Source organism: Sorex fumeus, unplaced genomic scaffold, assembly GCF_029834395.1.
Source record: "Sorex fumeus unplaced genomic scaffold, SorFum_2.1 ptg000046l, whole genome shotgun sequence".
Taxonomy (NCBI): Eukaryota; Metazoa; Chordata; class Mammalia; order Eulipotyphla; family Soricidae; genus Sorex; species Sorex fumeus.
In genome coordinates, this window is record NW_026606103.1 from 11,805,059 (window position 1) to 11,949,237 (window position 144,179).

Consider the following 144,179-nt stretch of genomic DNA (forward strand, 5'->3'; position numbering starts at 1 on the left):
CCTGCAGTTCTCAGGGACTCTTCTTGGTTCAGTGCTCAGTTGTAACACCTAGTCTGCCCTGAGGACGATATATGGTGCTGGAGATTCGAACCCAGGTTGAATGCGTGCAAGGGAAGTGCTTTTCTTCCTGTACTATCTATTTGGCTATCAGTGCCTATAAAACCATAATACTAAAACTTCTGGCACTTCACATCTAAAATCGTCTTTATTGGGGGGTACCTCCAATAATGCAAGGGATTTGGGGGGGAGAGAATGGAAGGGGGGTCGTTATACCTGGCAGTGCACATGGCTTATTCTTGGCCCTGTGGTGCTCAGAACTTACTCAAACTCTTTGGTTGGGTATTACTCAGGTATCATATAGGCTCAGGAAGCCATACGGGATGCTGGGTATTGAACCCAGGTCAGCCACATACAAGACATTGCCCTTTCCTCTGTACTATCTCTTCAGCTCCTAGAATGTTAAGAAAAATAAATATTTATTGAGGCACTGTGATATACAAATGTGAATTCTGTAATGTGGCTAAGATATAATCATGTTAGTACTGGTGTGAAAACATTCACTGAGGTACTGTGATTTACAATTTATAATGTCCTAGTTTATGATGGTTTCATGAATGCATGATTCCAAGATCACAGCCACCACCATTTCTTTCTACCAGACTCCCTTACCCCTCCCCCCCCCACCCGTACCCCTCCAGTCACACCCTGAAAACTCAGTTCTTTGGATGAACTCACCAGCTCTGTTGCCTTTGGTCATTTGTTACTCCCTTACTGTGTTTCCCCACATATGAGGGAATTCTGCTTGTATCCCCATCTCATTAACTTCACTCAGCATGATATTCCATCCATGTCACGGCAAACAGAATGTTTTTGTCCTTTTTTACAGCTTCATAGAATTTCATTTTGTGTGCATATATGTATGTGTGTGTATACACAAATTTCTATCAAAACTTTTTTTGACTTTTTGGGTCATACCCGGCGATGCACAGGGGTTACTTCTGGCTCTGCACTCAGGAATTATCCTTCGTGGTGTTCAGGGGACCATATGGGATGCTGGGACTTGAACCCGGGTAGGCCGCGTGCAAGGCAAACGCCCTATCCGCTGTGCTATTGCTCCAGCCCCAAAACTTTAAACTATTTTTTCTACTAAGGCATGATGATTTACAAAGTTATTCATACTTAAATTTCAGGCTTATGGTGTTTCAACACCAGCCCCACCATCAGAGTCCATTTTCCTCCAACAATGTCCCCAGGTTCCCTTCCACTCACCATCCTGCCACCTTGACAGGCATATTTTTATATTTGGTTATTGCAGTTTGGATATCATGCTTTTGTATTGTTGACTTTGCAGTTTAGGTATACTCATATACCCACACCTCTACACCCGGGTTTGATTCCTCCGCCCCTCTCGGAGAGCCTGGCAAGCTACCGAGAGTATCGCGCCCTCACGGTAAAGCCTGGCAAGCTACTTGTGACGTATTCAATATGCCAAAAACAGTAACAAAAAGTTTCACAATTTGTTGTGAGACGTTACTGCTGCCTGCTTGAGCAAATCGATATACAATGGGAGGACAGTGACAGTGACACATTTACACCACTCACATGCCCAAGACCCCTGCTCTCTCTCTCTCTCTCTCTCTCTCTCTCTCTCTCTCTCTCACCTCCCATCTCCCTCTTCATTCCCCTTGATTTCTTTCTTCCCTGTATTCTTTTCTGTAGTCTGAAGTCAAGGGCAATCTAGGTATCCCCATTCCTGGCACATTGCATTCCCTATTCCTGTTATTCTGTATACCACAAATTCATATGATTTCACTAAACATGATGTACTCCAGTTCCATAGATGTTGTAGTGAATTGTGTGATTTCATCTTTCTTTGCAACTGCATAATATTCTTTTGTGTATTCATGCCACACCTTCCTTATCCACTCAGCTTTGGACTTCTGGGTTGATTCCATATTCTAGCTACTGTGTAAATCCTTTTCTTTCTACCATAGCTAGCCCTGGGACATGTTCTGCAGTGTCTAGATATTAGGGTGCTCCCACAGCCTTCCCTTCACCCTGAAGTCAGTCCTGGGGACTCAAGCAGTTATGGTCATCTCTAAATCCATTTAGTTGTGCCGGTGGTCCAAGTTACTGTACTGGCACTCAGAACCACGTGGACATTAATGCACCCACATGACTATTCTACCCCACACTCCCCACAGTAAGGGTTAGTGGAAAAATGCAGGTTCTGAATTTTTAGAATAGGTGTTCTAGTAGGTGTTCCCAAAACACCTCTATAAAAACCCTGTATCTAGGAATAAAACAATGTGGTACTGGAATAAAACCTCTCCAACCACTGGGTCAGAATGTACCCATAATTTTTGGCAAAGGAGCTGAGAGCATGAACAAAGATAGCCGTTTCAACAAGTGGTGTTGGGAGAATTGGATAACCACGTGCAAGAAATTAAAGCTGGATCTGTATCTCACACTTTACACAGAAGTCAACTCAAAGTGGATCAAAAAACCTTTAGATCAGACCTGAATCTATAAATTACCTAAAGGAGAATATAGACAGAATGCTTCAAGACCTAGACCTCAAATGATGATCAACAATATGATGCCATTAGCAATGGCTACAGAATCAAAACTAAACAAATGGAACTACATCAAACTTAATAGTTTCATATGTCTAAAACTAAATGACAGTTGAGTGGGAGAAAATAATCCACTCAACACATCAGATAAGGGGTTGATATCCAGGAGCTATAAAGTTGATCTACAAAGGGGGCTGGAGCGATAGAAGAGCGGGTAGGGTGTTTGCCTTGCACGAGGCCAACCCGGGTTTGATTCCCAGCATCCAATATGGTCCCCTGAGCACCCTCAGGAGTGATTCCTGAGTGCAGAGCCAGGAGTAACTCCTGTGCATTGCCAGGTGTGACCCAAAAAGAACAAAAAGTTGATATACGAAGATCAACAACCACACAACAAAATCTAAAAGCCCTATCAAAAAATGAACAGACAATTTTCTGAGTAAGACAATGACGGCCAAGAGGCACATGAGAAAAATGCTGTTCATCACTTATTATTGAGAATATCTAGATTAAGATGGCAATGAGATAGCATTTACACCAGTGAGAATGGCACATATTATAAATGCTGGGAACAATCTCTGTTGGTGGGGATGTGATTTAAAAAAAAAAAAACCCTCATTCACTGCTGGTGGGAATGCTGTGTGGTCCGATCCCCATGAAAAACAGTCTAGAGGGTACTCAGTAAACTCAGAATTAGGCTCTCATATGACAGTAATTACACTTTTGGATGTCTATCCCCAGGACAGAAAAAATATTCTTTCAAAAGAACATGCACATCACTATTCTTTGCAGCACTCAGTACAAGAGCTAAGATTTGGAATCAACATGAATGTCCAGCAATAGATCTATGGACTATATTTATATATAAACAGTGGAATACTACACAGCTGTGAGGAATGATAAAATCATACGATTTGCTATAAGATACAACATAGATGGAGTTGGAAGACATTATGTTAAATGAAGTAAGCCAGAAGAAGAAGGATAAACACGGGATATTGCTTATATGTTGTTAGAATAATTGGATGCAGGAATGCAGTTTTAAGGTGGGGGTGCCCCAATCAACCTTGACCCCAGAGTATAGGGAGGAAAAGGAAAGAAAGAGTGGAGGGGCGGGGAAGAAGAGAGATGAGAAGCAACGGTGCCCAGTCAGGGATTAAGGTACAAAGGTGGTGTTAAGGAATGATAGAGCCAAATATCCAAACCACAGTCAGCAACACTGAAACCAAGAGACCCAAACTTTAATGACCAATCTTAGAAAAGTGCTTTTCAAGAGGGCAGGCTGGAGGGGTGGCAGTATATGGGACGAAACCTGGGAATGTTGGTGGAGGGAAGTTGATTTGGTGGTGGGATTGGTGCTGCAATATTGTATATCTGAAACCCAGTAATAAATAACTTTGCAAATCATGATGTTTTAAATTTTTTAAAAAAGGTTAAAAAATGAAAGGGCGGGAAACAACACAAACCAATGGTAGGGGGAAAAAGCTAGAACAGTTAAATTTTTATCAGATCAAATAACATTCTATCTAAGGAAAATATTTAGAGATAGGGACAGAAATTAATTATTAGTTAAGGGAAGAATAGTTGGAAGTACTGGGACTGAAATGATAGTACAATGAGTAGGGCAGCTGCCTTGCATGCAGCCTACCTGGATTCAATTCCTGGCATCCCATATGTTCTCTTGAGCACTGCTAAGAGTAATTCATGAATGCAGATAGCCCCTGAGCATTGCCATGTGTAACCTAAAAACAACAAGAAAAAAGTAATAATATATATGCACCAGATGAAGAGCCAGCAAAGTTGACACAACTGATGCTCACATACCTAAAGAAACACATTAGGAATTATATATATATGTATATATATAGTAGAAAATAATATCCATGGCCAGGGAAAATGGGGTAGGAAGACTGTTCAATGGTTGGAACTCAACACAAGTGTGTAGGGGTCTGAGGGTCGATAAGCTAATGAAAAGACCAGTATGACAATAATAGCTGGTAATGATCATGCGGGACAAAACCTGAGGGTTTAAAGTAGGTAAGGGATATTCTGGATAACCTTTCAGTATCAGTTTTGGAACCACAGTGCAGAGAAAGAGCTGCAATAGAGGTAGGTAGGGGGTGGGGGTGAGGGGAGGGAACCTGGGGACACTAGTCCTGGGAAATGTACACTGTGGATAGGTGTTGGAACACTGCATGACTGAAACGCAGTCATGAACAGCTTTTTAAAATTAAAGAAAATGTAAAGAAAAAGAAACACATTAATGGAAACTTCACTCCATCGGTGGGTGACTTCACTTCACTTTTGCCACCAGACAGATCAACAGGTCAATCAGAAAAGACACAAAAGCTCTAAATGATGAGTTAGAAGAATAACAGGGCCCAGTCAGGGATTAAGGTACAAAGGTGGTGTTAAGGAATGATAGAGCCAAATATCCAAACCACATTCAGCAGCACTGAAACCAAGAGACCCTCCACTACCCCAAAGCCTGAATAAACATTCTTTTCTAGTGCACATGGAACATTCTCTAGTAGAAATAACATATAAGGGAATAACTCAAACATAGATAAATTTTAAAATATAGAAATCATAACAAGCGACCTCAATGCTATGAAAGTTGAAATGAGCCACAAAGGGAAGATGGGGAAACCCTCCAACACTTGGAAGCTGAACAGAAACACTGCTAAAGAACAAATAGATTGAGAAAGATAAAAGATCCCTTGAAACTGATGAGGATGAATAAACAAACTCAGAACCTATGGAATACAGAAAAAGCTGTACTGTACTAAGGGGAAAATTCATAATAATATGACGAAATTAGGAAAGGAAAAGCTCAAATCAACAACCCAAACACACATCTCAAAAATTCGAAGAGAACAACCAACAACCAACAAGTAGTAGAGGGAAGGAAATAATAAGCACTAGAGCAGAAGTCAATAATACAGAAATCAAGAAAGCAATACAAAGAGTTAATGAAACCAGGACCTGGTTCTTAGAATTAACAAAATAGACAAACCTTTAGCTGGGCTCACGAGGAAAAAAAAAAATTCCCAAACAAATTGCATCATAGACAAATGGGAAGTAATTACAATAAACCTCATACAACAACATCTCATGAATTCAAGATTTATGAGAGGTTACTATGAACAACTTTAAGCTGGAGAACCTAGAAGAAATTGATATTAGAATTACATAATCTTCTAAATATAAACAAGAAGGAAGTATAAAATGTGAACAGACCAATCACAATGAAGAAATTAAAACTGAAACTAGAATCTCCCCAAGAACAAAAGCCTGTTCCAATGGAAACACTACTTATATCAAACCTTCAGAGAATATTCCTGAGTATAGAGCCAGAAATGAGCCCTGAGCACTGCCAAGTGTGCCTCCTCCGAATAAAACAATCACTTAATCACTTAACTTACCGTTAGTCGTCGATTTGCTCGAGCGGGCGCCAGTAACGTCTCCATTTGTCCCTGTCGCGTGCTAGTGTAGCCCAGTGGCATCTGTTCGCTCTGGGAACATGAAGAGCCTCAAACCGATCTTTCATGATCGTCACGAAGAAGTCTGACCATCTGGTAGGTGGGCGGCCACGCGGTCTTTTGACATCCCATGGAATCCAGTCAGTAACAGCTCTAGTCCAACGGTCGTCTTTAAATCTCATTACGTGACCAGCCCATCTGATTTTTGACACCTTGGCAAATGAGACAGAGTCCCTGATTCTTGATCATCGACGGATGTGGGAACTCCGGATTTTTTTCTCTCATTTGAGTGAAACGTGATATTCCAAGCATAGCTCTTTCTATTCTTCTTTGGGAAACCTGAATAGTGTTCTCATCCTATTTGCGTAGGGCCCAGGTCTCTGAGGCATATGTTAATGCAGGAAGAACAGTGGAATCAAAGAGATGTGCCCGGAGCCAAAGTTTCTTCGTCCTCTTAGCTATTTCTTCGACGTTCTTGAAGGCGTTCCAAGCCGCCCTCTTCCTCCTGCGCAGCTCGGGTGCCAGGTCATTTGTCATGCTGACCTCTCGACCTAGGTACACATAGCTGTTGCATTCGGAGATGGTCGTTCCATTGAGAGCGAATGGGGCGTCAGGAACAAGGCTGTTTCTCATAAACATTGTCTTCGTAAGATTCAGCTGTAGTACTACCTTTCCACACTCACGGTCAAAGTCGGCCAGCATTTGTGCCGCTTGGCTGATGTTTGGTGTTATTAAAACAATGTCATCAGCAAAGCGGAGGTGGTGTAGTTGCCGACCATCTATCTTCACTCCCATTCCTTCCCATTGCAGTCGTCGCATGATGTTCTCGAGGGTGGCACTGAAGAGTTTCGGTGAAATGGTATCACCCTGCCGAACCCCTCTCTTGACATCAACGATCACTTCTTTGTAGAATGGTGAGATCCTGGTAGTGAATCCGCAATACAGCTCACGGAGGATCTTGATGTATTGGGCTTGAATGCCCTGATTGGCTAGGGCTTCAATGAACGCTTCCATCTCAACAGAATCAAAGACCTTCTTTAAATCAATGAATGTTAAACAGAGCGGCATCTTGAACTCCCGAGAAACCTCAATGAGTTTGGTTATTGTGTGGATATGGTCGATGGTGCTGAATCCTTTGCGGAACCCGGCTTGCTCGCATGGTTGTCCTTCATCTAGTGTTCTGCCAATCCTATTTAGGATGACTCGAGTGAACAACTTGTAGGTGACAGACAATAGGCAGATAGGGCGATAGTTGCCAATGTCATGGATGTCTCCCTTCTTGAACAGTAGTACGGTCCTGCTGGTTTTCCATTGGGACGGAACCTTGCATTCAGACAGGTAGCGAGTGAAGAGCCGAGCCAGTGTATTGATGAGTACTGACGGCAGGTTCTTCAGGTGTTCAGGTCTGACCTTGTCTGGGCCGGGTGCTGTTTGTTTCTTTACCGACGAAATGGCGTGTCGGATTTCGGAAGGGAGAACGTTGGGAACGACATATCCATCCTGTGGAATTTGGTATGTCGGCAAGTGGACATGGCTATCGAAAAGATTTGAGTAGAAGTCATGGATAATCTTCTCCATTGCCATTCTGGAGGATGTGATGGATCCATCAGGACGTCGGAGGGCAGTCATCTTGGTCTTGTAGTTGGCGAAGGACAGGCGGGAGTAACGAATACTTTTCCCAGCTTCTGCCGCATCTACCAGTACTTCTGCTCTTCTCTCTTTGAGGTCTTCCTTGATCGCATCTCTGCACTGCTTTGCGAGCTCGGACGTTAGCTTGCAGTTGCCTGTGGCATGCGCCAAACCACGTTGGCGAATTAGCTCAAGAGTTTTCGAAGATAGGCATTTTTTTGTGGCTATCTCTCGCTTGGCGTTCCTCGCACATTCATGGAGGTGCTGAACTAGTCGATCGTATTCCTTGTCAATGTTGTCAACAATGGTATCTTCCCATGTTGCCACAATAGTGCCAAAGAGTTCCCAGTTGGTGGTCGTTCTGGGAGTTCTCTTTTTGAACTTTGCAGCCCTTTCTCCCCGCTCTGTGAAGTAGAATTTTGCACGAAGGAGACGGTGGTCCGATCCCGTTCGAAATTTTGGGACAACAGCGACATCGGTCAGGCAAAACCGTCGATTGAATATGATGTGGTCTATTTCATTGTGGAATCATCCACCGGGAGACTCCCATGTCCATCATTTAGATTCTGCCTTCTGGAACTCTGAGTTACCATGGATGGTCTTGGTCGACATGATGAACTCAGACAGTCTCTCACCCTGTTCGTTCCATTCTAGGCCATGGGTCCCGATGTGAAGTTCTTCAGCTGATCTTCTCGGTCCTATCTTGGCATTAAAATCACTCATGGTTGAAGCTGGCTAGCATTTGTGGCGCTTGGCTAATGTTTGATGTTATTAGAATGATGTCACCAGCAAAGTGGAGGTGGTGTAGTTGCTGACCGTCTATCTTCACTCCCATTCCTTCCCATTCCAGTCGTCGCATGATGTTGTCGAAGGTGGCACTGAAGAGTTTCGGTGAAATGGTACCACCCTGCCAACCCCCTCTCTTGACATCAATGATCACTTCCCTGTAGAATGGTGAGATCCTGTTAGTGAATCCGTAATACAGCTCATGGAGGATCCAGATGTATTGAGTTTGAACACCCTGTTTGGCTAGGGCTTCGATGACCGCTTCAGTCTCAACAGAGTCAAAGGCCTTCTTTAAATCAATGAACATTAGACAGAATGGCATCTTGAACTCCTAAGAAACCTCAATGAGCTTGGTTACCATGTGGATATGATCGATCGTACTGAATCCTTTTTTTGGAACATGGCTTGTTCACATCGTTGTCCTTCATCTAGTGTTCTGCCGATCCTATTCAGGATGACTTGAGTGAACAGCTCGTAGATGACAGACAACAGGCAGATGGGGCAATAGCTGTGGATGTCTCCCTTCTTGTACAGTAGAACAGTCCTGCTGGTTTTCCATTGGGATGGAACCTTGCATTCAGACAGGTAGCATGTGAAGAGCTGAGCCAGTGTACTGATGAGTACTGACGGCAGGTCCTTCAAGTGTTTGGGACTGACCTTATCTGAGTCGGGTGCTGTTCGCTTCTTTACCAATGAAATGGCATGTCGGTTTTCGGAAGGGAGAATGTTGGGAATGACATATCCATCCTGCGGAATTGTTATCCCATCCTGGGGATGCAAAAAAAAAAAAGGAAAGACAGTAGAAATGATATCTACACTTGTATGTTTCTTGCAGCCCTGTTCACAATAGCCAGAATCTGGAAAAAAAAATCCAAGTGCCTGAGAACAGATGATTGGTTAAAGAAACTGGTATGTCTGCACAATGGAATACTATGCAGCTGTTAGAAGAGATGAAGTCATGAGATTTGCTTCTAAGTGGATGGACATGGAGAGTACCATTCTAAGTGAAATGAGTCAGAGAGGGACAGACATAGAAGGATTGCACTAATTTGTGGAATATAAAATATAACATGAGACTATCACCTAAGAACAGTAGAAATAAGGGCCAGGAGGATCCCTCCACGGTTTCAAAGTCTGCCTAACGAGCTGGGGGAGAAGACAGCTGGAATAGAGAAGGGAACACTTAAGTCCATGAAGGTTGGTGGGATCACTCAGGATGCGAGATATGTGCTGAAAGTAGACTAAAGACCAAACATGATGGCCTCTCAGTATTGCAAACCACAATGCCCGAAAGTAGAGAAAGAAAGAATGTGCCTGCCACAGAGGCGGGGGAGGGGGTATTGGGGGTGGCAGGAGGGATACTGGGAACATTGGTGGTGGAGAATGCGCACTAGTGGAGGGATGTGTGCTCAATCATTGTATGACTAAAACTTATCATGAAAGTTTGTAACTATCTCACGGTGATATAAAATAAATTAATAAAATTTGAAAATAGAAATTTCAAACAAATAGAAGCGTAGAGGATATATTGTAAGTAGATTTACACTATAAGAATGTCAAAGGAAATGCTCCCTCAGAAGGAATTTTTTTTTTTTTTTGGTCAGGAGCTGGATTGTTGAATAACATTGGTTTGTCTTTGTGTCTCTCACAGGGAGCTTTGGTTTACATCACAGTGCTCCCGAGGCACACCCAATTCTATCAGGCATGCCTAATCCTCTGTGTTTATTTTAACCTCTCCTCTGTGCTCTTCTTCCCTTACCTGTTAATCACCTATCCCCATTGTAACTTTTAAAGTCAAATTCTTCTGAGGGCTTTGAATTTTGTATATGTAAGTGAAATATTTCTTTCCTCTTTCCCTTATGTCCTTTGCATAGTTTATATTAGAGCAATGTCTTTTTCGTATAGACACATGAAGACAGTTAATGCTACTCCTGGGCACCCATCATATTTACTTGACTTAAGCCTCAGTTGCTCTTACCTCCTAACACCCACCAAAAGGAGGTTCTCGGAAAGGGACTTGCAAAAAGGACAGGTTAAGCACCATAAAAAGTACAATAACAGAATAAGGACCCTGCTGGGGTTGGGAAAGACTAACCTGGCCTGAGGACTATAGTCTGGGATACATAGAGAGATATCCCCAGGAAGAACCCTCTTTAAGTTTGATACATCTCTTACTGTTTCACACAGAATGACTAGAAATAAGTGTATTGCTAGTTAAGAAAAGGAGAAAGCAATAATCCTTTAGATGGAATCCTTGAGTGGATCTCCTAGTAATCTAGAGTACTGAACCCCCAGATGAGATTTTTGTCCTTGACTTAATCTCCTAGACATACTTCTCCTGAAGGAAGGCCTTTGCATCTGTTTATTGTTGTGATAATGTTCAACCATATTCTTGTGTATACCCACCGTCATGATTTCTATATAACTAACTCTGTGAGACTTAAATAAGGGGTCACTAATTACCAACCAGCCTCTAGCCCGTTCCTTCAACCGGTTAGGGGAGGTGCTTCTCAGCCACTGAACAGATCCAGGCTTGAACTCACACTGGATAGTATGTGGGGATAAAGGCACTTTTCTTGCATGCCACCAATCTTGGTTCAGTACCCTGTAGCACATGATTTCCTGAGCATTAATGGAAGCCCCAAAAACCACCAGGGTAGTCCGGGAGATCCTTGGTTCTTCAGAACCCAAGTAACATTGCATTCAGTCCCAGGATTCCTGGGCATCTCTTAAAGGCTCTCTTCCAAAAGAATATTTTTCCAGAAAATGATAATACTAGGTAGAAACCTGTAGTTAAATGAAAAGCAACAAAACGGAAATATTGAGCAGATACAGAATATATTTTTTAAAAATTGTTCTCATTTCTTAAAAAGATAATTGACTTAGTGTAATACTAATAATGTCGTATAGGTTTTATTATACATTTTCCAAGGCACAAGGAATAGGAGGAAGTATGCTTATTGTATCAAAGAGGCATTTTTCTCAGCTATAAATTTAAGAAGGACTTGGCACTATTGACTTTGGTTTCTGGACAATCCTTCTGTGAGGGCCTAACCTGAGATTGATAGGTTCAGAAGATTCCTTGTTTGCCCACTAGAGGCCATTAGCAACACAACCACCACCCTATTTTGTGACAACCAACATTGTCTTCAGATATTGTCAAATGTTTCCTGAGGGGCAAAAACAGCTCCTGGCTCACATCTGAGCAAGAACAAAAGGAAATCTATCGAAAGAAAGAAAAAGAAGGAAGGAAGGAAGGAAGGAAGGAAGGAAGGAAGGAAGGAAGGAAGGAAGGAAAGAAAGAGTATATATGTATGTATATACCTAGTAAGCCAATGGTGGAGATCAAATGAATACTAGAAAATACTACAAAAGAACGCCAGAAAAGATTGTACAGCAGGCAGAGCGCTTGCCTTGCATGAGACCAAGGTTCAAATCTCATTACCCCATATGGTCCTGAGACCTGGTCAAGGAGTGATGACTGATAATATGAGACTAACACCCAAGGACAGTAGAGACAAGGGCAAGGAAGATTGTTGCACAGTTGGAAGCCTACCTTATGAGCTGGGGGAAAAGACAGCTGGTATAGAGAAGGGATCACTAAGTCAATGATGGTTGACCAAAAGAGGAAAGTGTGTGAAGGTTGTTGTATTTCTTCCTGGAGTCATTGAAGCCCTTGTATAAGAGATTACAAGCATGTATGTTAAACCCAAACAAATGTGTGCTACTTTGAGTACATCAATGGGCTTTGCGGCTATGCACTTCAGAACATTCTGTGCTGCTCTCATCTGGGAGCTTTATTTCATGGTCTCTGGATCTTGGCCATTGATGAGATTATATAGCGCTGGAGGCAGTTTGTGGTATGAGCTACTGGTAAACTGGGGAGATGAGGAGGAGGCCCAGTCCTGATCCGAGCTTGGAGATCTCAGCCACTGGTCCCGCATGCCTGGGTTCCTCTGCAGGTTCCTTTATAGGTGAGGTTCATCTGAGCGTGTGGAGAGTGGCCTTGAGCATGGCTGTGCCTGGGTTCTGGAGGTTTTCGGTTGCCAGCATTCTGCTTGGGGCGGGGAGGGAAACTCAACCCGCTCCCCTCTGAGGTGCCCCGGTGAAGACAGCCTGGCATGGGGTCAAGACTATGTCTTCTTTAGAGTGGTATCTGTTCAGATCCATGAAATGACAAATATTTTGCTGCTCCATGCATGTCTACAAATGGTTAGAAAAGCCACAAGTTTTTCTTGTTACAAGATTGTAATCTTACGAGTGAATTTTAACAAATAAGTATAAATTCATAACTGTGGAATCATGACTTTTTTTCTTATTTAATCATTTCCTCCTGCTTACAACCAGACTCCCACTGATGTTGTCATGCCCTTGACCTTGGAACAATCTCCTCAGCCGAGCAAGGTGTTTCTCATTAGGAGCCCAGAGTTTCCCCCTGCCCTTGAACTCGTCTAAGGACACTAGGATTGTTTCTGGAACAAAAGTGGGGCAGGGAGAATGACCTAACTTGGAAGGCTAAGAATGAGTTTCTCAGGCGAGAAAGACAACACAGTGGATGAGGCGCTCTCCTTGCCTGAGGCCAACTAGGGTTTGACTGTGGCACCACAGACCCCAGTTCCTTGAACTGTGAGGAGGGACCCCAGAGCGCAGAGCAGGAGTAGCTCTGGGTATGGTTCCAAAACAAAACAAAAATAAACAAAACGGACTCTCAAAAATTAATAAGTCAGAAAGAGAGGGACAGACATAGAAAGATTGCATTCATCTGGGGAACATAAAGAAAAAAAGGAGACTAGCACCCAAGAATGGCCGAGATTAGTACTAGGAATTTTGTTCCATGGCTTGGAGGCCATCTGCACAAGCTAGGGGAAAAGTCAGCTCAGATAGAGAAGGGAGCACCAAATAAAGGGTGTTGGGAGGATCCTCCCAGGATGGGAGAAGCATGCTGAAAGTAGACTACAGACCAAAGATTGCCTCTCAATGCCTCTTTTGCAAACCACAACATCCAAAAGGAGAGAGAGAACAAAAGGGAATGCCCTGCCACAGAGGCAGGGTGGGATGGGGGGGATGGGGGGTGGGAGGGATACTGGGATCCGTGGTGGTGGGAAATGGGCACTGGTGAAGGGATGGGTATTTGATCATCATATAATTGAAACCCAAGCACAAAAATTTGTAAGTCTACAACTGTACCTCATGGTGTCTCACTAAAAAAATTTAAAAATTAAAAAAAAAATAATGAGATCTTCAGAGGTACAAAAGATTAGTGAATGATAAGCAAGTATTCATACAGCTATCAAAATGCTTCCAGAAAAGGTAAAGCAGAAACACACTCCTGTCATGTAGACTTCACCAACCTCATTCTCTTTTTTTTTTTTTTTTTGCTTTTTGGGTCACACCTGGCGATGCACAGGGGTTACTCCTGGATCTACACTCAGGAGTTACTTCTGGTGGTGCTCAGGGGACCATATGGGATGCTCGGAATTGAACCCAGGTCGGCCGCATGCAAGGCAAACGCCCTACCCGCTGTGCTATCTCTCTAGCCCCAACCTCATTCTCTTTTGACCAGGCACATTTTTATACTTCTATAATATGGTTTGGGATGTTTTAAAACTTGATAGAAATGATATACTATAATGATTTGTAACTTGCTTTTTTGTTCATATTTTTGATATTTTATTAAATCTAATTCTCTGATTTATTTATTTACCTACTGTAGTATGAATGCTGATTTCTGGCTATTGCAGTGTTGTTGTTATTTATTAAAATTTATTCATGTACATGTCTATTTTAACATAAGGGATTTTTCTAAGGAACTGTAGTATTGTAAGATCAACTTTACTGCTGCCCAATTATTTTTCTAATGTGACTGTACCAATATATACTCATACTGATAAAATATGAAAGTGCCCTTTATATCCTCAACAATACTTGTTATTCTGATCTATTTTTGCTAATCCGGGTAAAAATTAATATTTTATTTAAACTTACATTTTATGGGACCAGGGATGTGGGTCAATGGTAAAGTGCATGCCTTGCACACATGAGACCTGGGTATGATCCCCAGGACTGCAAATAAATAAATATATGAATTTGTAATTTCCATACAAACTAATGATGCTGAGCATTCTTAATGGTTTCCATTTTAGTGAAATGTTTATTTTTATTTCAGATATTTTTCTGTCTTTTTAAAAATTTCCCCTTACACTTTATATACTTTGGTTTGCAAAGTTGTTCATGATGATTTGTTACAGACATTCAATAATCTGACACCAATCCCACCACCACTACACCTTCCCTCCATGATTGTCTCCACTTTTCCCAACCATACCTTAAGCCTGCTTCCATAGCAGGCCCTCAATAATTTGTTTTATATTGTTGTCATAAATAGTTTGCTAATAGAATGATCCAAAAATGTTTCCTTAGAAGAAAGTTAGTGAAGATTATTGTATCTCACCATGGAGCCATTAATTCCATGTATGAGAGATTACTAAAACGCTGCTACAGGTTAAACCTTCTGTGTTTATATTTTGTTAATTGATATTGATTGTCTTCTACATTACATTTCATCCAATCTGGTGTGATTTTCAGATATTTTTCTTACTTATATACAGGCATTCTCTATCTATTATGGACACTATCTGGTCATTATTTTTCCCACATTTATTTTCCTCAAATGTCTTTTCACTTTCTATGGTATTTAATGCACTAAACTTAAAATGTTTTTTCAATTATCTGAAATTTCTTGCTCTGGATAGAGCAGGGCCAGGCTTCAAACCATCTCACAATGTTCCCACTAACACTATGGGTATGTATAGATAGGGTCCCTTCAAAAACTTAAAAATGTTTAATGTAATTAACCAAATATTTCCTTTGTAAGTTGTGTTCTTTATACTTTTTTTTGTGTGTTTTAGGGAATTCTTTCCTAGCTTCTGAAGACTGTTGCTTTGTTTTCCATATTTAGTTACTAATTCCGCACATAACCTCTCTCCTTATCTTGCTGAGGTCATAATAGCAATTACTGATAAGTGCCATAAATACAGTCGTACATAGACTTAAGGGATTATATCCTGGTTATCTGTCATTGAAGTTGGGTTTCAATCTGTCAAGAAAGCTGGAATTTTCTTGTGTAAACATTTTAGCATTTCCCTAAACTTAATTTAAGAATATTAAGAATGTCTTAATTTGCATTTGCGGCCGCACAACATCTTATTATCTCATTTTTACTCTGGAGAACCCGGCAGGCTACCGAAAGTATCCTGCCCGCACGGCAGAGTCTGGCAAACTTCCCATGTCGTACTCAATTTGCCAAATACCAGTAACAATGATAGGACTCATTCTCCTAGCTCTTAAAAAGCAATGAATATGGCTCTTTTAAAATCTCAGGGCTAGGAAGAAGGAGACGTTACTGGTGCCTGCTTGAGGCAATCGATGAACAACAGGATGATCGTGATCGTGATCATGAAGAACGTCTTACATATTAAATAATATTATAGCAAAATAATTGTACTGGGGTTGAAGACATAGTATAGCATGTGGGCATTTGTCTTCCATGCAACTGACCCAGGTTTGATCAACATCACCTCATGTGGTCCCCCAAGCACAGGCCAGGAGTAATTCCTAAATGCAGAAACATGAATAGGCCCTGAGTACTGCAAGGTGTGGCCAAAAACAAAACCAAAATATCAATGTATAATCAACTCTGCTCTCCAAAGAAGCATGGCTGCTAGAATTTAGAAATAATATTAGTGATAATGATAATTATTATAAGAAATTAACTTATAATTATGAGGTCTGAGAAGTCCCAAATGATGCCATCTGCTGGGCAGAAACTCAGGAGAAAGCCTATGATGGAAGTCTGAGAACCAGAAGGACAATGGTAAAAATTCTGCTCAAGGACAGGAGAGCGGGCCAGAACAAAAAATACAGCAGGGACGGTGCTTACATTGCACTCTGCCAACCCAGGTTAGATCCCCAGCATCTCACCTGGTCTCCTAAGCCCCATCGGGAGTGATTCCTGAGTGCAGATCCAGAAGCAAACCTTCAGCACTGCTGGGTATGCCCCCCCCCACCAAAAGCCAAAAAAAATTAACCTTCTCCTGCCTTTATGTTCTTTGCAGACCCTCAACCATCCACCAACACTGAGAAGGCCACTCACTTTACCGAGTACACAGATTCAACGTAAATTTCATCCAGAGCTGTCTTCACAGACAAGCACAGCAGTAATATTTAATTTGGGCACTGCATGTCTCAGTCAAGTTCACACAAAAATTTAACCATCATACCCTACAATTTGCATTTTTGTAAGCTTAGCACTGAAGTGATCGGACTTTTCTGTAATTGTAGATTTTATCAACTAGAGGAACAGGTACTTCCCAACAAAACAAATGTTCCATCTATTAATCAATTTTATGCTAATTAATGATAATCTTTAGAGCTGTATAGTTTAGACTGAGCTTGCTACTTATTTTCTGTTTTTCTATAGCATGCAAATTATTCATATTTAAATTATTTAAAACAATATTTTAAAATTTTAATAGAGGTCAAACTCAGCAGTTCTGGGGTTTGAATTAGTCCCACACACACAGTCCTGATGATTCAGTGTTTGGGGCTGGCAGTACTTGGGAGCCAGCCAGACCCACACCCTATAAGGCTTAAAGGCCAAGAGGGTGTTACCCTGTAGTGCTCAGAGGGCCATTTGGCATTGGGCATGAATTTTACAGTCTGGGTCATGTCAGACAAGTATTCTATCCCTTTGAGTCATATGTCTTGCCCCTCAAATTTTCATTTCCAGTAGTTAAAAAAATCAGAGGAGACACAACACGTCATAGCACAAAATGATAAATTCAAATTTAAATGCGCAGAAGTTTTATTGCAAAATCTAATCAATTATTTTCACAAGGTTCAGTGTTGATGTCTGCTTAGTGCTATAGTAGCCAAGTGGTTGCAACAAAAATTGCAAAGCATATTAAAACTTAAATTTTTTACTGCAGGAATTGAAGATTTTACTAGGCCTTTTATAGAAAAGGCATTGTGTTGTTTAACCTCTTTCTTGATATCCTCTCAAATCGTTTTTAAGAGTAAGCATGGCTCAAATAGATATATTTCCATAAATTTTCCAAACTAGCAATTTCAGACAAATATAAATCATTGCAGTTTTCTTTTAAGATACTTTTTCATGGGCTGGAGTGATAGTACAGCGGGTAGGGCATTTGCCTTGCACACGACCGACCCGGGTTCGATTCCCAGCATCCCATATGGTGCCCCTAGCACTGCCAGGAGTAATTTCTCAGTGCAGAGCCAAGAGTAACCCCTGTGCATTGCCAGGTGTGACCCAAAAAGCAAACAAATAAATAAATAAATAAAAATACCTTGTCATTAGTCTCTTACATTTCAGCACATTTTGTGAGAGAGGTGCGACTACTTTTGTTGAAGTCTGTATCTTCAACACAGATATTTGTATAATGAACAGCCTTCTAAGATAAAGAAAATTCTGGAATAAAGCACAGGTGTGCCAACAGTCATGAAAGAACCGTTCCTTTATAAAGGACAGACAGGTTTATTGTTTAATATAAAATATCTGTGTTGTCTTTGTTCAGAGTCCCTTTCTTATAACGCAACCCCTGTCCAAACAGATGGCACGTGGTGCTCTGCGTTTTCTTTTGAAAACTAGGTCTTGGGAAATAGGGCATGACAGTGCTGATTCTCTGCCTAGAGCTGCCGCTAATAATAATGTCCTTTGTCTTGGAGGAGGACTCTTGTGTCTTCTATCCACATGCTTGAAATATGGCTGGGTAACTTGTTACATTATAAATAGGGTAGAAGTTCAGATCCTTCATTGTTCTTGTCAGTTTTGGCTACAAGTATGGGTGACTAACAGAGGCAATTTGTTTCTGGAACAAGATAGATCAGGGTCTTGCAGACTAATTACAGTTTAGGAAAGTTCATGGAGCCTGTTGCATGTATTATAGGAGGAGGGGAGGGGGGCCTATGATGGAACCAAGGTCTCATAAATGCCAGACATGTACTAAACCCCCAGTTCCTGAAGGACCATATCAAACTATCAGTCAGGTGATAAACGAGTCTCCCTTTCATTGCTGAGATTGTGAACCAAGTGCTGGGACATAGGTCTGAAGACAGCTACCCAAGGAATCCTGGTGCTTGCTAATCCTCCCGTGGGTGAAGGAACTTTGTCCCTCTGGTGATGAGCCTCACAGTAACCCCGTTGTAACAACTAACATTAAGTTTTCTCCTCTTTCTGACAAATGTGACAGATGCATTTCACATGAAAGGAATATTAGCAACTCTGGGTAGGAACCAGGTAAAATTTTAGAACTTACCTCTTGACTTGTGAGATGAGGGGGTAGGTGTATGTTTAGTGAGAATAGCAACAGTGGTATAGCACTGGCCTTGCATGTGTGTGAACCTGGATTTCCAACCCCTGGCACCGTGAGAAACAAAACCAACAACAATGGGAATCTCCATCCGGAATCCAAGGCCAACTTTGTGCACAGCCTCGTGGAGAAGGCTCTGATCAGCACTGCTGCTGGGGCGTACTTGAAGCCTTGACTGGACACATTTTCACAATATGCTCCGGTTGAGCTGGTTCCTTCAACCCCGCTAAGATCCCAACAGTTTTCTGAGCTTGAAAAAACTAGTCAGTAATGCTAACATAGTGAGTTTCAGGCATCTTATAGTTAAGAAAGCTTGGCTGAATGGCTTGGTGGCCTCAGAGGTGTGGATATGGTTTTTATATCAGTGAGATCATAGGGAAATGTGACCTCATTGGTTATAAAGTTTGAAGACCAAGCTTGAACAGCTGGTTTACTTGAGTATTCTTGGATCAAGTGTGGTCAAACTGGTATTTAAATAAAATAAAATGATGTGTCAAAAAAAAAAAAACCCGACAACACTACCAACAATGAAAATAGTACTTTTTCAGTCTTAGATTCATCCAGAGATAACAGTAAAAGGTCTTAGAGTTTGCTTTTTTAACAGAGCATAGAAACTGTTATAGGAAATTTTCATCCTTTTGCATTTTCCTGAGGCAGGTTAATTCCTGTGGGAACTCATAAATGAGCCATTTATCATATACATACCAGATTGATTCACAATGCTGACTGATGAGGTAAATTATGAAAAACTGAGAAAGAGATCCAAAGAAAGGGTCCAGAGATAAATGCCCAGTGGGTAGGGCTTTTGTCTTTGTACCTCAGCACTTCCAGGAATGATTCATAAATTCAGAGCCAGGAGAAAACCCTGAACACCACTTGGTGTCCCCCTCACAAAAAAAAATCCAAAAATCTAGAAAATTTCTTATAATAAGTGTCATCATGGGCTGGAGTGATAGCACAGCAGGTAGTACATTTATCTTGCAAGTGGCCTACATGGCCCACCCAAGTTTGATTCCTCCGCCCCTCTCGGAGAGCCTGGCAAGCTACTGAGAGTATCTCGCCCACACAGCAAAGCCTGGCAAGCTACCCGTGACGTATTCGATATGCCAAACACAGTAACAACAAGTCTCATGATGGAGACGTTACTGGCCCACTAGAGCAAATCGATGAACAACGGGAGGACAGTGACAGTGACAATTGTCATTATGAAAGTTTTTTTTATATTACTTTGCTTATGGGATAGTGAAAGATCAAAATAAAAGTGAATTCAATCAGCAAAAAAGGCACAAATTCCAGCCATTGCTGGAAAACGGGAGCAGCAGCTACATTCGCTAAGGCTAAAATAGTATGAGCGGAATGGTGAGTTGACATGTTTAATATAGACTTTTTTTTTAGTTTAATTAATTGATTTTTTTTTACAGACTTACAAACTTTCATGTTTACATTTCAGTCATACAGTGTTCAAGTAGCCATCCCTCCACCAGTGCCCATTCTCCACCATCAATGTCCCCATTATCCCTCCCACCAACCCCTGCAGGAACATTCCATCTCTCTCTCTCTCTCTCTCTCTCTCTCTCTCTCTCTCTCTCAGGTGCTATGGTTTGCAATACAGGTACTAAGTAGCCATCATGTTTGGTCCTTGGTCTACTTTCAGCATGCATCTCCTATCCCGGATGAGCCCTACAACCATCATTTACTTAGTGGTCCCTTCTCTATCCCAACTGCCTTTTCCCCCAGCATGTGAGACCGGTAACCGGCTTCCAAGCTGTGGGTCAATTCTCCTGGCCTTTATTTCTACTATTCTTAAATGTTAGTCTCGTATCATGTTATTTTATATTCCATAAATGAGTGCAGTCATTCAATGTTTGTCCTTCTCTTTCTAACTCATTTCACTTAGCATGATACTCTCCATATCCATCCACTTATATGCAAATTTTATCATTTAATCTTTTCTAACAGCTGCATAGTATTCCATTGTGTAGATATCTCAAAGTTTCTTTAACCAGCAATCTGTTCTCAGGCACTCGTTTTTTCCCCCCAGATTCTGGCTATTGTAAATAGTGCTACAATAAACACACAATTGCGGATGTCATTTCTACTGTACTTTTTTGCATCTCCAGGATATATTCCCAGAAGTGGAATTGCTGGGTCAAATGGGAGCTCAATTTCTAGTTTTTTTGAGAGATGTCCATATTGTTTTACAAAAAGACTGGACCAGTCAGCATTCACACCAACAGTGAAGAAAAATTCTTTTCTCCCCACATCCACACCAACACTGGTTGCTTTTGTTCTTTTGGATGTGGCCAGTCTCTGTGGTGTGAGATGATATCTCATTGTTGTTTTGATCTGCATCTCCCTGATGATTAGTGATGAAGAGCATTTTTTCATGTGCTTTTTGGCCATTCAGATTTCTTTTTTGAGAAATTTTCTGTTCATTTCATTGGCCCATTTTCTAATAGGATTGGATGTTTTCTTCTTGTAGAGTTCAACCAGTGCCTTGTATATCCTTGATATTAACCTCTTATCAGAAGGGTTAAATATAGACCTTTTGATTGACTGAAGACATAAGAAGTTTGATAGGTTAAAATGTTATTTAAAAATAGTATTTAAAAATTACAATAACTATAAAAGTCTATATAAAAATACCTATATAAAGCCCTATTTAAAACCCCCAACACACACACAAAGACCTTGGCCTGATTCAATGATGGTTTGGCAACATTGAAACCTAATAGCAGTTCTCATGGCTACCAAGGCTGTTCAGTCTCAGTGCCCCGGGTGTGGAAGGGTCTCTACACTCAGTGGGCAGATGTCTGACCAATCTGATCTGTAGAGTTCTAGAAGAACCTGGTTGTACTATAGACTCTTTAAAATATTGTTTTTTATTGAATCACTGTGAGATAGACCTTTACAAAGCTGTTTATAATTAGATTTCAGTCATACAATGTTCCAACAACCATATCTCTACCAGTATACATTTCCCAGCACCAGTGTCCCCAGTTTCCCTCCCACTATCCCTTTTCCTCTATGGTAAGGCACTTTTCTCTGTCTCTGTCTCTCTCTATTTCTCTCTCTCCTCTCATTTTGGGCATTGTGGTTTGCAATACAGATACTGAAACGTTATTATGTGTATCCCTTTACATACTTTTGACACTCAGCTCTTGTCCAGCATGATCATTTCCAGCTATTATTGTTATACTTGTCCCTTCTCTATCTTACCCACCCTCCACCTCACACCCACTGGCAGTTGGTTCCAAACATTGACCAGTCCTCCTAACCCCTGTTTTCCCTGACCATGACTAATCTTCTACTATTACTATTACAATCACTTGGTTCTCTCATGCAGGTGTTCATGTACAGGGACACACCATTGGGGTCAACAGAGTTCATATTGCTGATGAAGACTGCACTGCCCTGTGACACCATTGCTGCTAGCATCTGTCATTGTACTGAATATGCTCCACACCTGTCACAGACTTGTCACACAGTAATTCTTTTCTGATGCAAAGACTGCCACTTCATGCCAGACTTGCACTCCTGACCAAAGGTTACACATCTGTCTCAGTGAATGAGGTCAAACTTCAGAGTGTGACTCCTTACATCACACTGGATTTCTGTTCCTCTCTTGGTTACTTACTCAGTGATTGCCTCACTGGTGCTGACATGCTTTCAGCTTTAGTATTATTGGTTTAGTCCAATAAATGGGCTCAACTGTGACCCTTGAAACGAATCTGCATCATATTCTTAGCTTTCTGTGCTGTGATAATAGTGTACCTTCTATTGCAAAAGGGCTGGAGCGATAGCACAGCGGGTAGGGCATTCGCCTTACAAGCGGCCAACATGGCCGACCCGAGTTCGATTCCTCCGCCCCTCTCGGAGAGCCCGGCAAGCTACCGAGAGTATTCGATATGCCAGACACAGTAACAATAAAGTCTCCAATGGAGACGTTACTGGGCCCGCTCGAGCAAATCGATGATCAACGGGAGGGCCTTTACTTTACTTTACTTCTATTGCAAAAGTTTTTCAACACTGAGCTAATAATGGCCAAGGTCCTTTAATGGATTCCCCACAGTATTTACAATCCGCAGGCATTTGGTATTGTTTAGTATAGGAACTGTCGGCTCAAGAATTAGGTTAAAAAATATCTCTGACCTATATGTCTCATTTCCTCCTAATGAAAACACTAGTTTGAGTTATTTTAGTCACTGAATGTGGCTGTCCCCAAAAGGGCTTCAGCTATTCTTGGTCTCTTTCTAGGCAATGATAAGGACAAATGAGAAACTCTGGCATGCACCTCGGGTATAGTTAAAAGAGCTTTAAGTATATATAGAAAGAATAGATCACATAATGACATCAATAAACCAGGAGCACCACACAAAAGCAGATTAGCAGATTATAGCAGAGCTCATCCTGGCTGCCCTGGATTACTTAGAGGGTGAGGAGTGGTTAGTAAATGCTGAAAAGCCAGAATTGTGTCTGGACATGCTGTTTCAGTCCCTGCCCCCCCTCCACCCCCCATTACAACCAGAGGGTGGACTGGCTAGTACATACATTCCCTTGGTGGCAGTCTAGCTAAATGTGGGTGTAGGTATTTGAACATTTTAGTAAGATTGTCTTGTTGGACTGACATGGTTTTGGTTAATAAGGATAATAACTACCCATTGTTCCCTGGGTCTCCTGACAAAGGGTTTCCATTTAGTAGGGCAAACTGGGTGGCATAATGGGCCTGCATAAGATTTATAAAAACATCCTTAGACCTTTTTACCTTAACCATCTGCAGGAAAGGTGTGGGTGTGAGTGGGTGATAACTGAGAATGGGCCAAAATGTGGCTGCCCTTGAAAACTTGGAGTTTCCCAGAGAGCTTATAATTTCTATGCTGAAGGCAGTTAGTCCTCTAACAACAATCATCTGATTTGAACTGAATATATCAATGATTATGATAGTGGCACCGGGGCTGAGGACATAGCTCACTGGTAGAGCACTTGCTTTCCATCTAAGAGGTTCTGGCTTTGATCTTTGGAACTGAACCATCACCACCACAATGGTGCTTTAATGTGTTCAAGATAACTTTAACTCAACCAATGTCAGGGTTGTTATGATTGATGCAATTGTCCTAGATTTCTTCCTTGATGACTGTGATAAAATGTGTAATTGCTAAGATATCCTGTTGTCCATGCAATAATGTCTTGAGTCAAGTGGAAAAGGTAAGACCTAGGAAGCAGTCCAACCTAGGTCTTGATAATTTGAAGGAGTCATCCAGTCAATTGGTCCTAGAACCCTATGGAACATGGTAAAAATGGAGAAAGTGGATCTCATCCAAATACTTGGAATCCTGTTGATAGTATTCTTATTAAAGTCACTGAAACTGATTGATTTGTTCCCAACTTCTGCTGGTCTGATTAATCAGAATGATAAGAGTTGTGTGTATACTCAGAGGAAAATACCTGATGCCAAGAATGTGTGGAAACAAGGGAATCAATTTTATTGAGAAACCATTTCTCATGGCTGTCTTATAATTTTGCATTTCATGTGAGTAAATGTACCAACTGGATGTGGGGGGCAGAAAAATGATATCCTAAAGCTGTCCATCAACTAGACTCAGAACCTGTGAATCTCTGACCATGCATGCAAAAGGAACTCCTCACAGAAGTCTTAAAGGATCTTGAGATAAATTTTTCTGGTTTATCTAAGAGTGCCTAATGCCATTATAAGGATACTTAGAAGGGAAGGAGGGGAGCAGGAGCATCAAAGACTGTTAGAAAGCAGAAGGTGGTGTCACTTGGTCTTATGTAGGCAATCTCTACAGGCAGGGAAAGGCAAAGATTCTCCTCTAGAGCCTTCAGAAAAGATACAGTCTTTCATTTTAACCCCTATTAATTGTGGACTTCTGATCTCAAGAATTCTAAGATAATCTGTGTTGTTTCGAGTCCAGTTTTTGGTTATATGTTAGCAGCAATAGAAAAATTTCTTAGATCTGGACTATATTTTCAAGACTAATGGCATAGTGAACAGAGAGGATGGTACATCTCTCTCCCAAGGACACAGGGAAACTGTCCATTTCAACTCAAAGGGTTCCTCTTGAGCTCTGACAAGAGAACAAAGATTACCAAATTGAGGCTGGGTTTTTGGCCCTTTTGTGGTGTTGAAAGCATGGTAACTTTATACACATAATCATAAACATTAATACTGTTATAACTATTTTCCTCAATACTATTACTATGTATACTTAGAGGCAGAACATTTGCCTTTTATGTATTGGGTTCACCCAATACATAATTTAAAGTAATTAATTTTCTTTTGGCTTTTTGGGTCACACCCGGTGATGCACAGGGGTTACTCCTGGCTTTGAACTCAGGAATCACTCCTGGCGATGCTCAGGGGACCATATGGGATGTTGGGAATCAAACCCGGGTCAGCCGCGTGCAAGGCAAACACCCTACCTGCTGTGCTATCACTCCAGCCCAAAGTAATTAATTTTTAAATACAATAAAATAAAATATAGGGGTCCCCATGACTGGAGGGTCTCTCTAATAAGCATGTGTCATCTGGTCCTTTTGGCATCATCCTGTGGAAGTTAAGTAGTAAGAGAACTGGTGAGAAAATATGTGAACTAGTGCTATTACTTTAACAGAGTCCCTTGTATCTGATATAGTAGACTTATGTCTTCTGCTATATTCATGAAATTGTTAGCTTGAAAGCAGAGAAAAATTGCTCTTCTTGACAATTAAACAAATTATAAAGTAACTCAGCTAAGTTTCAGGGTTTTTTTCCCTTTACTCGAGCAATCTTTGGGCTTATCTAGGAACACACTGTAAGAACTATTTGAATAAAATGGAAAGAGGATAAAACTGTTTTTAAAAATACCTCTGAGAGAGACAGACAGGGAGAGAGAGAGAGGAAGAGAGAGAGAAAGAGAAAGAAAAGCACCTGCCAGAAGCAGGCAGGGGGTGGGGGTGGGCGTTTTGGGCGGTGATGTGAGGGAACCTGGGGACACTGGTTCTGGGAAATGTACACCAGTGAAGGGATACCTATGAACAGCTTTGAAGGGTCTATCTCACAGTGATTCAATTAAAAAAAAGTAAAAAAAAATAATCCCACCTCTGTTTCCTATAAAAAAATCCTAATAAATTGCCTTCTTGAGATCTGTGAAACACCCTAACATCCAGGAGGAACTATTTTTTCATCAGAATTCCTAGATGTGCTTCATACAGTAGACTCTGCATACTTTAACCTAGTTCTATCTTCAGAAAGTATCTCAAATTTCCCAGGGCTCATTTGCTTACACAATAGCAGACTCTTCATGTGAAGCAACCACCTAAGGTTAAGAAACACATTTCAAAAATATGTATTTTAAATAAATTTGTCCTCTGGAAAGAGATCACATTAGGCTTGGAGTTTTACATCAAATCAAGCTCGAATCTAACTCTATAAATCTCTCTCCTGGTATTTATGTTTCTAGGAGAACCAGTCTTACCACTTCTGTAAGACATTCAGTGCTAGGGACTGTGTCTCAAGTTATTGCTAGAACCATACTTACAAGAGGTAAGAAAAAATAGTTTTAGACTTTTTTTTGCGTTTTCCTAAAATATGAGTAAATTGCAGACTCCAGATCATATGTGAGTAGGGGAAATGAAACAACTCAGGGTAAATGTAAAGTTTATAATAGAATACTTACCAACAATGGGGAAGGTCCGTGTTAGCATTTTTCAAGAATATTTTCACAGTTAACGTTTGTAGTGAAATATGATATTTGATACCATTTACTAATTCTTATTTGTGAGAGAAAATGTAGGTAGTAGGGATTATTCTACCAAAAATTAGCAATACCTTGTAAAGTCAGAAATGCTGAATGCACTACAGAAAACTCCCCACAGGGAATTATCCAGACCAAACTGACAATAGTGGGGGCTGAGAACGTAGTACAACAGGAGTTAGTTGGTTGTTTTGCAGGCAGCTGACCTAGGTTCAATCCCTGGCATCGTCATATTATCTCTAAGCACAGCCAAGAGTGACCCTTTGAGCACAGAGCCAGGAGTTAGCCCAGAGAACAGAACAGTGAACAAAAATCACAATAGTGTAAAGATTGAGAAATCTTGCTGTATAGGGAGGATAAAAAAATGCTAATGCTAGAGACAGGATAGTTTTCTCTCTTAACTGCAAAGTATGTGAGTCTATTTTACATGGGGTAAAATGTCACAGAATCCCATACATACGTGCATATGCACAAATGAATGCAAGAATTTCTTAAAGTATAAGAAAACTATATAAGGTTTTATGGTCAAGGTTAACATGTGAATTCCCTAGTTTGACATTACACAACTATGTAATACAACTATGTACATGGGTGAACACAGCTATATTTAGTTCACCATGAGGTAAACTAAAGGGCAGAAGGGATTCTACTACTCTCATAGCTTCCAGAACTTTGGAAGTATATTCCTTAGACTTGCAGTATCTCCAACTTTATTACACTGCTGACCCACCAACTGCTTCTGATTATGATGCAGTGTATGGCCTAAAGAGTTCTTTTTGGCAACTCCTACTCAAATGATGATGATTGCGGTAGATACATCTACCTGGTGTTCAAAAGTTTTAACTGGAAACTAATAAAATCACCTCCTCAACACAATCTCTTTTTTCAGCCCTCAAACTCAGCAACTTACTGACCATTTAACCCAGTTCCTTTGATTTTTGCAGTGGCCCTATGAACCATTCCTGGACTCTGGACCACAGACCTGGCACTATTTCCCACCACAATACCTTTTTGCATAATATTGCCCCTTTCAACATATTAAATGAGATTGTGTTTGTTTCATAGGCTTGATTCAAATTATTGCATTAAAATAGATTCCCTGGGACTGGAGCAATATCTCAGTTGGTTGGGATGCATGGTTTGCATTTAGATCAATTTCTGGCACATGCGGCAACGCAACTGGGAGTAGCCCCTATACATTGCACTGGTGGCCCCAAAACAAAATCAAGGGACAGAAAGCTTCTCCGAATCTTCACTTTCTTGGCCCCAAGAAGGGAATATGTTTCCTTTCTCTGGAAATGTATTTTAAAAAAAGTAAGTTATAAGTTTGAGTTTATGTATGCATGGAATATATGTAACTGCTACTATATTATAAACTTTAAGAGAGAAAAAGGTGCATAAGATACACTCTTATTACTCTAAAAGAATTCTTTGTGAAAAACATGACAGTTCAATTCTGCAATGAAAAATACTTCTCAGGTTAACAAATTACCTGAGGTGATCAACAGATAGAGTACTACTCTGCCATTTAGAAAGATGAAATTGAGCTGGGGAAAAGCAAATGTATACCTTATTAATCAATGTTTGACTTTATATCTATACCTGAGGTGGAGGGGAGGGACACGTCTTTATATATTTCTCAAGTGAAGAGGGGTCCCATGTGGAAACGTTTAACTTGCCACACTGCAGCAGCAGCAGCAGCACTGTCCTCCCGTTGTTCATCAATTTGCTCGAGTGGGCCCTGTACATCTCCATTGTGAAATTCGTTGTTACTGTGTTTGGCATATTGAATACTTCATGGGTAGCTTGCCAGGCTTTGCCGTGCGGGCGATTTACTCTCAGTAGCTTGCTGGGCTCTCTGAGAGGGGTGGAGGAATCGTGGAGGAATCGAACCCGGCTTGACCGGGCTGGCCGCACACAAGGCAAATGCCCTACCGCTGTGCTATCGCTCCAGCCCAATTACACACACACACACACACACACACACACACACACACACACACACACTTTGTCTTTTAGCATAACTATCCAGTTCCATAAAATGTCAGAGTTTAAGAAATCTAGTCAAGAAGAAATTGTTACATTAATATAAAACTAATTGGTTACTACACTTTAGAGCAACTATGTAACTATACACCAAACAATTACAGGCTAAAATTGCTAAAACAATTAAAGCCTCAGAATCAGACAGGTTCTATTAATAGGGAAAAGTAACTTTCTCAAGGTCATACAGAAAAACCCGGTCTGAGTGCAGTTGAAGTACAGTTCTGAAATTTCTACTCATAAATTCTATGCACAGCTTCCACTGAAGAAGTACTGCTGGAGCGGCTGGTGTACACTTGCCTTGCAGGCAGCTGATCTGGGCTCATTACCCAGTACCTTATATAGTCGGTCCCCTGAGCCCACCAGAAGTGATTTCTGAACATACAATAAGAAATAAGTCCTGAGCACCCTCTAGGTGTATCCCAACTTGCCACAGTGTTACTTAAAAGGAGTATTTCTAAAAAATTGCTAGAATGGGGAACTACACTGCCTATCCTTACCAGTAAGTTATATGACTTAAAAAAATAGTGGCATATACATCAAGTTTTCAAGAAATTAATATAGATGGAGAGACACACAAACAAATCTCGGAACTGAGTGGCTCTTGATGGAAATGCCTCTGGACTTTGTATTAGGTCACCTTTGCCAGGCCACCCCAGATGGGAGTGGGTGCTCTTCCTCCGCCTGTTCCTCTGCCTGTTCCCCGGGGATCCCAGCGGCAGCCATCTTCCAGAATTCATTGGAAAATCCAGGTATGCGTCAGCAGTGACTACACATGACAGGGGACAGGGGAGGAGCTGGTCCTTCTCCTCCCCCACCTCAATGGGACTCTGAGATGCTGCCCACAAACCCCACTCCTTCCACTTATTAAGCGCCTTAACGACCATGATCTCAGAGTTACACAAAGGAATCTGGGAACCCGGCTCTCAGAAGAAAATGCCTCCAGACTCAATTATTAAAATTTAAGAATTCCAAAGGCTGTGACATCATATGCTATTCATAACCAGCAATAGAAAACAATTTGTCTAATGTTGCTGTATAGGCAGGTCTGAGTATTAGGGGAAAATTCCAACTAATAATGGTGGGACTGGCATTGAAATATTGAATGTGATCAAAGAAGAGAGAATAATATGAAAATTATCTGCCACACAGGAAGGGTAGGGGTGGGATTGGGGGGGTATACTGGGGTTTTTGGTGGTGGAAAATATGCACCGGTGAAGGTATAGGTGTTAGTTCATTATATGACTGAGACTCAAACATGAAAGTTTTGTTAACTGTTCTCACGGTGATTCAATAAATAAATAAATTAAACAAACAACAAAATTATAAGGTTGGCTTGGGAGGGAAAAAGTGGATATGAAAAGAATTACCATCATTTAGCATCTTACAATTAACTAGGCAAAAAGGGAAGGATGGACATATTCAGAACGGGTGAGAAAATGATGGCAGTACTAATATTTATGCCTTTTGATAGACTAAATGAAAAAAACTCAACTTTTGGGGGTTGGTTTATCTTTAAAACACTTCATAATAAAAATAATAAAGATCTGAACCTAAAAAAAAATTAACATAGACAACTAGTAAGCGTAGGATTTGAAATAAACACTTGGTTGCCCTGCGGTGGAACTTCCAAGTAGTGACTGCCTCACTACTAGACACAAGTAGTCCCCCCTTGGAAATAGCATTAATACCACACGCATGGAACTGCACGCGCCCAGGGGTGGCGAGGGTGCGTCTGTCACTCCCAGGGAGGATTCCGTTCCAGAGAGGCTCTGCCGAAAAGCAGTCCGCACAGAAAGACACAGAGCAGCGCGGCCTGCTTTGAAGAGAGACTCTGCATTTCCCTCACATCCTACAGCTGTCAGGCTTTACAACAGAAAAAAAAAAAAAAGGCGAGAAAATAGCGTGACAGTGCCAGGTTGTGTATTCCTTAGAGATGGATCATCTTTTAAGGCAAACAATGACGCGTCAAACTCGGAATGCTGCGAGGGAAACGGCGCCCATCTGTGCCATGCGGGCCTACGGTGCAGTGGCCGAGGCCACTCTGAGAGGTGACACCTCAGCCTGAGGAACTTAGAGACGCGCACTTCGGCCGCCTCTAGGGCGGGCGCTGGCCACCGGCCGTCGGCCTCGCTCCTGCACCCCAGGGTGGCGTGCCCCGCAACTGCGCGGTGCCGGGGCTGCTGGTGCGGCCTCATGGCACCACAGCAACCCGCGGACCCGAAGAGGGCCAAGACTTCGCGGCCCTGCGCAGTGGCCCGGGCCACTTCCCCGTCGTTATCCAAACGGTCTCTTACTCCCGAACCCGGGGCAGGAAAATTAGGCGACCAAGTGTCCCCGGCGGGCCCGCACTAAATCAGGGAGAGAACAGGAATCCCCGCCGCCACTCCAAGCCGGGCCAACGCTTTGGCATCATGCGTGCCGAGCGACTACAGGGACGAAGCGCCGGCGCGCCGGGGGCCTGAGGCGTCCTCCGCGAGGGGCGCCCCCCCCCCCACGCCCTCCCGCGGAACCGCGGCGCGCAGGCGCACACGCGGCCGCGGCGGCCACTGGCCGAGCACCCTTTCTAGTAACTTCGCCGGCCGTGACGTCATCCCCGCGCGCCCGGACAATGCCGCCTAGAAACCCGCGGTTGGTTTTCTCCTTTGTTTGGTTTTAGCGACCAGAAAGGCTCGGAGGGACCCGTCCTGGCTCGGCGTCGGGCCCTTCGGGCGGGAGGCGCTTGAGCCCCGAAGCGATGGCGCGGGCGGCGGGAGGCCGCGGGCCCGCGGCTGGCTCCCGCGCCGGCCGGGCATGACTCGGCGCCGCTGTGGCTGCGTTTCCCGGCGTGCCCTGCGCGGCGCGGCGCCGGCCGACGGCGCGGGGGGAGGGGCGCGAAGGAGGAAGCGGCTGCGGCTGTCGCGGCGACCCGGCGGCGTCTCGGCCACAGCGCGGTCCCGAGCGCCCGAACCGGGCCTACGCCGGAGCGGCTCGCGAGCCCCGCGGACCTCGGTCGCCGCGGCGGCGCCTCGCCGGTGGCCCCTGAGGCGGCGCTGCCCCCCCCCCTCCACTCCTCCTCCCCGGCCCGGTCGGCTGCGGCTCGACCCCCTCGCTCCGTTCCAACCTCCTGCGCGACTGAGTCAGCGCCGCCATGGCCGAGAGCGGCGAGAGCGGCGGCCCTCCGAGCTCGCAGGACGGCGCGGCCGCGGCCGAAGGGCCGGCCACCCCCGCGGCCGCCGCCGCCCCGGCCGAGCCCAAGATTATGAAAGTCACCGTGAAGACCCCCAAGGAGAAGGAGGAGTTCGCCGTGCCCGAGAACAGCTCGGTCCAGCAGGTGAGGCGGCGCGGCGCGGCCGGGCGGGCGGGCGGGCGGGGGGGAGGCGCGGCCCGGGGACGGTTTGGGGAGGCCGCGACGGCGTCCCCGCTGCGTCTCCTCGGACCCGCCGCCGAGCCCGTCGTCGTCGTCGTCTCCCCCGTCCCCCAGTTTATCCCCCCCCGCCCACCGGCTCCCGGCGCCGCACAAAGGAGCGGCGCGGGCCTGGCGGCGCGGGCCGGGCCGCCGGGGCTCTGGGCCCAGCCTTGGCGGCTTCGTCTCGAGAACTGGGAACAAAGCGGGGCCCCCGGGGGGGCCCGCATTGTTCAGCGCCGGCGGCCTCGGGCCGATTTGGGGGGCGCGGAGCACGTGGGCGCCGTCTGGCTCTGCGTTTGGGTCCCCGCCGGAGCCTGCTGGCCCTCCTGGGCCGTTCTTTTATGCGAGGAATGGAGCGCGATGTCGAAATGGCTTGCAGCCCCAGCTTGGGCGTCCGGGGCTCCGGGCGGAACCGTGCCTGGCCGGGACGCATTGGCGACTTCGCTCCCCGCTCCCCCCCCACCCCCCGCCGCTAGTGATTTTTTTTTTCGCGTCCCCGAGGTGCCAGTCACGACGGCGTCGTCCGATTGGAGATAAGTGATTCCCATGTTGGTCACTGCGATCGAATAAAAGAGAACTGGATTCTAGTTAATGGGAGGTGTCGAATGATTGGAATCGCTTCCCGGAGTTTGAATTTTTGCAGTGAATTGGGAGACTCGATGAATTCAGGCTTTTTAAAAAAAAATTTTTTTTTTATTGTGGAGACTCGGTGAATTCAGTTCTTTTTTTTTTTTTTTATCGAGGGGAGGGTTTTCACCGATCTCTGGAAGTGTCATAGGTTTTTGAGGAAACAGTTCTTGAAATCTGCGTACCTCCCCTCAAAACTGATGGCTCACTGATACTCAGCTATATAGTTACAAAAGGAGTGGTCTGTAAAACTGAAACTCACCACCACCTGCTTCCTGAGTGGCTTTGTGCCCGTGTGTTGATTCTTACCCTGTGAAAATCTCTGAATTTTAGTGTTTACCTGAAACCATATGTCCATCACGTAATGACCAGCATTTTGCTGCATTTGCTGTCATAACTAGGTCACTTAACCACTTTGTGTTTTGGATCTAAATACGTGTGACCGTTTTTATTTTTGGTTCGGTTGTCACACTTGGCTTGTCACACTTGCTCAGGGGCCGATGCAGGCTGTGCTTGAGGTTCCCCCTGGAGGTGACTGGCCACCCGGCTGGCCCCTCCCGTTGGTGGAGCCACTTTGGCTCGGTCCTGCTACCCAGACAGAGGGCACGGACCGAAGCGAGGTGCGCGTCCGTTCCCCGAGTTCAGATTTTTAAAGGCAAACTTGAAATGCAAAGCCTTCTGTTAACGGGTAGAACTTTGTACTCGACTGGCTCTCTCTACCTTTTTTTCCCCGGTTGGTTCAGTCTTTCTCGACCCCTACAACTGCTCTTACTTCTGGGCATTAATCATTTTACCTATTCTAGAACTTCACAGAGTGGGGTTTCATTAGTATGAGGGTAATGTACTCCCATAAAAATTTTTTTTGAGACTTAAAAAATATCAGTAGTTCCTTAATTAAGTCAATTTTACAGCGTATAAATGCGCTGTGCTTTATTTTCCTGTTAGGGTGGCCTCAGGGTTGTTACAGTCTAGTGACTAATGCATATTCTTATGCAAATACTCAATTTTTGTTGGACATATGCTTTAATCTTTCATGGCAAATACTTAAAAAAGTGGAATGGCTAGATTTCATGGTGTTAGTATGTTCAGTTTCATAAGAAACGTAGTTTTATAGTGACATTAATGGCTAGTGTATGGGAGCTCCTGTTTCTCTACTTTCTTTCTAACATTTGATAGTGTCTATTTTTCATTTTAGCTATTCTTCTGGTCCTGTAGCCATTGTTGCATTTGAAGACCTTAGGTCTTCCCTCAGGAATTCTGAATTCAGCTTTCCTCCATTCTGCTTTCAGCATTCTACTGTACAATGATAGAATAAATCCAGTATTTTCAATACTTGGAGGCCGGGTAACGTGTCACACCTCATGGTGCTCAGGGTTCACTCCTGGCAGTCTCAGGACCATAGGGACCATATGAGGTGCTGGTATTGGCAGCCTGCAAGCACTTGTACCTTAACCCTTTGCTTTTTTTCTTCTGTCAAAGTCAGTAAGTATATTATACTTAGAAATTTCACTTTGGAGATTATGGTGGTATATGTTTTTGATGCTGATTTTATATCAGTTTATGGTTTATGCTAGTTTTAAATCGTGAAAACTTCCTAGACTTCTGTGATCAAAGTAAAATTAGAGTAGTTACTGGCCTGACATGTGGCTCAGTGATAGAGCATTAGCACGCACAAGCACACTAAATTATGGAAAAATATAAGAATCAGAAAAAGTTTTCAGGTGATCTCTAAGATTTTGTTTGATATGTCAATAAAAGATATGTCATTTTGTAACCTAAATTTATTTGTTGCAGATTAAAATTATCAGATGTTTGTTAAGAAATTGAGGTTAATTGCCTGTGAGATGATACAGTAGGTAGGGTGCTTGACTTGCTCGTAACCTACCTGCATTCAATGCCTGGCATCCCATATTCCCCAGGGCTTGTTCGGATTTATTTCTGAGTACAGAGCCAGAAGAAACCCCTGAGCTTGGTGTGGCCCAAAAACAAAAATTGGGGTTAGGATGTATAAGATCTACAAAATAATATTGAAGTTCAACTTTTTATTTACAATTTAAAATTCCAAGTATTTTTATGCACTAAATTATATTGAAATATTTAATTGAATAATAACTGGATGAAACCCACTGGGCTAGTTGGGTAAGTTATTGGGCCAATTGTAAAAGTTATGTGGTGATAGTTTTCCTGTTTTCCCTTTGGTTACTGTTTAACTGTAAATAACTTATAAAAAATAAACAAGATACTTAAGTATGATTGATTGGTATTATTCCAGGCCCTCATATTTTCCTCCTTTAGACAGTCTAGATTGAAAACTGAGCGACTCCAGATGAGATGAGGACAAGGGAAGCTGGGGCATGAGGTTTTTTCAGGGAGGATGCCTGAAAGATGAAAAACCACCTCTGTTTATATTTTCTTAATTATGGCGGGGAGGGGTGAATGCTTTGTATTGAGTAAGATGAAGGAGATGGACAAGAGTAGGATGTTCGAGATTATTTTTTGAATGTCCTGAGTCTATTTTCATGCCATTCCATACAGGCAGTTTTTTAAAGGTCATTTTCTTTCTAATCTCACTCTATTTCTGACCCTAAGTTGCTGTATTTTAATTTCACATATATTACCTCTTTCAGATTGACAGTAAAGGTTACTCTTTTTAAGTTAGTGAAATTTATTTTTCATGGAGAACTTAGGATCAGTTGAATAATTTTATTCTGAGTAATCTTTAATTTTTTTATTAGAACAGAAACTTCACTGTGTTATGTTTCAAGGTATTTTCTTGTAAAAAAATTTATGACTTTCAGTAAACGTTTGATGTATCTATTTTATATATATACTTGGATGTGTAAACCTAAAGGTGGAGGGGGTTGCAAGTCGATCAAGAAGCCTTCTCTAGATCAGTGGTTTTCAACATTTTTTAACACCTGCTACAACAAATAACTTTTTCTGTAGATTGGCACCAGTACTTGGACTGAGAGTTGAAAAGTTGCTCTTAGATTACAGTGTAAAATTTTGAAATACAATTATTCAGGTAGTGTATGATCTAATTTTATCACTTGAAGTGTTCGGGAAATATTTCATTGTTAAACATAATACAGGTTAATTGAATGCAGTGAGCCTTTCCTTGACAAGTGAAGTTGCAGTTCTTCAGTGTGATTTTCACAAACATTTAACATTATACCTGATAGTATGGATCTGGAGCACTTCTGGCTGTTAAAACCACAACAGGCTGTTGAACACTTAATATGTGGTTGGATTGATTTGAACTGCACTGTATGTGCACACCAGATTTTAAAAGCTTATTACTGACTTCTTTGGTTTAGCATGTTTCCAAGGTTCTTTGATGTGGTTTTATTAGTATGTCTTTTGCTGAATATTATGCCATATGAGTGCATAAATAATACAATTTCTATATTACTTGATTGGTATTTGGGTTCTACTTTTTAAAAATGATTCTGAATAAAGGCTGTAAATACTGATAAGAATGTGGACACATGTTTATATTTTTCTTTGATAAACTCACTGTATCATATAGTAGCTGTGTTTTAGCTTCTTGAAGAATTGCAAAACTATTTTCCAAAGTGGCTATACCATTTTATATTACTATTACCAATGTGTGAGGATTCCAGTTACTCACATTCTCTCTGACACTTGGATTGTTTTTGTTATAGCTGTCTTCTTAGCTGTTAAATGGTACCTAATTGTGAGTACTAGACTTTCGAGTCCAGTAGTACTTACTATGAGCAGTGGATTCACAGGACCTTTTAGATTAACCATGAGACCAACACTTTTATTTTTGCTTTTTGGTTCACACCAGGTGATTTACAGGGGTTACTCCTGGCTCTACACTCAGGAATTACTCCTGGCGGTGCTCAGGGAACCATATGGAATGCTGGGAATCAAACTTGGGTCCGCTGCATGCAAGGCAAACGCCCTACCGCTGTACTATTGCTCCAGCCCCAAGAGATCAAAACTTTTACATAGTAATTAAGATGCTACTTGTGGTTTTCACTTTTAAGTCTCAAAAATGAACATGTACATCTTTCCAAAAAGTACCTTTTCAGAGGGTAATTTTGTGGGATATCAAAACATGAATATCTAGTCACTTTCTCATTCATTTCTTAAAGTAGCTTCTGAAAATGATAATCAGATATTTATCTGCTACGCTAAACTGATGGTTCCCATTCCTCACTGTATAACATGGCCTTATGATCATGTGTACTGTGATTTTGCCTACCTCTGCATCTCCCTTTTCTTCAATCACTTGCCCCTTTTATGTTGACTTCTTAGTTCTTAAACTATTGGAACTCAAACTGCTACAGCTGCCTTAGGACTGTAGTATGTTCGGTTCTTGCTTACTGGGATGCTTCCTTCTCTCAGCCCATAAATTTCTTGTGTGGGTCAGTTTCTTAATGAAGTGTTGCTGACTGTCTAGTTCAGATTGAAATATTACTTTCTCTCAATACCGTGTTATGGTCCATATTTATCACTAAATTACATTTATGTGACGATTTGATTATGGGCTCAGTAAATTCAAGACTTACAGTTACATATTTAATAATAACTAATACAGTTTTGCCACTGTCTAGTTCAGTAGCACTGTAGCACTGTCCTCCCATTTTTTATCAGTTTGCTCGAGTGTGCCCAGTAACGTCTCCATTGAGACTTGCTGTTACTGTGTTTGGCATATTGAATAGGTCACGGGTAGCTTGCCAGGCTTTGCCAAGCGGGCGGGATACTAGGTAGCTTGCCAGGCTCTCTCAGAGGGGCGGAGGAATTGAACCTGGGTTGGCTGCATGCCAGGCAAATGCCCTACCCGTTGTGCTATATCGCTCCAGCCCATCTAGTACAGCATATACATAATTTCATGGCTTCTTGCCCTCCTGACAGCCAAACTGTTTTCTCTCTCTCTCTCTCTCTCTCTCTCTCTCTCTCTCTCTCTCTCTCTCTTTTGTGTGTGTGTGGCTTGTTTTTGGGCCACACTTGGAGGATGCTCGGGTTATTCCTAGCTCTGCACTGAATCACTCCTGCGGTGCTCAGGGGACCATATGAGATGCCAGGGATCAAACCTGGGTTAGCCTCAAGCAAGGCAAGCACCCTAGCTGCTGTACTCTTTTTTTTTTTTTTCCCCCCCTTTATTTTATTTTATTTTTTTTAAAGTTGTAGATTTACAATTTTTTGTGCTTTGGTTTCAATTATACAATGATCAGATACCCATCCCTCCACCAGTGCCCATTTTCCACCACCATGGATAATATCCCTCCCACCCCCATCCCCCCATCCCCCCGTCTCTGTGGCAGGGCAATCCCCTGTGTTCTCTCTCTCCTTTTGGGTGTTGTGGTCTGCAAAAGAGGCATTGAGTGGCAAACATGTTCAGTCCATAGTCTACTTTCGACATGCATCTCCCCTCCTGGGAGGATCCTCCAAACATCCTTTATTTGGTGCTCCCTTCTCTATCTGAATAGCCCTTTCCTCTAGGATACCCGGCTGGCCTCTAAGTTATGGAGTAATCCTCCTGGTGCTGATCTCAGCTATTCTTGGGTATTAATCTCATACTTTGTTACTTTATATCCCCCAGATGAATGCAATCTTTCTATGTCTATCCCTCTCTTTCTGACTCATTTTGCTTAGCATGATACTTTCCATATTGTACCACTTGTATGTAAATTTCATGACTTCCTGCTGTACTCTTTATTGCTCTGGCTCTCAAGCACATTTTTTACTACTTGAGGATTCTGTTACCTGGAGTAAAATTCTTCTAAAACAGCCTTCTATGTTATTTTATTTATTTTTGTTTGTTTCTCAGCCACACCTAGCAGTCCTATGTCTGCTTTTAGTGCTCTGCTCAAGAGGTCCTCTGGGTTGTATTCAGAGAACTGTGGTACTGGGAAAGACCCAAGCCTTCTGCATGCAAACATGTGCTCTGCCTCTTGAGCTGGTTCTCTGGACCACTGGAGACTTCCACGTGCATCACAATGCAGAAGATGATTGGGATAAATATCCATGTTCTCAAAAAAGGCTTGCTACTGATACCTTTGAAAATGTTCTACAGAAAAGTTGATTTTTTTACTTAAGAGTCTGTGGCTGGTAAGACATTTATCAACTAGCACTTTAGGAAAACAAGCAGTCATGATATGTTTTCTGATTTCCATGGTTAAAGTACTGTAATTGTATCATGTCTCAAGTTCCATATTAAACTGGTTTTCAAATATTTTTGAAAACGTAAGTGTGATTTATGATGTCTTATAGGGATCAGCAAACTGCAGTGGGCCACATCTATCATGTCCATTCCTTTGAGTATTCAGAATATGCCATATGGCCTGCAGAATTGAAAATATTAACTGTTGGGAAGGGGGGAGAGAAAAAAATCAAGGCAGGTAAGGCACTTTTACCTCACCTAGGTTTGATCCCCAGTACCACATATGGTCCCTTGAAAACTACTACGAGTGCCCTGAGCAGAGACAAGAGTAAGCCTTGAGCACTGCTGGGTGTAGCCCAAAACCAAAAAAAATTTTTTAATAAAGGAAATACTTATGGCCAATAGAAAATTTGCTGCAAGTTAGGGCACTAAATTTCATAATGCATTCATCAGAATCCACCTTGCTAGAAATTTCTACCATGATTTAACTGAAAGTGCTGTCCAGTTGAAATATAATGGAGGACACATACATGAAATTTAAATCTAGTCATTTAAAATTAGTGGCTAGACTTTATTGTGATAAAATACACATAATGTGAAATTTATCGTTTTAATTGTGTTTGTGTGTATGTGTGTGTTTTACTGAGATTGGATTTACGGTCTCACATGTGCAAGGCATATTTTTAAAACATTTTTATTAGCGAAACACCATGAGGTACAGTTGTAGACTTACAAATTTTTGTGCTTGGGTTTCAGTTATACAGTGATCCAGTACCCATCCCTCTACCAGTGCCCGTTCTCCAACCACCACTGATCCCAAGTATCCCTCCCACCCCACATCCCCTCCATCCCACCCTGCCTCTGTGGCAGGGCATTCCCTTTTGTTCTCTCTTTTTGGGTGCTGTGGTTTACAAAAGAGGCATTGAGTGGCAGTCATATTCGGTCTATAGTCTACTTATAGCATGTGTCTCCCATCCTGGGCAGATCCTCCCAACATCCTTTATTTGGTGCTCCATTCTCTATCTAAGCTGCCTTTTCCCCTAGCATGTGCGGCTGGCCTCCGAGCCATGGAATAAACCACCTGGTACCTCTCTCGGCTGTTGTTACTTTATGTTACCCAGATGAATGCAATCTTTCTAGCAAGGCATATTCTTGACCATTGAGTCATGGTCATAGTCCCCATCTTAATCATTTTAAAAATTGAGCTTTTAATTTCCTTTGTTTTGGGGTCATAATCAGTGTCCTCCAGGCTACTCCGAATCTCTGCTTCGCATGGTGCCCACTCAGGTGTAGCCCTTGAGCCTTGCCAGGGATAAAGCCGGTGGAAGTCTCTGCTGCCTTAAGTATGATTGCAAAACCAAAGGAGAAATTCGACATTGGATTGGAATTGGGATTTTAGAGATTAAAATTAACACCTGTTTTTCAATACAGAAAATATTCAATTAGCATTAAATAAGTATAGTTCCTAGCTTCTTTGGGGGGGGGGGTTGTTTTTAGGCCACCCCATACCCGGCAGTGCTTAGTGTTTACTCCTGACTTTGTGCTCAGGAATCATTTCTGGTGGGCTCTGGGGACCGAATGGGATGTACTATCTCTTCGGCCCCAGTCGGTTGTGACTCCGTATGGGGTCATCCAATTGAATGTGAACTGCATAGAGATTGGCAACAGCAAAAGGTTTCTGAATGCTCACAGACCAAACCTTAGATGGAAATCAAATATATAATGAATCCAAGATGTTTCTGTGTTGCATTTTTTTCAGGTATATAGGGTTTCCAAGTGGAAAAATTATAAGAAGTCCTGCTGTAAATAGCATTTTTCAACTTTCCACCAGGATTTTACAAGGGGGCCACAGGTGGAAAAGTCATGTAAATAGGAGGCCATGGCATGAGTATATGGGACAAACTGGTAGGACAGGAGGCTTAGGAGGAAATCTTAGGTTAGAAGGAGGCAAGGATTGAAAATAGGTTGAGAAATTGTAGCTGACATAACATGCTACCTGGTTTGCCAGTACAGTATGTAGGTGCTATGCATATTTCTTGGTGCATTGGTTTTCATTAAATTTTTTAGCCTTTAAAGCTCTTCATTTTCATGAGTAATTTTTTATTTTTTAGTGATTGTCCCTAGAAAAGTGTTTGTATTATATTACCTACGTGTAATTTTCTTTTCCCGTTAAAACAAATTGATTGTTACCTATACTTTGCCTTTTCACTTACGTCTTTTTTATTCTTTCATATTGGCACATGTAGAACTGTTACTGAATAGTTTTTGTTTTGACTGGTTTTTTTTTTTAGTAATTTAAGAAAAGAGAAAGTGTTGATGTATCAGGTCCTAAGTATGTTAAAATGTGGCTGGTGTTTTGGAGAGAACTTTGGAATTTGAAATTTGGGTAAGCTGGCAGTTTTTAAAATATGCTGGGAGAGAGTCGGTTAAGGTGCTTGTCTTCTACACAGCTTACTCAGATTTGATCCTTTGCACCCTATGTGGCCCTTGAGCCCCAAGAGGAGTGATCCCCATGGGCAGCTGGGTGTACCACCCTCCAAAAAATTGGTAAGGTTCTTCGTTCACTGGTTTGTAGACTTTCATTAGATAATATGCTTTGAAGTATTTAATTTAGAACACATGCTTGTCATGTTTCCCTTCCCCTCCCCCCCACCTTTTATTTGCCAGTGATAAGAGATTTAAAATTTTGTAGTGGGTGGAAACTTGAGTATCCTTGCTTGTGAGTGGTGAGTCACTGAGTTTGCTTTTTGTTAGAATTTGATTGTGGAAATCTTAAATATGTACGTTTTATTGATAAAGGATAATAGTTATGACTGTCCAATTAAACGTTTATAGGAAATACCCTTTAACCATTTAGTTGCGAAGGTACTGTAAAATTTTTATACTTGACATTTCTTACCTTGTATAAGACAATTATTACAGTATATTTCATTTCGCTATTGGGTGGAAACTGCATCTTGTGCCAGTCAGCGAACCCAGGTCTCACATGTGCAAGATTTAATAAGAAGAGTTCACTTTGAGGTTATTCAAAAATTTAGAGACTGATAACTTGCATAGAATAATTTATTAAACCTGAATTTTTTTCCTTCCAAAAGTTATTAGTAGTAGTAGGTTAGAAACTGATTGAAAACTGCTCTTGGGCTGGAGTGAGTAGGGCACTCTTTCTAAGGAGAAGTAAAATAGAGGAGCGTAGATTGATTGTTTTTGATTTTTGGCTTTTGGGCCATGTAATAGTGGTCCTCATGGTTTACTCCTGGCTCTGCTCAGGGATTACTTGTGGCAGTATTTGGGGACCCTATGCAGGGCTGGGGATTGCATCTGGGTTGGTTGCTTGCAAGGTAAGAGCTATTCCTGCTTTACTGTCTCTGACCCTGAGATTGGCTCATTGAAAGAAAGTTAGGATGACAATGTTTCTTTTACCCAATTTAAAATCAGATTTAAAGAGTTTACCCTCATATAACTAGGTTAGCAATATTTAAATGTTTGCGTGTGTGAGTGTTGTGCCCCAGACATTTTCCTAGCTTCTGTTAAATCTTCCATTAGTCCTGCAGAATATATTAATATATCCGCTTACTGGTGAGGAAACAGAGACATGAAATCACATCTAGAAAGAGACAAAACTGAAAATTTCTTCTCAGGTTCACATGTCTCAGAAACATTCTTTTTCTTGTTTGAGCATTGATGCTCAAGGCTTACACCTGTCTCTGCTCTCAAGAATTACTCATGGAAGTGCTTGGGGGACCATATAGGATGCTAGGAATCTAGCTAGGTTGGCTGCATACAAGTCAAACACCCTACCCCCTACCAGCCCCAGAAGTTTCTCCAGCCCCAGAAATATACTTAATATAAAGGGTAGCACTCCGTTTCTCCCTTTACTTCAATCGTGTTGGTATCTTCCCCCCAAATAACCACCAAAAGGGGATGTGTTTGGAATGCGGCTCTGGATTTGATCCCTGGCACAGCATTTGAAAGGTCCTTGAACACCTGAAGTAGATGTAATAGAAATTGATTTAAGCTTTCTTTTTCAGATTCTTGTCAGTATTCTGTTGCATCGGATTTTCTAATTCTTGATTATTTATTTGCTTCTTCCTCCCAGATTAAAAATGAAACTAATTTAGACAAGAGGAAGGAGGTATGTCAAGACAAGAATTGACCTGGTAAACAGTCAGGTGCCAAACAACTTCTGGTTAAAAGGGATTCCAGTCCTTAATTATTAAGCTCTTAACAGAACTAGGTAGTATCATGTACCAAGTTTTGAGAATGATTGTTTCAGGTATTAATTCTTACGTGTCTGTCCACAGATAGTGCCACATTGATGGCTGTTATTCATGGGTGATCATATTTGTATTCTTATTTCCTGTGTTTCACCATTCTGGTCTTTTTTGTGGGGTGTGGCCGGGGGGGAGGAGACAGCTTGGTTGGGCTTCCTCCTGGCTCTGCTCAGGGATCGCTGAGGACTTGGGGGGATCATATGGGTTCTGGGCATCAAACCCCAGTCTGCTGTGTGTAAGACAAGTGCCCTACCTCCTGTATTAGCACTCTCGCCCTTGGTCTGCTTAAAATTGAGAACATCTTCATCGTAAGTTTTTTCAGATGACAACGTGTATCTTTGTTTTCTAGCTAGTTAAGTCTCTTAAAATGGAATGCACCAGCAGGAAAATTGTCACTGACACTGTCTTCCCGTTGTTCATCGATTTGCTCGAGTGGGCCCAGTAACGTCTCCATTATGAGACGGACTGGAAAAATTAACATTGTCAAAATGACAATACTTTCCAGATTCTGTGCCATCGCTATAATGATACCCATGAAATTCTTCAAAGAAGTTGATCTAACATTTCTTGATCATATTCATATGGAAATTGATCCAGTTCATATGAAATTCATATGGAACAAGAAGCCTCATAAATAGCTAAAGTAGTTCGGGGAAGGGGGATGGGAAGCATCATCATTCCCAATCTCAAACTATTACAAAAGTGATAATAATCAAAACAGCATGGTATTGGAATAAAGACAGATCCTCAGACCTGTCTTTATTGTGGAATAGGGATCCTCACATCCACAAATATATGAACATCTAATCTTTAATAAGAGAGCAAGAAGTATAAAGTGGAGCAAGGAAAGCCTCTTTAACAAATGGTGCTGGCAAAATTGGACAGCTACATGCAAAAAATGGGCTCAGACCTCTACCTAACACCATGCACAAAAGTCAGATCAAAATGGATTAAAGACCTCAGCATTATACCAGAATCCATAAGGTACATTGAAGAAAAGGTCAGCAGAACCTTCCATGATACTGAAGCTAAAGATATCTTCAAAGATGAAACGCCACTGACCAAGTGGAAACAGAGATAAACAATTGGAACTATCTTAAACGAAGAAGCTTTTGTACCTCAAAGGAAACAGTGACCAGGATACAAAGACAGCCTGAGGAATGGGAAAGGACATTCACCCAACACCCTTCTGATAAGGTGTTAATATCAAAGATAAACAAACAAGGCACTGGTTGAACAAGAAACAAACATCCAATCCCATCTAAAAACGGGGTGATAAAATGAACAAAAGCTTTCTCAGAGAAGAAATTCAAATGGCTAAAAGGCATATGAAAAAATGCTCTTCATCACTAATCATCAGGGAGATGCAATTCAAAACAACAGCATATCATCTCACACCACAGAGACTGGCACACATCCTAAAGAACAAAAGCAACCGATATTGTCATGGATGTGGGGAGAAAGGGACTCTCCTTAACTGCTGGTGGGAATGCCGACTAGTCCAGCCTATTTGGAAAACAATAGGGTGTTTTTCATAAAACTAGAAATTGAGCTCCCATTTGACCCAGCAATACCACTTCTGGGAATACGCTCTGGGGTCCAAAAAACGCACAGCAGAAACACCATCTGCACTCATGTGTTCATTGCAGCACTATTTACTATTGCCAGAATCTGGAAACATCCTGAGTGCCTGAGAGCAGACAAATGGATCAAGAAACTATGGCACATCTACGCAATGGAATACTATGCAGCTGTCAGGAAAATGAAGTCATGAAATTTGCTTATAAATGGATGGACATGGATAAGTCAGACGGAAAGGGGCAAATACAGAACAACTGCATTCGTTTGTGGTATATAAAAAATACATATAGTAAAAATAATATCCATGGCCAGGGAAAACGGGTTAGGAGGACTGGTCAGTGGTTGGAACTAACCATAAGTGTGTGTAGGGGGTGAGGGTAGGTAGGATAGAGAAGAGACCAGTATGACAATAATAGCTGGGAATGATCACACTGTGCAAAATTGGAGGGTTAAAAGTAGGTAAGGAATTTTCTTGATAACCTTTCAGTATCAGTAGTGCAAACCACAATGCCCAAAGGGAGGGGCGGGGTAGGGAGAAAGACAGGCAGGCAGGCAGGCAGACAGATACCTGCCATAGAGGCAGGCAGAAGAGGGTAGGGTATGATGGAAGGGAACCTGGGGACACTGGTGCTGGGAAATACACACTGGTGGAGGGATGGGTTTTGGAATACCGTATGACTGAAATCCAAATCATGAACAGCTTTGTAAAAAAAAAGGAATGTGCAAGGGAGTTGACCACCTCTGTTTTGAGTTCTGTCTGTGTCTTACAGGGCATTCACAATCAACTTTTAAGCGATTGTCTTAAGTATATATACGTCTTTCCAGTTAGTGAAGAGGCCTCAGAATAATTTAAACTCCACATTTATCTTTCTTTGAATTTCAGTAATCTACCTAGGTGCTTGCAAACTGTTAGGCATCCTAATTCGATAGTTAATTAGTTGTGCCCTTTAAGAGGTGGGGAATGTTGAATCTGTTTCTGTATCTGTATATGAAATAGGATTAAAAACCATATCAAAAGTTTATTTGCATTAAAAGAGCTGAGAGTGAAAAAGGAGCAGGTATTTAGTGTACTACATAATTTTTCATGAACTTGAACTTCTATTCTTTCCACACACACCCCCACCTTTGCTCGAGCTCGAGCTCGAGCGGGCCCAGTAACATCTCCATTGGAGACTTTGTTGTTACTGTGTCTGGCATATCGAATACTCTTGGTAGCTTGCCGGGCTCTCCGAGAGGGGCGGAGGAATCGAACTCGGGTCGGCCATGTTGGCTGCGTGCAAGGCAGACGCCCTACCCGCTGTGCTATCGCTCCACCTTTAAGTTGCTTATATTGAGTGTTGTGACTTTTTGAGATGGGGTTCTGCTCAGGGCTCACTCCTAGTTCTGTGTCTAAGGGACTATATGTGGTATCAGGGATCAAATAAGAGCCACATTTCTAAGACAATGCCTTCTCTAACCCTGTACACTCTCTCCTGCCCTAGTATTATAACTTTGATTATGCAAATTTGATTCATACACAATGGTAGAATTAGGACATTTGATGCACCTTTTCCAACATTGATATCTGGCATAGTTTATTTTATATATATTTCCCTACACCTTCTCTTTTCTGTCTCTGCCAGACTTTTAAACATCTTCAATTATTTAACATCCCTTGTGTCCACTTCAAATAGCCCTGTAGACCTTCATCTGTTGAGATATGCTTCTTTAAGGCTTTGGGGCACTTTAAGACATGATTCTTTTTGTTGTTTGTTGTGTTTCTGTTTTTGAGTGATACCTGGCTATACTCAGGGGCCAGTGCCCTACTTGCTGTACTATGCCTCTAGTCCCCATTAACCATAAGATATGGTTCTTTTCTGATTTTGGAGTCATGATTCCCCGAGTTTATTAATACAGATTTCTCGTATCACCCTGTGGTTTATTTAGACCAGTCTTTCCTGGAAGTGGGTAGGGCCCTGGATAAAATAGGGTTTGTAGCCTCTGATGCAACTGGTGAAGCTTTCTGCTTATTCTCATGAAGAAGGCAGATCTCTAGGTAGGTATGGAGTGATTTTCTTTCTTTTTTTCTTTTCTTTCTTTTCTTTTTTTTTTTTTTTTTTACTAAAAAGGGATTAGTACACCAAATATGTTGGGAAACTTCTGATTTAGATGTAACTTTCAGTAATTTTGAGAAGTGCTTATCTGGCATAGACTACGCTTTTCTTTATAGGAGACACTTTTTAAAAATCATTCTTTTTCTTTTAACTTTAATTTCCTAAAGATAAAATTCAGCTCACCTAGTCTTAAAAAGTATGGGTGTAAAGAGTGGGGGGAGAGAAAGAGCCTGCCAGAGAGACAGACTCGGGTTTGGGGAATTGAGGGTGGCGGAAGGGAAACTGGGGACATTGGTGCTGGGAAATGAACACTGGTCGCGGGATGGATGTTGGAATACTGTATGACTGAAACCCGATCATGAACAGTTTTGTAACTATCACGGTGATTCAATGGAAAAAATTTTGTAAAACATTTGTGGGAGTACAGGGAAAGAGAGAAAATATATGGTTTAGAGGGTCAGAAATAGAAAACCCCGGTAAGGGAGGTTTAGTAGTACCTCCTGTATATTAGTCGTACAGAGGCAGATTAGGGCACTGGATTTTTCTGACCATGTCTAATCTGATGGTGTGTCTAAACTGATGGCGGTGTTTTACTTGTCTGCTTTTGCGTTTAGTCTTGTTCCTGTAAATCCTTTTTTACTTGGAGTATCTCCTAAATCTTTAGTTTTCATTGAAAAGACTTCTTCAGCTGTCACTTTGAGAGTGGGGGTGGGGGAAGGGCGGGGCGGTTTGGTTGAGATTTTCAATGACTTTAAAGGAAAGATACTTGCTTTGTATCTTTACATCTGCCTAACATTGCTTGTTAGTATTGAATGGACGTTTCGGAGTTTTAGTATGAAAAAAAAAATGAAGTTACACTGCTCATTTCAAAAGGAAGAAAAAAAATTTAATACATTACTACAGATGTTGTAAGAGCTCTATGTAGCTTGAACTATTTATGTAAAAAAAAGAAATCATAAAGGAATTGTTATAACTTAGAAGGTACCAGAAGATGTGCACCTGTAATAAAATCTGTGCATCGAAATAATTGATGTGGTAATACTGATTTCCTTCTAAGAACCAGAAAATGACATAGAGAAGATGCATCTTTATAATTGAATTGCTGCAAGTTTTCTGATTAGGAGGCCTCTGTAAGGCTAGATTAAGCGATGCTCTGCAAATCACCTTGGTACATAATTTATTTTTATTTTATTTAGTTTAAGGAAGAAATCTCTAAACGTTTCAAGTCACACACTGACCAACTTGTGTTGATATTTGCTGGAAAAATTTTAAAAGATCAAGATACTTTAAGTCAGCATGGAATTCATGATGGACTTACTGTTCACCTTGTCATCAAAACGCAAAACAGGTATGTTTTTATTTTATAAGTTTTAGTTTCAGAGATTGAACCAGAGTTTCATATGTGAAGCTAGTACTCTTATCGGTCAGCTATTGTGGCTCCCAAACAAGTATGTTTTTAGAGGATACATCAAAAGCTGTGACTAAATGCTTGCATCTCCTTTTGTTTGGGGGTCACATTTGGCAGTGCTCAGGACTTATTCCTGGCTCCGCTCTCAGGGGTCACTGAGAAAGGTGTGGGGTGCCCTGGTCAGCAGTGTGCAAGGCTTACCCAGTAGCATATCAATCTGATCCCAAAAGTGTTTTCACCACTTTTTCTTTCTCTTTGCCCTCCTCCTCCCCCTTGGTTTTTTCCTTTTGGTTTGGTCTACACTCAGCTGTGCTCAGGAGGCTATTTCTGACTGGGTGCTTAGGGGATCGTGTAGTGAGTGTTAGGATACAAACCCAAATGCATATAGTATGTTCTCCATCCCTTTGAACCATCTCCCCAGCTCTGTATTTCTTTTATTTTTAAATAACTAATCTTTTGTGGCTTTCTCTGTCATTAAAATGTAAAGGAATTAATTTGTTGCTGCTGAGAAGTGTTTTAAAAAAAAACAATGTAATTCGATAATACTCAAGCTTTCATGTTTAGACATTTTATCAGTACCAAGTTATTATATTTAAACTAATTTTAATTATAGAACAAACAAATTAGTACTTTTGGCTTTGTTTTTTGTTTTAGGGAAGATATTTGGACAGATTGACTCATTTTGGCTATGGTCACTCAAAATCAGTGACCATAGTTCATTAAATCTAATTCATCATTAATGCTTTTTCTTTTTTAAATTTTTTTAATGTTCTTCTCAGTATTGTTAGGAAACTTGGAATGTGCAGGCTTGATAATACAGTGCTGGAGCCAAGGATTGAACTACGAGCTTTGCATGTGCATGCTCTCGCACCTTTTTTCTTGGCCTGGCACCAGGAGTCTTAAAGACTGAAAGAGTCCTTTATTGGGATATAGCATTTTATCTTATTTCTCTTAGGTATAAATACAAAGAAAATACGCATGAAATGAATTGGCTAAATTCTTCTTGTAGCCACAGCTTTATATTGGATCTGAGCCTGTTGAATCACCTTTTAACTTGGTCATTGGTGTCTGTATTTTGTCATATGGGAAGAGACTCTACTGTTCTTTTTTTTTTTCCCCCTTCCCCCCCTTTCCTTCCAGACTCAAGACTAGGCATGGTCAGTACTGCTTTGACACTTACATGGCACTTAAGACCTCATGATTGCCTTGGGTGCTTCCTAAGCCACTGAGCTAATTCCAGGCTCTTACCCTCTGGAGACAGTAGCAGGACTTTCAGGATTGTCTCATTGCTTGTGAGTGGCACCTGAGTTTGAATTGATGGCTTTGCATTTGGCTTAAGTCATTGAGTCATCTTCAGGCTCTTATAAGAACACTAAAATATGGGGCAGGGAGATGGTACAGTAGGGAATGCGCTTGCCTTGCATGAGGCCAACCTAAATGTGATACCCGGAACCGCATAAGATCCTCTGAGCGTGGCCAGGAGTAATTCCTGAATGCAGATCCAGGGGTAACGTAACCTCTGAGCATCACCGGGTGTGCCCCCCTCCCAACCCCCCACTCCCCAAAAATACTGCTCCAGTAATAGAAAATGTTTTCTTTCTATTCTTTTTAAATACGCTGTAACTTCATTTTATTGCCAGATAGTTGTCATCTTTCTGTTACACTGGTAATTTAACAGCATACAGGTACAACAGTGTACTTTGTCATTAGTTGTAGATGTATACATTTACATATCTGTAGTTGTAGATGTATACATTAGTTGTAGATGTATAACGTTTACAGGCATAGTAATGCCTGACTTTTAGTTACTATGAGATGATTACTGATTTCGGAGTTGTTAAAATGAAAAAAAAATATATATCTAAGAATTAATGAAAGAAATAGTTTAGATTCAGAACATTTTCCTTTCTTTCTTTTTGGTTATACCCAGCAGTGCTCAGGAATCACTCCTGGCAGGCTTGGGGATCATATGGGATGCTGGGGATTGAACCTGGGTCAGTCGTGTGCCAGGCAAACACCTTACCTTCTATACTATTGGTCTGGTCTGATTCAGAACTCATGAAAGTGGTGGAGTTGTTTATACAGTCAAACTTTCTGGATGTGATTAATAATTGTTTTCTGTTTGGTGTGATATTTTTTACATCATCAATATAATTTAAAGTAATTAAATATTTATAGTATACTTCTGGAAGGGCAGTTGAAGCATAGTTGGATTTTGTAAGTTTTTACTTTATATATGTTTCTTTTCCCCTCATTGCTAAATATCTAAATTTTAAAAAATTTTACTGTAGTTTAGGTAACATAGTAGTGCTGCATTGATGTTTTGTGTGCTTGGCTATATCCAGGTGTTAATAACCTTTAGTTATCAAAATTTCAGAGATCATTTTAAAATTAGCTCTGCTCTTCACATATGTTTTATTTTCTCCAGGCCTCAGGATCATTCAGCTCAGCAAACAAATTCCAGTGGAAGCAATGTCACATCATCAGCTTCCAATAGTAACTCTACATCAGGTTCTACCACTAGCAACCCTTTTGGTTTGGGTAAGTGTCTGTGGTCTTTCTTTAAGGATTAAAAAAAACCAATTTCCCCCCCACGCACACACACACCCGACACACACGCCCTTCCTAAAGATAATTTTGGATAGCATAACAAAATACTAAGTTTAAAAGCAGGAAAATTTACAGAATTGTATACACATAAGGAAATGGTTAGAAATACAGGTTAGCTTATATTTAAAAACACGTTATTAATAAGAGATGTAGTCTTTTTACTTGATCTTAATCATGACACCTGAAAATCGGCTATATTGTTCATAAGCTAACCCCTTAACTATAATTTTTGGGGCTGGAGTGATAGCACAGCGGGTTGGGCCTTTGCCTTGCACGCGGCCGACTGGGTTCAATTCCCAGCATCTGACATGGTCCCCCGAGCACCGCTAGGAGTAATTCCTGAGTGCAAGTGCATGAGCCAGGAGTAAACACTGGGTGTGACCCAAAAAGGGGGGAAAAAAGTATTTTTATTTTTGTTTCTGGGTGGGGAGTTGGGACTGCACTAGATGGTATCAGGGATTGAACCAGCTTTCACTTCTGCACTACCTATTTTGTCTCACTAATTTTTCCACTTTAAAAATGAAGAAATTGGACTACAGTAGTGATTTTCTTTTTGTTTTTGTTGTTTTGTCTTTTTGTCCACACCTGGCAGTGCTCAGGGCTTACTCCTGAATCTACACTAACGGTTCACTCCTGACAGGTATGGTGGCCTATATGGGGTACCAGAAATTGAACCCAGGTCGGCTGTTAAGGCAGCACATCTACTGTATCAGGTCCCTATATTAGTGATTTTCTGTTTGTCCTGGATATACAGAAAAGTACTGGAGGCCGGGAAAGAGGCCACATTGTATATTTTTTATTACAATTGTTTAATTATGTTATTGTTTACTGTGCCTATTTTCTGAATTGTGTCTTATCATATGTAAGCGTGGGGGAAAGTATATATAGGGTCCAGTACTATAATCAGTTTCAGACATCAACTGGCACTTTTTTTTTTTTGCTTTATTTTGGTTATACCCATGATGTACAGGGGTTACTCCTGGTTTTGCACTCAGGAGTTACTTCTGGCAGTGCCCGGGGGACCATCTGGATTGTTGGGAATCAAACCCAGGTCAGCTGCGTGCAAGGCAAATGGCCTGCCCACTGTACTATTGCGGGTAGGGCATTTGCCCCTCAACTGGCACTCTTGGGAAATAACTGCTGAGGATTGGACTGTGGCATAGGGTTTTTTTGTTTTTTGTTTTTAGCACAGCAGGTAGGGCCTTTGTTTTGCAAGTGGCCAACATGGCCAACCCAAGTTCGATTCCTCCGCCCCTCTTGGAGTAGTAGCAGAAATTGAACCCGGGTTGGCTGTTAAGGCAGCACATCTACTGTATCCGGTCCCTATATTAGTGATTTTCTGAGAGCCCAGCAGGCTACCGAGAGTATCTCGCCCGCACAGCCACGCCTGGCAAGCTACCCGTGACGCATTCAATATGCCAAACACAGTAACAATTGTCACAGTAGAGACGATACTGTGCCTGCTCGAGCAAATCGATGAACAACGGGAGGACAGTGACAGTGACAGGTTTTTTCCCCCAAGTGTTTGCTGCTCTTTCTGAAACTGATCAGGGTCTGAATGTGTCTCTTGATTGAGGCATTTTAGGTGGTAAAAATTACGGATGAGGAAGCAAGCAACATTAATATTGAGATCTCTCCCCTTACACTTTATTTCATAGACAAATAGAAACCTAGAGGCTTTTAAGTTATTTGTCTGAGGCCGTACATCTCCTTAATTATTCCTAGTCTGTTTTATAACCACTTTTATCTCATTTGCTTTTCTCCATCACTTAATTCACTGTATGAATTAAGGGTTTTTTTTTCTCCCCTGTAGAATTTATTTCTTGTGTAAGTCACAGAATTCTGCCTCCTTTCTTCCTTTCTCTACTATCTCTGGAAATGGTGTTTTCTGACCTTAATTGCCTTTCATAAGTTTTCTGTTCTCTAATTTCTGCTCCAGATCTGTTCTCCCAATGAAAATTCCCTTGATGAAGTGACTGCTGACCTTTTTGATTTCTGAGTTGAGTAAACTCTCCATATTAGTCAAATCTTTTGATACTCAGCAGTTTCTTTTTGATGCTCTCCTCTGTTTTCTGATAATGCTCTTGCCTCACCCGTTAATTTCCACACAGCTTAATTTCTGAGTCATTTCTTTCTATTCCTTATGTTGATACTGTTTCCCAAAATATACTGCCTTGTATTTTTTACCTTTGGTTTTCCTCAGTGACATTATCCTGACTTTTTATTTTGTTTGCTCAAATCTGTCTTCCTTTCCTTCTCTGTTTTTACTGAGATTTCACACAATCCCTTGGTTTTGTTGCTTGCACATGTGCTTGCTGAAAGTCATGGACTGAGAATTGTGTCCACTATATATGTCCCACCAGCTGTGTCATGCTCATAAGTCATGCTTGATGATCCTTTTATTTGCCATGCTGGGTGCCTGACACCTGTTTGTGGCCCAGCCAGCAATCACTGTAGCATTTGGAATCCCAGCAGAGCAGGGATTCTGAGCTGCCAGGCTCAGAAGGCAGAGTTGCCATTTGGCACATGTGGACAACTCTGGGGTTGAACTTGCAGCCTACTGCTAACAGAAATAGGTACTTTGGTCACTGGAAAGTCTCCCAGTCTTGGTTCCTGATTTTCATTCAAGAACAGTTCTAAACTCTGTCTTATGTTCAACAGTCTTCCATATTACTTGATGTTCTCTTAGTACTTCAGCACTGTGTATCTCCTAAGAAAGCAAAAGAAAATAACTGGAAAATCATAATCTTACATCTCAAACCAGTATCTTTCCCTCACCAAATCTGTTTCTGTTCTTCATTCTTCTATCCCATTGCTAATTCCTTGGTGTATTCTCAACTTTTAAAACTTGTAATGCTTGTTCTAATAAATTTCCATATTGCTCTTAGAATAGGAAAATCTTAAGAACTTAAAGTTTTTTTTTGAATTTTTTAAAACTTGAATCAGTTTTTGTTTTGATCTTGGTTTTTTGGGCAATTTCAGGTGGTGCTTGGGACTTAGTCCTGGCTCTACACTCAGGAATTATACCTGGTGATTGCTTGGAGGACCATATGACATGTTAGGGATTGGATTTGGGTCAGCTATACATAAGGCAAATACCCTATCTGCTGTATGATCACTCTGACCTATAACTCTTTTTTTTAAAAACCACCAACCAACCAACCATGTGATTCACAATTAGCTATTGCTTAATTAGCAAAAATTGCAGCACCTGTCTCACTCTATCACTGTATCACTGTCATCCTGTTCATCGATTGCCTCGAGCAGGCAATCATCTCCCCAGTATCATCTCCTTCGTCCTAGCCCTGAGATTTTAAAAAGTGCCACATTCGAGGCTCTATCAGGGTCGGAGAATGAGACCCAACTATTCCTGGGTTTTGGCATATTGAATACACCACATGGAGTTTGTCAGACTCTGCTGTGTGGGCAGGATCCTTTTGGTAGCCTGCCAGGTTCTCCAGAGTAAGAGCTAGATAAGATGTCGCGTGCCCGTGAATGCGGCCACACGCTTCCAGGAACAGGGTTTCATAGTCTCTGGGCCTTGGCTGTGGATGGGATTACATGGCGCCAGGGCAGTTGGTGGGTGTAACACCTACATACTGGAAGATGGCGGATCTGGGTGAAGGAGGCCCCAGTCCCAATCCGAGCAGGCTGGGAGATCTACGCCCCCGGTCCTGCACACCTGGGTTCCTCTGCCAGTTCCTTCATGCGTGAGGCTCGTCTGAATGTGTGGAGAGTGGTCTTGAGCATGGCTGTGGCTGGAAGCTATCTCAGTGTGTTGAAACCTTTAAAAGCTTTCTATGTTGGGGTGGAGAGCTAGTACAGGAGCTAATAGAGGAGTCAGAGTGGTGCTGCAGGGGTAAAGTCACTTTCATGTAGTGAAATCTGGTTTGACCCTAGCAATGAACGTGTTCCCCCAAGCACAGTCAGGAAATATTCTTGAGCATAAAGCCAGAGCCAGCAGTAAGCCCTGAGTACAACTGGGTGTGGCTCAAACCCACACACCCCCCAAAGGGAGGGAAGGGGGGAAAGACTATGATTTAACTCTTACTTAATTTTCCATACTATTTCTTTCTTTTTTTGGGGGGGAGGGCGGGGGGGGGCTGGTGGTCACACTCAGCAATGCTCAAGTTACTCTTGGCAGTGCTCAGGGGACCATAGGGGATGCTGGGGATCGAACCTGGGTTGGCCATGTGCAAGGCAAATGCTGTTCCCGCTGTGCTATCTCTCCGGCCCCTCCATACTATTTCTTACCATATTCCAACAGTTATCAGGATAGGCTATTCTATAGTAATTAATAACCCCAAATTCAGTAATGTACTACCATAAAGCGTAATTTCTTGCTTTGTATCTATTTTGTGATATGTCTTTTTTGCTGGTGAATGAGCTCTCCTTGTACCTTGTCCTCAGGGGTAGATACCACTAGAAATCTGCCATTTTTTAAGAAACATTTTTTTAAAATTGAGATTCTGTGGTTTATAATGTTGTATTGCCATTGCATGGTTCCTTACGCACATAATTTCAGCACCACACCGATCACCATTGTTCCCCCCTCCCTTTCCCAAGGACTCAAGACACCTTCCTCCCAATTACCCTTCCCCACTACTCATTTGTGTGATTAGTTTTTATTGTGTTGCTTTTGGATCGATGTTACTATCCTGCTCTGTATTTTTAAGTCCCATATATAAGAGACATCATTTTATATCCCTTCCTTTCTGACTTCACTCGCATAGAACTGAGGACTGTCCTCCTGTTCATCGATTTGCTCGAGTGGGCACCAGTAATGTCTCACAACAAATTGTGAGGCTTGTTCCTGTTTTTGGCACATTGAATACGTCACGGGTAGCTGCCAGGCGTTGCTTTGTGGGCAAGATACTCTCGGTGGCTTGCCGGGCTCTCCGAGAGGGGCGGAGGAATCGAACCCGGGTTGGCCATGTCAGCCACGTGCAAGGCAAATTCCTTACCCGCTGTGCTATTGCTCCGGACCTCACTCTGCATAATAAAATCTAATTGCATCCATGTCAAGACAAATGGCATGATTTTGTTCTTAAGAGCTGCATAGTATTCCATTGTGTATATATACCACAGTTTCTTGATTCTTTTGTCTATAGCTGTGTGTTTGGGTTCTTCACAGTATAATTGTGATAATGGACATCAGTGTGCATATAGTCTTTCAAAAGAATGTTTTTGAAATAGATGCCAAGATGTGGTACTGCTGGATCAGATGGTAGTTCTATAGAACTCGTCCACCTTACAGCTAGCAATACCTCTTAGAACATGACAAAGGAGGCAACCAGAGTATCAAACTACACCTTTTGTACTTTTACCAGAAGTGACAAATAATTTCTTGCAATCCTTTGACCATAATGAAGCAGATGTGCTTCTTCTGCAAAAGAAATATAAAGGTCTACATAGAATGTTTGGTTGTTCCTTGTTATTTTCCATTCGAGTCCTGGAATTTTTTTTCAATTTTAAATATATACTATTAATCTCTGTGGCATTTACTGTGCCTAATAATCTTCCAATGTTGTTTTATTTCTTTTTGCCAACTTACTTTTAAGTTCCTAGAAATCTACCATCTTTTAAAAAACATTTTTAAAAAATTGAGATTCTTTGGTTTGCAATACTCTTAATGTATTTTACTCTTAATTTTATGTATTCATTAAATTTCATATGTGGTAAAGCAGCCATTCCGCTTAGAATAGTTTATTATAATATCCTACGGCTATCTCTATTAATAGAGTACTTATTCTGTATAAGTTTTCTTGGTTTCTTTCATTGAATTCTGAGAGGCAATTTATGTTGTCTTTGTTATTTTATTCCCAGTATGCAGCATTATTCCTGATGAGTATATTGGTTATCTTATTTTATAAAAGATATATTTATGATTAGCACCTAGTTGTATTTGAGTCGGTTAGGTTTCTTCGTGGCTTAATACCTCCAATATCTCCTCTGTGTATCTTAACTCCTTGATTGTCAGGAACTCACTTCCATCTAGAGTTTATAGATGAATTCTGCTTGTTAAACTTGTTAGTTTGGAAAGAGATAGAAGTATAATTAAAGGTTTTTTTTCTCTTTTGTTTTGTGTCCACACCTGAATTGGTGCTCAGTTCTCCTCTTAGTGGTCCTGGGTTGGGTCATGGTTCCTTTTGCTGAAGATAACAGCTCCTGGTTGCAAAGCATGCACTTCAGTCCTTAAGCCATCACTTTGGCTCCACTGCATTTAAAAATATGTTTCTTTTTAACTGAGGTTTTTTTCCCTAATACTGTTTAATTACCCATTTGAATCATTTAGTTGAGGTCTGACACTTCCTAGTATTAGTGTCTGATCGATCCCACAAGTTGATGACTCAGTCCTTTGAAAACTATCTCTACTTAAAGTCCAAGTCCAAATCCCAGGCCTGTCATATTTTTTCACTGGCACATTTTCAGTTAGGAATTTCCATTCCCTGCCTCCTCCGGTTTCATACTTTGCTAGAAAGATTCACAAAACCTAGGATACACTTAAGTTAGCAAGATGATCACAAAGGATATAACTCAGGAATGTAAGAAAAGTATAGAATAAGATATGGTATAGCAGAAAAGTATAGACTTCTGTACCCTTTCTGTGCTTTTGTCTAGCCACCTGCATGTGTTAACTAGTACTGAACTCTGAACCTCAATTGTGGGTTTTTGTTTTCTAAAACTTATTATCACTAGCCCCTTTCTGTTCCCTTCCTGAAGGTTGGTAGTTAACCGAAAGTTTGCCATCTTAAGTGCTTGTTCTTTCCTGGGGTTGTCTAGAGATCTGTATCCTAAAGAACATGATTATATGAGCAATGATTTTTTTAAAAGGGGATTGTGAGTCCAATAAAAGATAATTCTTTCTCTTAGGAAATCGCAAGAGTTTTCAGAGCTCCGTACCAGGAGATCAAATATACGTTTACATTAGACTCTAGAAATATTTACTTTAGTTGGTATTATTATATGCTTTAAGATGACTTTTTGCAGTGGGCTATTGATTTAAGTAATTCTTTCACCTCTTTGTATTGTAGCAGTCGTGTTTATAATAATGCTTGTGACTTTTATTTATGTATTTTTCCCCCTTTTTATTCTTAGGTGGCCTTGGAGGACTTGCTGGTCTAAGTAGTTTGGGTTTGAATACCACTAACTTTTCTGAACTACAAAGCCAGATGCAACGGCAACTTATGTCCAATCCTGAAATGATGGTCCAGATCATGGAAAATCCTTTTGTACAGAGCATGCTCTCAAATCCTGATCTCATGAGACAGTTAATTATGGCCAATCCACAAATGCAGCAATTAATACAGAGAAATCCAGAAATTAGCCACATGCTGAATAATCCAGATATTATGAGACAAGTATGTGAAACTTACTTTGAATTAATATTGCAAAAATTTACATGTACATCTTATTTTTATGCTAATCATAGGGGCTGGGGAGGAGGAAGAAATCAAATCCTACTCAGGAAAATTCAACTAAGTTTTGGTTTAAAATATTCTGCTATTACTGAGATACTGAGGCATATTTGACACAGAGCATTCTATTCATTGCAGGGCTGCATTATAGTAATTTGTATACAGATGTTGATTTCCCCTCTTTTGTTTCTGCTGTTGATGTAAGTGGGAATTGGCAAAGCCTTGCAAGCTACCCGTGATGTATTCAATATGCCAAACACAGTAACAAGTCTCACAATGGAGACATTACTGGGCCCACTCTAGCAAATAGATGAGCAATGGGAGGACAGTGCTACAGTGCAGTGCACACATATGATTGTGGTGTTTGTATACATAGTTGTGTTGTGCTCACAGGGTGTTGTGCATTTGCTTTTGGTTCTTGCATACATGCTCATTGAGGGTTTGCACATCTCTTGTTGCTGTGCTTGAAGGGTCCACACAGTTTAGTTTTATTTTATTGTATATAAAGGTAAAGGCCCTCCCGTTGATCGTCGATTTGCTCGAGCGGGCCCAGTAACGTCTCCATTGGAGACTTTGTTGTTACTGTGTCTGGCATATCAAATACTCTCGGTAGCTTGCCGGGCTCTAATTTCTTATTTAGTTTTATTTTGGGCCACAGCTGATGGTGCTGAAGACTTAGTCCTTGTGTGCACAGGGGTCATTCTGGAAGTGTTTAGGTGATTATATATAGTTCCAGGGATTGAACCAGTCATTATCTACAAAGCAAGCTAACCTTGTGCTATTTCTCTGACCCACAAGGGTCTGCATACTTCAGTTGCAGTACTTGTTCATGCTTGCTTCATAAATTGGAGAACACACTTTTATTTCAGTACCAGGGGTGGCAGAGATGGGAGCTGCCGGGACCAGCACAGGGCATCAAACTCATCAACTGCACAGCACGCACTTTTTACCTTTGAGCCATTCCCTGAGCCCTTCAAGATTTTTTCTCTTGAGATAGAGTTTTTCAGACCTATTCTTAGCAACTTTTAAATACGTAATTAACTATAGTCACCATGGCATACATTGTATTCCCAGACTTATTTTTACTTTTGGGGCCACCGGTGGTGCTCAAGGCTTACTCCACACTCTGTACTTTGTAATCTCTCTTGGCAGGTTTGGGGTATGGGTATCAAACTTAGGTTGGCTGCGTGCAAGGCAAGCACCCTACCTGCTGTACTATCACTTGGACTCACCCAGGCTTTCATATTTACAAAATGAAAGTTTTATCTTTTGAGATTTATCACTCATTCCCTCTCCTCTTCCTCTATCTTGGTCTCAACCATTGGTAGACATCAATTTTACCCTGTATGTATAAGATGATACAGGGCTTGTCTTTAGTGACTTAAAATGATGTCCCCCCCCGCCCCCCTCCCGTTCATTCGTATTGTTACTGATGACATCATTTCATTCTACACATACATGTCACATTTTCTTTATCTGTTTATGGTCACTGGCTGGTTTCCATATGTTGACTATTACAAATAATGCTGCAGTGGATTTGAGAGTGCACGACACCTTTTTGAGTTAGTGTTTTTATTCAGATACATTGGCAGAGGTGGAATTGTTGGATATATAGTTGTTTGATTTTTAATTTCTTTTTTTTTTCTTTTTTTGGGTCACACTTGGCAATACACAGGGATGTTACTCCTGGCTTTGCACTCAGGAATTACTCCTGGCAGTGCTCGGGGGACCATGTGGGATGCTGGGAATATAACCCTGGTTGGCCATGTGCAAAGCAAACACCCTACCCACTGTACTACCACTCCAGCCCCAGATTTTTAATTTCTTGAGTAAAAATTAGTATGGAGGCATGTCTATAGAACCTGCACCAGTAACATTCTAATTGGTAGTGGTTTTCATGTGTTTCCTTGATGATTAGTGATGTTGAAAGTCTTTTTATCTGTTGATCATCTGCTTTCATTGGAAAAATGTCTAGTTTAGTCATCTGATTTAAAATTTGAATTCTTCATGCATATTTGATATTTTCTCGAGCGTAGATTTGCAAATATATTCTCATTTTTATTAAGTAGGTTCACTTCTCTTTTCCACCCCCCTCCCCCCCTGCCTTCCCAGTTGTTCCTCAGGAAGCCCAAATACCCCACCAGCAAAATTACTGGGTAAATGGGCCAGAGTTTCACTGTCAGGGTATGAAGATACGCTATTGCTTGGACCATGTGGTGCCAGGAATCACCAACTATGTTGGGCCTTGGGGCCCTGATTGCTGCACCCAGCTATACTCAGGTGGTGCCAGGAATCAAATCTGGGTTTAGACGTGTGCTGAGCAAACACTCTCTCCAGTGTAATATCTCCTGGCCTGCAATCTTTTATTTTATTGGTTTCCTTTGGCTAGCAGAAACTTTTTAGTTTGATGTGGTTCTACTTGTTTACTTGGCTTTTGTAACATTTAATTTCAGATTTTTAAAAAAATCTGTCAAGACTTAAAATTGAGGTGCTTACTTTCTGATGTTGTCTTTTAGAAGTTTTATAGCTTTGGGTTTTAATTTATTTCAAATTGGTTCCTGTATATGGCATAAGGCAGTGGTCCAGTTTCATTATTTTACACATTGCTCTTCAGTTTTCCCATCACTGCTTATTAGACTGTTTTCCCCCATTCTTACTACTTTGTTATAAGTTAGTTGAGCTATTTGGATATATTTCTCAACTCTTTATTCTCTTTTCATGTTTATGTATGCGTTTATATCAACGCCCTACAGTTTTGATTACCATGGCTTTCTAATCTAGTTTGAAGTCAGGGGGTAAAATGTCTGGTTCTCTTTCATATTTATAAAGGTCTGTGTTATTTTACTAATTTAAGAAATTTGAATTCATGTGATAGGCATTCATTAATAGCTGCATCTTATTTGTTATGTTAGACATGTTAGCTTAATTTTTGAAGTAAAATCTAGTAGAACTTTAAAAAATTTTTTTAGTTCTTGGGATTAGAAAGCAGAATTAGCAATAGGTTAATTTTTAAAATGCCACATAGTATTTCACTGAAACCCCTTCAACCCTCATTCAACTCTAGTTTTCATGGAAATCTTTTTTAGACCTTGGAACTTGCTCGGAATCCAGCAATGATGCAGGAAATGATGAGAAACCAGGACCGAGCCTTGAGCAACCTAGAAAGCATCCCAGGGGGATACAATGCATTACGGCGCATGTACACAGATATCCAGGAGCCAATGCTAAGTGCTGCTCAGGAACAGGTGATAATATGGGACTCAAGCCAAGGGATACTACTGTTTTAACAAATATGTGTCATTGAGGAGTACTTTTTTAAATGAGAATCATGGTTTTTATTAGGAGAAAAAAATATATATGGCCTTTAAGACAAAGCTTACTTGTAATTTTTTTTTTTTTAATTTTAGTTTGGTGGTAATCCGTTTGCTTCTTTAGTGAGCAATACATCTTCAGGTGAAGGTAGTCAACCTTCTCGTACAGAAAACAGAGACCCACTGCCTAATCCGTGGGCTCCACAGACTTCCCAGAGTTCATCTACTTCCAGTACTACCACCAGCACAGGGGGTGGCACTACTGGTACTGCTGCCAGTGGCACTGCTGGGCAGAGCTCGACTACGCCAAATTTGGGGCCTGGAGTAGGAGGTAAGTTCTGAATGTAACACCTTTTGTTGTCTTAGAATAATGAAGCCTTCCTTAGGTAAAAGTAAGCTTAAGTATGTAAGCTTAAGTATGTAATGGTTGCTATTAATCTTGTCTACAGTGTATTGGGAAGGTTTACTGAGGTTTTGCAGGAGTAATTTTGTGATTTTACTTGTGTGCTTATTAATAGACCACAAGCTTCCTGATTTTTATCTGGTTGTCTATTCTACACATGTATTTCTCAACCAGCAGCCATAAGCACTGCTGTGAGCACCCAGTATGTGGGGGGAGGGGGGACAAAGATGACACAGTCTCATAAATGGGTGAGGCAGGGTCCATGGCACAAAGTAAGAGGCCAACTGGTAGCAAAGGGATGCCACAGGAAGGAAACGGTGTTGGATAACAAGGATCCCCTAGCAGAAAAAAAATGGACAGATACTGTTCTAGATCAGTGGATTCTCAGTCTTGGCACCAGGCCTAAATTAGCTGTATTCTGTTTACCAGGTGTGTGAATGATGCTTTAACTCATGTGTCCTGGATCAGAATCTTTGGCAGAGGGGTTCAAGATTTGTATATTGTTGCTGCAAAGTCTGCAGAAAATCCAGACTTGTTTGGATAAGTTTTCTGTAGACTAGATGGAGAAATCCTAGTTTCAGCTATTCAGATACTTTATGCTAATAACTTACCCATGAATTAGTTCCAAAATTAGTAGCCACTTTTTTTTTTAATTAGTGAATCACCGTGAGGTAGTTACATACCTACAAACTTTTGTGCTTGCGTTTCAGTCATACAGTGCTCAAGTACCCATCCCTCCACCAGTGCCCATTCTCCACCACCAATGGTCCCAGTATCCTTCCCATCCCCCCCACTGCGCCTCTGTTGCAGGGCATTCCCTTTTTTTTTCTCTTTCCTTTTGGGTATTGTAGTTTGCAGTAGAGGAATTGAGTGGCCATTGTGTTCAGTCTATAGTTTAGTAGCCACTTTGAATGCTATAACATTTAGCATATTAAAATAGAATAAATGAAATTTTGTGGTCACTTTCTTTATAGGAGAGGAATTTGCTATGTTTTAGAAAATGTCTCTCTGTCTTGGCAGAAGTAGAATGATAGGATGCTGGAGATGAATTTTAAAAAACTCTTTACTAAGGAGCTGGGGAGATGGTTCATCAGCTAGGGGCCTATATCATGCAAAGGCATAGACAGAACAAAGTAGGAACCCCAGGCCACATTACCTCTCAAATATTTTTGATGTACCACTGGTGCCCCCAGCACCATCTGGTGTGCCCTGGTGGCTTCCAGCACCATTGGGCCTGAGCAGGAGGACATTGCTGAAACAACCAGCTATCTGAGCGTTTCATTACTGAGAAGGGAAATCAGAATGTGGAGAATAATTGGTGTTTACATTGGTATTCTTTAAAGATTACAGTGGAGGAGCTGGAGAAATAATACAGCAGGCTATGCGTTTGCTTTGTATGATGTGCCTGACCAGGCTTCAGCCCCTGGCATCCCAGGCGTAAGCTGTTTTAGTTTCTGAACACACTGCTGGTATGGTCCAGAAACCAAAAGATTAAAATTAAGAATATAATATATATTATGAGGGGTTTGTGTTTTTTGGGTGAGGAAGGATATATGTCAGGCTTTATGAGATAGTACCTGCAAGAGGAAAAAGTATCATGTTTTGCATTTTACTTAGTGTTTATTTGATTTTCTTCTACAAAAGATGCTTTATTACATTTGAAGTTCTTAAAGCAGAGAGAAAGAAAGACAAGACCTCACAAAAGGTTATCAGATTTCCTTCTGGGTGAATCATCCTCACTGTATGATAGTCTGTAGCAGTGCTTTCGAAGTGTCTTTTATACTCATTGACAGTTAACAACAGTGGTCCTCATCTTTGGTAAACAACAGAAAATCAGTTTTGCCACTTTTTATTCTGCTCCCTAATTTTAATTTGAAAATTTCATGTTTATGTTTGCCTCAAAGTAAAAGAAAAACAAAAAACAGTAAATATGAACTTTTACTCTTCTACCTGTAAAATTAAATTCTTGTTGGTTTCTTTATCCAGTATAGAATGTGAGAAAATCTTAAGAGTGTAACATTTTCTCACATCTACAAATATCTCCTGTAAGAAGGCAGATAATATTTTAATTGGTCTTTATTGTGTTTTGTCAGTCTGTTGCAGCTCATACTGATAAAATATTTTTACTTAAGATATGTAGTCATTATAAAACTATGATTTTTATAGTGTATTTGCCAACCAGAAAGCATGTATATAGAATTACAATTTTCTTTGCATTTTTTATGTCTTCGCAACTTATTTCTGGTTGGTTAAGTAGTGCCCCCTTAATAGTACAATTAAAGTTTTCAATGTGAAGATTCTGTTTATTTAGATGGGGGTAAAAATAAAAGCTTCCAAAACAGCCTTAGCTCAAATGATTCCTGTTGCATATTTGTGGGAAAAGAGAGCTAGCTTGTCTTTTACAGAACAAGATTTGATAATGCTACTTGGCAATGTGATTCAGACAATTTTTAATTGTCAAAATGACTTAATCATGCTCTGCATTTTGCTTGTAAATGGTATTTTGCTTTGTGATTTTTGGGTTGAGTTCATTGAGAAAATAACGTCTCTACCAAAAGGGAATATAAATAGGCAAACTAATTATTTGATACTATGGTTGAGTGTTTCAGAAAAATATGTCTGAGCTCTAACATTCTCCCTCCAAAAAGGGGGCAATAACTTTTACTTCTTTAGAAAAAATAACAGAACTTAAAAACTGTCTCTTAAGTGATTCAAGCGATTATACAGATGTAGAGCAGGGTGTGTAAGTGCTTGCCTTGCATGCTGTTGATGTATTTCATTCTTAGCACTTGCACATAATGCTTAGAGCAACTCCAGCAGTCACTCCTGAGCACCAGTGGTATATTCCCTAATATACCCCAAAAAACAAAACAAACAGTACATGGGTTTAACAAAATTATGTAAGATTGAGCAAGTCATGATATTATTAAAACTTACGGAATTTACTTTGGGTAAGTTAACAAAACTGAATTGATATTCACCATTGATAGTTCTGCTGTTGAATAACAGTTCAAATATTTTCTGTAGAACCTGCCAGTGAATAAGAGTTGTTTTTAAATACAAACTTGATTGATTTTTAAGAAAAACTTCATATATTTGTCCAACTAATAATTTTAATCTTTGTTGTCTTTTCATTGTCAGATTTGCACATCTTAACAGATTCTACTTTTGAATTCTTATTTTCTCAATCTTCAGCAGTTTGTAGTTTATACAGAATGTTAAGAGAGGCTTTTTTTTTTCCTTTTTGGGTCACACTCGGCGATGCACAGGGGTTACTCCTGGCTCTGCGCTGAGGAATTACTCCTGGAGGTGCTCAGGGGACCATATGAGATGCTGGGAATCGAACCCGGGTCGGCCGTGTGCAAGGCAAATGCCCTGCCCGCTGTGCTATCGCTCCAACCCCAAGAGAGGCTATTTTTTAAGTCACTTCAAACTTAAATAATGTTACCAGTAACATCTAATTCTGAACAGAAGAATACCATTCAAAATAATTTGAGTTGTTTTAAAATTGAATATTGATGTTGAACTTCATGTCTTAAGTTTTTTTAATAAACTGTGCTTCCTGAAAGAGTAATGTTCTTCCCTCCTATAACTGCAAGATTTAGTTAATAATGTTTTGATTAATGACTAGTTTACTGCTTTCTTTGCAAAGTGTGTAGCCCTGGACAATAAATGAGTGCATTTATGTTTTAATAAAGGGTTGTTTATGGACATTGAAGTTTTCAATTCCATATATTTTTCATATTTCGCCCCAATTTTTTTCTTTAATCCTTTTATCTCAACCTAGTGTTGGGCTGTATTTAATCTGTATTTGAACAGCATGAGAAAAATAAGGGGAAAAATGGTTACACAGAAACAGCAAATTATACCTTTCAAAACTGAGTGGAGAAGCTGAGTTTTAAGTCACAAAGAGTTTGAGAACTTGAGTTTCAGTATATCCAGTAAGCAGTTGAAAATTTACACATTTGATGGAAAAAAATGAGTTTTTAAGGAAAACTTAAGTTATATAAGCTTCACTACTCAGCAGTGAGAGGGAAAAAAAAGAAAAATGTGGATAGTGACCACTTCACACACTAATTATCACAATTAGTGTTAGGGCAGATACTGTTTTCTTCATTTTACAGATGGGGAGATTAAAGTGGGAGGAAACATCATCAGTTGCGCAAGGCTACAGTTTACTAGATTTGAACCCAGGTGGTTTGATTTATGGACACATCTTTAGTCACTATTGTAGGCTCTGAGATGTACATGTGTCTATCATTTTGTTTAGTGAACACCAGTATTCACTGGGGTAGAAACCGGTGTCTATTTTTCGTTTGTGTGAAGAATTCTCTTTGAAGTGTGAAATACTGAGTTTAATACAGTGCACATTAAGTGATCCTGGAGGAAAAACTCCCTCAGACTTCTGAATTAGATTTTTCAGTAGTAATTTTATCTATACCTTAGCTTTTTCTTTTTTTGACTGTAAAACCCACCTTTTTCATTCACATAGTTTGCTGTAAATGGATTCAGAATGTTTAAAGTTATAAGCCATTTACCAGTATATTAAGCAAGTATTGTTGAAGATCTTAGTTTTTAAAATATGGTTTAATGGATACTGTATACCCATATAAATTGTTAAATTATGGACAGTATATATTGTATTTAAAGATTGACTTTTAAGGGTATCTTTTCCTTGATACAGTCTTTCTTTTTAAAACAAACTTTCAGCTAGTATGTTCAACACACCAGGAATGCAGAGCCTGTTGCAGCAAATAACTGAAAACCCACAGCTTATGCAAAACATGCTGTCTGCCCCCTACATGAGAAGCATGATGCAGTCTCTGAGCCAGAATCCTGATCTTGCTGCTCAGGTTAGTAGTAATTGTATGAAGAAAGACTGCATTGTGAATCAGTCTAATCAAATAATTGAAATTTTCTGCACATTTGTGTTCCTTAACACACTAGGGGGAAAAAGTGAACTGCATTTCTTTGCAATAAATAAGGCTTAATATATATTTAAGTGGCCTCATCTGCCTGTTCACTAGGTAGAAAGAAGTGTAGCTTTATGTTTAAAAGGTGAATATAAAAGTTTTGAATTGTTGGCCTTCCTTGTGTAATATGTAAAATTGGAAGTTTTTAAAACTAATTGGGGTAACAATTTAACAGTAGGGTTAAGTTCTGTGGCTTTGAGGTATAGTTCTTTTAAGATATATTTAGTGAAATGTAAATTTTGAAAGTGATTTTAAGTTACTGATACATTTGGAATTAATTTTGCTGATGAGATCACATAGATTTCTGATAATAGGTTCAAAGTAGCTATTATAAAATTTTTAAGGTTGGGTGGGGTATTTGTAGAAACTATTCTCTTTCTCTTTGGTGTAGATTCCTTTTACTCTCATTTGTTTACTGGCCCTCAGTTAATTTTCTAGCTAAAGTGGCCATACCTATGAAATGTAGGGTTATCAGTCCTAAATGCACATTTAAATTGGTTTGGGAATTGCACATATAGTAGCACTGTCCTCCAGTTGCTCATCGATTTTGCTCGAGCAGGCCCAGTAACGTCTCTATCGTGAGACTTGTTTTTACTGTGTTTGGCATATCAAATACATCACGAGTAGCTTGCCAGGCTTTGCCGTGCGGGCAAGATACTCGGTAGCTTGCCAGGCTCTCCGAGAGGGGCAGAGGAATTGAACTCGGGTCGGCCGCGTGGGCCGCATGCAAGGCAAATGCCCTACCCGCTGTACTATTGCTCACATATAGTATACTTTGGGAATTCTAAAATAGAAAAATCTTGACAACCTTCTGAGAGATTTTAGGTATAATTGCATTCTTAAGAACTGGGTGATTGGATATACCCTTAGATTGAGAATCATTATACTTGTAAAATCTTGAAGAATGTGAAATAACCCTTAGTTGTCTGTAGTTTATATTTGCATTGGGTGAAAGAGAGACGCAAGGAGTGTGGCACACACCTGGCTATGTTTAGGGATCTGGCAGTGCTCAGGGCTCCAGATGCAACTTGAGCCTGGGTTGGCCGTGTACGAGGCACCCTCTTAATCCACTTACTATTTCTCCGACCCTTGCTATGTATATATTTTTCTGTTTTGTTTTTGGTGGGCCAAAACTTGACTGTGTGCAGAGGGCTTTTACCCAGCTCTGTGTTCAGAGATTACTCCTGACTGGGGACCATGTGGGGTACCAGGGATCAGATTCATGTTAGCCCACATGCAGAGCAAGCACCTTATTACATTATTTCACTGCCTCCCTCTTTTTTAAAAGAATTCTGTAGTGATAAGAATTTGAGATTGTTTTCTTCATAGTTTATTCCCATCTCCAAAATTTGTTTTGATTAATAATTTTCCTTACCAAGTGAAATAGTTTATATTTTCTGTGTGCACCATGTTGTTTCAGATATATATGGCAGATGTTTTTGAGTTGTAATTCTCAGCAGTAGCTTCTGCCTCTTTTAAGTTAATGGTATTTTAAGTAAAGTTTAAAAAAATTTTTATATACTCATTATTTTGCATATTATTGTTATATCTTGTGAGGAATTGTATTAATAAAAAATCATGAGCCTGAGTAGTCAGTCATATCACACTTGACTGGCATGTTTAAAAAAATAATAAAAATATGTTGAGTAATCCTATGTTTATGCTTTATAATATATTTGAAAAATTTGTGTGTAGAAAATAACACTAAACTGTACATGGAGTTTCACTAATAAAAAAAAAGAAAATAACACTAAATATGCATGTTTTAAATTTCCAAACTAGCAAACACATTTTCAGTCACTGAACAGGTACACTTCAAATCATTTAACAATTTTACATTTATAGAGTATATTATTACACTAAAGAAAAATGTAATAAAGAAGGCTAGATGTGGTTATATTTTATTATAGATAATTTAAAATTATTACAATGTCAATGACAGGTTAAAGTCTGCCATTTTCTGTCCTAATTTCAGTTTTTAGATCAAAAGAATGTGAGTGAAAATAAATTATTATATTGACAGGTAAGTTAGGAGAAAAACTAATCAAATAAGATACAGTTTTCTAAGAATGAGTAAGTTTAAGTTAACATGCTTTTCAGATGATACAAAGTTTGAAAGATACTGCAATAACTTCATTATTGTGTTCCTAATTGAAAATAATGAAATAGCCAGTAAAGAAGCAGATTTGTTGATCTAACTACTTTAAGGTGAAGTCTGGGCACTTTGGAATAAATTCTGTAATCCATTGAATTTCTGACTTAATGCTTTAGTTGTTGTGTTCAACTAAATAAATGTAGTAATTTGTAAAACTAAAGGGAATTAAGGGGGTGTTTTCTCTTTTTTTTGTATTTGCATATAATTAATCTCAAATATGGTTAGCTCCTTGAGGGCAAGGATCATTTTCGACCCTAGACTTTGAATAGGTAAATAGTTACAGTAAATCATTGCTCATTGACTTTCTACTCCAACTGGGCAAACTAATAAAAAAATTGTTTATTTTGAAGCTATGAGAGTTTATTCTTTTCTGGTTTTGCTTTGCTTCTGATACTCTTAATTTTTGTGTATTTAACATCAGGTTAATAGTGACCCTGATTTTTAAATTCCTAATACCTGTTTGAGGATTAAGAGACATGCTACTGTTTTCATCTCTGATGGTAGTGAGGTTAAATCTAGATTTTAATCTTGGTGTTCTTAAGTGAATTTTTACATCTTTCAGGTCTAAAAGCATTTTACTATTTCCCCCAGACATCTGTTGGTAGTAGTTCTGGGCTTATTTTCACCTAGTTGCTCCATTTCTCTGACAAGTTGGTTGTTTGTGCTGTTATTTTTCTGGACCTAATACTTGCTGTTTTGTAGGAGATAAGTAGAATAGTTCCAGATCTGGATTTGTTTGTACTTGGCACTTGGGTGTTGAGGTGTTTAAGCATATTATGTATAGTTCATGTGTTGCTTCTTAAGTTTATGCTGTCAGTGTAGCAGAAAATGTTTCCTCATGAATGCCAGCTACTCTTTTAAGGCAACTATCTGCCTTTGCTCAAGGAAAGGCCTAAGAAAATACCTCTCTTCTCTCTCCCTCTCTTTTTTTTTAAGGATATTGCATGCCATTATCATAATCATCATTCTCATTGAGAGAGAAGATGCATCCTTTATTTTTTATTTAGTTTTGTTCTGGAGATTTCCTCTTGTGAACAGTAATTTCCCTTTTCCTTTTGCTCATATTCTACCTTCCTTGCTTTTAAGCGCCAGGTAAGGCGCTCGAGGGAAGATAGACTATTAAACAAGGTACATTACTTGTTTCAAATATTTCCAGTTAAAATTGTTTGAACACTTGCCCCATAGATGATGCTGAATAATCCCCTATTTGCTGGAAATCCTCAGCTTCAAGAACAAATGAGACAACAGCTCCCAACTTTCCTCCAACAAGTGAGTAAGATAAGATGCTAGCTCTCTTTGGTAATGATTTGCTTGGAAAAAAAAAACCTTAATCAATTTTCTTTTTCTTTGGCTGATAGAAAAACAGAATTGAGTTTGATATTGTCTATTTATGGAGAACTCAGCTTGATCTTAAACTAAGCCCCATTTCACTACTGACCTTTCGCTCATTTTTTTTTTTTCTGCACATAAATTCTGAGGAAAGGAACCTTTTTTTGGCTCTTGTGGATTTAGATTTTGAATGCTTTGTTAATACCATAAACCATTTCCTTTCACTTTACTAACTTTGAAGGGATTCATTCATGTTACACTTCATGGTTTTACTAATCTCAAATAACAGGGAGAGAGTTACCCTGTCCTGTTTTTCAGATTTGGTTTCTTTATAATGCTTTGATTCCTTCAAATTAATAAATATCTGTTTTCCACAGAGTAGATATCATTTCCTGAAACTCGGAATTAGCTAGATTAGAATTGTCAGTGTTGTCATGTAAGGAAGGTTTTAATATAATTTGAGATTGCCATGGTATTTATTTTTTAAAAAGATAAAAGAGAGGGCAGTCTTGGTGTTTTGAAACTGGTAGTTCAAGGGCTTTTAAATATTAGGTAATTATTCTCAGGTCTGTGAACTTATTCAGGGTTAGCTGGTGTCCTTCATGTATTATAATCTCTGCCTAGCTCTTTTTGTCAGGTGGTGCGTAATTATTTGGTAGTAAAGCTGAGCTCAAGACACATGTTTTAACTTCAAATTTGGAACTGTTGTTTTAGAGTGTGTGTTACTGGTAAAATTGTTTTACCAGCAATAGGTAACACTTGGTCAGAAGGAGTATGTGGTGTTCAACAAACATATTGCCATGTATTTAATTAGTTCATTTGGAGGTTGTCGCTTCAAAATAATTTATTTCTCTACTGTTGGAGAAAGGTGATAGTTGTGGCTTCCAGAACAGCTGATTATCTTTCATTTGGAAAAATGCTTTCATGGTGGACTTGGAAGGTCAAATACTGATTTGCACACCAGGATTCTGGTGAAAGAGGTGATTGTGTTTACTTTGGGAAAGAAACTGCAGAATATCAGTTTTAGGTTTTTCTCCAAAAACACAGCAAAAAGAAAAACATTTAAATTTAACTGTGACTTGAGTATTGTTTCCTCATTAACAACAATTTTTTTACTTCTTTCTTAGATGCAGAACCCTGATACATTATCAGCAATGTCAAACCCTAGAGCAATGCAGGCCTTGTTGCAGATCCAGCAGGGTTTACAGACTCTAGCAACAGAAGCTCCCGGCCTTATCCCAGGGTAGGCTGATTTTTTTAATGAGAATTATACATAGTATTCTTCTGATTTTTCCTCAGCTTTTTAAAGATGTCTTCAAAGTTAAAAAGACAGTTCTTTAAAAAATTTCACTTGTACTGTATTAAAAATTTAACTTGTACCATAAGCCTCCTTTTTTTTTTAAAAAAAAAAAAGGAAGGTTTGTCACTGATTTGTGTTTTTCCCTAGGTTTACCCCTACTCTGGGGACATTAGGAAATACTGGAAGCTCTTCAGGAACTAATGCATCCAGCTCTGTACCCAGCGAAAACACAAGCCCCACAGCAGGAACCACTGAACCTGGACACCAGCAGTTTATTCAACAAATGCTGCAGGCTCTTGCTGGAGTAAACCCTCAAGTAATGATTTTTTTTCAATCATGTTTTACATTTATTAATGTTGGACATCTCACACAAGAAAGGAAAAGGGACAGTACCTTTTTAATTTATTTTTTGTTTATATTTATTTTGTTTATAATAAAAGGCGCAGTATTATTATAGTGATTATAAAACAGGTCTTGCCAAAAATGTTATGTGTGGTACTAGAAGACACTTTAGTGTGGACACTGAAAGAAATGCTATAGTTTTTGTAAAAAAGCACTGTGCTATCCAATGCTTAATTTTTAGAATTGACTTGTAAAATTCATTTTTGTTATTCTCTCTTAAGAAACAAGGTTTTTTTGGAAGTTACTTGAGAAGTATGTCAGAAAAAAGAGAGATTTGGTTATCACTAATACCTTCAAAACACAACCTATCTAGTTTTTTGCTTTTGATTCAGGCCACCAAACCATGGTGGTCCTCAGGGACTAACCCTGATTCAGCTGGCTGGATGTGGGTAACTTCTGGTGGTACTTGGAACCACCTGTTGGAGATTGAAAACTGCATGCAAAGCATGTGCTCAGCCTGTTAGCTTTCTAGTATCCTGTGTAGGTTTTTTTTTTTTTTTTTTTATTGAATAACCGTAAGATACAAAGCTTTCAGGTTTAAGTCTTGGTCATATAATGATCAAACACCCATCCCTTCAGCAGTGCACATGTTCTACCACCAAGAACCCCAGTATGTCCCCCCTCCTAGTCCTCCCCCTGCTAGTGTGGCAGATGATTTCCATTTTTCTCTCTACTTTGATAGCATTCAATTTTTTGACAGAAGACCTACCATTATTATTTGGAATTTTCCCCCAACATTCAGACCTGCCGAGAAGGCATCATTAGATAATTTGTTTTCTAGAGCCCGGCAAGCTACCGAGAGTATTCGATATGCCAGACACAGTAACAACAAAGTCTCCAATGGAGACGTTACTGGGCCCGCTCGAGCAAATCGACGATCAACGGGAGGGCCTTTACCTTACCTTACCTTATTGCTGATAATGAAGAGCATGTGACATTGCGAGCCGCACAGTTTTGGATATCTGATATTTTTGTAATTAAGTCCAGAGGGATTTCTGCCAGAAGCTGCTGGGTTCCAGGATTGGTTTGTGTGCCTCTGGGATCATGGCCATTCGGGAGCCGGAGGAGCCGTTCATGGGCGGCAACTCGGGGTCTCGTCACAGCAGGGAGGAGGGCCGTTTTCAGCCCCCATCCCATAAGGCCCTGCATGTCTCGTCACTGCAACCTGTCTAGTTTTTTATTTTGAAGTATGAAGCCCTGACTATTTCCATTAACATTCCATCTTCTGTGATAATGTTAAATATTTATACCTCGCAAACAAAGCTAAAATTGTGAACTTCTTATAATGCTCCAGCATCTGGTAATATTTCATTGGCTTTACTAAAAATGAGCCTTTATACAAATAATGATTGCGTACAGGTTGCCCCCTGCATAGCAAAAAATACAGCATACTTTCTTATTTAAAACCATATTCAAATTCATAAACGGGTAGTACTCAAACATTTGTATTTCTGATCTCTAGTATAGTTTGTAACTCAGTAATATCATGAAGTTAATTTTTAAAAATTAGTTACTGAACAGAAGTACTATATAGGCTCTTATATCAGAATTGCCAAGATTGAGTGATTGCTTTCATAGTTTGTCTTTATTTCTGAAGGAAAATTTGATCCTTAATTTTCAGGAAGATGAGGTATATATAGTCTGTGGGCCTGAAATTGGAACATTTTTTTAGAAAGACTTGGCCAATCACAGGTTGGTCAGTTCAGTAGTTACAGATACAATATCTAGTTAAAATTTAACTCCAGAGGTGCTGGAGTGGTAGTACAGCAGGCACAGAGCTTGCCTTACACATGACCAACCCTGGTTTGATCCCTGGCATCCCATATGGTCCCCTGAACACCGCTAGGAGTAATTCCTGAATGCAGAGCCAGGGTTAAACCCAGAGTATTTGTAGGTGTGCATCCTCTCCTTCTCCTCCCCCGCCGCCCCCCGTATATTGGCATATAAATATTGCTACATTTTTGTATTGGGCTGGAGCAATAGCACAGCTGTAGGGTGTTTGCCTTGTGCGCAGTCAGCCCGGCTGAGCCAGGTTCGATTCCTCCACCCCTCTCGGAGAGCCCAGCAAGCTACCGAGAGAATCTCGCTCGTACGGCAGAAGCCTGGCAAGCTACCTGTGACGTATTCAATATGCCAAACATAGTAACAACAAGTCTCACAATGGAGACGTTACTGGGCCCGCTCGAGCAAATCGATGAACAACGGGAGGACCGTGACCGTGACATTTTTGTATGTGTTCTTGAGCTTAGCTGTGTCTAATATGTGAGTATTAGGCATGTGGTTGGGTTCCTTGCCCAGGCATGTGACTTGGGGTTGGGGGAAGAGTGTGAGCATGTGTGCATGCTTGTACAGTACCAGGGTTGAACCTGGGTCTTCTGCATAGAAAGCATATATATATATTCCCTCCCGTTGATCGTCAATTTGCTCGAGCGGGCCCAGTAACGTCTCCATTGGAGACTTTGTTGTTACTGTGTCTGGCATATCAAATACTCTTGGTAGCTTGCCGGGCTCTCCGAGAGGGGCAGAGGAATCGAACTCGGGTCGGCCATGTTGGCCGCTTGTAAGGTAAACACCCTACCGCTGTGCTGTCGCTCCAGCCCATACTCAGAGCTATTGAGCTATCATTTCAACTCCTGTACCTTTTTTGTTTTTGTTTTAATATTTTGTTTGGGGGCCACGCCCAGCTTATTCCTGGCACTCAGGGGTTACTCCTGGCAGTCTTTGGGGTCCTATGGGGTGCTGGGATTGAACCTAGATTGGATGCTCTAAGGAATATGTCCTATATGCTATACTGTCTCTGAGCTGCTAAATTTTTCAGAGCTGAGGTATATTAATGTTTTTGATACTGATTAGTTCTAAATTTAGGTCGTTTGAAGTAAGAAAACGAAGGAGCATATGAACATAAATAGGTTGAATATGGCGCAGATGAAAGACTTTTGCACCTTAGTAAGGCAGCACTGTCACTGTCACTGCCCTCCTGTTGTTCATCAATTTGCTCAATCAGGCCCAGTAACATTGTAAGACTTATTACTGTGTTTGGCATATCGAATACACTGTGGGTAGCTTGCCGGGCTCTGCTAGAGGGGCGGAGGAATCGAACTCTGGTCGGCCGTGTTGGCTGCGTGCAAGGCAAACGCTCTACCCGCTGTGCTATTGCTCCAACCCAATAAGGCAACATTATATTTAAAAGCAGTTAAGTCATTTCAAATGTAATTTTTAGCTTGATATTATTTGTGTTATTTAGATTGAATTTTCTTACTTTTTTTTTCTTTCCTCCTTTCATAGCTTCAGAATCCAGAAGTCAGATTTCAGCAACAACTGGAACAGCTCAGTGCAATGGGATTTTTGAACCGTGAAGCAAACTTACAAGCGCTAATAGCAACAGGAGGTGATATCAATGCAGCTATTGAAAGGTTACTGGGTTCCCAGCCATCATAGCAGCATTTCTGTATCTTGGAAAAATGTAATTTATTTTTGATAACGGCTCTTAAATCTTTAAAATACCCACTTTATTTCATCTTGACTCTTGACATTTTGTGTGTTTAGAAACAAGCCCAATATGATTTTAAGGTGGAGTGCAGTAAGACGTGTGAAGTTGTTTGTCTTTGTTTTAGAACAGTGGGAATCAATGCTTTTTCGTTTAAGGCTACTGCATGCATCAAACACTTCTGCATTTATGTAATTTTTCAAGAAAACATCACCTTTTGTAGTTGGGTGAACAAATTTTTGTCTTGCATATGTCGAGTTTATTTGCTTTTTAAACATTAGCCACTGATAGTAATTTATGTAGAATAAAAGCATTTAAAAGAAGCAAATCACTTGCGCTCTATAATTTGTGGTAAAATACTGCTTATTGTGACTTTGGCATGTATTTTTGCAGACAAAATGCTGTAAGATTTATACTACTGACAGTTTTTGCTTTCTTTGTATACAGTATAGTTCTGCACTTTGGGACTGCATTTCTAGAAATACACTGCAATAGATTATCTGGACAAAACACCTATAACCAAAAAGTAAAGATCAGGAAATTCTTTAAAGCTGTTTCCTAATTGTATAGAATCTTACAGCATCTTTGATAAACATCTCAGCAAAAGTGCCAGTTAGTAAGTTGTTGAAAATATAGGAGAAGAGCAGATTCTCGGAGAACATTTACTTGTACAGATGACATGATGTAATGTTTCAGCATTCATAGATGGACTGTAAATTACCTTAATCTTTGTGCTGACTGAGGGAACACTGTAGAATAACTCAAGTGCATTTGCATAGGACTTTTCAGCTTCTCCCATAGGTCATTTAACAAGCATTACAATTTGTAATTGAAATGTTGCTTTCACTGAAAGTGTCTTGATGTGTCAGTTATTTCTAATCGCCACATGAAAATTGAACAAACTTGCTGGGTATATCAGTTTTCTCATACCAGGGAGTACATGAATTTAAATGATTTGTGAGCTACTTGTTTCTGAAGTGTGTTGGTAGTTCTATTAAGAAATAGTTAAATATTGTGCTTTTCAGAGCCTCAGAATGGGTATGGGGGTGGGGGGTATAATCTACCTTGGATTGGGCCAGCCTAAATAATACTGGCAGCAAGATTCTGTTTAGGGTTTCTGTGCATATAGCGTAGTAAAGAAGTATTCGAGGGTGAAAAAGAGCCGTTTAAACATTGAGTACATTTGGCTGTTCCAGCAGCTTTTTTCTTCCCTCCCCAAAGTTCTGTTTGTCTATCTCTCAAACTGTTGGGGTGGTACATTCCTTTAGGACCAATTAAACATGACTTCGGGGTCAGTAATATATTTGTCTGACTCTGGTTCAGTATTCTCTTAGGTGATTATATTCTCTGATGTACAGTTTCAGGAAATTAAAATGTTAAAGTAATGTAAAATGAATCCAGACCAATAAAATCAAGGGAAACACAGTTGGATTCAATTACTCTATAAGTTGCTTGCTATTAAAACAGGTCAAGAGGTCAGGTTGGCCACCAGCCCATGCAGTTTTGATACTTTCCCCATGAGGAAACATTTGAAAGTCAAGGTGGAGGCATGACTAGAGAAAGTCCGTATGGATGGTTTTTATGTGTCTTTGCTCTCTCTGCCTTATGCCTCTGTCTGGTTTAAAGAACTTTTGTACTGGCTAATGGCTAACTGTGTGGGATAGTGTCGTAACCAATTTGACAATTTATTAATCACAAAATAACAATAAATCTCTAGCTTTTACACTTGGTTTGTCTTGCTTCTTTTATAGAAAAACAAAAGATGTGAGACTCTTGGAGTTGACTTATCCAAAATTTTTATCACACATTAAATAATTCTTTTATTTTTAAGCTTTCACAGTTAAAATGTGCAGATACATTCTTTTGTATTTAAAAATAATAGCCACTGGGTAGTTAGATTAGTGACCTGTGCTCTGTGGAGTTTTTTGTTTTGGGATTTCCCCCTCTCCCTTGTAATTTGACTTTAAAGACATAATTTCTTTGTAAAAGTGATGGAAAGATTTATGCAGCATATTGGGCTGATTCTTTGTACTTTTGAGCAACTGCTGCAGTTTATTTGTTTTTTTTTTTTTAATTTCTGATATATTTATCTTAGAACTGAGTAGCCTTTTTTTTTCCTTTTTGGGTCACACCCGGGGATTCACAGGGGTTACTCCTGGCTCTGCACTCAGAAATTACTTCTGGCGGTGCTCTGGGGACCATATAGGATGCTGGGAATTGAACCCAGGTCGGCCACGTGCAAGACAAACGCCCTGCCTGCTGTGTCATTGCTCCAGCGCCCGAACTGAGTAGCTTTTAAACAGTTCAGATTACTTAGAGGTTTTAAAGTCATTTAAAGGACACTAAGTATTTTATGGATATGACTTTTCTTAATAGGGTATTTATTACAAATACAGAGGAGCAATTTGAAAATAAAATTTCAGGTCTTTACACAAAAGAAGGAATATTGTGATTTTCTAAACAAAGAGTATATGATCAGTCAGGCACATGTCAGCTAGTGTCTGTTTGTTAAGTATGCAGATGTGGCGTAAATATACCAATGAAAACTTTTTGTATGAGGAGACAATACTTTGTTATTTAATAGATCATAGCTTTGTAGGACAGAATGGATAAGATATTAAACAATAGTAATAATAGTGAAGCTGGGCTTTCATATTTATTCAGCAGGGATACATTGTACTGTACATTTACTTCCTTAGAGATTAACATCAAGTTAGACATGTCAAAAGTGACAAGAAGGGGACCCAGAGCAAAACAACAGATAGGACATTTGCCTTGCATGCAGCCAGCCTGGGTTTGATCTCGCATTCCAGATGGTCCCCTGAGCACCACCACACGTACTTCCTGAATGCAGAGTCAGGTGTCACCCAAAAAGCCAATAATAATAATAATAATAGTGACAAGATGTCCTATTAAAAATTCGAGCCTACATCTACCTCACACCTGGATGCTTGCAAGTATCACCAATGGCTCACTTTGATGAGACAGACTTTGCTATCAGATATGTCCAGTTTGGTTTGGTAAATAGAAAACTGCCACGTAGTTGAAAATTGCCTATTGAGTATTTAAAATTTTGATTTGTTGTTATTGAAAGAAAGATTTATTTAATGAAGACACCAGATCCAAGAAACAGAAATTGCAGTGCCAGTGTCAATATGTTAAGAGTTTAGAAATTTGTTTTACTGAACAGGTAGATTGCTGAAACTCGTGGAGCATATACCTAGAATGTGCAAAGCCCAGACTTAGATCCCTAGCACTTGTCGACTGCTGGGTCTGTATTTCTTTTTTCTTTACTTTGCAGTTGTACCATTTTCTGTGAACATTCTAGAAACCCTATTCTTAGCAAATTTCCACTTTTCCAGTAGGTGTAATAGGAATATTGCACCAAATATTCCTTTCTGGATTTTCGTCCATCTTCTTTGGCTTATACAACCTGCTGTCTCTTGTAGGCTCAGTTCTGAATTCTTCCAGTTTCTTCAGTGGTCTTATCCTGAACTGCTATATTGTTAACTATTACGTTCTTTCTCATGTGCATCTCAATTTGGGGGGGGCAGCTTTGAAATTTTCTTAGCAGTTACTTAAGTAGCATTGTTTTTTCTCTTCAGCCTCTTTTGTATCTTTAATCACCAATAGGTAGCCATTGCTTCACCAAGTCAGTATGTATTGAATACCTGTTAAATGCCAGACTCTGGTTGTTAAGTGTCACTGTCCTCCCGTTGTTCATCAATTTGCTCGAGCGGACCCAGTAACGTCTCCATTGGAGACTGTTGTTACTGTGTTTGGCATATTGAATAAATCACGGGTAGCTTGCCAGACTCTGCCGTGCGGGCGAGATACTCTCGGTAGCTTGCCGGGCTCTCCGAGAGGGGCGGAGGAATCGAACTTGGTTCAGCCATGTTGGCTGCGTGCAAGGCAAACGCCCTACTGCTATGCTATCGCTCCAGCAGTAAATTAGTAAAATTCTTTTTTATAAGGAGTTTTTACATAGTAGAATGTGGGGAGACTATATAAAATACATGCTTTGTAGGAGTTATGCTTGGTGAAATAAAGAGTAAGATGGCTGATTCAAGAAATATCTTTATACATCATAGTCATGTTTCAGTAGAGATTTTTAGGATATGTGAGTAAAAGCTTTGTAGAACAACTAAATTAAAGGCACTAATATAATTGTACTCCTGAGTGTGTTTTTAGAATATAGGTTGTTCCAGGTGGACAGGATAGCTAGGAAGAAAGTTGTCTTGAAGATATAATTAGTGAGAAGGGGATAGTGAGTGGTTTGGGTATTTGGGATGGAAGACTTTATACAGTAATTGTTTTCTGTTTAAAAATGAATTGTTGATTCTAGAATCGGAGGAAAATTGTATTTCTAATAAGATTTCGGGTGAGAATAACTAGGGAGACGAGGGTGGACAAGCAGAGAGTGTTCCATGAGGTGACAATCTAGTGAGAGAATTCAGCCTGGACTGGGTTGGCGGGAGCAGGATATAGTCAAGAGTTGAGTATATTTTGAAGGCAGAGGCAGTAGGTTTTATAGCCCGATAAATGGAAGCTTAAGAGTATGAGAGCAATCAGACAAAGGTAGATTAACATGGTAGAGAAGCTTATGGGAGCAGTATAAATCAGACTTAGAATCTCCGTGTGATAAAGCATTCACATAGAGATATGCAATTAAAGAAGAGGTTCAAGATCTAAACAAGTTTTATAACTTCCATGTGTATAAATGATGGTTATTTAAAGCCAAGAACCCTATATCACAAATATCAACCAAAAGGATGTGTTCCAAGGAGGCTTTTGGCATTGTCTGGAGATTTGACATCATGATTGGGGCTGTTGATGGCTTCTTGTTGAATAGAGGCCAGAGATGTTAAACACTCTCTGAAGCACCTGACAGCTTTCAATAGCACAAGACTTATCTGGTCCCAAAGAGGAACAGTATGAAGATTTAAATCTAGAATAGATAAATTTCAGAGAGTGGATGTTATTAAGCACACTTGGAAAAAATAAAGCCTTGGTTTATCTAATTCACTCAAGGAGATGAGCAGAAACCAGCGAAGGAAATGAAAAAAGCAGTAAGATGAGAACCTAGAGATTCTTGAAAGGAAGGTAAGAAAATTTTACAGGGAAAGTTAATGAACTGTTACATGCTATTCTTCTAATATTCATCGTGGATTGAAGTTTGACCTGTGAAGTAATGTGAAGGACTGCCTTGACTAGAGCATTGAAGGTAAAATTCTGGTTAGAGTAAAGTGAGATATTCCGAGATGGGATTCCTATAGCATCTTTGTATTCTAATTTGTATGTGTAGATGGAGAGTATAGGGTTACTTTCTAGTGAGCTACAAAGGGGGAGGAATTACTGCTAAAATTTAATTGCCAGTGTAGTAAAATGGGTAGGGTGCTTGCCTTGCACACGGCCAGTCCGAGTTCGATCCCTGGCACCTCATATGGACCCCAAACCCGCCAGGAGTAAGTCCTGAGCACTTGCCAAGTATGGCCAAAACAAAAATTGATTTGCAGAGTAAGTTAATATAAAGTATCCATTTTACCTTTGTTAGTCGTGAGATAAAGGTTTGCTTAGTCCTTCTGGCTATCATTTCCCTTGGTTGGAACTGCCATCACCTGTCAGGAGGAGTGGGTGGTTCTCATCATGCCTACCTGAACTGCTCTTGTGTGGCAAACCCTTCTAGAAATGTGCTTCATTCTGACAGCTTTGCTTCAGCAAAATTTAGTAGAATAGGTTGAGCTAGCCAAATAAGTGACAACAGTGAAGCACATCCTCAGGTTGTAATTTCAGTTATGCATGCTAACGATTATTTTTCTGACTTCTTAATTAAAACATACCCTGCTCTGGTTCTACAATCTAGTCTTCCTTGCTTGACATTATAGAGCTTTACATACATAGGGGATCTCTGTATTTTTGATCAAAAGTCCACAGCTGTTTAAAGACCCAAAATCTCTTGATTTGTTTAAAAGGACCTCATCCAGCAATGCTCAAAAGTTATTCCTGGCTCTGCATTCAGGAATTACTCCTGGCGGTGCTCAGAAAACTGCACAGGATGCTAGAGATCGAACCTGGGTTGGCCACGTGCAAGACCTGCAGGTAGGCCTGCCCTACCTGCTTTACGATCGACGTGACTTCACCCTATTTAATAGAATACATAGTTAATAAAAGTATATTCAAGATCACTGTCACTGTCGTGTTGTTCATCGATTTGCTCGAGTGGGCCCAGTAACGTCTCCATTGTGACAACTGTTACTGTGTTTGGCATATCGAATACATCACGAAAGCTTGCCAGGCTTTGCCATGCGGGCGAGATACTCTCGGTAGCTTGCCAGGCTCTCCGAGAGGGACGGAGGAATTGAACTCCGGTCGGCCATATTGGGCACTTGCAAGGCAAACACCCAACCCACTGTGCTATCGCTCCAGCCCATGTTCAAGATAAGTATTTTTAAATAGAATTCACAGCCACGATATATTTAAATAGAGTTTAAAGCCATCTTTGAGGAAGATGACTCAAAGGCTGTAGCTTTTGCTTTGCATGAAAGAGCCCCAGATTCCCAGGCCCATGTTCTCCTAAATACTGCTGGGAACATCTTCATTCAGCCAAGTACTGACCTCCTCTGGAGGGCATAGGCTATGCAGAGTTAAAGTGGGGCTCTGTGGCTATTCTGGATGCACTTTCTAGTGAGGGAGAGAGGTCCTCCCAAGTGGTGTTCGGGAGGCCACACATGTGTCCCCACTCACCCGTCTCTACAGCCAAACAGGCCAACCAGGTCCAACCATGCTTGGGATGACTCGAGTCCACCGTGAAGCCTCGAGAGGTGATGATAATCAGGAGGCCACCAGCTTTGATGCAAATACATGGGGGTAGGCCATTTATTTATATTGGGAGCAGCAGATAACTTGAGAATTGCCTTGGAAAACCAAGGATCTTGGGCTGGTGAAGAAGAGATGATTGAATAAAATGGGACATATACTTTGACAACAAAATAGGGGTTACAGGAAGGGAACAGTGGTCAAGATAGGTGTCAGGGAAACAAATTGGATTACCTGAGGGACCCTGATGGTGACTCAGGGTGACTCAGGATCCTCCAGGGCCACAGCCGGTTGATTGCTGGCGAAGAGTAATGATGCATTTGATGGTATGGCGTGGTATATACAATCAAGTGTACCTCAATTTGAAATACCAAGTTTAAAAAAAGTATATTCTGTATAGATACTGAGCTGCAAAATGCAAAAAAGTATTGATAAAGCATGAGTGAAACCTAAAAATACACCTAATTCGGTCAGAGATCATTTCATTTATATGCAATATTCAAGATGTGTGTACATCCGTAGAGACAGTAAAAGGTTGTACTGCAAGTGGTACTATCATGCTAAGTTAAATGAGTCAGAAAGAGAGGGACAGACATAGATTGCATTTATCTGGGGAATATAAAGTAACAAAATAGGAGACTAACATCCAAGAATAGCCGAGATAAGTACCAGGAGGTTCACTCCATGGCTTGGAGGCCAGCCACACATGCTAGGGAAAGAGAGCTCAGATAGAGAAGGGAGCATCAAGTAAAGGATATTGGGAGGATCCTCCCAGGATGGGAGATGCATGCTGAAAGTAGACTATAGACTATAAGTAATCTCCACTCAGTGAGTCTTTTGCAAACCACAGCACCCAGAGAGAGAGAGAGAGAGAGAGAGAGGGAGGGGGAGGGAGAGAGGAGAGGGGACAAAAGGGAATGCCCTGCCACAGAAGTGAGGTGTGGGAGGAATATTGGGATCATTGGTGGTGGAGAATGGGCACTGGTGGAGGTATGGATACTCGATCATTGTATAACTGAAACCCAAGCACAAAAATTTGTCAGTCTACAACTGTACCTCATGGTGTTTCACTAATAAAAATTTTTAAAAAAGATTGTACTCTAAGGATAAAATGGTGAAGGTAATGGCTAATGGGGATTCCCTTCAGAATGACTGGAAAAGTACTGTGTGACTGTAAGGTACAGTACCAAATTTATTCTACAATATTTAATAAGCAGTTGTCACTATCTCTCCCCCAGAAAAAAAGGAACTTTGCAGAAGAAAACTATACTTTAACCACATTTTTTCCTTTCCAGGATTAAATTTGTGGTAAATTTAAGATGGCAGAACGCTCTCATTAAGCTGTGAGATTTGTGATGCTTTCCGTGAATTTGAGTAAGAATTGCTGGACCTTTAGAAGATGGAGAAGTAATAAGACATTAAACTTACAGCTTTCATTTTTCTTAAAATACTTGAAACTTATCAGCTCATAAGAAAGTACAAGTAGCTGTGTTAGAAAAGTCTTTGTGTGGAGACAAACGGGTATGCTCAACTGTAGTCTCCCCCTCCTCCAAAAAAAAAGAAAAACCAGCAATTTAACAGCCATGTGTGCTGGAAAGTAAACTTAAATTCTAGCTGCTCTAGCTATATAGCTATATTCCGCTTCCCCTGCCACCATTGCTCTTGCACAAACAAAATAACTGAATTTATTTTAAAACATCAAGCTTCAGGGTTATAACACAGTGGATATTTCTCCTGTCTCTGGCTTGAAGTATTAGTGAGTAACATGTGCCTGAATAGCCTTTTCGTTTTGGGCCACACTCAGAGAGAGAGAGAGAGAGAGAGAGAGAGAGAGAGAGTGTGTGTGTGTGTGTGTGTGTGCGCGCGCGCGCGCATATACATGATTGTGAGTGTATGCACACATTCTGAGTATATGCATTCTGTGTGTATATATACATATATACATATATACACACACATATATATATATTCATACAGACACGATGAATACCTACTGGGCTGGAGCGATAGCCCAGCGAGTAGGGCGTTTGCCTTATACACAACTGTCCTGGCCAACCCAGGTTTGATTGTTCCTCCCCTCTCTGAGAGCCTGGCAAGCTACTGAGTGTATCTCACCCGCACGGCAAAGCCTGGTAAGCTACCTGGGATATATTCAATATGCCAAACACAGTAACAAGTCTCACAATAGAGACGTTTACTAGGCTCGCTCAAATAAATTGATGGACAACGGGAGGACAGTGCTACAGTGCAGTGCTACAGACACGTGTGTATAAATATATATATATACACACATATACATATGTATCTGTGTATGTATTAATACCCTTTCTGCTTTTGTTGGCTGGCTAAGAATTTACCATTTTGAAGTATTTCAGTTGTGCTTAGTAATTTCATTGTTATTGTAGTATCACTGTTAGTTCTAGAACATGTTCATTATTCCCCCCCGCCCCCATCCTTCACCAAAGAAATTCTGCCCAGCTCCTGTCTTCCCTACTTCCTTGGAAACCACTGATTGCTTTCTGTGAATTTTCCTGTCATAAATAGTCAACTAATATGTTGTCTTTTTGGCTTTTTTCACAAAGCATAGTGCCTTATTGCATTCACCCATGTTGTAGCATGTAACAGGCCTTCATTCCTTTCTATGACTGAGTAATACTCTATTATTGTGTGAGTAAACCGTATTGTTTATTCATATGCTGGTAAACTTAATGATTATATAGACAAATGTCTCTATACTCTTTTCATAGTCTCTTATGTATTTACTTAATGAAAAGAACTTGAAAATCTCTACTTCCCCCTGCTAAGAGAAACATATGTGAGGGGAAGAACAGTTAGACTTTATAAAATACCTGTGGTTTACTCTGCCTCATATCATAACTTAGAGTATCCTTAGTAGGAAAAAGGAATTGTTCCCCTACCCCCTTTGGTTTCCTCTACCTATTACACCAAGTTAAATCAGCAACTAAAAGGTACAGACCATGAATCCCTTACTCACCTGTCCAGAGCATCATTTAGGCTGATAGATGACCATGACCTTTTAAAGTTGTTCCGTGCATCTGTCCCAGATTATGTCTCTGTCCATCCCTGAACTTCATTATTGAGAAGCCTCTCTTTTGGTTGTGGCATTGTGGTATCTGCACAATTTTGAGAGCTAGGCATAGTCCTGTTGTCAGAAGTTACCGTGCAGTTTCACGCAAGGCTGCTCATCAGTGTTGCTGTGAAGATTTCAGTATCAGACACCTGAGCCCCTCATAACCAGTGTTGGCTGGGTAGGTTATGGGGAGGAAGACATCTGAGGAAGTTCCTCAGGCAAGTGTATCGCAGCTGAGGTTGAAAGCCACTGTATTTCTTTTTTTTTGTCCTTGTCCCTGGTATGGGGGTGGGGGAGCTGGACAAGCTGAGACCTAGAATATTGCACATCTGTGGAGGAGTCGTGCAGTGTGGTTCAAGTCTTGCATTAAAGGAAGCACTTTTGCATTAGTTTGGGATGGGAACTGGGGCTTAGACTTTTACCCTTTATCTGTTTTCAGGGCCCCTCTCACATCCTTCCTGTATGTCCTTCACTTAGATCATCTGTCTTCTCACCCCACCTTCCCGCCCAGCTACTAGAGATGCTGGGCTTTGGCGCCTCAAGTCCCCCCTGGTGACTATCACAACATCCAGTATTGCACTAAGAACAATGCATTGATCTTTCCTCTAATTGTGGAGATTACTCACCCAGCAAGGATGTATTGACTGGACAACTTCATGGCCTCAACTTTAAATATATAAACAAGAGATTGGCATATGGTGCCCTAAATAAATAGCGTGGCAGAGAGAATACAGTTGCTGCATTTGGTCCAGTCACCAGAAGGGCCCTTTCATTCCACTTGTTCCATCAATACCTCATACATTACATATGTAGTTCTTGAGAGACTGCCTTTGTGAAAGAAAACTATCTGATTCCAGAGCTCCTCTGGCCAGGCCAACCAACAGGCAAGCAGAGTGGCTAGGTGCTGCGACACTGGCTTGGACAGAGAATACGGACCCTTATTTCTACACCCATATTAAAAGCTTTAACTTGACCGTGACAGTAAGATTCTGCTTCCCTACATGTTCAGTTGATGCCAGGAATGAATCTTCATTTCACACTGCCCAGCAACTGGCTCTGCTCATCACTGCCCATTGGTATCATGACTAAAGCAGCGTGGTGCTATTCCCCAGTGTCTGCCTAGAAGGGTGAGTGGTGTCTTTCATGGCAGGATAGTCATATTGATACCTGTCTGGTAGCTGTTCACTCGAGTTCTGTCTTGCAATTTATTATATAATTGTGAACTTTGTGTGTGTGTTTTGTTTATTTTAAAGTAACTCAAGAAAGGGGTATGAATAACTTGGTGATTGTTTTGTACCAGTTTCCAGAGGTTGCCAGGATAGTCAAAATTTATTTGAATACAGAAATGATCAGAATGTTTAAAAGATTATGATGTACAGTATTAATGATCATTGTTACTCTAATCACTTGATTGAGTCACATGAATTCTTGAAGCTTTTACTTTCAAAGTTCCTTCTCATCTACCAATGCACAACAGCATCACAGATTCCTAAAGGTACACCCAAACAAGCGCATACCGATTACCTTAATTTAGAATACAGTACTGAACAAGATCTGGAATGGGGTTGAGATTCTTGCTTAATTCTGTTTTGAACTACTGACTAGAAAAGATTCTTGGTTTTATTGTTTCCATGATTGTAGTAATTATCTCTGAAAGACTTTTGTCCACACTGATTTGGATGAAATTTTCTGGAGCTGATGGTGGCTCCAGAGTATCAAATTGGGACTGCAGTAAATTAGGGGACATGAAATGGCCCTTTCTTTTGCATAAACGTTCAGCAATAACCTCTGATGACCCACTGAGATATACCACCAGGAGCTGCACCTCAGCTGGCGCTTCCTCCTTCCCAGCAGACTCAGCAGACTTCTGAGATGTCTTGTCTTTTCCTCGGATTAAGATGTCTCTGTACATTTTCTTAAGAGCCGAACATGCTAGTACCACAGGTTGTCCTGAAGTTACATCTCTGTTTAAAAAGTCGGGCAAAGGAATGAAAGCATTTAAAGTACAGTTCAGCCAGGAGCAACGTGGGTCCACTTATATTTGGATTTTCTTATAAACATGGAATTTTCTTATAAAATTATACAATACAATACAGTGAGTTTATTTCCCATATGATTTTCTTAACATCTTTATTATAAGAATACAGCATAAAATATAGAATCAAAATGTTAATTATTAGTAAGGCCTCGTGTCAGGAACAGACAATAGTAATAAGATTTGGGGGAGTTAAAGTGATGATTGCATTTTTTACTCTGCTAATGAAAAAGTTTATCCTAGTGCCTCTTATGTAAGTGCTCTCCAGGTGTTTCGCTCCTGTACACTTATGCAGTATCAGCTCAGTCATAGTTTGTGGATCAACTGCCAGGAGGCTGTGCAAAACACAGAGCTACGTTCAGGTTCTCCGTCCGTGGGTGTTCAGTGATAGGAATTTCACAACTGATTTCTCCCAATTCTTAATACTACAGTATGATGGGAAAAAACCTGGGGAGGCTCCCAGTATATCGCTGTAAAAAGCATGAAGAGAGGCCTCTGCTCTCTGTGGTCAAGGTGAGCTGAATATGAGACATGTGCAAAGAAGCTCAACACAGAGGCAAATGACAAGGGAAAATCAGTGTGTGGTCAAAGACAGCAGAAGACTGCGCCATGGCTTCTACCCAGAACCATGTTGCACCCATCCCTGACATCTTGGGGGATTGGGAGGAACTCCAGTATAGAGGAGACGGTTAACTGCTAGCGTGGGCACATAAGGCCAGGTTCACATTAGAGCTGTGGAGTCTTAGGGGGCCCTTGGTGTTAATGACCAACATAGTCTGCGGGCCAAGTAGACAGAACAATAAACGTGTCTGGATCTTCTGTCATGTTGCAGGAGGGGGTGTGGAAGCATGCTTATTCCGAGTCTGCCTCTGCTCTAGCTCCCCGATGATCATTTTTGCTTCCATCTCAGGTTGGTACATTGGGCCTGGTTGAGAGTTCTTAAATCCTGGAGCTCTAAACTAGACATCCAAATCTTAGACTCATCCAGAGACGAGGCTGACGCCTCCGCCAGTGTGCTGTGAGTAAAGAACAGTGGTTTCAAAACCATAAATAGTTTCAAAAGTATTTTCATTAGCTCAGATGATACTAGCTCCTAAAAAAGGAGTTCATCTTACAAAGCAAAATTTATAGCATACACCCTGTCTTTTCTTTTTACTCCGTATTCTAACCAGAATTCCCTGCTATCAAAGCAGATGTGTGGAGGAGGTATGCTACAGAGCTGGACATTTGGAGACTCCAATTCTGGTGGCCAAATGATCTTAAGTTCTCTGGGCTCAGTAGGGGGAAGAAAGGGTATTAAGATACAGCTGAAACAATGCTACTATTCATTGGATATTGTTTGGGCATTTACTGTATGTTAGATACTGTTATAGGTGTTAATCATGCTTCATCTTATCAATAATTCAAAATAGTAGAGATGTTTATCCCCATTTTCAGATGAAGAAACAGACTATGAAAGCCATGTGTCTGACCAAGATTCCCTGCTAATAGTTGTGGAGCTGTTTAGAAGGATTATCTCTAGAATCCAGCTAAGCTACATGTTTATGCCTGATTAAAATTATCGTTGAGGGGGCCAGAGTACAGTGGGTAGGGTACTTGCTTTTGCACATGACTGTACTGGGTTTGAGCTGGAGAGTAGTGATTACTGTGTACAGAGACAGGAATAAGCCCTGAGCACCTCTGGGTGTTGCACAAAAACAACAAAAAACTCATCATTAGTTACTTGGTAGAAGTGTGTTCTATTCTGAGCTCTGTCATCTGTGTGTTGCGATTTCAAGAACCTGTTTTCCTCTTGCACTTTCTGCTAGGCTTTCTGTACTCACTGGCTTAAGCCAAAGCCTCATCCTCTCTTACCTTAGTAATAAATCGTGTAATTTGCAGAGCCATGGAATTCTGTCCTGAAATTAAAGCAAAGTGACTTTTCAGGTATCATTTTTTTCCCCAGAAACATAATTATGTTCACCTATATTAAGGTCCAGAGAGCTCTTGACAAGTGGTCATGTACAAAATTGAGGTCCAGGCTATTGGACAGTAGCGACACAGTTCTGTTTCAGGCACAGGGCCTCTACATACCAATAGAAATGGCAGTATGCCTCCTCATTTCTCTCCCCAACTGACTTGTGACGTGCTTACCGGTTCTGTATTACAGGGCTCTTTAGGGACCTCTGCTTTTTAGTGTAGAGAGCTACTGACAAAAATTCTTAGGTCAGCTGACTGGTTCTCTTCAAACCTCAACAAAACTACTCAGATGAAAGCATCATTAGAAATTTCTACTTAGCCAAAGAAAAGTTAATTTGGCATATCCTACTGTATTGTATAAAGAAATCCTCCTGAGACATTCTCTCCTTTCTGTGGAAATACTGTTTAGCTACACACATTAAAAACATCCCTGTTCAACTGGTTTTTAAAATGTGGCCATATACAAAAGCAGACCGTTCTGTGTGTATATTTAAGTCCTAGTGTGATGGTATTTGGAGGTACTTGGTTTTAAATATAGTCATGGCTGTCCTCATAAAATTAGAGGCCAGGAGGCTAATGCATATGCTGTCACTGAGGCACCTAAGTCGCAATTCCACAAGGAACCAGAAGGCTGCACTCTGCAAACTGGAAAGAGGGCCCCCACCAGGCATCAGACTGCTGGCATCCTCTTCAAGCCTCAAGAAATGTGAGTAGGGGCTGCAGCAATATGCAGCAGGAGGGAGTTTGCTTTGCATACAGTTGACCCAGGTCCATCCAAGGTACTCCTTGTGGTTCTCAAGCCCCACTAGGAGTAATTTCTCAACGCAGAGCCAGAAGTAAGCCCTGCGCGTCACCGGGTGTGGCGCAAAAACAAAAAAGTGAGAAATGAGTAAATTTACCCAGTTTTAGGGCAGATAGCCCAAGCACTGAAACTCCGAAGCCTGGAAACTTACCCCAATGTGACTGGCAGTTTCCTTTAGCTGGAGAGATTTGTCTCAGTGCACTTCTAGACGGGAACCCTGCGGTGAGGCCCTGGTGCCAGAGTGCAGACAAGGAACTCCTTCCTGGGAACCTTAGTGGGAAGGTGAGGGGTTCGTCTGGAAAATGGGGAAGCTTTTTTCCTCTGGAACCACTGTGGCTTCCAGGTGAGCTTTAAAAGCACTAAGCAGTGGGCTGCCGTGGGCCTAGGTGTAGGCCCGGAGTAGGCCCTGGACAAGTGTGGCTCAAGTAGGAGTTGAGGTCTAGCTTGGTGGGTGTAGACAGCAAGGGTCAGAGTGGCTATCCAAAATGAGCATTTTTCAGCATGGCCGCAGGCTTGGCCTAAGGGGTGGGAGAAATTCCTTGCCACAGCAGCTCCATCCTGCACGCGGATGGCCCAGTGCCCGAGTCCCTCAATGTAGGTACCGAGGTATCTGTCACCCATTGCCAGGAGCTGGGCTACACCAGGGCCCACTTTCTGCCTAGAATGTTGGAGAACATTTTTTTTTCTCCTTTGTCTGCCCCTGGCATCGGCCATCCCGGATGGGTGAGTGGCCCGAGTCCACCGAACGCAAGCAGCAAGAGACAACCATGGGGCTCCCTAGCCACCTGGAGATGACAGCCATTCACACTCCTTTCCCACAGCAAGTGATACTTTGCTAGAGTCATCTAATCTGCTGAACTTTTTAACAGTTTGACATCACTGTTCCAGTGTTTGTTTCCTACTTGAGCACCAAGTTCAATCTTTTTACTTTTCTAAACTGCATTCAGGGGTCAGCCAGAGCAGTAGTACTGGTAAGGTGCTTGCCTTGCACGTGACCAACCTGGGTTCCATCCTCGGCACCCCCAAATCAGTCCCACCAGGACTGATTTCCTGAGTGCTGAGCTAGGAAAAGCCCTGAGCATGGCTGTGAGTGAGCCAAAAAACAAAAAACTATTGCATTCATTCATACATAATATCCTTATTTTCTCCATCTAAAGCAATGTTTCAGGGGAGTAGGTATGACTTAGTATAGAATTTATACTATGTGTTTGATTCCTGACACCACCAAAAATTAGTATTTCATTTGGTGAATTTTTGATGAATTTTGCTATGTATGTTGCATTGTGATAAGAGTGTGTTCTGCTTTTTTGGAATCTGTGATCTGTACCTTGGAGTACTAGCACCATATCGTTTAGTACATGGCCACTCTTTAAATCAGCCATATGTATTGAGAACGTTTATTCATCATTCTTCATTTTTATGTTACATTTTCTGTTTACATATTTTACTAATTTGTTTTGTCTAATATTCTTTCGTTTTTAAGAGATACTTCAAATTCTCCCATTAGAATCAGCAATTCCCCTTCTGATTTCTGAATGTTAGTAAATGTCTTTTGTCTTTCTTAAGGAATAGTATGGCTGGTTGACAACTGTTGGTTGACAATTATTTTCCCTCAACAGTTATATAAGGATCTGGTAGTTTTAGTAGTAATAAAATTTTAAGATTTTTATCTCCATGAACCCACCATTCATTATTATTTTTTTTTCCTTTTTGGGTCACACCCAGCAATGCTCAGGAGTTACTCCTGCCTCTGCACTCAGGAATTACTCCTAGCAGTGCTCCGGGGACCATATGGGACACCAGAGATTGCACCCAGCTCTATCGCATGCAAGGCGGATGCTCTACCCACTACTGTTGCTCTGGCCCCTGCACTCACCATTCAACCAGTGACCATTAAGGAGTTAAAGTAGGATGGCTAAAATATTAACACAAATGATAATCACCAAATGATAACAGCTATGTAATTCATATAAATTACAATGTTATACAATGTTATACATTGTAGTAAGAAAATATTGTTAGTACTTGACAGGTGTGTTCTGAGAAATGAATGTGGTTGTTATATATAGAGTAACGAGCTGAAGATTTGCAGCAAAGTTTGCAAAATACATGAAGGGACTGGAAGAATATTTTAAAATGTTTATTATTGATAAATGTTTTCTGAGACATCAAATCGGGAGAAGTCTGTAAGAATAAAAAATGTTTGGGCTATATTTACAAATTCAAACTACCCCTACAATATCGTATTTTCTGGGCTGGCAGGAGATAGGAAAGATGGCAGGGCTTAATGAACCGCTAGAATATTTTTGTGTTTTAGTGTTTGGCCACTTCAACAATACTATGTGATACTGGCCATGAACATTGAACACTGGCATGCTCCTGTATGCAAAACATCTTCCCAGCTCATGAGAAAAAAAAAGATGCCGGTTCTAGCACAAATTTGCATCTTCATCTTCCTTCATCCATGTACAAGGGCTAATTGTGAAGGTAAGGGAGACTCACTCAGTATTTTGTATACTTTGAACACAGTGTTCTGATCAGTGTTTCTCAGCTGGGAGCCAGCCGAGAAATACCCCCCTTATGGGTCCCCAGGATATTTCAAGAAGGTTACAGATAAAAATTGGGTGAGGGGAATGGGCAGCTGGCAGTTGACTAGGAGGCCAACAAGTAGGACCAAGGTCGGAAGGGGCCCACGGTCAGATAGAGGTAGCCTAACATTGCTAGCAGGAAACATGGTGGATCTGAGTTTAACAGAAAAGAATTTTAAGTTCCCAGACCAGAGTGAAAGAAGAAGAGCAGGTAGAGGCTGCCTTGCACATCGCTGACCTGAGTTGTCTCCAGCATCCCACACGGTCCCCCGAGCACTAGCAGGAGTGATCCCTGAGTGCAAAGCTAGGAGGAGTGAGCCTTCAGCACATTGATATAGCCCCAAAGCAAAAATTTTAAGTTCCCTTAAATCTCTATATTTATTTCTGTATTCTATCTACTCCCTTGTGACAGCCAAGCTTTTTCTGTTCCTGGACTAAGAGGGATGACTGCAAAAAAAACCACATTTACAAGATGACCCTTTTTGAAAAAGGTACTCCTGGCCACATTTCCCAAAAGAACTCTTTAGTAGAAGGCTGAAAGAGAGTTGGAAATTTGGGATACTCATTTCAGAGTGGGCTTTACATTTAAGTGGATATGCCTGGCTTCAAGTCATGGGCAGATACCATCTTAGAAAGCTAATACGTAAGGGATGAATCTGAAAATGAGGGCTGCTTTCCTGGGAACTTGGGAAAGGGAATGGGCTTGTTCTTTAAGAATCCAATTTAAAGACCAACATTTAAGAAAGAGGACAGAGGATGACAAAGTCAACCAGAGGAGAAAGACTGAGCTTCAGGACAGCAAAACCTCACTGTGAAGCCAACTAAGTATTTTTACATCCGTAAAGAAATGACATGTATCTCAGGGAGGCTGGGTGCCTCTGCAAGGACAGCAGCAGGAGGGACATTGAGGCAGAAGGACCCTGGAGATTGGACAGACTGACTGTCACGGTCTCATTAGCAGACTCTTCCTACCTAGGGGTCATGCCACATGCTCCCTCATACCATCTTTAGGAACTTTTGTCCTAACCACTTTTTTTTTTTAAATTTTTATTAGTGAAACACCATGAGGTACAGTTGTAGACTTGCAAATTTTTGTGCTTCGGTTTCAGTTATACAATGATCGAGTACCCATCCCTCCACCAGCGCCCATTCTCCACCATCACTGATCCCAGTATCCCTCCAACCCCTTATTCCCCCCATCCCCCTGCCTCTGTGGCAGGGCATTCCCTTTTGTTCTCTCTCTCCTTTTGGGTGTTGTGGTCTGCAAAAGAGGCATTGAGTGGCAATCATGTTTGGTCTATAGTCTACTTTCAACATGCATCTCCTGTCCTGGGAGGATCCTCCCAACATCCTTTATTTGGTGCTCCCTTCTCTATCTGAGCTGCCTTTTCCCCTAGCATGCCCGGCTGGTCTCTAAGCCTTGGAGTAATCCTCCTGGTACTTATCTCGGCTATTCTTGGGTATTAATCTCCTATTTTCTAACCACTTTTTTAAAAAGTACTCTGTGAAAGTTGATCTTCCTGGACAAAATTCAGGTCTCTTTCCTAGTCAGAACTAGTTACTTTAACTTCCTTTGTATCTTGGATCAGATTGTGTACTCAGTTCAGTGGCACATAATTCTACTTTTTAATCTGCATGTCTACTAAGAAGTTTCTGATTTTACTTTGATCTCTGAAGTTGAGCCATGTATCATGGGCTGTAGAACAGATTTATTTCTTCTACACTCCCATTCTTCATAACTAGCTTATGATTTTTTTTAGGAAACTTGTAAATATGGCGAGAGGAGACCCATGTTCTGTATGCTAACACTGTGGAAAGGCTGCACTGCAGGACAAAGGCAGCACTGCCATTTCTCAGGCTCGTTCTGCCTTCTTCATCGCGCATCCCTTGTCACTATGTGAGTCTCTTGGTGAAAGTTAACATTTCAACCCTCCATTCATATTTCCTCTCTCCATCATGAAGAACGCCTGATTTAGAAGAGAGCGTTTGCAACAAGAAAGAGGGCTCAATGCTAATTCACATTTTCAACTTTAAAAGAATTCAAAGAGCAACTTTAAGAATGAGTTGAAACTCATTCAGAGATGGAAACACAATAAAAATTGAGTTGTTCAGCATGATCCAAATCTTCGCAATGGATTTTGGATGAACCACGCCGAAAGGATAATTTGTTTAATCCTTCATCTTAGATAATACTTCTTCCCATTAGCAATGGGGACATTTTATACTTTGTCACCTAACTCAGATTTCATATTTCCTTCAGCCCATCCATGCAAGTCTATAATTTATCAGTAGAAGTCAAATTCCGTATGGCATTGGCACTGTTATTTTACTTGGTATTGACATTATTCACCATTCTTTCTCCATGACTGAAATGTTTTATAATATGAATGAGACATTTCAAAGAAAAAGAAGCTATGTTTTGGCAATTAACTTCCTATCCTTTATACAACAAGGAAATCAACCCTTTCTTTGAATCCAGTCTTTTTTACTGTTTCAAACTATTTTAATTACATTTAGTAAAAAAAGTGTTTCATTTAGTTGATAAAATTTTTAAGAAATTCTATGATGAAAATGTAATAGAAAAATATATCCCTCCCCCTGCAAAAAAAAAAAAAAAGCTTTTCAGACATTTATTTACACAATAAGATATTATACTGAACTGATCTCTTGGGGCCCAGGTCCACAGTTCACGAGGACAGTAGAGAGATGGTTAGTGACTAACTGAGGAGCACTTTGACCTTTACTCATGAAGTTTCTAGTCCTGATCTGTAGTTCCATGCTGAGGACCCTTTCGTGGATGACATGAAGCCAAAAGAAGGGTTTTCCCAAAGGGGCTCCAGAGCTACCTAGCTCTTATTTTTGTTTTTTTTTTTTTGTTCCTAGGAGGCCACATCGGTGGTGCTAAGGGCTTACTCCTGGCTCTGTGGTGAGGGATCACTCCTGGTGGTGCTCAGGAAACCATATGGGATGCTGGGGACCAAACCCAGAGCAGCTGTGTGCAAAGCAAATGCACTCCCCTCTGTACTATTGCTCCAGCCCATCCAAAACAACCTAGCTTTCACTCCTGTGCAGAAACCAGAATCTTTACACCTGGATCACATGAAACCATGCCACTCTTTTCCCTCATCATATGTCCTTTAACAGCTCCATCAAAAAATGGGGAGAAGAAGTGAACAGAAATATTCACAAAAAAGATACATAAGGCCAAAAGTCACATGAGAAAATGCTCTACATTGCTAATAGGAGATGCAAGTCCAACCAACAGTGAAATATCATCTCACACCAGAGACTGGCACATGTCAAAAAGAACAAGAGCAACCAGTGCTGGCATGGATGCTGGTGGCAATGCCAACTGGTCTAGCCTTTTTGGGAAACAGTATCAGTATTCCTCAAAAAAAAAAAAAAAACTGAGCTTCCATCTAACCCAACAATACTACTTCTGGAAATATACCCCTAGAGTGCAAAAACACAGCATAAATGACATCTGCACTTTTATGTTCATTGCAGCACTGTTCACAATAGCCAGAATCTGAAAACAACCCGAGCGGCTGAGAACAGACAACTGGTTAAAGAGACTCTGGTACATCTGCACAATGCAGGTGTTAGAAAAAATGAAGTCATGAAACTCGCTTATAAATTGATGGATATGCAGAGTATCATGCTGAGTGAAATGAGTCAGAAGGAGTCAGAAGAACAGATAAAGAATGACCGCACTCATCTGTGGGATATAAAAAACATAGTATGAGACTGACACTGAAATACAGTTAGAAGGGCCAGGATTGGTCCATGTTGGGAGCTTGCCTCAAGGGCTGGGGGAAGAGGCAGCTGGAATACAGAAGGGACCACTATGACTAATGATTGGAAGGGATCGTTCTGGATGGAAAAAGTGTGCTTTTTAAAAAAAATTTTTTTTTTAATGAATCACCGAGAAACACAGTTACAGACTTATAAACTTTTGTGCTTACGTTTCAGTCATACAATGACCGAGTACCCATCCTTCCACCAGTGCCCATTCTCCACCACCAATGTTCCCACCATCCCTCCCATAATCCCCACCCCACCCCCCACTCCTGCCTCCGTGGCAGGTGGAGAGTACCTTTTACTCTCTCTCTCCTTTAGGGTGTTGTGCAGGTATTAAGTGGCCATCATGTTTAGTCTATAGTCTAGGAAGCTAGGAAGATGTGTGCTTAAAGTGGATAAAGGATCAAATGTGATGGCCTCTCAGTATCTATACTGCAAAACATAATGCTCAAAAGGGGAAGGAGAGAGAGATGGGGGAGGTAAAAGAGAGAGAGAGGGAAAGAGAGAGGGGGATAGAGGGGAGAAAGAGAGAGAGAGCGCGAGAGAGAGAGAGGGAGGGAGGGATGGAGGGAGGACTGGGGACACTGGTGCACTGGTGGGAAATGTACACTGGTGGAGGGACAGGTGTTTGAACATTTTATGACTGAAACCAGATCATGAAAACTTTGTAACTGTGTATCTCAAGGTGATTCAATTTAAAAAAAAAAAAAAGAGCTGGAATCCCCAAAACAATCCAAATGATCAATGAAACCAAGTGCTGGTTCTCTGAAAAAATAAACTAGATCAATAAACCATTGACAAGACTCTCAAAGAGAGAGAGAGAGGGAGAACCCTAATAAACTGAATCAGAAATGAAAGAGGTAACATCACAACAGAAAGTATGGAAATTCAAATCAGAGATTACTCTGAGATTCTTTATGCCGTGAAATAAGAGAACTTTAAAGAAATGGATAAATTCCTGGACTCCTATACTCTCCCAAGGCTGAACCAAGATTTGGAAGAGGGAGGGAGTGAGAGAAATGGAGACAGACAGACAGACAGGATGGATTTGCATATGGAGAGCTGTAACTCTTTCCCACTTTCATCCTTTCTCTTCATTTAACCAACCCTGGTTGACTTCTCAGGATTTTTTTTTTTTTTTGAGAATTATGAGGGCCTTTTTCAGTTAGAAAAACAAGATCTTCTAAGCCACAGATTCCCCTCACTCTGGAACTTTTTGCAAGCTACTTGCTGTTTTCTACCTCTATAAAATGGAGGATAGTGTAGAATTCATTGAGTTGCTTTGGGATAGAGATTTTAAAAAATGAGTAAGTTCCATTTTAAACAATACTATTTGGCTAATATAACAATTTAAACTTTGAATTTATTAAAAACAAACCTTGATTCACAAGTACACTGAGCTTTAACTCCACTAACCATGAATACTAAATGCATTCAAAGTACCATATCAGAGACGGCTCAATGAGAATGAGCACATGCTCTGTTATGTAGAAGACTCTGGATTGGGTTGGATCCTTGGCACCTTAAGATCCCTCAAGCACCCCCAGGAGCAACTCCAGGCACAGAGCCTGGAGCAGCCAGCCCCTGCACACTACCACACAAGCAAAACGCACCATATCAAGTACTGGGGAAATCATAATGGATGGCGACATCCCTGTCTTCCAAGGGTTTACAACCTAATGGGAGATATAAGCGCAATTAAATTACTCAAGGGCAGAAATGAGGGCTGTAAAAGAACTATGACAAAGTGGTGGAGAGGACATTCTGATCAAACCCTCCGAAGGCTAAATGCTGAGGACTTACTCTGAAAGGATTTCAATTTAAGGCCTGCCAAAGAGAACAAAAGGTAGATTCCAAGAGCAGAGGATACATATGTTATCAAGACGCTTGAGTAAGTGGACGAGGGAAATACTGAGCAATGGTGAATCAGAGATGTGGGAGGGAGTCCAAAGAAAACTAAGCCTGAAGAGTAATCCTAGAGAGACTGGACTTATCTGGAAGGGCAGTAGGAGGGACTTGGGTCTGTGAGCTCCCGGTACACTTGCAGTGCTTGTGAAAGGAGGGAGTGATTGCGATATCCTCTCGAGAGGCAGACACTGGGGCAAGAAAGACAACCTCTTAGAATACCGTGAATGCTATGAGGGGATGGCGAGATTTCAATGTAAAAACACAGGATTAAGGGAGAGAGGAAGACATGCATCTCTGTCTGCTGGATCAATGCAAGTCAAACAAGCACCTCCGTCCCACACTTAAGAATAGGTACTTAAGTGTGGATGCTGGTGGTGGGAAATGTGCATTGGTGGAGTATGGGTTGTTCGATCATTGTATGACTGAAGCTCAATCATGAAAGTTTTGTAACAGTATCTCACAGTGATTCAATTAAAAAAAATGAAGTTAAATAAAAAAAATAGGAAATGAGAGCATGGCAGGTAGGACCTGTGTCCTGACCTGGGTTCGATCCCTGAGCACTACCAGGAGTGATTCCTAAGTGCAGCACCAGAAGTAACCCCAAAACAAAACAGGACTGGAGATGTGGACCATCAAGGACACCCACGTCCATTCCCACTTGGTGCATAAGCACTCAGAGCAAAGTCAGAATGCACAGCACAGAGAAAGCTTCCTGGGCCTCCCCTTGCAGTGCTGTGAAGGGAACATCTTCACATCTAAGGTCTTCTAGAAGTAGCTAAAGGGTTCACTCTCCAGAACTGTCAAAATTAACAATGATAAATACTTTTTGCATACCTCAAGGAACTTCGTAGAAGAACAAATTAAAGCCAAAGTCAGTAGATGAAGGGAAAAAAAATAAAAATTACAGTGGAAGTAAGGAAAATAGAAATGAAAAAAGATCATGTAAAAGATCAGTGAAATCACTACTCACAATGAGAAAGACAAATACAGGATGATCTCACTTATATATGGTATTCAAAGAAATACACCACAAGGAGAGAAATGTCAAAGACAAACTACTAGACTCTAACTCCCAAATTGAGCACACCAAGAGGCAGGGCAGTGTTGAAAGGTCCAGGGGACTATGGCTGAGGGATACTGTCACTTTGGTGGACGCAGGGTGGTGACATTATACCCCTAAAACATTTTAAAATGGAGGGCTTGACACATAGCACAGTGGCTAAGATGCTTGTCTTGTAGGTATATGGTCAAATGAGTTCAAATTCCATGTTGCCACATGTGCCAGGAATGTTCTTGGCACCCAAACCACTGTCACATGTTGTGACTAATAACCAAGAACCCAAGCACCACCGTCAGAAAGTGTGAGCCCTGGGAACTACAAACAGAGCACGACAGTGACCCCTCACCCTGTGAGCACTGCAGCTAGAGCCTGCATGCCTCAGCCAGAAGTGCATGCGGGCAAGCAGAAATGCATGCACCACAGCCAGAGGAGCACAAACCCAAGAGCCTGCAGCCTAACACTCAATCTGCTAGGAGCACCCCAGCAGAGTGAGTAATTTATCCTGACATATGATGCCCCATCAGCACCACAGCAGACTATGTGAGCCCTGCACCCTGCCCGCGACCCCTGTCAGCATCACAGTGAGAACTGCGAGTGCCACAATAAGGCTGCATGTGGACCCCACATGGCAGATCAACAGCAACAAGGGGGAAGGTCAGGGGAGGGAATAAGAGTGTGTTTATAGAACCTCGGTGCCTGAGAACAGATGACTGGATAAAGAAACTCTGGCACATCTACACCATGGAATACTATGCAGCTGTTAGGAAAAATGAAGCACGGAATTTTCTTGTAAATGGATGGACATGGAGAGTATCATGCTGAGTGAAAAGAGTCAGAAGGAGAGGGACTGACATAGAATGACTTCACTCATTTGTGGAATTAAAAAAAAAACAGTATGAGACTAACACCTGAGGACAGTAGAAACAAGGGCCAGGAGGACAGGTCATGGTTGCAAGTTGGTTTCAAGTGCTGGGGAGAAGGCAGTTTGGATAAAAAAGGAACCACTATGACAAAGACAGTTGGAAGTGATCACTCTGAATAAGAACTGAATAACAACTGCTGAAAGTAAGTAAAGGAACAAGCATGATGACCTCTCAGTATCTGTACGGCAAACCATAGTGCCCAAAGGAGAGAAAAAAGGAAAGTGCTTGCCATAGAGAGAGGCTGGGCGTGGTTTGAGGGAAACTGGGGATACTAGTAGTGGGAAATATGCACTGGTGAAGGAATGGGTGTTGGAGCATTGCATGACTGAAACACAGTCATGAACAATTTTGTAACTATCTCATGATGATTCAATTAAAATAAAAATTATTTAACACACATACACACACACACACGTTTGAGGCCACATCCAATGGTGCTCCAGGCTTACGATTGGTTCCATGCCCAGGGATCACTCCTGGTTTGCGCAGGGGACCATATGGAGTGTCAGGGATCAAACCCAGGTAGGCCACAGGCAAGACAGGCACCATACCTGCTGCACTATGTCTCCTGCCTTCTCTAAAACAAAGACAAGTGTGCCAGGGGTTGGAGTGAGCTCGATGGATTGAGTGCATGCTGTGCATGCAGGCCAAAGCTTCACGGTTCCCTGAGCAATACCACCAGCAACTCGAGTACAGAGCCTGTGGTAACTGAGTATCTCCAGGTGTGGGACAAAAACTAGGGGGAGAAAGAGAGAGAAAAAGTGAGAAAGAGAGAGGAGAGAGAGAGAAGAGGGGGGAGAGAGAGAAGAGAGAAAGGGAGAAGAGAGGAGGGGGAGAGAGGAGGAGGAGAGAGAAGAGGAGGGAGAAAGAGGAGAGAGAAGACAGGGAGAGAGAAAGAAAGAGAAGGGAGGAGAGAAAGAGAAGGAGGGGGAGAGAGAGAAAGAGGAGAGAGAAGACAGGGGAGAGAGAGAAGACAGGGGAGAGTGAGAGGGGGGAGAGAGAAGAGAAGGGAGAGGGGGTGAGAGAAAGAGATGGAGAGGGAGAAAGAGGACAGACAAGAGAGAAAGAGAAAAGGGGAGGGAGAGAGAGAGAGAGAGAGAGATCGTGAGAAGAGAGAGCGCAGTATACCCAAACTGCTCTAGAATCAGAACTATTAATGATTTAGTGACAGGCTGTCCAAGGCAGGTCAATGGGCCATAGGGGCAAAGGCCGGCCTCTCGAAGTGGGGACACCAGTGCTGACCTCTGCCCGGTCAGTTCCATTCACAGCTCTGGACACTCAGCATGTGCACCTGAATGAGGTCCACACTAAGCTGCTCTGTGGGCCTGGCTCCCAACTGAGGAATCACACTGCAAAGACTCCTGCCGGTGCCTTGGCTTGAGGGAGCATCCAGGACGTGCCTCGGCAGCAGGCAGGAATGAGGCCTTGGTCACTCGTCCCTCTCACCCACACACAGCACAGGGAGTCACCAGTACTTCCCGACACTGTCAGGTCCTATGGGTGTACAATGGCTACATACACGGCCAGGATCCTGCTCTTCAGAGGTAAAATCTTGCAGGGCTGGAGAGAGAGTACTGGGACAGAGGCACTTGCCCTGTGCACAGCTGACCCCAATCCAACCTCCAGGAAGGCCTATGGCTTCCAAGATTTCCAGGAGTGACCCTTGAGTACAGAGCCAGAGGTGAACCCCGAGTACCACCAGGTGTGCCCAAACCCTCCACCCTCCAATTTTTTTTTTAAGTAGCAGTATCTAAGTACTATTCAAATTATCATCCTATTTAATGTTACACTCGGCACAAGGGAAATAAGTGATGGTGCTCCAAGAATCTATAACAGGAGCTTTCTCCTAAATCAGTCAAGGAGGGCTTCCTGAGGAAGTGGCAGGGGCGCTAACATGTGAAGGACGAACAGGGTTAACTCTGTGGGAAAGGGAAGGAGACATCTGGCCACTGATAAGAACAATAAACCTGACTGAGGGTGAGGGTAGGTGGAGAGAGAGCACAGAGGGTCTGGCTCTTGAAACTTCCCACTGGTTTCGGGGTCAAGACCAAACGACCCCATGGCCACTCCTGTCCCTGGCCACTCTGTGCTCTGTGTATCCACCACATCCACTGTCCCTCTCACTCCCCTTACAGCCACACTTGCATTCCATAGGGCCAGTTTTGTTTGGTTTTGGGCCATACCTGGTGATGCTCAGAGGTTGCTCCTGGTTTGCAATCCGGAATCACTCCTGGCGGTGCTCAGGAGACCAGAAGGGATGCTCGGGATTGAATCCAGACCAGCTGCATATAAGGCAGGTGCCTTATCGCTCCAGGTGGGGCTATTTTTTTGAGGGGGGCTGCACAGTTGGCTGTGCTCTGAGCTTTCTCCTGGCTCTTGCACACAAGAATCATTCCTGGTGGGACTTGCAGAACTATATGGGGTTCCATACTTGAATTTCAAAGATCTTTCTTGTTTTGTTGTGCTTGTTTCTGCTTTTGGGCTACACCTAGCTGTCTCTGGCTCAGTCATCAGGGCTCACACGCTCAAGGGACCATATAGGGAGCTGGCGATCAAACCTGGGCTGGCTGTATGCAAGGCAAGTGCCTTCTCCACTGTGCTGCCTCTCCAGCCCCTCAAATCTCTTCCTGGCTTTGCGGTGGGTGCCAGAGTGTGGCGGTGGCAGGAGGAAGGGACCAAGAAGAGGAGGCAAACTCGCTCACACATAAGGCACAGGAGCTTCTGCCTCTGCCCACAGGGGGTCATGGTTTTGGAGAAAAGGCGAGGGCCACTGCCAATGAATGTAGAGGAGCTCTTGGGAACTGAGCTGGCTTCGGGAGCACCTGCCTCCGAATCACCTCGGGGGCCCAGGAACTCTGTCCAAGGGATGCTGCAGGGGTGTCTGTGAGGGCAAGGCGTGGGCTGGAAAGAGACAGCAGCCATTACCTGGTCATCCAGGGGGATCCCGCTGCTCATCTTCACTCGATTTCCCTCCGGGTGATAGTCATCTGCATCATAGAATTTCCACCCGAGCTTGGAAACAAAGGAAAGGAGTATGTAGCGGGCAGGGCGTCTCAGGAGACTGCCGCCATGAGGGCCCACACAGCAGCTCCGTGCTTCCCCCCAGTTGCAGGGGAGCATCCCCTGCCTCCCCCCCACACCCACCCACAGGAAAGAAAAGGGGTTTGAAGCTCAGCAGTGTGCTGTGGGGCTCACCCATCATTATCTGTAATCACCCGATGGGAAACCAAACTGCAGCAGTGAGTGGCACTCTGTACTTGTTCGTGCTTACACATCAGCCTGCCTTCGGGTCGGGGAAGGGAGAGAACAGTAGGAGACCAGTAGGGTGTGAGACTGAGGGACAGAAAGGCGGGTTACCTCGGATGCCAGCAGGGCGCCCACGCTCGATCTGTGGAGAGGATGCAGATGTTCAAATGACCACGCCCTCCCAACCAGCCCATCTGAGGGTGCCCCCCAGAACTCAGATCAAAGTATACTGATGACAATCTGCAAGTGGTTGTGATGCCTTGTTGGTTTTGGGTTTGGGGTGATCCCCGGAGGTGCTCTAAGGTCACTCCAGGCTCTGTGTTCAGGGGCCGCTCCCAGTACATGCTTGGGAAACCATGGGGTTCAGGAGCCTGACCCTGGGTTTCCGGCATGCAAGGCATGTACTTCAGTCCACTGCATTATTGCTCCTACCCCAAAAGTGATGCTCTTGATCATGGAATCTAGAGTATGGTTTTCGTTTTCTCCAGGAATTTAAAGAAAGACACCATTACCCACGTGCCGCTAACCTCTCCCCCGAAACATACCATCCAATCTCATTAAACTCCTTAAGTGTTTTGGCCCCTGCTTCATAGATGCCTCCCAAGTGGTGCTCAGAAGACCTGAGAGCCCTTCTGGTGGTTCTTGGCCCACATGGCCAGGGGTCTTGTGCAAAAGCTAGAGACTGTGGTACTGCTCAGCCCTGCCATGCTTGGCCTCACCCAGGCCACAGAGGTGCTCAGAAACCTCCAGGGCTGCACCAGATGGTGCACAGGAGACCACGAGGCACTGCAGGCACAGAGTGCTGGGCATGCACCCTGACTACTGTCCCAGCTCCAGCCCCTAGGTGTTTATTTTCTAAGGGAAAAAAAAATACTGAATTCATGAAGTGCTCAAAACTCTCCTGAGGATGCTAGGAGGGATGTGAAGGGGATTAACCTCCTCTAACTCCTACAAGGTGCAAAGCACAGCACTGCCTCAGGGCTCAGGGCGACATGCTTGAGCAGAGAGACAGGACAACAGGGAAGGCCCTGCAGGTTCAACCCCCAGCAACCCATCTGGTTCCTGCCAGGAATGATCCCTGAGCACAGAGCCAGGAGTAAGCTCTAGGCACAGTTGTGGGGGGGGCCTCCCAAAACAAAAATGAAGAAATAAATAGATGAGACGCACTCTTAATGGACACAAGAGACAGGCCAGCCCTTCGGACTGGATGTCCAGGGCTCTCTGCTCCGAGTATCTGATAAGGATCTGTTCCCCCTAAAAGGCAGTGCAGGCTGTGGGAAGGCCTCGGGGCTCTGAATCTGAGGTCTGGCAGGTTCTCTATTGTCATTACATGACTAAGCTCCTGTGCAAGGTGAAACTATTTTCCCACCTGCAAAATGAGAGAACTGAGCCACAGTACCCATTCCCCATCTGCTCATTTCATTTAGCCAGCACTGACTGAGCGACCAGCTGGCCGCTAGAGGCTTGGTCTGTGCCATGGAAGATGGGCAGAGAAGGCAGCCAATGAGAAATGAAATCCTTTCTGGCTTTCAATTTCTAAGGTGTTGCACAAATACCATTTACCACCATCGCAATTTATAAATCAGCTTACTATTTACCAGACCTGATTTCCCAATTTTTATATACCAATTCCACAATTTTTAAAAATTGTGTTAAAGATAACATGGTTACAATTATACTTTTGGTGTATAAAGTTATTGTACCGCCAGTACCAAAATCTCTCCACCACTGCCCTTATGTCGCTTCTAGTCTCTCTTTTCCCTCATTCCTTCCATCTGGTGACCTCAACTTTGTAATCAAAGTCCAATTGTTGGTAAACATTTACCAGTTCCAAAGGGTTTACTTGTTTCTCGGGGTCCACACGTGAGAGTGATCAGGACTTACTCCTGGCTCTACATTCTGGTATTACTTCCGGTGGGGCTCAGGGGACCATATGAGGTGCCAGGAATGGAACCCGTGTCAGCCACGTGCAAGGCAAACACCCTTACCCACTGTGCTACTGCTCTAGCCCCTACTTGATATTTTTATATGATTGCTTCACTTTCTGAAATTAAGTATATTTAAAAAAAAAAGTTTGGGGGGGGTCACAGAGGTAATACCTCCGCAGACTTCTGACTTGGAAAATCAATCCCCCATTTGACAAATTTATTTGAAACAGACTCAGTCCCACTCTGAGCTCCAGATATTTTCCTTCCACGTGTCTCCTGCTTCTCCATGTCAGCCTATAACAGAGGCTCCCGAATTTCTTTGTCCAGAAAAATTATTACTCCAGGCTGGAGAGGTAGTCCATGAGTTTTGAGGCTTGCCTTGTTCGTGGCTGATCCCAGCTGAATTCCTGCCATATGGTCCCCTGTGCACTACCAAAAGAGGCCCTCAAGGAGTGCTTGGTATGACCCCAAACCAAACATAACATTACTCAACAACCCCTAATTTCATCAGAGGCTAATACTGCCCTTCTGGATTCTTCCAGAAATCCTGGAGCAACATCTTCTTCTTTGGGAAACACTAGTCTACTTCTCCCTTCTCCAAGCTGCCCAGGTGCAAGTCTTAAAACCCCTCTTTACTTCTCATTCATAGTCCATCCACAACACTCTTATTTATATTCCATAACCGAATCTCTAACTTCAGGCCACCCATCTTGCCCTGCTGGGGTTCCCTGATAATCCATAAGGCGGTCAGGCCTCTGGGCCTTGACATGGTCTAGTCCCTCTGCCATAACGCTTTCCCACTGTTCTCCAGGCTTGTCCCCTCCTCTCTCCTAACTCCCACATTTCTTCAGAGGGTCATTCCTTGACCCTCCTGCCTGGTGCTCTGCCCACTTCCTCCCCAGTCTCTCACCTGGAGGTGGCCACCACCGACACTTTTGGTTGATGTGTATGTATTCACTGCCATCCCCCATAGTGGCATATAAACTCCCTGAAGGTAGGGATTTTTGTCCCATTATCAGTGACAACCATGAATGACTGAGTCCAATATTTTTCTGAATGCATGAAACTAACCATCTGAATTGTATAGGATATCTTCCCTCTCGCCTGATGGAAATGTGACTAACTGCCCAAGCTAGCTCAGCAGGCCATGGTGGAACCAAGTCCTGCGGTTACTAAGTCCCTTACACCAAGCACAGGAGCAGTTTTACACTTTTTTTTCTTTTTGGGTCACACCCGGCGATGCACAGGGGTTACTCCTGGCTCATGCACTTAGGAATCACTCTTGGCAGTGCTCCGGGGACCATATGGGATGCTCGGAATCGAACCTGGGTCCGCCGCGTGCAAGGCAAACCCCCGACCCGCTGTGCTATCGCTCCAGCCCCAGGACACCACTTTTAAAGCAGACTGCTAGGAAACTGCAGGTGCTGAGTTTTAATTTCATCCCAGATTCCCTGTCTTTGAGGGTAAACATGCCCCCCCCCCCATTCTTCTAAAGATATATCTATTTACCCGATGCAAGCTTTTTAAATGGGTACAACCCACATGGGTGGTTCCTGACTAAGGAGAGTCTAGAGCATCTGAAGGTCAAGCTACTTTAGCACAGTGGGCAGGGTGCTGGTCTTGCACGCGGCCGGTCTGTGCTCGACCTCCAGTGCCCCATAAAGTTCCCTGAGCACCACCAAGAGTGATGCCTGAGCTCGGGCCAGGAGGAAGCCCCACCCCCCGGATAGTTTAGTTCCGGATTTTTTTTTCTTTTTTGCTTCAGTAACTGTTTCACCAGAAACTCCCAGTAACTGGGTAGAGTTAATAGTTGGCTCGTTATCAGGGAACAAAGGTCTCGGTGCGGGCAATCAAGATTGTGAGATGCTTTATGCTGCCTGTCACATAGCCTCCCAACTAAAAAAAAGAAAATACGGTTCAAGTGAACACGACCACTGTCGTTTACACCGGTAACTCGTCATTTAAGGACGGGAAAAAAAAACAACGGAAGGTCAAGTTCACTTCTCGAGACCGGGAGGTGCAAGCGCTCGCCGGGACTGACTGGCGCAGGTGCAGGAGGAGGTGCGGGCGGCGCGCAGGGGCCCCGAAGCGGGGATGCCGGGACCCCCGAGCTGCCGCTGCTGTGGCCCGCCCGGACTGGCCCGCGCCGCCCGCCCGCGCCGGGAACGCGCTCCGGCCGCTCCGGGCTCGCGTCGCCCCGCTCCCGTCCCCGCGAAGGGGAAGGGGACTCCCCAGGGGCCCCGCGTCCCCGCGGCCTGTCCTCCTCCCGTGTGCCCGCCGCCCGCCTCCCGGACGTACTTCCCGGAGCCGCTCACGCCCATCACCAGCAGCGCGCTCGGGGTCGTCATGTCGCCCGGCTCGCTCCAGCCGCCTGCTTCCGGCCCGCCGCCCCGCCTCCCGCTCGCCCCGCCTCCCGCTCGCCCCGCCCCTCCGCCCCGCCCCTCCGCCCCGCCTCATGCCCTCTGGCTCCGCCCCTCGCCCTGCTCACCCCGCCCCTCGCCTCCCACTCGCCCGACCTCGCCTCTCCCATCCCCAGGCTTCCTGTCCCCTTATAGCTGAATATGAAAATTTTTTTTCTTTTTTTTTTCTTTTTGGGTCACACCCAGCATTGCACTGGGTTTATTCCTGGCTCATGCACTCAGGAATCACTCCTGGCGGTGCTTGGGGGACCATATGGGATGCTGGGAATCGAACCCAGGTCGGCCACTTGCAAGGCAAACACCCTACCCGCTGTGCTATCGCTCCAGCCCCTGGATATGAATATTTATGAAGTGTGCTCATGATATCGTGTTTTTTAAATGTAACCAAGCGTTTTGCCTCTAGGTGGGCATCCCAGTTGATATCCAGCATGTACTGTGAGAAATATCCCACCTGTCTAAAATGCATAGATTTAGAGCCTCAAAGACAGGGGGAAAAGGAGGCTTTAATAGCAACTATTGATTTTTTCCAATTTGTTTTTTTTATTTTATTTTTAAAAAGTTGTAGTTGACTACAGTTAATATTCAAACACCAATCCCAACATTGTGCACCTTCCCACCACCATAAGAGGAAAGTTTGTGAAGATTGCTATATTTCATCCTGAAGCCATTTAAGTAAGTCCTTGTATAAGAGATTGCAAGCAGTTATACCGAAACAAATGTGTGCTACTTTTTGGTACATCAGTGGGCTAGAGCATAAGAGGTCGTGCAGCCCTGAATTCGGCCTCATGCTCCAGGTTGTTCTATGTCACACTCTTCCATGAGCTTTATTTTATAGTCTCTGGGTTTTGACCGTTGATGAGATTATATGGCACCAGAGGCAGTTTGTTGTGTGACTACCAAGACACTGGAAAACTGGGGAGTTGAGGGGAGGAGGCCCGGACCTGTTCCGAGCAGGCTTGGAGATATCAGTCACGGGTCCTGAATACCTGGATTTTTCTGCAGGTTCCCTCATAGGTGAGGCTCATCCGAACCTGTGCAGAGCGGCCGTGAGCATGGATATGGTTGGATTCAGGAGGTTTCTGACTGCCTGGACTCTGCAGGGGTGGGGAGGGAAACTCAGCCTGTCCCCCTCCGAGTGGCCAGGGTGAAGACAGCCTGGAGCAGGGTCAGGACGTTCTATGTTGCACTCTCCTGAGAGCTTTATTTCAGAGTCTGTGGATCTTGGCCATTGATGAGATTATATGGTGCCTAGAGTAGTTTGTCAACCATTGATTATGGTCTTTCAAGATTGGGTGGTTGCCAAGTAGGCAAACTCGGCACACATGGGCAGGGGTTCTGACGGAATGCTAGTTCCTGGTCCTTTCTCTCATTTATTAGATACTATCAGGCCCATGTTCTAGGCCCAACCATGTTTCACTACATATCGGTAGAGCATGAGACTCTTACCAAATTTATAAAATTTGTAATTTACAAGTTATAGTTCCTCCTTTTTAGGCTTCAGGGCTAAAGACTGCATTTTAAAACCAAACTAAATTTCCTCTAACAATAATCTTTAACGGCAGGATTTTCAATCAGTATCTAGTGTCAGCACCAGAGGTCTAGTTTCTATTGCCCTAAATATGCTTCCCTATTCCTCTTACATGTACTGTGACTGTTTGGTATCCCTGAAGGGGAAGGGACATACCTTTAATATACCCATTTGCTAGAAAACAGAACCGTAAGTCACGGTCACGGTCACGGTCCTCCCATTGTTCATTGATTTTCTCGAGAGGGCCCAGTAACGTCTCCATTGTGAGACTTGTTACTGTGATTGGCATATCGAATACATCAGGAGGAGCATGCCAGGCTTTGCCGTGCGGGCGAGATATTCAGTAGCTTGCTGGGCTGTGAATTAATATAGTTGAAGCCCCGCTTCTTATCCCTGAGGGGAGATAGCCTGGCATGCTCCAAGCTTTGCCTTTGATTTCCTAGGTCTTCTGATTTTCTCCTCAACACAGTCCATTAAGAATTGCTAGGCTGAGGATGGGAAATAGCCCTACAACTAAGTAGAGTGAAGAAATAACACTTTCAACCTCCTGTGTTACCCAAATTTATTTTCCTGTCTATCCTGGGAAACAAGAAGGCTAACCCAGGGTCTTTAATGAACATTTAGGTTACCACTGCAGTGACTTTGTTTTTTCCCAATATGGTGGCAAGACTTTAGCTTTCCTCTGTCAGGTACTGACAAAGAAGTCACGGCTGGCAGCTAAGGTCACTTGGCTAAAGTTACAGGTCAGTTATGGCCAGACCTGGGTAGAGGTAACTTCTACAGAGACCTCTGTAGTCAGTGTGTGTAGAAGCCCTGCACCATATCTCATATCTCCACGCCAGCCTCCTGCTGAGACGAGATGTAAGAAAGACCAGGTCAAACAGTCATCAGACCAAAATATCTTTTTAAAAAAATTTTTTTATTTCATTAAAGAACCGTGATTTACAAAGTTATTGAAACGTCTAATGTTCTAGCATCAATTTCCCATCACCAGTGACCCCAAGTTCCCTCCCACCCCCACAAGCTGCTACCTTACAGGCACATCAGAATGTTTGGTTGTTGTCATTTGTGTCTCATGCTTTTAGTGTTGTTGACTCTGTTTTGTGTCTGTACCTACCCACCCCTCCACATTACTGATGTATCTCAGGCCCTTGACCCCTGCTTGCCCATTACTTTCTGTCTTCGTCTTCTTTATCTCTTTCCTCCCACCCCCACCGCTATTTCTTTCCTTCTCTGTTCTCTTCCGTACTGTACAGTCAAGGGCAATCTAGACATCCACTCTTTGCCATATTTCATTCCTTCTTCTTCCAGTTAATTTATATATCACAGATAAGTGAGATTATCCTATGATTGTTTTTCTTTTTTCTGGCTTACTTCACTCACATGATATAATCCGGTTCCATTGAGGTTGCAGCAAATTGAATTATTGCTTCATTCTTTACAGCTGCACAATATTCCATTGTGTATAGTGTTCCATTGTGTATATGTACCACATCTTCATAATACATTCATTTTTATTGGATGCCTAAGTTGATTCCATATTATAGCTATTTGTTTTAAGTGCTGCAATGAATAATGGTGTGATGATGTCATCTTAGATGAATGTTTGTGTGTCCTGAGGGTAGATTCCCAAAAGTGAAATAGCTGGGTCATATGGCAGCTCAATTTACTGAGAACTCTTCATACTTTCCACATTGGTTGAACATTCCTACCACCAGTGGATGAGAGTTCCTTTTTCACCTAACCAAAATAAGAAATTTATAATAAGAGATTGTAATCTCTTGATTTGCATTAACTTTTATATGTTAAATGGCTCCTGTGTAAGGTATCTTTTCAAAATTCAAAATGCATTTATTATTTCTTACTCAGTGAGGATGTTGGAAATTACCATAGGGCAGTTAAAAACTCATACTTTGTCTCCTTTTAACTATTATTTCAATGTAAGTTTTTCCTTCCTTGAGAATGGTCCACTGCAGAGTATATAAACCCCAATTTGCTCTCAGGGATGGGGTCCCCATCAGTGAAGCAGAATTCTGTTAGCATCTTTCTCTTCCACAGCCCTGAACTTTCACTCTGTAAAATAGTTTTCTTCTTATTCATGAATCAGTGGTATTTTATGTTATTTAAAACATGTCTTGACTGAAAAGATGGCAGGATAAAGAAGCTGTGGTACATACACACATAGAATACTACTCTACTGTAAAAAATGATAAATCATACGATTAGCTGCTACCTGGCAGGATCTGGAGAATATCATGCTGAGTGAAATTAGGAGAGATGTTGGATTGGTTTGTCCTTCCTCCCTTGCCTCGGGGAGTTTAGGTTATTGAGTTACCCTCATCACACAGCCCCAGAGGCACTCCCATTCCTCTTTATCTATCTTTTACTTCTCCTTTGTGTTCTGCTTCCCCTCTCTGTTAATCACTATATCCCCAAATCAGACCCTGTGATTTGTAAAGTCAGATTCTTCTCAGGACTCTGGATTTTGTATGTGCAAGTGAAATATTTGCTTTTTTTCTTTCCATTATGTCCTTTGCATAGTTTACTCTAGAGCAGTGTCCTTTTTGTATAGACACAGGAAGATAATTAATGCTGTGCTTCTGGGAGTTAATTGACTCGGAACAATATTTATTCCAGGTCATCTGTCATATTTACTCAACTTAAGCCTCAGTTGTCCTTAGTTTCTAGCACCCCAAAAGGAGGGTTCCAGTGAGGGTCTTGGATGGACTCAGGGCAAGCCGTAAGCTACCCAAGCATTGAAAAGGGACAAGCCATAAGCTATCCTGGGATCTAAAAGGGAGAGGACAACCACCATAAAATATAGTAAGTTAAGAGTATGGTCATGGACAAATTTTGTCATGACCCAAAAAGAAGGATCTGAATAAGGACCCTGCTAAGGTTAGTAAGACTAACTTGGGCTGAGGACTGTAGTCTGGGATATAAGAGAGATGTCTCCAGGAGAGCCACCCCATCCTTTAAACTTAATATATCTTACAGTGTCAAGTTTCTCTCTATTTCAACTCAGAAATATTTAATTACTCGAATTATAGGATGTAAGTTGATCAAAAATAAACTTCTGTATAAAACAAAATAGGAATAGGAAGAACCATCCCTTTGATCAACATAGCAATTTTCCAATAATACAAACCTTAATAGTGATAGCAGAGTGGTTAAGGCGTTTGCCTTGCATGCGGCCGACATGGCTGACCCGAGTTCTATTCCCCGCCCCTCTTGGAGAGCCGGGAAAACTACTGAGAGTATCTTGCCTGCATGGCAAAGCCTGGCAAGCTACCCATGATGTATTCAATATACCAAAAAAAGCAACAACACGTCTCCCAATTTGTTGTGAGACATTACTGGTACCCACTTGAGCAAACAGATGAACAACAGGAGTACAGTGCTACAGTGCTACAGTGTTCATACAAAATGACTAGAAATATTAGGAAGTAAATTTAAGATGACCATTTAAATGGAAATAGACCAAGGAAAGGAGAAATATGCCCCTAGATGGTCTTCTGCCCTTGGGTGTTTCTTCTTGCAAGTTGAGATTTTGTCCTAGAAGAAGTTTCACCTGAGGGAAGGGACTTACATATATTGAGTGTGGAATCACAACAAGGTGTATTGCTACCCCCAACTCTGGGGGGCTGGGTGAATAACGAAGGCTGTGAGATGGGGCACGAGGGAATGGGAATGAGGGCAGAGTGAGACTGGAATGAGGGACAGGGTGAAACTGGAATGGGGCATGGGGCGAGACTGGAATAGACACATAGGGAGAATGGAATGCATGGAGGAACATAGACTGTAATATATGGCAATTAATCACCAACCTGGCAAGCTCCCCGTGACGTATTCGATATGCCAGACACAGTAACAACAAAGTCTCCAATGGAGCCGTTACTGGGCCCGCTCGAGCAAATCGACGATCAACGGGAGGGCCTTTACTTTACTTTACTTTTAATCACCAACCATTTTGGTGGCCTTTTTTCCTCCCTCATGTGTTGATATGCAGAGGCTGATTGGGATGCGGAGGCGACTCTTGACCACCAAATGCACGTGGTGAGTGCCCTCACTCACAGAGAGAGAGAGACACACACACAGAATGATCTCTCTCCTGATGGAATATAAAGACATGTAGTAGGGGATTAACAAATACCCAAAGGTCACATAAATTGAGAACTGGTCTTAGTAGTAAGCTACCTTGGGGAGTGAAGAGGAGAGACACTGGGACAATGATCAGAGAAGTAGACATTCAGGTGAGGGGTTTGGTGCTAAACCGTGTCGTGCACGAAATGCTACTATTAACAGCATAGTAAACCACTGTGCCTAAAATAAAATCAAAACAAAATTTTCTTGACTATCTACCATTCTCAAAAGTCCAAAATCGAGACCAGAAAGATAGCACAGCACTTCAGCTACTTTCCTTGCACATAGCCCATCTGGATTTGATCTTGGCAACACATATAGCCTCCAAACACTGCCCAGGAGTAATCCCTGAGCACAGGTGGGTGTGTGGCCCCAAACTAAACAAAACAAAAACCTCTCCAAAAATTAAAATTGATGACCCTTAACAACCGAATAAAAAGTCAAATTGGGAGACAATCAGAGTGTTTATTTGGGCATTAAAAGTGCACCATATAAACTCATTAACAGCCATGATCCAGAGACTCACAAAAAATCTCGAAAAAGAGCAACAAGTGGCAGAGATGCATTTAACTCCAGCTGTATCATTTTATTTAAAATTTTGGAATTTCTGGAGTTACATCTCATACTCTATGCCACTGGTATACCAACAGTAGCACACAAAGTAGAAGGCAACTGATCTTGATCTATCTATCTATATACATATATATACATACATACATATGTACACATATATATGTGTTCACAAGGCTCAACATGTAACAACATGTTAGTAATTTCTTATACAAGGCTTAACAGCTCCAAGATGAGATACAACAATCTTCATACATTTTCCTCTAAAAAGCCCTCTTTGGATCATTTTTAGTGAATTACTCTTAACAAGCAATACAAAATAAATTATTGAGGATCTGCCTTTTGGGCAGGCTTGGGTAGTAGTGGTAAAATTGAAAATAATGGTGATGATAAGGTGTAATGGTGGTGGAATTGGTTTAGTGTTAGAATATTGAATACAATAAATTATTGCAAACAACCTTATAAAAATTAAAAATAAGAAATAAAGAGTTGTAGAAGGGCAGGAGTGATAATATAGCAGGTAGGGAATTTGCCTTGCATGTAACTGACCCAGCTTTGATCCCCACATTTTTAATAGGGTGATACAGCTGGAGTTAAAGTTTTAACTGGGTGGTGGCTTTAGGGTGTGTAAGTGACTGCTGGGGCTTATGGAAGTACAGGAAGCGGGGCAGAAGTAGCCTATCCTGACTCTGAGAAAGCCTGGAAGATCTCAGTCACAAAACCCGCATACCTGAATTTTTCAGCAGACTAATTTCTCTATGAGGTTGAGTCCCAAGACAATGGAGTCCCGTAGGGAGCATGGTGGCTATTTTGAAGTGTGGAAGCAAGTGTGGGCTAGGGTTCTGTTTGGATGGGTCAGCCCAGGACCCACCTCCTCCTTCCAGGGTACCATGGACATCTCAATCATGTGTGAGTGTCTGGAAAAAATATCTTTTGTGTCATGTTGTTCTCTTGAGATTTATTTATGAATCTCTGGAGCCTGGTCTTACATGAGCCTACCTCTTGTTTTAGCTAATTGTTTTACCTACTTGTTTTAGTTTACCATTTACATTTAAATTTGTCACATAGGTAAGCTATGATTATTGTTTGAATTTATTGCTTTCAAAATATGCACCCAGAATAATATGCGTGGAATCTGTTATAAATTTTAATGTTACTGAGAATTAATTGGACACACTTGTCTGATTTCCTTTAAATAAAGCTGAGTTAAAAAGTCTATGAAATTACACAGCTTATTAGGGGTTGAAATGTACTTAAGAGCAGAAGTGTTATCTCTCAGTTTCTTAAGTTTCTGACCAGTTTTTTTTTTTTTTAAATTGAATCACTGTGAGTTACAGTTACAAAGCTTTCACGTTTGTGTTTCGGTCATACAATGATCGAATATCCATCTCTCCACCAGTGCACATTTTCCACCACCACTGTCCCCAGTATTCCCCCTGCCCATCCCAACCCCCCGCCCGCGGTCCCTCTATGGCAATTTCTCCCACACTCTCTACTTTTCAGCATTATTGTTTTTCTTGAATTTTTCCACTACCATTCAAGCCTGCCTTGCCAGGGGCAGATGCAGATACTTTATTATCTATTGCAGATACTTTACTATCTATTGCTTATTATGAATAACACGAGAGGTCATATGACCACAAAAGCAACCACACACTTCTGGAATTCTAAAATTGTAAATGGTTGGGTCCAGAGACATCTCTGTAGGGAGCTAATACATTTTGAGATCCATTTGGGAGTCTCTGAATCAAGACTGTTGATGCACTGAGATGGCGCCTGGAGTCATATTGTGGGCATGACAGCCAGGATCCCAAGCGGGCAGGGAGACTGGGAGGGACAGCCCGTCTCAGCTACTGCCATGTGGCCTGGAGTCTTAGTCCTGGAATCCGCATACCTGGGTTTTGCTTCTGGAAACTCGTGGCCGTAGGGGTTTCATCTGGAGCGGGCAGAGAGGGCAAGTCTGTTCTGTCTGAGGTGCCCCAGTAGAATTGGCTCAGTAAGAGGTCCGGAAAGATCTCCGGTGACCTGCTGCCTGACCAGTTCTTTCTGTAGTCTAAGAGACCATGTCATGTAAAGAAGTAGGGTTTGGTCAGTCCAGACTAGGGACCTATAAAAGAAAATAGATATCTCTTAAAAAAAAATACAGGGAAATTAGAAGTATAGAGGAAACAAAACAAAAATTAAGCTGACAAAGGTATAAAAAGAATTAAGAACAATACGAGAAATATAGGAGATCTAAAAATCACAGTCAAATACTATTTTCCTTTGGAAGCATCAAGATTACACAAAAATACTGTAGGCTATATATATATATATATATATATATATATATATATCTCAGTCTCAACCTTTAACAACATGCTACTAATCTCTAATAGAAGGGCTTAATGGCTCCTGGGTGAAATACAACAATCTTCACACATTGTTCTCTAAGAAAACTTTTTTGGATCATTTTTAGTGCACAGCGGGTAGGGCGTTCGCCTTACAAGCGGCCAACATGGCCGACCCAAGTTCGATTCCTCCGCCCCTCTCGGAGAGCCCGGCAAGCTACCGAGAGTATTCGATATGCCAGACACAGTAACAACAAAGTCTCCAATGGAGACGTTACTGGGCCCGCTCGAGCAAATCGATGATCAACGGGAGGGCCTTTACCTTTATTCATAACAAGAAATACAAAATAAATTACTTAGGTTCTTCTTTGGGGGCAGGATTTGGGGTTTGGGATGGAAACACTTGAAATATGGCTATGGGAAGGTGTAATGATGGTGAAATTCATGTTCAAATATTAAATGTAATCCATCATTGTCAACAACTTTATAAAAATAAAATTAAAAATACTGTAGGACCTCAATATGTGGATTACGTTTTTATGCTAATAATTTTCTTAGGTAATTAATTTTAAGTAAAGTAGTAAATATAGAGAATAAGGTTCAGGATACTGTCATTTATTATTTTTTTGTTTTTGTCTTTTGTTCTTATCTTTTCCATTCACATTTTAACTCATTTATGACACCAACATAATAATATAGAGTTTCTACGTTTAAAAATTACAAAGACAAAACTGGAAAAGAAAAATTACATCTCGTTCCTTTGAAATTACATTTCAAACCATCTCTATATAAATCAAGACAATGTGAATCTTCTAGCAAAGTGAAGTTTCTGTCGGCACTTTCATTTTGACGAGTCACTTTTATGTTCACAGTTTCTATGCAGAAAGACCATTCAACATAGTAATATCCATTCACTAAACAAACTTAGCAGTTTACAAAGAAACAATCTTTAATCTGATAAGCAACTATAAAAAGCAGTGAGATAGTATCATGAAAATAATATTCAATGAAATAATTTGAGGAAAGGGGTACCAATGTAAAATTAAAATGTCCACCATTCAGGAAAAAATCTGTACTCAGAAGCTAATATAATGTACAAAATAATCTATTACAAGTAAGTGATTCAACTAGATATGGGGCCCAAGAACTCAATATAGTAATTACTTTTTAAATTATTCTAATATTGTTGCTATATTTAAACTTGTAATCATATGCTTTATATGCATTCTAGCCTCTGACTTAACAGTTTGCGTAGACAAATGTATTCACTCATGTCTGTTTGTGAATATAGAAAAGATTTCTTTTAGCTTGCATTAGACAGAAATGTTTTTCTCAGAGGACTGAGCTCACCTTGCTGGTGAAATCGGCCATGTCCACATTCAGACTCCTTCACCAGACAACCGAACGGCAGCTGTCATTTGAGAAAATGATGGTTTTCTCAAATATTCAAATTTAGTGGGGTGACACAACAGCAGACTTCTGAGTAGATGGTTACTAATTTTTTTACTGTTTTTGGACCATTCCTGGTGGTAGTTTATGATAACAGTAATGAATTCATCAGGAATGTCTTCTTACCGTTCAATCTTTTCAAATTTTCTTTCTTTTCTATTTGAAGATATTCAATCCTGTATTATCTATTATATGTGCCATAAATACATATTTATGCATTTTACTTTTGTCTTTAATCATTTTATTCATCCCTGGATTCACATGTTTTTCTCCACAGAATAAGCCAATTAGTCCTCCACTCCACCTCTTTATTTTGTCTCCGGAAGAGATCCCTGCAGAATTTAATTCCTTTTCACTAGATCACTGATCTACTTCCCAAGCTTTAAAAAGGTTTGTATTGTGACATATATGAAAGATAAAATTGACATCTTCGGGGGCTGGAGCGATAACACAGTGGGTACAGCATTTGCCTTGCACGCGACCGATCCGGGTTGAATTCCCAGCATCCCATATGGTCCCCTGGAGCACCACCAGGAGTAATTCCTGAGTGTAAAGCCAGGAATACCCCTTGAGTATCACAGATGTGATCCAAAAAGCCAAAAAAAAAATTGACATCTTTGTTCTTATGTGTTCGGCGATGTTAACTACAGTGATGATGTCGTGCAACCAACTGCCTTTCATCTTCCTCTCCCCTTCCTTCTGCAGGGTAGAGACTGCTCTGTAAATAATGCACATGCTTTCCCCTCTTCTCTCCAGGAACCTGCAACCACAACTCTGTTCTATTTCTAAGATTCCAGCTACTTATTAGAGTTCCTGTCTAAGCTGATTCAATATGTGTTTCTCTGTTTCTCACTGATTTGTTCACCTAGCATCATGTCTTTAGTGTTTACCATGTGTCAGAATTTTCTGAGAAGCTCAGTAGTGCTTTGTTTTATGTCTATACAGCATTCTGCTACTTCCTCTTCTACCACTAGACACTTGTGTGTTGCTTCTTCTATGCTTGTGCTATTGTGAATAATGCCGTGTGCTTGGTTGTAATATTTCTTTTTGACTCTTTTCAGTCTTTTGGGCATCTACCCTGAAGTCAAACAACTGTACTATATGGGAATCTTTTTCTAATTTTTGTTTTTAGAATTTTATTTTAAATTACTACTATTGTTATTATTATCATCATTATTTTGTATTTGGGGAGATATGGGTCCTGGAAGAAAGCCAGACCAAAAGGGTCCGTATTTAGAGAAGATGCAGAAACACTGACAGATATGGTGTCAGAGTGTGTAGCCGGTCTGGTATGTTTTCTACAGAATAAACCTTCCTTACGTGGGAGTCAACAGGGTCAGTGCTTAATGGTGTGTCTGGACATCAAGTCTTGGACATGTGTCAGGAGGGAGGTGCCTGTAATTCCCAGTCATGCAGTGACCTGGAAGTACTGTGTCACCTGCTCCCAGACTGCTGTCTTTCCCATCGGCTTTGTGAGGGTCTAGCTCTGACTCCAAGCTTTCTGTTTTTTTCCCATTTGACTTACTTGTGCTTTATTGACTTCTCTACCTAGGAGCCCTTAGGGCTAATATTTTTCCCTCTCTCTTTGTTTATGAGCACTGAGGCTAGTAATGTGTATATATTTGGTTTTATACATAATTAGGTGGTGGTGGCAGGAGTGGGGAGGGGGGTTGGACTACACCAGGTGATGCTTAGGGCTTACTGCTGGCTCTGTGCTCAAGGATCCCTCCAGGAAGTACTCTGGGGGACCATATGTGGAGCTGGAGAACAAACTGGGGTCAGCTACACATTCCTATCCTGGTTCTATTTCTCTAATCGTACAAAATTGAGTTTAAGATAAACTGCTAATTAGTCATCGTATGACCATTAACAAATGAACTTTTCTTGGGTCCATTTATTTAAAAATGAAAATTATTTCTTAAGAGGTAAGTAAAAGGGATGCTGCTGGAACATAGTGTTTTATGTGTGTGTGTGTGTGTGTGTGTGTGTGTGTATGTGTGTGTGTGTGTGTGTGTGTGTGTGTGTGTGTTTATGATTAAAATCAGTTCTTTTATTGAGGGAGAGAAGTTACTCCAGTGTTCCCTGGTGGAGAGAAAGGGGGAAAGTGGGAAGTCAAGTTTGCTGGTGAGAACTTAAGGGTCTGCCAACATTGTCAGAATCCAGGCTTTTCCGGATCTTTCCATGCCTTGTGTCTACGGATCGGCAAAGGGTTCCGGAGAACCAAATGAGAGGCTTCTTTCAGCTGTCAACCAAGAGGCTTCAGGTCTTCTCTCAGCCAAGGCATCCAGTGAAAATACAATTTATTTTTCAGAGGGAATTAAACAGTCTCTTTCGCATCGCATTACCATGCTCCCTGTTCTTGATCCTCTTTTCCATCTACTCTTTCTTCAAGCATTTTTCTCATCTCTCAATCAAGATCATTGCAATGACCAAACATTTCAGAGCTGTGATTTTTGTGACATTCCTCAAGCAAATTTATCAAGATGTTGCACTCTTCAGTTGTGCAAGTGTGGAGATAAGTCAGGATGCATCCTTAGGAGGAGGTGACGGACCCCAGCAGAACAACCTGGACGGCGACCAGGCCGGGCGCCTGCAGTAGAGCTGGGGCGGCGGGCTCGATGCTGACCCGCCGAGCCCGGTCGAGACGCGGCTCAGGACGCATGCGCGGGCGCGTTCAAGTACGGCGGCCGCAAGGGCCGGTGGCGACTCCGCTGGAACATAGTTTTGAGAAAATTAAATGTGGGGAACATTAGCCAATTAAAAATTATTATGATAATTCAGGTGATATGCTTATAATAGTGTAAATAGCATTTATGTTTTTAATGGATAGTTAGAACAGTTCCCTGGAAGCCACTGCCCAGTCCCCACCTCAAATGATACTTCTAGTCTGTCGCTTCGTTCCCCCTCTACATCCCTTGCTTGGTGATTGCAGTATAATACTTATAAACATGTATATGTATATGCATATATGTATATGTATATGTATATGTATATGTATATGTATATGTATATTCCACAATTGTTAAGTAGATTGAGTAAATGACAGAATTTTGTAGACCAGCATTACTCAACAAGGCATCAAATAACTCCTAGAGGCCCTCCAGGATGTTACAAGGGGAACACAGGTTAAAATCATATAAATGGGTGATTTTTGTCTCTAGTCTTGTGACAAGGTTAGAATACCAACTGATAGAACGGGGTGCCACAAGAAGAAACAAGGCCCGAAAGGAGTTGTAGTCATTGAAAGGGTGAGAAACAATGATTTGGGCCACTAGTTTTGTTCACTGGTTCTGGAGATTACTAAGGTGGTTCAAGTGTCAGCTCTGGATATCAAAGTATTTTTCTCTTCCATCAAATTTTACTCATATTGAGATAATATATTTGTGGTTATATATATATATATATATACATATGCATACATATGTTGCATTTTGGTGATCAGTGCTTTGTGATTATTAATGGTTTTCTCTCTCCTTGGTGATTCTTCTTATTCTGAAGTTCATCCTAGTAGCATTCTAGCTAATTTAGATTTCATTTTTTTGGGGTCACACATGGCGATGCACAGGGGTTATTCCTGTCTCTGCGCTCAGGAATCTTGGAAAATGTTCCCTGTGCATCGGAGAAGAATGTGTATTCTGCTTTTGAGGGGATGAAAAGCCCTGTGAATATCTACTAGCCCTCTCTCTTCCATTTCTTCCTTCAGCACCAGTAGTTCCTTTTTTAGTTTTAGTCTCATTGATCTATCAAGAGGTGATAAGGCAGTGCTGAAGTTTCTGACTACCATTGTGTTGCTAACAATGTCCTCCTTGAAGTCTATTAGCAGTTGTTTTAAGCATTTTGCTGACCCCTCTTGGGCACGTATAAATTTAGGAGTGTAATTTCTTCCTGATGTACATATTTCTTGATTATTGTGACATTAAATAAATAAATAAATAAATAAAATAAAACCAAGTTCCCGGAAGCGTGCGGCCGTATTTGTGGCCTTGCGACCTCTTATTCTCAAGTTCTTGCTCTCAGGGAACCCAGCAGTCTACTGAGAGTATCATTCTTGCATATATTACTGACTGGGAACACCTGTAAAGGTGATTAGAGGCTGCCCCAAAAGCATCCATTGCTCTCGGAGAGCCTGGCAAGCTACCGAGAGTATCCCATATGGCAGAGCCTGGCAAGCCACCTGTGGCATACTTAATATGCCAAAAACAATAACAATGATGGTCCTCATTCCTCTGACCCTGAAAGAGCCCCAAATATGTCATCGGGCTGCACTAGCATGTGACAGGGATGAATGGAGACGTTACTGGGACCGCTCGAGCAAATTGATGAACAATGGGGTGATAGTGATTGTGAAATGGCCTTTATTGTCACTTCTTATCTTTTTCATCCTAAAATTTATGTTGTCAGATGCTAGTATGGCTACCCAGGCTTTTTTGAAGAAATTGGTTGCTTGAAAGTTCGTTTTCCTTCCTTGACCTTGAGTCTATTTTTACTATGACTGTTTGTGTTTTGCTTATAGACAGCAGAATGATAGATTTAAATTTTTAATCCCTTTTTCAACTCTGTGACTCTTTATTGGTGCACTTAAACCATTGACGATGAGAGAGAATATTTTCATTGGGTTTTGTGCCAACATTCTGTAGAAGATTGTTTTATTTTGGGGTTTTATTTTGTGTTACACTAGCCCCTTCAGTTTTTCATCTAAGGTTTAAATCTACAAAATTCCTAAGCTGTTATTAATTCATGAAGTAGTATATCATTCAAATCTGAATGAGAGTCTAGCTGGATACAGTATTCTGAGTAAATCATTTCATTGAGTTTTTTTTTTAATCTTTGAACCCAGAGAGTTTCGTCTGATAAATCTGCTGAAAATCTACAAAGTTCTCCTTTGTATGTGATTTCTTCTTTGATCTTGCTGCTTTCAGTATTGTGTCTCTATCTTTGCTATTTGTCATTCTCATTATGTTTCTTTGATTCATTTTATTAAGGTCTTTTTTAGCTGGTACCCTTCGGGCTTCTTGGATCTGGAAGCCTGCATTCTCCAGCTCTGGGAACTTCTCAGTAGTGATGTCATTAACAGTTACTACCAATATTGGTAGTAATTGGGCTTGCCTCCCTGTTCTTGTACTCAGATGATTTTTATGTTATGCCTCTTGAACTCATTCCATATATCTCTTACTCACCATTGAGCTATTTTGAAGTCTTTTACCATATTCCGTTATTGCCTTTATGTTTTCTGGAGCACATCTTCAAGCTCACTGATTCTGTCTTTAGCCATTGTCATTCTACTGTTGAGGGCATCCCATGAGTTTTTTATTTCATCTACCAAATTTTTCATTAGTGACAATTCTGTTTGTAGCTTTTTAAAAAATTTATGCTCTCATTTCTTTCTGTATTATATTGACTTCCCCTTCCACCATTTCTTTCATATCCTCTCTATTTTATTGGATGTCCATTTCACTGTTTCTTTGAGATCAATAACATCCTCTTAGCTTCACCTCAGAATTCTTTATCAGAGAGATTCTTAATGTGGGCATTCCCTTTTGAGGCTTCAGCTTGGTCAATAGTGTTCTCTTCTTCCCCCTACAAGTATAGTATCTTCCTCTTTCAAGTATAGTACTTTGGTGCTCCTGTGCGAATTATGTGGGACCTCTAACACTGATCCAGGCAATATTTTCTTTTAAATTAGGTTTGTACAGATTCTTGTGTTCACAGTTATTTTGTTGAATTTTGATTGGAATAGAATGGCAGACTACTGGCTTAATGCAGCTGGGGTAGCCAGGCTTTAGTCATAAGAGTTCTGTAGAGGAGGCTGAGATATGGGTCCAGTGCGGCATGAAAGGGAAATTAATTGTCAGATGCATGATCTGCAGCAACCCAAGAGGTCATGCCCCCTGCCACAGGTATACCTGGAGAGAAGGGTCCCTGTGTTGGTGCAGATCCTGGTTTACAATTCAAGTTTCACTTCTAGAACACTTGAAAAACCGCAGGTGTCTGCTGTCACGTAGTTGCTCATTTGGGCCATGACGTGCTTTTTAAAACTATTTTTGACAAGAAACTCATGTGGAAATTTGAGTCAGATTAGGAGCGTTGAATGGGTTCTGAGATACTGTTTTCATTAGCACAGTGCTGCTGCACATTCCTTCAGTGCAACCTGGTTATCAGGATGGAGCTTTGTTGCTGGAATTCTGCTCGGAGCTCTACTTCTCACTGTTTCCCTACTCACTGCTGTACCTGAGAAATTTTTCTTCCTACACTCTGGGCTCCCTGTGTGTGCTTGTTTCTGCTGCTGCTTGTTAGCTGTGAGTATGCAGCGGTCTGTGCACAGGTGAGATGTCCAAGTAGGATCCAAGCTCCCCACACCTGTTTTCTCAGAGTATCAGGACTTGTTGTCCTTGTGACCCTTCTTTCCTCTGCATGCCCTTAGATTCTATCTTTCCCTGCCCCGGTAAGTGGTGAGTCCTAGGGTTTCTTCCCCCAAGTCAGTTTAGCAGTGTTCCCTTGTGTTTGCCCTTTGGTATTGTGTCTTAGTCTACATACCTGTGGAGCTGGTTAGGGCCTTTTCCCAGTTCTATGTCATAAAGAGAGAATATTCCTGGTAGGACTCTGTAGTGAAGGTGGCTGCCCTTACTAGAGTTTTGATAAAGAAAGCTTTCATTGGGGCTGCCCAGCAAAGGACACCACGAAGTGTTTGTAGTTGAGGGTGAACTGATCTTGCATTTGTATCTCTAACACTATCTCTATCTTGCATTACTAATATAATCCTTGCAATTTTAGTGTACTATTCTACCTACCTTATATCTCTCTGATCCCTCGTTACACAGGCGAGTAGTTTTATGCTCTTTCCTTCTGAAAGTAGCTTTTGGGAGAGATGAGGAGCTGCTGGTTACTCAGATTTCTCATTGCTTGAATACACTTTAAGACTTTATAGTTCATATAGATATTTTTTGTCTTGTTAAGGTTTCGAATGACTCTCTGTCTCCAGCATTTTTTTCACACTAGAGGTAAGTAGAACTCCTATAGTCTCAATTTGAATCTTTTATTATACTTCAAACTTCAATGTCTATGTTCTCCAAGGTTTCCTGTTTTGTAGAAGAAGTTACTAGCTTTATTAGTTAATGATTCTTTGGGCTTGCCACTATACCACCAATGCAGTGGTAGGGCATCTGTCTTGCACGTGGCCAACACGACCGAGTTCGGTTCGATTCCTCCGCCCCTCTTGGAGAGCCCGGCAAGCTACCGAGGGTATCTCGCCTGCATGGCAAAGTCTCGCAAGCTACCCGTGACATATTCAATATGCCAAACACAGTAATAAAAAGTTTTATAATGGAGACTTTACTGGGCCTGCTCTAGCAAATTGATGAACAATAGGAGGACAGTGATTCCTCAGTCCTCTGTTTTTCATCTTGCATCTATAAAAGCCAAAAGTAAAATCATGTGAATTAAGTTTGTGCATATTCTGCTCTGCTTATCTGAAGTATTTTTAACCTTTTACTTTTGATTTTGTTTATACCTTTTTTAAAATTAATTTTTATTAGTGAGACACCATGAGGTACAGTTGTAGACTTACAAATTTTTGTGCTTGGGTTTCAATTATAAAATGATCAAGCGGCGGATAAACTGACCTGGGTGGGGGAGAAGACCAGCTCAGCTTAGGGGACGAAAAGGAAGAGTCAGAGGCTCAGGGCTGCTTTGTCTCCCAAGGTCTGAGAGGACGCCTGGGGGGCTTGCAGGGAGAAATCCAAGTCCCAGGTTCGAGAAGCAGCAGATAAACTGACCTGGGTGGGGGAGAAGACCAGCTCAGCTGGGTGGGGGAGAAGACCAGTTTTGCTTGGGGGACGAAAAGGAAGAGCTGTTTACACCGTTTAAGAAGAAGCTTTCTTTAGTATATATTCATATATAAACCAAGAGGTACTTAGACTTACTCCTGACTTTGTTATTTATTTATTTATTTATTTATTTTTGCTTTTTGGATCACACCCGGCGATGCTCAGGGGTTACTCCTGGCTCATGCACTCAGGAATTGCTCCTGGCGGTGCTCAGGGGACCATATGGGGTGCTGGGAATAGAACCTGTGTCGGTCATGTTGGCTGCGTGCAAGGCAAACGCCCTACCGCTGTGCTATCACTCCAGCCCCACTTACTCCTGACTTTGAACTCAAAAGTCTGCTTCTTTGGGATCCCAGAGAGATAGAACCTAGGTTGGTAGTGTCCTAGGTAAGTGCTTGATGTTCTACCTTTTTGGCTTCTACCATTTTAAACTTGTATCACACAAGATGTTTGACAAACGAGTACACAAATAGGGCACTCCTTTAAAGAATCTGATAAATTACAAGACCTATTTAGTTAAGTTTATGACTGAAGAGGGATATGCCACCGCCCTTTATAAAATTACATTGGAAATTCTAGTAAAGCTGTTCAAATTGTTTCCTTATTTTGTAGGATTAAGTTGTAGAAAGATCCTTTGCATGTGAGTGGTTGGGGGAAGGGATTACTTTATTTTGCCCTTGACATACTTTCATAAATGGATTTTGAGAATTGAAATTTCTCTTATAAGTCATTTATATCACTAAAATAGTTTTCAACTTCAAAATTCTTTTTAATGTGATTGCAATAGTTGGTGCTTCATACACACACAAAAAAAGAATGTGGCTGACCTTCAACTAATTTCAATATTGAAGTTTTTGCTCTTAAAAAATTTCTATATTCTCTATTGGGAAGTAATTTTTTGTTCTTTCATACCAGTTTTAAAATTTCTAAATATTAAATATATTTGGAAGATAATAATGACGATTTTGTTTTTCATAATTTTTTAGTATTTTCTGCAATTTATCATGACTGAAGTGTTTAGCATTGTATAGTACTATGGAACATCATTTTCACATGTAAGTTTACTAGTTATTTAGAGAATATATTTTATATATTTGAATACTAAGTATATATATATATATATATACTATATATCACTGTCACTGTCACTGTCCTCCCGTTGTTCATCGATTTGCTCGAGCGCCAGTAACATTGTGAGACTTGTTACTGTGTATGGCATATCGAATACGTCACGGGGAGCTTGCCAGGCTTTGCCGTGAGGGCGAGATACTCTCGGTAGCTTGCCGGGCTCTCTGAGAGGGGCAGAATATATTAATTATTTTAATATCATAAGCTAAATAACGTTTACTCGACTTGTACTTATATTTAATTGAAGTTTGTTTTAGTTTCACACACGAAGTGTTTGTCATTGACAACTTCATTAAATGTATAGCCAGGAGCAGTACAAGCACTCCTTCCTCCTGTCTGCTGTACCCCAGAGGAGAGAAAATGCTGTTCCATTGCAAGAAAAGTATGCTTGCCATACATCATGATCAGACTGCTTGCCACCATCATCAGTGACATCTGAGAGCAGGTCCACATCTACAGCAAAGGAAACATCAGCCTCTCCAAAGCTTGGAGCTATTTGGTCGTCATTAACACCGTGTTCCAGTTCTTTCCCATGTGTTTCCTCCTACTGGTTTACGAAGTACTAATGGAGGAGCTGAGTCCCAGCCAGTTGATGGAAAATTTCCTTGTTGCAAAACCCAAGGTTTTCATTTCCTCTGCGAAGCAATGCTGATTGCTTTGTTGAAGGAAACTTGGTATTGTTTCCCAAAAGTGAACCTGGGAATAGCAGGCAGTGTAGGCAGTGGCTATGGGACTGCAGGACTTCACCATCTGCCTTGAAATAGTCTTTGCCATTATAACCCATCATTATACTTTGCCCTTTACATTCTTTGTAGGAGGTCAAAAACTAGGAATGTGCACTTCTCCATGCATAGCAATGTTGGTTTGTCTCTGATGTCAGATATGTCTTTTCTAGGCAGGTAAAGAATACTGGAAAAATGTAAGGGGACCACTAAAGGTCAGAAACATATCACAGGGTGAAGATGATTATGAACAAACAAACTTGCTGTGTATTCATTATTCATTATCAAACGACATGGTAGTTGTGAATGCAGGAACTCCAGCCATTGTGTTCTGAGGCCCACATCTCACACAGTAGTGAGCTCTGGAGAGCACACAGGTAGCAGCCCCTTGCTGGCATTTGCTGGCATGTGTGTGTTTGTGCGGGGTGTGTGGGCGGAGGTGATGTGTGATGCCCATACATCACAGCAGCAACAAAAGAAGGAGAAAGAGAAAAAACATTTTCACATGGACCTTTTAGGTTCTTGGCTAAGATGTCCTCATAACAAAAGAGATAAACAGGAGCAATAAACAAGTGTCATGTCAGGTGTTTCTCCTATAGATGGGAGATATTTACAGCATGGCCCACTCAGTCACCTTATATATCATCTTAAGCCAAACCAAAAAGGTATGAATCAGGGATGAGATGAGATACCACTTGTAGGAGGTTATCAAGAAAATAATAGTACACAGAATAAGGTTGTTTATGCATATCTAACTTGGGTGTCCATTCTAGTGACAAGTTTCTTGGGACTTACCATCATCCAGAGAGATAGGGTAGTTGCAAATGATCCTTTATCAATGTACATGTCTTATGAAAGGTTTAAGTCTCAGTTTCCAGAATTTTCTCCCATCAGCAATGTTATTTTCTTTCACATACAATTCAGGATTTCCCTGAGAACTCTAAATTTCATTTATGAAATAGGAACTTTTTTGGTGTTCAAAGATTACCCCAAGCCTTCTTTTGGTTCTTTAAATTTAGAGTTTAAATAATCCTTACGCCCAAATGGCATATAGTCTCTTCCTCCCCTCATCTTTCTTTGTGAGGCAACATTGTATCATCCTACTGAATTGGGTTCAGCTCCTTAGTAACTGGCTCCATAGACAGAAGCAAAACCAAAGTGGTAAGCCACTGTATGGTATTGAAATTGCCCTTTTTTGGGGGCGTGTGTGTGTGTCTATGCCCCAAGCCCAGCATTCACTTTGGGGTATTTGTACTTAGCTTAAATTCCTTAGCTGAAACCAGTGCACAGAAGATGCCCAGGTTAGTCACATCTATCACCAGTGAGTGTCTGAAGTCCTTGCATTGCACAAGTCCCACTTTGTTGGGACTGCAAGTTCTCACTGTGCTCCCACCTCTGTTCAGCGAACAAGAAACTCCCAAACCCTCTTGACTCTTACAGGCTAGATATGTAAGCAAAACATGTCCAAATGTGGTGGCCAAAGAGAAATGCATTTTCTAGCATGGATTTAGGAGGACAAGCACTGGTTTTGTCTAGCCCGGCTGCTCCAATGCTGTGGTTATAATTTCTAAAGTATAGTGAGGAGGACCGATGATAGATGTGGACATGAGGAGAGTGACTCTATTATTTACTCACAAAGTCAAAAGGTTATTTCCTCAGAAAAGAAGGAATAGTCATAGAAGCAAATCTACTCATGCCTGGATGATGCCCCAAACCCACATCTACATTCTCTGGGGTCATGAGGAAGAAAAACCATGGTTAATCTGATTGAAGAAATGGCGGGAATGGGAAAGGACAAGAGTGACTTAGCGTGCAGGGCCTTGAGTGCTCTGAGAAGAGACCAGCAGCATCACTCAGTGAAGTGGATAGAGACCCCATAGCATGGATGGGTGTGCAGGAGAGAGTTGGAGTATCTGCTCAGCAGGCTGTCAGTCACTGGTCTGGTCTAACCCAGCTGTTTCAATGCTCTGGTAAGGGACTTCCAGTTCCCCAAGCCTACTGTGGAGGCCCCATACTGGCACATCAGGTACAGAGAGGTTGGCCAGGTCTCTACACCCTTTCTGAAGTGCTTGTGAACGTCTCAGTGCCCCCAGATGCTTGAGTGGTGGTGGTGGCATAGACATGCCCAATGCTCTCCTCTGCACATCCTGAGAAAAACCTGAGTATTTGGGGAGTGACTAGCCGTGTGTTCAGGGGATCAGAGCATCATGCTGGAGAGGCAGAACCTAGTTTGTGAAGTGGTTCCATTGAAATGTGAAGCCTGAGAAAACAAATCTGCAGCAGAAAATGAGGAAACCATGGCAACTCCCCTGATGAACCAATTGGACTCAAGGTTTCTGCATGGCTCTGAAATAATCCACCATCACCATACACACACACACACACACACACACACACACACACACACACACACACACACGCACGCACTTTCCTGGAGTGCTTTAGAGCTTATGTACTCCACAACTTCATGACCTTCCTACTCAACTACCTGAAGAGCTAGTTCCCACCCTCAAGGCCAATCTGAAAGGCAAATAGCAGTGCAGGATCTTCACCTCTCTTCCTCTGTTTCCCACCTTACACCCTAGGAGAGACATTGCTGTCCTCGTGCAAGGTGAGCATGCTGCATTACGTCATGATCACTCTGATCACCATCACTGTGGCAGTCATCTGTGAGCTATTGCACGTTTACAGTGAAGGAGTTTTCATCTTGTCCAGAGCTTGGATTTAATTATCTTCAGCAACGTGTCCCAGATCTTTTTCATGTATTTCCTCCTATTATTTCACAAAGCACTGAAGAAGAGCTGAGTCCCACCCAGCCCACAGGGAAGCTCGTTTGTGTGAAGCTTGTGGTTGTCGTTAAGTTCTGGCATGCAGTGGTGATTGCTTTGTTGGTGAAATTTGGTGTGATATCCCAGAGCTCCATCTGGGAATGGAAGATGGCAGAGACATTGGCCATGGGGCTGCAGGACTTCATTGTCTGCATAGAAATATCCATTGCCACCATAACTCACCACTACACCTTCTTCAGATCTTATGTGAGAGATCAAGGATGATGGAAATGATGCTTCTTGTTACTAAAAATATGTGACATCTCTGATAGCATAGAAGACATTTCTAATCAGTCCAGCAACATTGGAAATACTATAAGAGAATCTCCAAAAATAAGCTCTTACTGAAACATGAGGACAGACAGAAAAAAGAAACCTGTTGTCTTGTTCACAAGACACACTATCACTTCTTCTGTATCATCATCACACACTGGTAGTTACCAAACCCTTGGAGACACATTGCTACCACAGACCGAGCCTAGTACAGTTATTGAGATACCTGATGCCATGGGAAATGACTCAGCTGAAGATACAGAAGAACCTGAACCTTCTGAATGAATCCATTTTCAATGCTTGTGTATAATTACTCAGTGCCTTCATTAGCTCTATCCTGTTGCTGAGGACCATGTGTTTTTACAGGCAATCATCTGTGAACACTTCAGTCAGAGGAACAGTGCAATCCTTTTTTATGTACCAGTTCTGCCCAGACTCATTAGGCTCACCCTGACCTGTCTCCAGTGAGACTCTCACAGTCTTGCTCAGAGAGGGAGTGTCCCAGTGTCTGCCCAAAGGAGCTGAATGGGGAAAAAAGTTGCAGGCACACTGCACAGGCCAATGCAGGCTGAAGGGTAGGTGCACCTGCTTCTTGGGGGCTGGGTGAGGGAGGGATGAAAGGCTGCTGGAAGCTGATCTCACTGTCCTTAAGAAGAAAGTATAATTACTGAAGTGTTTCAGCCCTAAGAGCAGGTGTGGAGAAGCCTAAGTCAAAATGGTTAGGCCAGAGAAACTCCCTGCAAAGGCAAGGAATGGGAAGGCGTTGTAATGAAATTTGCTTAGTTAATCACACTGAAACCATGGTTAGGCAAAAAATCAAGATGTTATTAGCATCTAAATGGACCACATTTAAGCCAACTGACTTGAAGCTGTGACCCAGAATTAGGATACAGAGAACCTTATGTAGGCATTTTCTTGGCCCATATTACAATTGTTGGACAAAGAGGATCAGAATTATGGAGTTTCTTGGTTGGTTGCATTGTTACTATAAAATCAGGGTGGGAGGGCACACATAGGGCTACCAACGAGCCCCAGTGCTGGGCATCTTTGTGTTGGATGCATTCTCTTTATGTTTCATTTTGTCATAGATTGTTTCTGCGTCACTCCCAACTTTATCTAGCTAATCAGGTCCTTCTTTGTGACATCACTGTCCAGTTTCTAGAATGGGTTACTCTGAGTTCCTACCTCCAGCTGCCTGCCTAGACTTTTACCTTTCCCACTATGACTACAATACATCAAGATAAGGAATTTCTTAATTCAATGAGTACACGAAGATCAAAGCGAAGCTGCAATTTAATCCTTACATACCATATTTCCTCTTTTATTTCTTGTGCATATCAAATCATTGTTACCATTTTCCATTAACATGATAGAATTATAATGAATTCATATACACACCAATGTTACCGATGAAATTAGTTGGTTAACAAACTTAATAAGCAATGAAAAATATAGGTTGAATCAAAAACCCAAGCAAAGGAAATAAGTGTCCTGCTAATCCAGTCATCACCAATTGAATTTAGCATACCAAAGAAGTGAGGCCACTAATGAGATCTTTTTTATTCAGTTCCAATCTTCAAGGGCACTGGCCACCATTTCTATGTGGTAGCAGCAGGGCTAATTGCAGCAGCCAAAGTCACTGCAGAGTTGATGAGGTACCAAACTGCAACTTCTGGTCCATTCTGCATTCCTCAAGCTAATAAGCCCAGATAATGTGGAACTGGACTGTGCAGCTGTGCGACACATTATAAGACACTTCCTACCCATTTTCCACTATTACTACACCATGTCTGATGGGTAGGCAACAAATCATAGAGAAAAACATAAATATATGCCTCTCAGAGAGCCCGGCAAGCTACCAAGAGTATCCAGCCCACAGAGGCAGAGCCCTGCAAGCTCCCTGTGACGTATTTGATATGTCAAAAACAGTAATGACAACAGGTCTCATTTCCCTGACCCTCTAATCACTGAGAAAAGACAAGTAAGAAGAGGCTGCTAAAATCTCAGGGCTGGGAGGAACAGAGATGTTACTGGCACTCGCTTGAGTAATTCGATGATCAATGGGATGACAGTGATACAGTGATAGCACAGTTGATAGGGTGTTTGCCTTGCACGCGGCTGACCTGGGTTCGATTCCTCCGTCCATCTCAGAGAGCCCAGCAAGCTACTCGGAGTATCCCGCCCTCATGGCAGAGCCTGGCAATATCCCCATGGCATATCTGAAATGCCAAAAACAGTAACAACAAGTCTCACAATGGAGAAGTTATTGGTGCCCACTTGAGCAAATCGATGAACAATGGGAGGACAGTGCTACAGTGCAATTTAATATTTGATGGCGATATTAAATGTTATATTGAAATGTACAGCAAAATAGTTGGCTACTTCTTTTCAACAAGACTGCTTTAAGGGTTTAAAATAACTTTTACCTTATATTTATGTCACATAAAGGAGTAGATTTGGACAGTCTAGGTGGAGGCTAGGGACCAACATGAAACCTGCATTCCTGAAGCTTTCAGAAAACATTGGGCTCTTTCTAGTTCTTAGAGATTTTGAAAACATGTTATTATTTAATTTTTTAACTTTTCTGTGAAGAATTTTAGCATATTGTAAATGTAATGAGTTTGAAACTTTGTGGTTAAATTGCAGGTTTATTTATTTTATTATCATATTGAAAATACTAAAACTTTTATATTCACAACTATTGTGTATTTGGTTTCTAAGATTAAGTTGAAGTTTGCCGATTAAATATTCTTTTTTGAAAAACTAGGTCATCATGGTTTGAAATTTCATCAATAACTATTTTCTCTTGTGTTTCTGATAGCATTTTTATTTTTGATTGTATCTTCAGATTCTGGATAAATTTTCTGAGATACTTTTGTATTTTAATATGGTATGGAGCGATAGCACAGCGGTAGGGCGTTTGCCTTGCACGCAGCCAACATGGCCAACCCGAGTTCGATTCCTCCGCCCCTCTCGGAGAGCCCGGCAAGCTACCGAGAGTATCTCACCCGCACGGCAGAGCCTGGCAAGCTCCCCATGACGTATTTGATATGCCAAACACAGTAACAACAAAGTCTCCAATGGAGATGTTACTGGGCCCGCTCGAGCAAATCGACGAACAACGGGAGGGCCTTTACCTTTTTTTACCTTATGGTATTTGGTGAAGATGATGTTCACTTAAACTTTTTGTAGACTTTGAATGTTTTATTATTATCAACCATTTTTTTGACCTGAGAATATTTACAGTGGATGTAATTTTCATTCCTTTAATGCTTACAAGGCAGAGTCTCCTGCCCCCATGCCTGGTTGTCCTCACTGGGGCCCCTTGGAGGGGGGAGGGTTGAGTTTCCCTCTATGCTCTGAGCCGAGCCCCGGCAGCTGAAGACCTCCGGGACCCAGCCACAGCCATGCTGAGACCACTTTCCACACACTAGGACAGGTCTGACTCATGAAGGAATTGGCAGAGAAACCCAGGTGTGCAGAACCTGGGGCTGAGATTTGCAAGGCTGCTCGGTTTGGGACTGGGCCTCCTCCACCCAGATCTCCCATCTTCAAGTAGCTAGACAGTTACACCCACCAACTGCCGTGTAACCCCATCAACAGCCAAGATCCAGAGACTATAAAACCAAGCTCCCAGAAGAGAACAACACAGAACCTCCTGCCTCCGTGCCTGGCAGTCCTCACCGGGGCCCCTTGGAAGGGGGAGGAAGGTTGAGTTTCCCTCTCTGCCCTGCGCAGAGCCCCGGCAGCTGAAGACCTCCGGGACCCAGCCACAGCCATGCTGAGACCACAATCTACACACTAGGACTGGCCTCAAGCATGAAGGAACTGGCAGAGGAACCCAGGTGTGCGGGACACGGGGCTGAGATCTCCAAGCCTGCTGGTTTGGGACTGGGCCTCCTCCATCTAGATACCCCATCTTCTAGTAGCTAGACAGTTATACCCACCAACTGTCGTGCAAACCCATCAACAGCCAAGATCCAGAGACTATAAAACCAAGCTCCCGGAAGTGCACGGCTGCATTTGCAACGGTGCAACCTCTTATTGTCTAGTTCTCACTCTCAGAGAACCCAACAGGCTACTGAGAGTCTCTTTCCTGCATGTATGCCTGACTGGGAACACCTGTAAAGGTGGTTAGAGTCTGCCCTAAAAGCCTCCATTGCTCTTGGAGAGCCTGGCAAGCTACCGAGAGTATCCCGCCCCAAGGGCGGAACCTGGAAAGCTACCTGTGGCATACTAGATATGCCAAAAACAGTAACAATGATGGTCCTCATTCCCCTGACCTTGAAAGAGCCCCCAATATGTCATCGGGCTACACTAGCACATGACAGAGATGAATGGAGATGTTTCTGGTGCCCGCTCGAGCAAATCGATGAACAATGCGGTGATAGTGATAGTGATAGAATGCTTACAATGGTCCTAAAATATCATTCTATAGAAGAATAAAAATAACATGCAAAATATAGAGAAATAAAAAGTATTGATAATGAAATTAAAAATTAAGCTGAAAAAGTTATGGAAACAATAAGAGAAGTGCAAGATACCCAAATATCATGTTTGGTCCATTATCTACTTTCAGCACACATCTCCTATTCCTACCGGTTCCTCAAGCCATCATTTTTTTTCTTTTTTCTTTTATTTATTAATTAAAAAATTTTATTAGTGAAACACCATGAGGTATAGTTGTAGACTTACAAATTTTTGTGCTTGGGTTTCAATTATACAATGATCAAGTACCCATCCCTCCACCAGTGCCCATTTTCCACCACCACAGATCCCAGTATCCCTCCCACCACCCATCCCTCCCATCCCACCCTGCCTCTGTGGCAGGGCATTCCACTTTGTTCTCTCTCTCCTTTTCGGTGCTGTGGTTTGGAAAAGAGGCATTGAGTGGCAATCATGTTTGGTCTACAGTCTACTTTCAGCATGCTTCTCCCATCCTGGGAGGGTACTCCCAACACCCTTTATTTGGTGCTCCTTTCACTCTCTGAGCTCCCTTTGCCCCTAGCATGTGTGGCTGGCCTCCAAGCCATGGAGCAAAACTCCTGGTACTAATCTTGGCCACTCTTGGGTGTCAGTCTCCTATTTTGTTACTTTCTGTTCCCCAGATGAATGCAATCTTTCTATGTCTATCCCTCTCTTTCTGATTCATTTCACGTAACATGGTACTTTCCATGTAGTACCACTTGTATGTAAATTTTATGACTTCATCTTTCCTAACAGCTACATAGTACTCCATTGTGTAGATGTACCAAAGCTTCTTTAACCAGTCATCTGTTCTCGGGCACTCAGGTTTTTTCCAGATTCTGGCTATTGTAAAGAGTGCTGCAATGAGCAAAAAAGTGCAGATGTCACTTTGACTATACTTTCTTGCCTTTCTGGGATATATTCCTAGGATTGGTATTGCTGGGTCAAATGGGAGCTCAATTTCTAATTTTTGGAGAATCATCCATACTGTTTTCCAAAAGTCAAGCCATCATTTTCTTAGTGATCCCTTCTCTATTCCAGCTGTCTTCTCCCCTTTGCTCATGAGGCTGGCTTCCAGCTATGGAGCAATCTTCCCGTCCCGTGTATCTACTATTCTTAGGTGTCAACTTCATGTTATGTGGTTTTATACTCCACAAATGAGTGCAGTTCTTCTATGTCTGTCCCTCTCTTTCTGACTCATTTCACTTAGCATGATACTCTCCTTGTCTATCCACTTATTACAAATTTCATGACTTCATCGTTCCTAACAGCTGCATTGCAGGCCATAGTGCCTCAAAGTAGAGAGAGAGTATGGTTAATATTGTCTGCCACGGAGGCAGAGGGAGGGTAGGAAAGGAGGGATATACTGAGGATATTGGTGGTGGGGAATGTGCACTGGTGGAGGGATGGGTGTTTAATCATTGTGTGATTGTAACCCAAACATAAAAGCTTGTAACTATCTCACAATGATTCAATAAAATTTAAAAAAAATCTAAATATGACAGTCAAATATTATTTTTCTCTGGAAGCATTGAGATTACAAAACAAACGCTGTAGGAGCTTAATACATGGATTATGTTTTTAATGTTAATAAAATTTTCCCTTAAGTAGTTATGTAACTAATTACATCTTGTTCCTTTGAATCTACATTTCAAACCATCTCTCTATCAATCAAGACAGAATGAATCTTCTAGCAATGTGGAGTTTCTGTCCACATAATTCATTATGATAAAAGAGTTTTATGTTCACATGATTGTATGCAGAAAGATAATTCGACATAATAATCCTCATTCAGTATACAAATTTCACAGTTTAAGAAGAAATAATCTTTAATCTGATAAAAAGCAACTATGAAAAAGCAGTGAGATAGTATCGTAAAAATGCTATACTGTAAGAATAATTCTGTACTCAGAAGCTAGAATAATGTACAAAATAATCTAGTAAAGTAAGGGATTCAACAAGATATGGGACCAAAGAAATCAAAATAGAAATTACTTTTTAAATTATCCTAATAGTGTTGCTACATTTAAATTTGTATTCAGAGCTTCATATGTATTTTAGCCTCCAATTTAACAGTTTACTTAGAAAAACGTATTCACCCATGTCTGTTTGTGAATATAGAAAAGACTTTTAGCTTATATCAGACAGAAATGTTTATCACCAAGGACTGAGCTCACCCTGCTGGCGAAATCGGTCATGTGCACACCCAGACTCCATCATCAGACAAACAGCAGCTTTCATTTGAGAAAATGCAGCCGTTTTGTCAAATGTGGCTTTTTTTGAATGCAGCGGGTGGGGGTGGGATAGTGGTACAGAAGCAGCCCCTGGAATACAGACTTCTGAGTAGACAGATACTTTTTTTTTACGCTGTTTCTGGACCATTCCTGGTGGTAGTTTGTAATAACAGACTTCATCAGGAAAGTCTTCTTACCTTTCAAGTCTTTTCTAATTTCTTTCTTGTTCTTCTAACCATTTGGAGATACTTGTTATCATTGTATCTATTACATGTGCCATAAATATGTGTGTAGGCATTTTAATTTTGTCTTTAATAATTTTTATTTATTCCTGGCTTCTCTGGTTTACATGTTTTCCTACACAGAATCAGCCAATTAGTCCTCCACTCTGCCTCTTATTTTGTCTCCAGAAGAGATCCCTGCAGAATTTCATTCCTTTCCACTTGATGACTGATCTACTTCCCAAGTTTTAAAAAGGTTTGTATTGTGACATATATGAAAGAGAAAGTTGGCATCTTTGTTCTTAGTGTGCAGCGATGTTAACTACAGTGATGATACTGTGCAACCTTCTGCCTTCCATCTTCCTCTCCCCTTCCCTCTGCAGGTGGAGACTGCTCTGTAAATAAGCACACGCTCCTCCCTCTTCTCACCAGGAACCTGCAACTCTTCATTCTGTCTTCAAGATTCCAACTCATTAGAGTACCTGTCTAGGCTGAATCAACATAGCATTTCTGTTTCTTGCTGGTTTATTCACTTGGTAGCATATGTTTAGGATTGACCATGTGTCAGAATTTCCTGAAAAACACAGGTTTTTTTTTGGTCTTTTTAATTTTTATTAGTGAAACACCATGAGGTACAGTTGTAGACTTACACATTTTTGTGCTTGGGTTTCAGTTATACAATGATCGAATACCCATCCTTCCACCAGTGCCCATTCTCCACCACAACTGATTCCAGTATCCCTCCCACTCCCCTTACCCTCCATCCCACCCTGCCTCTGTGGCAGGGCATTCCCTTTTGTTCTCTCTCTCCTTTTGGGTGCTGTGGTTTGCAAAAGAGGCATTGAGTGGCAATCATGTTCAGTCTATAGTCTACTCTCAGCACGCATCTTCCATCCTGGGAGGATCCTCCCAACACCCTTGATTTGGTGCTCCCTTCTCTATCTGAGCTGCCTTTTCCCCCAACACGTGTGACTGGCCTCCAAGCCATGGAGTAAATCTCCTGATACTTATCTCAGCTATTCCTGGGTGTTAGTCTCTTATTTTGTTACTTTATGTTCCCCAGATGAATGCAGTCTTTCTATGTCTGTCCCTCTCTTTCTGACTCATTTCGCTTAACATGATACTTTCCATGTAGTACCAATTGTATGTAAATTTCTTGACTTCATCTTTTCTAATAGCTACACAGTACTCCATTGTGTAGATATACCAAAGTTTATTTAACCAGTCATCTGTTTTCGGGCACTCAGGTTTTTTCCAGATTCTAGCTATTGTAATCAGCACTGCAATGAACAAACAAGTGCAGATGTCACTTTGACTATACGTTTTTGCCTCTCTGGGATATATTCCCAGGAGTGGTATTGTTGGGTCAAATGGGAGCTCAATTTCTAATTTTTGGAGAATCGGCTGTACTGTTTTCGAAAAGAGTTGAACCAATTGGCATTCCCACCAGAAGTGAAGGAGGGTCCCTTTCTCTCCACATCTGCGCCAACACCGGTTGCTTTTGTTCTTTTGGATGTGGGCCAGTCTCTGTGGTGTGAAATGATATCTCATTGTTATTTTGCTCTGCATCTCCCTGATGATTAATGGTGTAGAGCATTTTCTCATGTGCCTTTTAGCCATTCGAATTTCTTCTTTGAGAAAGTTTCTGTTCATTTCGTCGCCCCATTTTTGATGGGGTTGGATGTTTTCTTCTTGTGGAAGAGTTAAAGGGGTCAGTGCTTAATGATGTGCCCAGAGGAGGGCGGTGTCTGCAAGTCTCTGGCCATGCCATGACCTGGGGTTACTGTGTCACCTGCTCTGGGCTGCTGTCCTTCCTGATTTCTCAAGGTCCAGCTCTGTCTCCAGGCTTTTTGTTCCCATTTGACTTGCTTGTGCTTTATTGACTTCTCCACCCAGGAGCCCTTGGGACTAATATTTTCCCCTCTCTCTTTGTTTATGAGCACTGAGACTAGTCATGTGTATGGATTTGGCTTTTTACATAATGAGGTGTTGGTGGTAGGAGTGGGGAGCGGGGGTTGGGTCACACCTGGTGGTGCTTAGGGCGAATTGCTGGCTCTGTGCTCAGGGATCACTCCAGGCAGTGCTCAGGGGAACCATATATGGAGCTGGAGATCAAACTGTGTTCAGCTACACAGCTTTACTCTTGTTATATCTCTCTGAACTTACAAAATTGGGTTTAAGATAAACTGCTCCTTTGTAATTGTAATAGCAAATGAACTTTCCCTGTGTCTGTTTCCGTAAAAATGAAAACTAAGTATTTATTAAGAGGTAAGTAAATTGGTTATTGCTGGAGCATACTTTTGAGAAAATTAAAAGTGGGGAACACTAGTGAAATTTAAAAAAATATGACATTTTAGGTGATATGCTTATAATAGTTTTAATACCAGCTATGGTTTTGACATACAGTTAGAACAGTTCCCTGGCCAACAATTGCCATGTCCCCACCTCCAGAACCATGTTATACTTTTAGTCCATCCCTTCACTATGCCACCACAACCCTTGCTAGGTAATTGCAGTATTATGCATAGAAGCATACATATTTTAATAACTTTTTGTATCTTGAAATGCTGTAAACTTGTGCCTGTTTCTTGTTTTCACAAAGAGTTTGAAATCAGGTTGAATATGGAAGCTATTTTTTGAAAGTAATTTATTCATATGATGCTTACTTATATAGCCTTTATGTCTATTACATAGAGTAGGTAGGGATTGAAGGAGATTTTGTTACTGGGTTTAGGTTTGTAACATTCTTTAACTGTTATGGAATTGGAGAGTTACAGTTAAACCAGAGCCCTTAGGTAAGATTTTCAGTTGTAACTGTAGTCTGACAGTGTATGAGATGAGTTTCTAGTTCTCATCTGACAGGGTAGGAGATAAGTTTCTGTTGTTCTCGGTGAGTCTGTCTTGAGATTTCTCAATTGTGTTAATATTTCAAAGAACTGCCTTCTGTGTCAGCTGAATCATGTCTTTATTTCTTATTTCCTTCATCTACTTTTGATATGGTAGTTCTTCATGGCCTACTTTCTTACTTTTGCTGGGTTCTCCTCAGAAATTCTCCAGAGTCACTCCTGTAGTACTCAGGGCCTCTGGATGGTGCTGGGCACCATGTGGTTGTTAAGGATTAAGCCCAGGCCGTGCCCATACAAGTCATGCCTTCCATCTTGTGTAGCTCACGCCCAGCCCTTTCTCTAGCTTTTAAGGGTAGAAACTTTGGGGATGTATTTGAAGACTTGCCCTTTGGGCTCAGAGAGTCCACAAGTCCCTGGTGGTACTTATTGACTACTCCTGCCTTAGTCTGTGTGTGTTGCTGCTGGCATTTCTGGGGGGCATATGTGGTGCTGGGGGTCAAACTAGGGTTGGACATGTGCAAGGCCAGTCTCTTAACCCCTGTGGTATATCTCTACACCTCACTAGAAGTGCATTAATAAGTTTTTTTTTTCCTGGAGAGACTGCATTAATCACACTAATTTGTTTCACATGTTTATGCAACTAAAAATGCTGATTTGAATTTTGTATTCCACATGCCTATGCTTCTTTGGAAGTTTACTGTTTAACTTACAAGTATATTGATGCTTTTCCAACATCTGTCTTTTCCTAATTTCTACTTTAAGCCAGGTTTTTCAGAGGATAAATTTTTGAAATCTTTTCAATCTTGTTACATTTTATCAGCATTCATTATGAGCTTTGGAGAACAAAATCAGTGTTTTTTTTTTTTTTTGTCCCATCTGAAAGTGCTCTGGGTGTACTGCAATCCATATGATCAGGCATCATTCCTGGTGGAGGTCAGAGCAGCCATACTGTGTATCGGGGATCTAAGCCAGGTCAGCTATCTACAAGGCAAGAACACTTTTGCTGTTCTATCAATCCAGCCCTTGAAATCAGTATTTATATTGGATTGTTGCTGGGTTTTATGTTCCAAACTAGGCTTCTGCAGCGATCACACATTCAGGACATACCACAATCATTAAGAATGCCAGGATGATCAGCTTTAGGGGAAGGATTAACTCCCTCCACTTATTTAATTGCTTAATGTGCTTAATGAGACAGGAACACTGTATGTAGTAGATGATTCCACAAAAACCTGAGGCCGGGAAAGCAGATCTGCCCGGGAATGAGGCAACCAGGGCGCTCTGCTCTGATGAACTGGACTCGGGGTTTGCGGTTCCAGGCAGATTTCCTTAGAGCCCTGCAGAAGCAGCTCCAGAGCCTACAAACAGTCCGGGGAGTTCCCAGGGAGTGAGGGACCCTCTTGGGCCTCACCCCTGTACATCATCAGCAAGATTGGACCAGGAGAGCCAGGGTGGAAGCTTGGCCCCGAGAGAAGGGGCCGGGACCATCTCAATGTAAGCCACTGCTCTCCTTTAGAGGCCAGACAGAGTGCAGGGGTTCAGGGGCAAGGGGTCGCGCCAGGGGTCCCAGGACTTTGTAAGGGGCCAGATGCAGGCAAGCAGCGAGGATGCTGCCCGCAGCGCCCCCGGCGGCCATCAGTGGTACAGCGGGGGCGGCGCCCAGCGGTACCCCTGACATCACACTGCTGCTTTGTTACATGGAATGCGCATCCACCTATAACCTTGGACCTCAGCGCAGGGGCCTCAGAGACTTTCTGCGCTCTTTGCCTTCAACCTTTGAGAAATGCTCGACACGTGCGTGCCTAAACTTAAGAACTGGAGGCGTTGGATCCGGCCCTTAGTGCTGATCCTCTATCTGCTGGCCGTGGTTGTGACCATCCCCCTGGGTGTGTGGCACCTGCAGAAGCTGGAAGTTAGTATCCACACCAAGGTGTGGTTTATCCCCGGGATCTTTGTGCTGTTCACCATCCCCGTGACCTTCTGGGAGATTCTGCAGCACTTGGTGCACTACACGAGGCCCGAACTCCAGAAACCCATCATTAGGATCCTCTGCATGGTGCCCGTGTACAGCATAGACAGCTGGGTGGCTCTTAAGTATCCGTCCATCGCCATCTATGTGGACACCATGCGGGAGTGTTACGAAGCGTATGTCCTCTACAACTTTATGAACTTCCTATTCAACTACTTGAAGAGCCAGTACCCCAACCTGGAAGCTATGATAGAAGGCAAAGAGAAGACGCAGCCCCCCATACCCTTCTGCTGCTGCCCGCCCTGCCCCGTGGGAGAGGTGTTGCTGTACCGGTGCAAGCTGGGAGTGCTGCAGTACATCGTGATCAGATTGATCACCACCTACGCCGCCGTGATCTGTGAGATATTCGAGGTGTACAGTGAAGGAATCTTCAACTTGCACAGAGCCTGGATGTACTTGGTCATCATCAACAACGTGTCCCAGTCCTTTGCCGTGTATAGCCTCCTGCTATTTTGTAAAGCCCTGAAAGAGGAGCTGAGGCCCATCCAGGCAATGGGAAAGTTCCTTTGTGTGAAGCTTGTCGTTTTTGTCACATTCTGGCAAGCAGTGTTGATTGCTTTGCTGGTGCAATTTGGTGTAATTTCCAAGAACTCCACCTGGGAGTGGCAGACAGAAGAGACAGTGGCCACGGGGCTGCAGGACTTCATCATCTGCATAGAAATGTTCATTGCCGCCATAGTGCACCACTACACCTTCTCTTATACCCCTTATATGGGAGAAGAAGAACGAGGAACATGTTGCTCTTTGTTCCTAGAAATATGGGATGTCTCTGACATCAAAAGTGACATTTCTAAGCAGGCGAAGAACATTAGCAAAACGTTAAGGGGGAATCCAAAAAGTAAAAGTGTTCCAATGGACGAAGATGAGCAATTCAACCTGTTGTCTTCATCACCAGACACTTCAGTCACTTCTTCCACATCACTGCCACACCTTGGTAGTCACCAAGAGCTTGAAGAAGTCCTGGTAGAATAGAATGTGCCTAGTACAGTTACATATACGTAAGTCATGTAAAATGACACAGAAGAACACATGGAAGAAGCTGAGACTTCAGAATCCATAATCCATAATCCATCATCCAGTGCTGTACTCCTCAATACTTTTTATTTCTCTGTGTTCCTCTTTCTTCCCTTCTTCATTTCCTCCTACCATACTCCCCTCTCCCTTTCTCCTTTTTCTTTTATTCTTTTTCCTCCGTCCCATCCTAGAGCAATGCAGAGGACCATCGCTTGGACAGCCAATCTATGGAGAAGACATCAGACATAAGGACGTTCGGTCCAGGTACAAGTTCCAGTTCTGCACAGACTCATTAGGCTCACCTTGACCTGCCTCCAGTGAGGCTCCCACACTCCCACAGGCAGACAGGGAGTGTCCCAGTGTCTGCCCACAGGAACTGAGGGGGGGTGTTTTCTTTCTTTCTTTTCCTCCTTCCTTCCTTCTCCCTCCCTCCCTCCCTCCCTCCCTCCCTCC

The 144,179-nt window shown here is 41.7% G+C and overlaps 3 protein-coding genes and 1 pseudogene across 6 annotated transcripts; 3 read left to right on the top strand and 1 right to left on the bottom strand.

The window, feature by feature from the left end:
• The first annotated feature begins 18,835 nt into the window (after positions 1–18,835).
• Positions 18,836–19,266, top strand: LOC130031231 (ATP synthase subunit g, mitochondrial-like; annotated as a pseudogene).
• A 12,165-nt stretch (positions 19,267–31,431) lies between these two features.
• UBQLN1 (ubiquilin 1) lies at positions 31,432–77,267 on the top strand. Of its 2 annotated transcripts, XM_056122463.1 has the most exons (11): positions 31,432–31,968; positions 47,945–48,096; positions 50,585–50,697; positions 57,865–58,127; positions 61,271–61,429; positions 61,592–61,826; positions 66,609–66,751; positions 70,212–70,295; positions 71,483–71,598; positions 71,803–71,971; positions 75,343–77,267. In XM_056122463.1, the coding sequence occupies exons 1-11, from the start codon at positions 31,786–31,788 to the stop codon at positions 75,493–75,495; spliced, it is 1,770 nt and encodes a 589-aa protein (XP_055978438.1). In that variant the 5' UTR covers positions 31,432–31,785; the 3' UTR covers positions 75,496–77,267. The 2 variants fall into 2 exon arrangements, with proteins under 2 accessions (XP_055978438.1, XP_055978439.1); XM_056122464.1 differs by lacking the exon at positions 70,212–70,295 and having other exon boundaries at positions 31,435–31,968.
• Positions 77,268–86,766: 9,499 nt separating this feature from the next.
• On the bottom strand, positions 86,767–108,082 carry IDNK (IDNK gluconokinase). 3 transcript variants are annotated; one of them, XM_056122527.1, is made up of 5 exons: positions 108,000–108,082; positions 103,885–103,915; positions 103,453–103,539; positions 89,341–89,384; positions 86,767–87,415 (listed from the first exon to the last, which is right to left on the bottom strand). In XM_056122527.1, the coding sequence occupies exons 1-5, from the start codon at positions 108,047–108,049 to the stop codon at positions 87,046–87,048; spliced, it is 582 nt and encodes a 193-aa protein (XP_055978502.1). In that variant the 5' UTR covers positions 108,050–108,082; the 3' UTR covers positions 86,767–87,045. The 3 variants fall into 3 exon arrangements, with proteins under 3 accessions (XP_055978502.1, XP_055978504.1, XP_055978503.1); XM_056122529.1 differs by lacking the exon at positions 103,885–103,915 and having other exon boundaries at positions 108,000–108,080; XM_056122528.1 differs by lacking the exons at positions 103,885–103,915; positions 108,000–108,082 and adding an exon at positions 103,723–103,740.
• A 34,384-nt stretch (positions 108,083–142,466) lies between these two features.
• LOC130031233 (transmembrane protein 184C-like) lies at positions 142,467–143,684 on the top strand. Its single transcript, XM_056122495.1, has one exon. It carries the CDS (start codon positions 142,467–142,469, stop codon positions 143,682–143,684), a length of 1,218 nt encoding a protein of 405 aa, XP_055978470.1.
• Positions 143,685–144,179: the final 495 nt, after the last annotated feature.

Excerpts from the sequence above, each read along its gene's own strand:
- UBQLN1 (XM_056122463.1), top strand. The coding sequence starts at position 31,786 with ATGGCCGAGAGCGGCGAGAGCGGCGGCCCTCCGAGCTCGCAGGACGGC. Across the intron at positions 48,097-50,584 it reads GTCATCAAAACGCAAAACAG|GCCTCAGGATCATTCAGCTC; the intron begins GTATGTTTTTAT and ends TATTTTCTCCAG. Across the intron at positions 50,698-57,864 it reads TAGCAACCCTTTTGGTTTGG|GTGGCCTTGGAGGACTTGCT; the intron begins GTAAGTGTCTGT and ends TTTTATTCTTAG.
- IDNK (XM_056122527.1), bottom strand. The coding sequence starts at position 108,049 with ATGACGACCCCGAGCGCGCTGCTGGTGATGGGCGTGAGCGGCTCCGGG. Across the intron at positions 103,916-107,999 it reads GGCGTGAGCGGCTCCGGGAA|ATCGAGCGTGGGCGCCCTGC; the intron begins GTACGTCCGGGA and ends TCCTCTCCACAG. Across the intron at positions 89,385-103,452 it reads GGATCCCCCTGGATGACCAG|GACAGAATTCCATGGCTCTG; the intron begins GTAATGGCTGCT and ends CTTTAATTTCAG.
- LOC130031233 (XM_056122495.1), top strand. The coding sequence starts at position 142,467 with ATGCTCGACACGTGCGTGCCTAAACTTAAGAACTGGAGGCGTTGGATC.